Consider the following 133623-nt stretch of genomic DNA (forward strand, 5'->3'; position numbering starts at 1 on the left):
ACACTTATCTACCAAATGGGCATACTAACTACAATAGTGTCTCCCTCATGCAGCTGTTATGGTATGTTTTTGTTCAGTCGCTAAGTTGTGTCTGACTCTTTGCAACCCCATGGACTGCAGCACACCAGGCTTCCCTGTCCTTTACCATCTCCCTCAGGTTGCTCAAACTCATCTCCATTGTGTTAGTGATGCCATCGAACCATCTCATCCTCTGTCGTCCCCTTTTCCTCCTGCCTTCAGTCTTTCCCAGCATCAGGGTCTTTTCCAATGAATCGACTCTTTGCGTCAGGTGGCCAAAGTATTGGAGCTTTAACATCTGTCCTTCCAATGAATATTCAGGATTGATTTTCTTTAGGATTGACTGGTTTGATCTCCTTGCTGTCCATGAGACTCTCAAGAGTCTTCTCCAACATCACACTTTGAAAACATCCATTCTTTGGCACTCAGCCTTTTTTATAGTCCAAACTCTCACGTGACTACTGGAAAAACCATAGCTTTGACTATATAGACCTTTGTCGGCAAAGTGATGTCTCTACTTTTGCAAACACGGTCAGGTTGGTCATAGCATTTCTTCCAAGGAGCAAGCATCTTTTAATTTCATGGTGCAGTCACCATTATGATACAGTGAATTAAATACCTGCGGCAGCAGAGAGTGATGAGCCAACCCCATAACCCTCCTGTCTACTTGAGTTCACTTGTAGCTGCAGAGGAGGGTTCCCAAGAGACTGCCAGCTTCCTGCTCTGAGCCCCTGCATCTCTGCTCTTCTGCTTGAGGGCTTTCTAGGAATTCTGAGAGGTGGGTTAATGCCCTCAGGAGCAAACTGCAGCCTGTGGGGGACAGCAGTCACTGGCTAAGTGCCCCAGTTGCCTATTGTCTGGTGGGACTGAGCCCCAGGTACTCACAGTGGCTCCTGCACCATAAGCATCTGTTTTGCCTCTGCCCTGTTCATTCTGTGTCTCCTCATTCCCTGCCTCCCGCCTCCTGGGATCACATCGCAAATAAACCACCTCACTCAAGCCCTTATCTCAGAATGTACTGATGTTAAAGCACCCCCAATGGTCCTGTCTGTGTCTGCTGCTGTTTTCTCTCTTCTCAGGGACAGGGTCACTGCTTCTCAACCTGTCAAAGAATCTCCTGATCTAAGAAAATTGCTATAAAGGACTTAGGGGGTTAGAATAATTTGGAATATGCATTGGGGATTAATAATAAAATGGAACTGAGTGTTGAAATTTCCTGAATCCAGCAACTGTACTCTAATTGTGTATGACAGTGTCTATGACATTAAAAACTATACACTGAAGTATTTAGGAGTAAAGAGCATCATATCTACAACTTACTTTCAAATGGTTCCAAAATATGTGCATAGATATATTACTGAGAGTGTGAATGGTGAAGCCCATGGGGTTAAATGTTAACAATTGATGAAGAAGGTGGATAAAGGGTATGTGAGAGTTTCTTGTTACTAGTCTTAAAGCTTTTCAGGAATTTGAAACAAAACAAAAAGTTACCAAAAAGACAATGTCATATATATAATGACAGTATCAGTGTCTTACTGGTCATTTGTCTTTGGACACCAGATATCTTCACACACAGGGTACATTTTTACAAGAGATTTGAGAGAAGCAAAGCCTGTATTTTCTGAGACTTGGATAGATCTCTCATGCATAACTTTCTCACAGATTTAGCAATCAATTTAAATTCCTGACCTTCAAAATAGTACCATCTGCTCTCCCTCACAGGTTCTGATCTCCACCCTGTCGGTAATGACAGGTCACCAGAATATGTTCTTGTCTTGGGTCACAAGCTCCACTCTCCCAAAAGGGCGACCAGGTGCATGAGGTGGTCCAGGGGGCCCTGGGGAATTCTGGGAAACTCATCATACTGGACGAGGAGCCACAGGTCACCTGCAAGATCCCACCGATCCCGTTCGTCTCTCTCTCCTTAGAATGTCAGCTCCACAGGGACCAGGATTTTAGCCTGTGTTGTTCACGGTCATAATCCTGCTCTTTGACCTGGTTCATAGCAGACACTCAGTGAGTAGTAAATGACTGAGTGAATGACATGGATTTGTTCCATTACTCAATCAGTTGGGACAATACTGCCAAGACTCTGCACATCCATCCAGTTTGCTGGTGACCCCAGGGACACCATGCCTCCTCCTCAGCTGCGGACAGGACCTGGTCTGGCAGTTGAAAGAGAACAGACCCAGGTTTGCACAGACTTCTCCCTGAATGTGGAATTACTCTGAGGATCTGCTGCTTCCTGCCCTCCACCCCCCAGGGTCCATTCCCCCTTCTGGTAACAGCTCCCTGATTTTTTTTTTTTTTTTTTTTTTGAGAACTACTCCCCCCTACCCATTTTAGTACAACCAAGGCTGACTGCAGCCCCCAGTGAAGCATGTGGCACTAACCAGAGGAGCTGGCTTCAGGACTTAGACAGTAAAGAATCTGCCAGCAATGCAGGAGTCCTGGGTTTGATCCCTGGGTTGGGAAGATCCCCTGGAGAAGGGAATGGCTACCCATTCCGGTATTCTTGCCTGGAGAATTCCATGGACAGAGGAGCCTGGTGGGCCACAGTCCATGGGGTCACAAAGAGTCGGACACAACTAAGAGACTTTCACTTCACTGCAACTCTTCTATTGGGCTTCCCAGGTGGTGCTAGTGGTAAAGAACCCGCCTACCAATGCAGGAGACATAAGAGACTTGGGTTTGATCCCTGGGTTGGGAAGATTCCCTGGAGGGCAGGACGGCAACACATTCCAGTATTCTTGCCTGGAGAATCCTATGGACTGAAGCGACTAAGCACACACACACCTCTCTATTGACTGCTAAATTGGTGGGATGTAGGCTTGGCGGTTTCGAGGGGCACTCCCCACAATTTGGATAAGACTGAAGCCAGAACAGGAAAGAACTGAGCCCCTGGATCCAGCTGTGCTTGCAGTCCTGAACTTTTAAGTTACCTACAAAAATTAATTATTAATTCCTAATTTTTTTTAAAGAAATTACTGTTGTTTTTGTTTGCTTTAAATATTTATTTATTTGGCTGCGCCGGGTCGTAGTTGTGGCATGCAGAATCTTTAGTTGCATCATGCGGGCACTTTTTTTTATTTTTTTAGTTGTGGCGCTCGGACTCTTAGTTTCAGTACATGGTAGCTTCAGTCTGCATTGCAGCATGTGGGATCTTTAGTTGCAACATTCAAACTCTTAGTTTCGGCCTGTGGGATCTAGTTCCCTAACCAGGAGAGGAACCTGGGCCTCCTGCATAGGGTGCTCACTATCTTAGCCTTAAATCTATGGAGACTGGGTTTCACTCACTTGCTCCATGTGTGGCCTCAGGCTAGTGGCTTCCCCTCTAGAGCCTCAGTTTCCCATTTCTGTTAAGCAGGGACACATCATTGGGTGGTTGTGAGAATTAAAGGAGGTGTCTGTTTTAAGTGAGCATCCAGGAGACTAGCATGGGGCTCCTGCCTCTTGTTCTTGAGTCTGGTTCTGCTCCACCTCTTGTCCTGATACTTTAAGCTCTGGGAGAGGATAAGCTTAGACGCCTGAGGCTGGGGACTGGACTCCAGGACTGAGCCCTGGCAGTTCAGCTTGGTGACCTGGGAGAAGGCTTTCACAGTCCAGTCAGTGATGGCCAGCCTGGGAGCCCACCATGTAGAGTGTTTGAACAGAGCACCTGGATGAATGCAGGTCAGGGGCTAAAGCAAGTGCTGTCAGCAACCCACCAACATCCCTCTACCCCTCCTCTACACCTGCATCCCTCTAGTAGCCTGTGGAAAGCACCTGTGCCTCTTTGCCTGAGGGTCTTTACAGGCAGAAGAGGCTGGAAGTACTGGGGAGTTAACATCTCCAGGATTAATCCTGAGTCAATGAGAGATGAGAGCTGGTACGTTGCCACAAATCCTTCACCTCTTGTGTGTCCCACAATCTCCCAGAGGTCCCTAGGGGGATGGCATGCCAATGCCCAGAAAAGCAACCAGCTCATTGACTCCCTTCCCTGGCTCACTTCCCACTCCCCTATCAATTTGCCTAGGATCACCCCATCAAAAAAACTACCTGTGCTTGAGGGACTTCCCTTGTGGTCAAGTAGCTAAGACTCTGCTCTCCCAATGCAGGGGGCCCAGGTTTGATCCCTGGTCAGGGAACTGGATCCCACACGCCACAACTAAGAGTTCAAATGACACAACTAAAGATCCCTCATGCTGCAACTAAGACCCAGCACAGACAAATAAATAATAATTAAATAAAAATACATTATATATATACATATACACACACACACCATGTTTTAAAAAACAAAAAACTATCTGTGCTTGAATCTTTGTCTGATGGTCTGGGGGAACCCAGCCCAAGATGGGCTGATTCAATTCTATATTCTGTGCTCAAGGCAAAGGGCTCTGTGGAGGGGGTTGTCTAGAGGTACCAGGGTCATACAAAGATTGTCAATTTCAAGCATCCAGTATCCTCACACATCCTGCTATAGAATGAAGGTTTGTGTCCCCTCAACACTCATAACCCTCAATGTGAGGAGGTGTGGGGCCTTTAGGAGCTGATCAGGTCATGATGGTGGAGGTCTCATGAAAGGGATTAGTGCCCTTCTAAGAGACCCCAAAGAGGGACTTCCCTAGTGGTCCAATGATTGACTCCATGCTTCCAATGCAGGGGGTGTGAGTTCGATCCCTGGTCAGGGAACTAAGATCCCACATGCCATGTGGCCAAAAACAAAAAAAGAGAGAGAGAGACCTCAGAGAGTTCCCTGGCCCTTCTTTGATGTGAGGACACAGGAAGAAGATGGCTATCGATGAACCAGGAACTGGATCCTCATTAGACAATCTATCAGCACCTTGATCTTGGACTTTTCAGCACCCAGAACTGTGAGAAACCAACTTTTGTTTCTAAGCCACTCGGTCTATGTTATTTGGTTATAGCAACCCAAACAGACTAAGACATGTCCTTTAACAGTGACTATTTATTACACATATCTGGACTGCATTCTCACATTGGAGGGGGACCATTGACATAGCTGAGTTCCAGGCAAGGTGTCCTGATCAGTTGGGCAGGAGAGCAGCAGGAACCCCCTGACATGGGCAGGAACAATGTGATACCCACCAGGAAAAGGAAGAGGAGGAGGAGATGGAAGAAGGTCAGAGGTCTCCTGGATGCAGGAGTGGGCACTCTGTGAAGGGAAATACAGTGTTAAATGTTACCAGTGGGTGCCACCATGAGCCCTGTTCCCCAACCCCCAGATTCCTCTCCCAGACGTCTTACCCAGGGTCTGCCTCCAGCATCACATCTTGGAGACTGGAAGATGCTTGCCTCGTCCTGTCCTAAACGTAGAGAGTCACCAGTAGCAGAATGGGTGGAAGTGACATTTAACGTGCTCTTTACCTTACTACCATGGACAGGAAGAGCTGGGCTTATTTCTCCTCCTTTCCTAGCACCCCTTCCATCCTCAAGCCCCCATGGGACTTGGAATAGCTCCGAATGTAGGGGAGGTCTGTCTGTGCCTGCCCTCCATGCAGTCCCCCTTTTCCTGGTAACGGTGGTTCAACTTGGAGAGGAAGGTATCATAACTCCCCACTTTTCTGAATTCACAATTCTACTGCCCTGACTAGGCATGTGACCAGATCTGGCCAATCAGAGCCCTCCGTCAGCTTGGCTCCTGTGATTGGTGGCGAAGCGGGAGTCTGACCTAGAACTTTTGCTGCCATTAAGTCCGGAGCATTCTCTCCTGGGGTGAGTGAGCCAGTGGGAAGTGAACGTGTAGCTGCTGGGGCAGCCGTGTTGCTGAGAAGAAATCCACCGTGAAGTAGAGCCCAAGACAGGGAGGCACTGCGCCCTGGCAGTATTTGAGGTCTGAAATTCAACAGCGCCTGGACTCGTCAGTTAAGAGGGGGAAGAAAACAACAACCCAGCATCCCCGTTTTTTGTGTAATTCAGTCAGGGTTGGGTTGCTGTCACTTGCTATCGAAATTCCTGAGTGATACACCTGGCTGAGGACCAACTCACTCCAGACTTCCGGAGCAGGGGTTGTCTTTGGTGACTTGCTATGTGTTTCCGGTGGCTGAGGCCCGACATGAGCGTGTCCTGTGGGGAGAGAGAAGTGTGGGGTCCTGGGAGAATCAGTGACAGACACAAAGTTGAAGAAGGGCTACAATGGCAGCATGGTGTCATATAGATGAGATTCTGGGGGAAGAGCGAGATCTCAGGGAGAGATGAAGAGAGGGCCAGAGCCCCAAAACAACAACAACAAAAAAACCTGAGAAGAGAGACATTATTTATTCATTCACTCAACAAATATTTAATGAGAGTCTGTTACACTCCAGGTACTGTTCTAGGAGTTGAGGACACAGTGGGCATAGAAGCAGGCAAAATGCTGGCATACATGGAGTTTATATTCTAGCAGGAGAGAGACAGATTGTAATTTAGTAAATATATAATGTCAAGATGTGGTAAGTACTGTTAGGTACTAACTTTTCGCTCAGTCGTGTCCGACTCTTTGTGACCCCATGGACTACACAGTCTATGGAATTCTCCAGGCCAGAATACTAGAATACTGGAGTGGGTAGCTACTCCCTTCTCCAGGGAATCTTCCCAACCCAGGGATCAAACCCAGGTCTCCCACAATGTAGGCAGATTTCTTTACCAGCTGAGCCATCAGGGAAGCCCAAGAATACTGGAGTGGGTAAGCCTATCCCTTCTCCAGTGGATCTTCCTGACCCAGGAATCAAACCAGGGTCTCCTGCATTGCAGGCGAATTATTTGCCAGCTGAACCACCAGGGAAGCACAAGTAAGAGGATAAGGAGTGATAATGTTCTGAGGCAGGTCCCTCTGAAGGGGTGATATTTGAGGAGAGACTGGAGTGAAGGAGGAGGTGAGCTGGGGGTTTGGAGATGGGAGTGTATTTGAAATGTCTGAAGAGCCAGGAGGGTAGTGTGGTTGTGGTGGGGTGAGTGAGGGGGAGAATGAGAGGAAATGAGGGAATGTAGATACAACAGAGAGACCCGGAAGGAGAACACCAAGACACCAAAAGAGAAAGAGACACTGAGAAAGACAGAGCCAGAGGTTCGAAGGCCTTCTTGAAAGGCAAGGACCCTGCGAGGAGACACACAGAGGGTCTCATGGTTGCTTTGGGGGAGGAGGTCACCCCACCTGCTCTCACCTCCAGGCTTTGTCCTCTCCTCTGGGGGCCCCTGTGGCCACACAGCTCACACGGAGCCCCTGGCATCCGGGCTGTCCTTCGCCCCAAAGGCTCAAGGTCCCCAACGTCCCCCGCCGGGTCCCATTCCAACTCTGCTGGTGTGGGGAGGCTACTGGGTGCCCAGGGCCCCCAGACCCCACCAGGGCCCAGCCTATCTGAGTCCCCCTCGAACTCCAAGTCCTGTTCCAGTGTGCTGGCCTCCTCCAACACCTGCTCAGAGGACAGAGGTCATGAGGGTTGAGACTGGCACCCACGCCAGGGACTGCCAGGGTGGACCATACCAGGCTGGTGCTGACCAGCTGGGCCTGCAGCCGCCGCAGCTGCCGGAAGATGCTGTTTTGGTGGGCTCTGAAGGCCCTCAGGACCTGCTCCAGGGTTGCCCGGTCCTGAGGCTCACTGCGCTGCGCCAGCCCCTCACCGAACACCAGCAGTGCATCTAAACGCTCAGCTGCCCCACGTAGGTCTGCCTGTAGAGCCTGGGTACACATGGTTGAACATCATCAATACAGCCCACCCCGCTGCCTACACACACACACACACACACACACACCAGAAAACCAGAGACCTAGGACTAGAGTTACTACCCCCACCCTCTTCCCATCCAGACATGGGGAACATGGAAGAGATCCATTTCCAGGGGAAGCTGGCCCCCATCCTGAGGCCCTTACCCACCTGCAGCTGGACCATCCTGCTCTGGGCTGACACACAGGGCCCCAGGCCTCGCTCCAAGTCCTGCAGCCAGAGGCTCAGCCCCAGAAGACAAAGATGCAGACTGTCCTGCTCAGCCTCCAATACCTCCCGGCCAGAGATGGGGTGCTGGGGAACACAGGGCTGAGTCAGGGCCGGTGAGCCAACCGGGACCTTGCTCCCACTCCCATTGCACCCAGGCTTCTGCCTTCTGGATGCTTCTCTGCAGCAGAGTTCATCTGTGGGTGTGCCCCAAGGCCACTCCCACCTAGAGAAACTTCCCAGTGGAGTCAGGCCAGAGAACCTCTAGTTCAAATTCTCCAGGTTTTCAAGGCTTCTAGAAACTTGTCCATATAGGGCCTGGGGGTCTTGAAGAGGCAGGGGTAATGGAACCGAATTACTCCCACAGGGAATGGGGCTACACCAGGGCCAGTGATGAGATAATTCTTGGAGTTCCCTGGTGGTCAAATGGTTAGGAACCCACCTGCCAATGCAGGGGACATGAGTTCGATCCCTGGTCCAAAGACATGCTGTGTGGCAACTAAGCCCATGCCACACCTCAACTACTGAGCCCATGCACCACATCTAGAAAGCATCCCCACTACAGAGTCAGACACATTGGAGCAACTGAACAATAATAACAACTCTCCACAACTAAAGATAGCCCACATGCAACAGTGAAGACAGCAGCACAGCCATAAATAAGTAAATAAAATATTAACATGTAATTCTCTCTCAGTTTATAAAATATGAAGTAGTAAACAGGTCAAGAATCATTGTCTAGAGCATCCCACCCCCACACAGTTGGCCAACACTTTTCCGGAATCATCGCCTCATCCCTGGTGTGGAGGCCAGACTCTGGGAGACAGACAGGAGGTGGGGGCTGGCCCAGGGGCCCAGGTCACCTCAGCTCACCTCTAGGTGTTTGGCTCCAGCTGACTCCTCAAGAGAAGAGGGCGCTGGCAACCTGGGGAGGTCAGCAACAGGCTCTAGGCCCCTCGGCCCACCCCAGAACTGCTCTGGAGGGTCCAAGGAGTCCTGCCCCAGCTTCTGGGCCTGTTCTGACCTGGGAGGTAGAGGACAGTGACAGGCCCCTGGGTGAGTCTAAGTGAAAGTGAGAGTGAAGTCGTTCAGTCGTGTCTGACTCTGCAACCCCATGGACCGTAGCCTACCAGGCTCCTCTGTCCAAGGGATTTTCCAGGTAAGGGTACTGGAGTGGGTTGCCATTTCCTTCTCCAGGGGACCTTCCCAACCCAGGGATCGAAACTGGGTCTCCCGTATTGCAGGCAGACGATTTACCATCTGAGCCAGCAGGTGAGTCTAGGTGCGCATTATTCACTCTACCCCACCCCTGTCCCGGGTTACCTCTCCCATGTCCCCAGGGGATCTTGGCCACAATACCTCCTACCCTTCAAGGGCCCCTGCTAATGCCCCCACCACTTTGGACCCCAGTTTCTAAAGCCCCAGCCCCTACCTGATGCTCTCCTCTCCAGATGCAATGCAAATTGCGTCTCCAGTAGCGTCCAGTTCCCTAGGGGCTCCGGGGGGGTGACTGAAGGGCTCTGAGGGGGATCTAGGGCCCAGAGGTGGGGGCCGGGCCATATTTGGGAGCCTGGGGACAGAGAGTCGGTAAGGACCCCCAGCAGGAGCCCTTTTCCTAGCCCCAGTCTCCTAGAAGACTTCCTCAGTAGGACTCACCCAGGCCTGAGGCAGCCAGAAGCCCAGGGGCAGGTTCAGCTTCACCTCCTTCCAGGTGGAACCTGGACCCAGGTAATTTGATGCCCAGCTCAGGTGACCCTAGCTCCACTTAACTCCTTCCTCCCTGGTATACCAGTAGCTGACTCTCAAGCTCACTCCACCCAACTAAGGGGTTTCCAGATATGACCCTGCCCGCTCAAGAGCTCCAAGTTTTGAGCCACTCTGAGACCCAGATCTCTCAAACTGGGAACCCACGTCTGCATGTGCATGCATATTCAGTCGTGTGGGAGTCTTTGCCAGCCCCATGAGCTGTGGCCTGCCAGGATCCTCTGTCCATGGGATTTCCCAGGCAAGAATACTGGAGTGGGTCGCCATTTCCTACTTTAGGGGATCTTCCCCACTCAGGGATTGAACCTGTCTCCTGCATTAGCAGGCGGACTCTTTATCACAGAGCCACCTGGGAAGCCCCCCTGGGAGCCCACACCATCCATCCAAGGTCGCAGACACAGCGTCCCTCAGGAACCCAAACATCTGCCCCCCGCCCCACCTCCAAATGTCCAAAACCAGAGTAAGACTTTGTTGTTGGTTTATTTGGAATGGGGCCTTTTCCTGCGGTTTCCACGCAGGTACTGGAAAATAACCCGAGAGGAGCCGCCTCTGCCCCAGAGATCCAAGGTCACAGGGCGGTAGCAGTCCAGAGAGGGAGCGAGTTCAGGAATCCGAGCGGGTCCTGGGGTCACTTGCTGAGCAGGAGGCCAGCGCGCAGCACGCGGGGGACGCGGCGGATGGTCAACGAGACGCGGGTGCCGCGCACCAGGCGGGCTCCCGGCTGCGCCGAGGGGCAGGCGGCGGCGTTGGGCGGCAGGGAGTCTGCGTCGAGCGCGTCTACGCGGGCTGCCGCGATGCCGTGGAGGAGGCGCGTGTAGGCGGTGCCACGGAGCACCAGCAGGCTGCGCGGTTCAAGCAGCAGCGAGGTGGCCGGCCGCGGTGGGGGCCGGGGCTGCGGGGAGGGTTGAAGGTTAGCGGGTCCCCAGAAGGCGGCGGCGGGGGCAGACGAGAGATCAGCAGGTTTGGGGGTTCAGGGGGTTCAGGGGCGAGGGTCAGCGAGTCCCAGGGGCAAAGGTTGAGGCGCAAGTGTGCTCCTAAGGATCGAGGCTTCGGAATGAAAATCCCAAGGACGACAGGACCAGGGCCTGGAGGGGAGGGGCGCCGGGGAGGGAAGGGGGAGTGGTCGGCAGTCTTTTGGGAAGGAGTAGGAACTAGGCTGCAGATGGGGGCGTCTATGTATCTAAGGAATCTGCAAGGAGCTGGGACTGAGGGATCAGTGATCCCAGTAAGCTAGGTGAAACTGGGTGAAGACTTGGCTGAAGCCAGGAAGTGAGGGAGAAAGGAGCAGGTGTGGTCTAGGCAGATGTGGGGGGTCTCAGGGTGCTTTGAGGACCCCAGCAGAGTGGGAGGGGCAGGCTTCATGTAGGATTGACAAAGGGAGCCTCTGGACTTCCCTGGAGGTCCAGTGGTTAACACTGTGGTCCCACTGCAGGAGATGAAGGTTCCATCCCTGGCCAGGGAACTAAGGTCCTACATTGCAGGTGGTGTGGCCAAATAAATAGAAGTTGGTGGGGTTTTTTTTAAGGGAGAACCCTAAGGAGCAGCTGTGGTCAGGGTGTCCAGAGGAGTTTCTGTGAACACTGGGGCGTCAGACACGCATCAGAGAAAGAGGTCAGGGAAATTGTTGTCATGAGCAACCCTCACAGAAGGAAAGGGGCTTGAGCAGCGAGTCCTGGGTTGAGGTGCCAAGGTGCCAAGGAGGTGTCCTGCGTGACACATCACATTATTGGAGTGGGAGGGAGGAGGTCAGTATTGGGGTGCCTATGCAGTGGCCACTGAGAGTCAGGGTGTCTGGGAGGATGTCAGAGACACCCCTGAGGGGACGGTGTGGGGCTATCGGGGTATCAGTGTCTGTTGGAGAACTGGGGAGCCCTGCCTGCAGTACTGGAGCTCTCACTCTAAATATGCTGAGCCAGGACATCTGTAGGGTGTCAGGACAGTCACTCAACAGGTGGGGGTATTGGGGTATCTGTGAAGATCATGGTTTCTAGGGCACCCTGCAGGTAGATGGGTCAGGTCTCTGGGAGGCTGTGGGTGCCCTCCATGAAGGGGCAGAGGTAGATGGGTATCAGGGCTACCTCATAGGCAGGTGGAACTGGGGTCTCTTGGAGGATATGGGAGGTCGGAGTGCCCACAAGTGGCTGGGGCAGCATCTCAGGGCCCACCTGCTCTGTCGGGTCATCGTCTTCTGGCTGCCGAGGCTCGTAGAGGTCCAGCACGGTGTGAGAGCCCAAACTGATAGTGCTGACGGTCGGGTAGTAGAGTGGCCCGTCCTCGTGGGGCTGAGGAGTGGGTACCAGGGCTGGATGGGGCAGGAGTCCACACCTCCCCCTCCCACCCTCCGGGGTGAAAGGGGGTCTCCCCAGCTGGGGACAGGGAGGCAAATGCTTGGTCGGCCTATGTGAACTGCTTAATGAGAGTGGACGTGGGTCAACATGATGGCCTGCCCCGTGGTGGGTCTGAGGTCTGGGGGGCGGGGTGAGAGTGTGGTTACCATGATGCCCTCCCCAGGCAGATACTGGTTTACAAGGACGTGGTTGGCTGGGAGACCCCCAAAAAGGCTGAGGTCAGACACTTTGTCCACGTAGCGTTGGATCCATGGTGGCAGTCGCTCAGGAACCATCCCTCGGGGATGGGGGAGCCCACCTGGGGGAGGGTAGTGGGGCGCTGAGGGCACCCAACCAAGGAGCTCTGGCACCAAGGAGCCCCTGTTAGGAATATCCCAGGGGTTGGTAGCACTCTGACCTCCTCAGGGACCCCTAACTCTTTGGAGATCCCCACTCCACTCTTCAAAGCTTTCCTGCTTTTCCAAAACCTAGAGATACTCCCCAACCCATTAGGAAATCCTAATCCCTCAAGACCTCTACTGACCCCTCAGAATCCTCCTGGCCCTTGGGATCCTTTGAACCCTCAGGGACCCCCCCACCTTGGCCTCAGTGTCCTGAGACTATCCAACCTAACATGCCTACCCCAGCCCACAACCCTAAATCACCTATGCTCACAGTCAGGGACACTTACCCCAGTTCTGTAACTTCCTCCCAGAGAGCTGGGTCCACTTTGGCTTTGGGGCATTGAAGACCTGGGAGATGGAAGGGGGTCAGTCCTTTTTCAAGGACCACCCTCTCTGAGTCTCCCACCCAGGCCAACAAAGGGGTTTTTAACTGGGGTGGAAATGGGTCATCCCAGTGTCAGTGGGATCATTCTCTGGGACAGTGTTCCCAGGATTTTGTTGTTTGCCTTTTCCCCCTGTGGAGACCACAGGCCTCAAAGCTGACCTGTGTCTACCAGGATTGAGGAAGGGCTACACAATCAGGGTCTGAATCTACCCAGAGCTCTGGGCTGGATGGGGCTCTTTCAGCCCAGCAAACAGTCTGCACTCTACTTTTCTGATCCCTGGGCTATCTCAGGACAGTCTGAGTTCTGGAACCTTGTTCCTGTTGCCTGGGGGAGAAAAGGTGCTAAACTGGGTTATTCAGTACGGTCAAGAGAATACTTTGAAAATTCTCCACGGCCAAGACCCCAGGGGTCTAGAAAGGGTTGTTTCAAAGAAGTCTAAGAAGGGACTTCCTGGATGGTTCAGTGGCTGACTCCACACTCCCAATTCAGGCAGCCTGGGTTTGATCCCTGGTCAGAGAACTATTAATATATCCCACATGCTGCAACTAAGAACCCGCATGCCGCAACTAAGAACCCGCATGCCACAACAAAGTTTGAAGATCCTTAATGCCACAACGAAGACCCGGCACAGCCAAACAAATACTAAAAAATAAAAAGTTGGACTTCCTAGGTGGTCCAGTGGCTAAGAATACACCTGCCACTGCAGGGGACATGGGTTCGACCCCTGGTTTGGGAAGATCCCACATGCGGCAGGGCACCTAAACCTGTGTACACAACTACTGAGCCCACACACCCTACAGCCTGTGCTCTAAAGCAAGAGAAGCCACTTCAATAAGAAACCCGTGCACCACGACAGAGAGTAGCCCCTACTCGCCGCAACTAGAGAAAGCTTGTGCACAGCAAGGAAGACCCAGAGCAGCCAAAAATTAATTAATTAATTAAAAAGCATCTTTAAAAAAATAAACCTAAGAAATCTCCTTATTTCCTTCATGGTAATGGGGCTGGGATGGGTTGTCTCAGTAGAAGGGTCTGAGCCCTCAAGCTAACTCATTCCTAGGAGTTAGTTGACACTGCACAGGGCAAGTTCAGGCTCTATAACCAGGGCTCTGGGGCTGCAAAGGGCTATCCCACTGCATGGATTCTGAACTTTGTAAAACTCTTCTTTCTGCAAACCTTAAGAATAGAATACAGACTGTACTATCTAACACATGTGGTCTGGGCTTGGTAACCTTGTTCCCAAGGCTCTGGGTCTATACTGAGCTATCAGTGGAGGGAAGCATTTACTGTTAACATTCTGAGGCCTGAACTATCTCAGCACAGAAATCTGAACACTAAATTCTTCATTCCCCAAATCTCAAGGGCCTGAACTGGGCTCTTTCAATCTGTGTTGTAACCTCCTTTTCCCTATAACAGTAGTAGGATTGGGTTGCTTAGCACAGGCAGCCTAAACTCCATAATAACCACCACCTTTCTAGGAATCAGTTTGGGAAGTTCCCTGGTGGTCTAGTGGTTAGGATTCAGCGCTTTTATTGCTGTGGCCTGGGTTCAGTCCCTGGTTAGGGAATGAGATCCTGCAAGATGTATAACTTGGCAAAAAAAAAAAAATCAGTTTTGTTCCCCTAAGCTTCCTGGCAAAAGCTCTTTCGCCAGGCCCCAGCAGGTGATGAGAAAGAAATAGGGAAGATGAGGGATGGGTGCTGGGTGGCACTCTCCTTTCTGCCAGGATCTTCACTGTGGCCTTGTGGGCTGTCACATGAGAGCTGGGTGTTGGAGAGGGATCTGGGAAGAGGAGAAAAACAGACCAGAAGGGTGTTGAGGTCACCTGTCGAAGTAAATACTCCTCCTCTTCCTTGGAGATGAAGTCAGGGATGTAGTAGATTACAGGTGGTGCCTAGGACAGAGAGATCCCACTGAAGGTGTGGTCCTTCCAGCCGCAGTCTAGTGCTAGCACCCATGCACAGCCCCTTCTCTGGAGCGTAGCTCAGGATGTCCCCAAACAGGCCAGGGCCTTAAGTCAAGGGACCAATGACTATTTGGGGGATGAGGAGGTGGGGGTGAGGCTAGGGCTGGACCCTGAGGGAAAGAATGGAGAGGGAGGGGGCAGTCCCAGCCCACAAGCCCAGGAGTTAGCCTCCCTATCCACCTCCACTCTATCTCCCGCCCTCTAGTCCCCACCTTCACCCTCTGCACCCCCAGTCCTGACAACCTGCTCCACCCTGAATGGCTCCAGGGCTGGGACCCTGGCATCCTGATCCTCCATCGACAGCAACTCCAGGTACCCGGTCAGACCTGTGGGGAGGGGAGAACATGCTGAAGTAACCAAGCCTGCCGCCCTCAGACTATGATCCAGTTTTCTGCTCTTACCATGGGCCACAGCCTCAGCTCAGACGTCTAGGGAAACTCTCTTGGTTTCTAAAACCTGTCTTCAGTATCTCAAAAGCCACTCAGTGCACATCCCCCACACTTGCCCGGACACAGTGAGCACCCAGAATACTCCCCCAAACTCCATCCATCAAAGGTCCATCAAACTACACATTTGCTTTCTCAAGCTCCCACAGAGAACAGCCTCTGACTCCATCCGCCACCTTTCCCAAGAGCTCCACCACATATCCCCCCAAAGCTACACACCAGAGTCCCTTTAAACACCTTGATTTGAGACCTTATCCTAAAAACTGCCATGCCCTGACTAAGCAGAGCACAGCACAGCATGCATGCCTAAAAATTGCAATCCTGGCTCTCTGACAGTGTTCAAGGTCTTCATAGATCCTCCTCCTTCCTCAAGCCCTTTCAGACGCTCCATTCTGAGCACCCTTGTGCCCCCAATCTAAGCCTCCTCAGACATACCCATTTTCAGTCTCCTCGGATCCCCCTATTCTAGACTCCCTTCAAATTTCTCTTCCGGAGCGCCCCTTCACTCCAGCACTCTTGGACCTGTGATCCTGAGTCTGACTCCTTTCACCCCCGAACCCTCTGGATCCCCCGACCCCTCTGGATCCCCCGACTCTGTCTTCTAGAACCCCACATTCTGAGCTTCCTCAGACTCCCATATGCGCTTCCCTGGGTCCCCACTCTTAGCTCTCGTGGACCGCCATCTCCACCCTCGGCCATCCCGCAAACTGACCGTCCACCAGTGACCCCTCCAACATCCAAATTCAACATCCCAATTCCCTTCCCAGCTACTTCCGCCCCCATGCCTGACGCAGGCATCCTCAGACCAATGGGAATTCTCAATGGCTCTAAAGCTCCGCCTTCCACCCAATAGGCGCTCTCACAGAGTGTCGCCCCGCCCCCTCACTCTCGTTCGGTGATAGGCTATGCCTCCTGGCCTTTGAGCCACTGGACCCTTCAGAGACCGAGCTTCGTCTGGACCGACCAATCAGAGCTTCAGAACGGAACCCGTCCACACTGCTGAGCGAGCCCACAGTGGAGGGGTAGCCTTGGCGGCCCACAGGGAAAACGCGAGTGCTGGAAGCACACCCCCGCAGGTTAGGCCATCCTATATTCGAGCCGTAGGGAGACGAGATTGAGGGAAGGGCTTCTCTGCCATGTTTCCCCAGTAAGGGTATAGAGGCACGGCCGTTAACTCCCTAAACACCGACCGCACACAGAAAGCCATAGAAACGTCTTTATTGAAGGGGACAGGGGTCATGCTGAGTTTGGGGACATGCAGTGAAGGGGCAGTCGTGAGCTGTTCTTGGTTTTCAGGGCCCCAGGTCTGCCCTGGACACCCTGGGCCTTCAGGGTCTCCGTCGGCTTTTGCTGGTCTGTCCAGGGTGCTCTGAGGTCCTCCAGGGCCAGTAACTTATATTTGGTGTTTTGGACCTGTGACCAGAAGGTAGATTGAAATGGGGGCTCCAGGATTTGGAATCCCCTCAAGGCCTCGATGCTCCTCGTCTATTAGAGAGGGAAGCTTGAGGATTTGGGGTTCCCTTGGGACTGGGGCTCTTGGAATTTGGGTTTCTTGAGATCCATGGACTCGGGGCATTGAAGTCCTCTGGTTTCCAGGGATGAGAATTTCTGTTTGGGGTCTCCTGGTGCCTAGGATGCATATCCTGACTACAGTCTCCTCCATCTCAGGCATAGGGACTTCCATGGTTGAAGGTTTCCTGGGGGCTTGGAATCGGATTTTTTAAATTTGGGATTCCCTGGGGATTTGGGGTTCCATGATTTGGGGGTCCTGGGAGTTAGGGTTTGGGGCTCTCTTAGGGGCTTTCGGAATTAGGGGCAGAGGGAAGTTTGGGACATGTACTCTGGGGGTTGGGATCCTGAGTCCCAAAATGGGGCCTCCAAATTTTGGGGTCCCCCAAAGGGGGAAATCATTACTTAAAAAATAGAGAATTTTCTGGGAGCCTGGCCAGCACAGGTGCTGTGGGCCACATGGGGTGGGCTTCATACAAGGCACTGGGGGTTTCTTGAGGGTGCAGAGGATAGGAAGACTTGGGGGTCCTGTAATTAGCACTTCCAGGACTGTTTTGGCATCTGTAAATTGGGGGTGACAGTGGGCTGGTTAATGTGGGTCTCTTCTTGAGGGGTAAGAGTAGAGGCTTTTGTTAATGGAGGGAGTCTCTGATTGCAGTCTAAGGGTTTTGGGGTGACCATAGGAGTCACAACATCTTGACAGGATTGATATTAAATGTGGGTCTGTTATTCTTCTCTGGAGATGTTTCTTTCAAGGGGGTTTGATGCTGGGAGGGTCTTTGTTAATAGGGAATGGTTTTGCTCCAGTGACTAGTGACTCAGGAATGTTCTACTGTGGAGCATTATGTAGAGAAAGTCACCATCATTTGGGGTGAGATGGAAATCTGTTAATTGGGGGGTCTGATCTGAGGGGTGGGACTAGCCTGAAGAAGGTACTACACTCAGGGAATCTCTTTCTGGGTAACATAGGGTCTGTATTTGGGGGGTCATCATGGGGGAATCTGTTAATAGGGCCTCAGTGATCGAGGGCTGGCTAATGGGGGTCTCTATTCTGGATGTGTTACTGGGAATCTCTATCTCAGGGTGATTCGGGGGCTCCTTGTTTCAGGAGACGCTAAAGGGGGCTCTGTGTCTCTGTTGGATGTCCAGAGCCTCTAAGACTGCATCTCCGCCCTCAGCATCCAAGGAAACCAGCAGCAGAAGAGCAACCTGGGGAAAAGAACCGTGTCACACCCCAGTGCAGGGTGCGGGAGCATCTGGACCCATCCCCACCCAGCTCCTCCCCAAGGGTCTGGGATTTGGCCTTTCTGGGTTCTGCCTCCACCTCTCTGGCTCTCTCAGGCTCCTCTGGAGCAGAGGGTGTTCTGTCTCCCTTGTTTTTGTTCAGTCGCTAGTTGTGTCTGACTCTTTGCAACCCCATGGACTGTAGCCCACTCCTCTGTCCATGGGATTTCCCAGGCAAGAATATTGGAGTGCATTGCTATTTCTTTCTCCAGCGGATCTTTCTGACCCAGGGATTGAACCCCTGTCTCTTGCTTGGCAGGCAGATTCTTTACCACTGAGCCACCAGGGAAGGTCTTACCTGCCTCTTAAAAATTGAATTCACCAGAATTCATGGTGGGGCCTCACTCTCTAAAGACTGTTTCCGGGTAAGCTAACTTAAGTCCTAAGTTTTCCTAACCTCTATTTCCAGCCCCAACCAGAACTCCAGACCCCTCTGTCCAGTGGCCTGGTGGATGCCTTTCCCCGAATTATCCCACAGGAGAGGGGACCAAGGGTTGCTACACACCTGGAGATGGAGTTCTCTGATGCGATGTCCTTTGGGGTCCGGACTGTTGTGAAAGTGCGTTTGGGCTGCGTCACTGAAGAGAAGGGCAAGGTCTCAGGTGATGGGATGACAGACCCACCTCTGTCCTCGATATCCACCCAGTCTCTTTATCATTAATATTTATTTACATCCCCAATATCCTACACTCCCAACAGCCATCTGGACTCTCTTGTCAATAATATTCCCTGTGTCCTCTGAGACCTACCCATGTTCCCAGTGCCTGCTCAGAGCCTTGTTAACATCCTCTTCTCCATAACACCCACCCTTTTGGGGGTCTGAATCATCATTTTCCTGGATCCCCAATTAAATACTGGAGATTCTGTCACCAGCATATACCTAAGGACCCATGACCTTACTGCCTACCCCCAAACCACATTCCTCCTCACACCCAGCCCGCAACTCACTTGTCACTTGATGCACTTTTTTGGCTCCGACATTGTCCCCAGGAGGGTCAGTGGATCCACCAATCCTAGGGAGACATGAGAAGTGGGAGGAGTCAGAGCCACCAGAGGCCAGAGTCTGGTAGGAGCTGAGCCACAGGAGGCCTACGAGGAAAGCGCTAGGGTATGGGGGTGGGTGTCCATTCTATCCTCCTGGTCCAAGAGGAGGAGACATCTAAGGCGGGTATCAGGGCTCTGGGTCGTACCCTGGGTGATGATCAGAGTCTGGGGCTCACCTCTGAATTCGAGATGCTGGTGCAAAGACGCCATGCTTCGGTGGGCAGGTGAAGTACCGGACACCAAAGACAGAGCCGTCATGCTTGCCAGTGGGCTGGTCTAGCTCGATGCCATACCAGTACCCTGCAACAGGAGGGTGTCAGGATGCCTTGAGGCCCTGTCTGCCCCCCAGCCCAGATAGTGATCCTCACCTGGGGCGAAGTCTGTCTTCCCATAGAAGCGCACAATCCCTTGCTTCTGGCCAGCGACGAGGACTTGGTCTCCAACCTCCGCCTTGGCTCCTTCACGTTGCTGCAGGCTGCCCAGAGACGGGGATGATGAGGGCTTCTTCTTACCTGGAGGTGGAGGGGAACAAGGGGTGAGGGTGAGACCTCCAGACACTAGCCCAGGGGATGCCGTGCCACCCGGAAAGCCACAAGGTAGGAACTCTGTCCGGGCTCAAATGAGATGAACTGCAGAGCCTTTCTCTGAAATAGGAGTTGGGGGTTGGGGGGCTTGAAAGAAGACAACCCCAGCTGTCAGAGAACTGGGGTTGGGAGCTTTAGGCGTGAGAGAGAAAAGAGAGTCAAGAACCTAGAGAACCCCAAAACTCTTTCTCAAAGTTAAGGATACTGGGGCCAAAGGAAAATCTGAGTGTCAAAGTCAGAAATTATCCATTTAAAATGAAGGAGGGGAGGAACTTCCCTGGTGGTACAGTGGCTAAGACTCCACACTCCCAATGCAGAGGGCCCACATTTAATCCCTGGTCAGGGAACTAGATTCTGCATGCCATAACTAAAGATCCCGCATGCTACAAGAAAGATGGACGATCCCAGGTGCTACAACTAACACCCAGCACAGCAAATAAATAAGCAAATAAATATATTTTTAAAATAAAAATATGAAGAGGGGAAAATAAATAAAATGAAGAAGGGAGTTGGGTCTGGGGATAAATCAAGTCACTAAAGCCAGGAACCCCATAGATTCTTCCCTAAAACTGGGAGAAAGCCTTTGGGTCTAAGGGGAAGCTAAGTCACAGGGGGCAGGGAACACATACAGGTCTTTCCAAGAACTGGGTGGGACCAGTACTGAATCAAAGGAGAAACTCAGGTACAAAAGTCAGGGACTCAGAGTTTGTCCTCTAAAATGGGAGTTTGGGCCTGAGGAAAAACTGAGTCACAGAAGCTGGGCTACCCACAGAATATCCTCAAGACTGGCTCCTGTCACCCCACGGGCTCCACCTGACCTTTGTGTTCCCTGCGGCCCTTGCCAGTGACACGGGAGAAGTCCATTCGGGGAGTCCGAGGTGTGGAGGTGACGGATGAAGGAGGTGCGTCCACTGCCTTGGAGATCTTGGACACAGAGGCAAAAAGACCTGGGGGGACAGAGTCTGGGCTGGGAGTTGTCCAAGCCTCTGCCCCCTGCCCCATCATCACCCCTGACCCCACCAGTCAGCAGCATCACTACTGAATGGACCCCAGTGAGACTGACCCTGCTTGGGAGGGCAGATGAAGTACCGGACGCCCCCAACACTGCCATCATTCTTGCCCTCGGGTTCATCCAGCTCCACGCCCACCCACTGGCCACTGGCGAATTCCGTGGTCCCGCAGAACCGCAGCGTGCCCGTCTGGAGAAAACAAGGGAGGATATGTCTTGGGTGGGCCTTGGGAGGCCATGATAAGATCACTGGCACGGGGAATTCCCTGGTGGTCCAGTGGTTAAGAGCCAGCACTTTCACTGCTGAGGGCTCAGTGAACTCCAGGGCTCCAGTCCCTGGAGATTTTGCAAGCAGCACAGAGTGGCCAAAAAAAAAAAAAAAAAAATCACTGGCATACAAGTAGCATGGTGGAGTGTATGAGGGAGCCCCAGGCTCAAATCTCAGCATCTCAGCTTGGACATCACCATTCGCTGGCTATGTGGCCTAACTATACTGTGCCTCAGTGTCCTCATCTGCGAAATGGGAGCAGAAATTGCACCCACCTTACAGGATTGTTACAGAGCTGCCCTGTCCAATGTACTAAATAGTCACTAGCCACATAATGACAATTTAACTGAAATCAGGACCTCCCCCATGGTCCAGTGGTTAAGATTCCATGCTTCCACTGTAAGAGCTATGGGTTTGATCCCTGGTCAGGAAAGTTCCACATTCTGAGTAAAGTGACCAAAAAAAAAAAATAATAATAATAATAACTAAAATTAAAATACTTCCCCAATTGCAGTAGCCACATTCCAAGTTCTTAAAACCACATGTGGTTTGTGGCTACTTCACTGGACTATAAATACACAGAACACTTTCAATCTCACAAAGTCTATTGGACATGAGTGCTACAGAGACAGAAAAGCCCCCAGTACAGGGCTTGGTGCTGAGTAAGGGATCAGTAAGTGTTGACTATTAGTATACTGTCACTTTCATAAAGGGACTGCATGGGCCTCAGTGTCACCTGTAAAATGAGGATAACAGTCCACCTCAGAGGCTAGTTATCTGGTGGAAACATTTTTAATATATGTGACATTGCTGAGCTGCAGTGAATGTGGTTATTATATCATTTGTGTGAGGTTCCTTCACTGCTCTAAGCCTTAGTTCTTTGTCTATAAAATGGGCTAAATAATAGTGCCTCCTTTGGAGAGCTGGTGTGGGGTTCAGAACAGTGGCTGGCACACAAAGAGCACTTGGTGTACACCAAGCCCGGTTCTAAGGGCTTTACTCATTTTCACAAATTTAAACCTGGAAAAAAATCTAAAAGAGAATGGATATGTGTGTATGTGTAACTGATTCACTTTGCTGTACAATGAAGCAAACTAACACAACATTGTAAAATACAAATTCATTTTTAAAATAAACCTCATACAACCCCCTGAAATGGGTATTATTAGTTTCATTTTACAGATGAAGAAACTGATGCCCAGAGAGGTGAAATCACTGGCCCCACAGCTGGCAAGGGGCAAAGCTGAGATGTGCTTGAGCAAATCCTAAGCCTGATTTTGTAACCACTGTGCTCTGCTGCTTCTCTCCAGGCAGAGACTGTTATTACATGTCTCCAGACAAAGGTTTCACCACCCTGGATTTCTTACAGTCTTCTATGTTGTAAAATGGAGAGGCAACCCCTCCTGCTTTCAAAACTGGCACATTGATTTGATTAGATCATGTATAAGAACTTTCCAAAGGGGGCTGATGCATGCAAAACTCTTGATTAGGAAACAAAGTGTGACTTTATGGCTTCTCACTGTACAAAAAAAACAAAATTCAAAGTCACTGCAGTGGCCTGCAGCTCTAGTGTGATCCAGCCCCTGCTAACCTTGCCACTTCACTCTGCCTAGGTAACTCCCCTCCATGCACACTCCTCTGAGCCTTTCTACCTGTGGTTTCCTTTGTCTTGTATTTTTGCAAGGTGAGCTCCTTCCCATCTCAGCCTATATATAACCTCCTCAGAGACACCTTCTCAGAAGACCCTAGCTAAAACCACCTCTGCCCTCGGCCAGGGTTAATTTATTAAATGTTTTCAAAGCCCTTGCTACTGGAAATTATCTTAACTGTGAGTTGACTTTATTGACTGGCTCTTATTCAATAGAAGTGGAGTTCTATGAGAGCAAGGCTGGGGCTGACACAGGTCTTTATCCCCAAGGACAGGCTGGATCCAGCATGGAGTCTGAGGAACATCAGGTAAATGAATTCAATTTGGAATGCCTGGATGAGTGAAGATGTACTCTGTCCTCTGGGACTTTATCCCTGCTCCCTCTCCCTAAGACCCCCCCCCTTTCTCCTTTTCTTCTCCTGGCTCACTCCTCCACATCTTCAAGTGGGTGCAGTCCCCTTCACACCCTGATCGCTCTGACCAGTACTTTTTTCCCAAGCAAAGGAGTGATCACTCTGGGAACACAGGTGGCCCCTGAATGGGGACCACAAGGCCCAGGGGGACCCAAATGGGGCTGACCTATGCTGATCACTCTGCCTGTGCTTCCTCATGAGAGCCACAACTGCTCTGGGCTGTCACTGTCAGGAGATGGAACTGTTGTCCCCCTTGGACTAAGAGCTCAGCCCAGGGTGGGGCATAATGGAGGCACTAGCAGAACAACTGTTGGATGAAATAAACACTGTGTGCATGCCTGGGAGGGTGGACAGACAAGAGGGGGCGAGTCTGGACTCTGCCCAAGGCCCCAGCTGTGAGCACTGAGTCCTGCCCTCCCATCCCTGCTCCAGTTCCTGACCTTCTGGCCATCCAGGAGCACACGGTCTCCCAGGCGCAGGCCCAGTGCGCTGAGCATGAGATTGCCTGGGACGTTGTCATAGTTGGGTAGTGTGACCTTGGGGAGGGCGCAGGAGAGCGGCACTGCCTCCTCCAGTAGCGTCCTCAGCTCCTTGGCCACCAGTGCCGCCTCTGCCTTGTCCAGGGACATGTCCATGGGGTCTGGGACCACCTCTGCTGGCACTTGTCCCTTTCGGTTCTGTGGACCAACAGGAAAAGAGGGGGAGAAAACTCAGTGGCGGTAGGCTGCCCTCCCACTGAGGCCACACCTCCAGAGACCCTGGGTCAAGGTGAAGCAGAGATGGGAGTAAGGTCATGCCCTGGGCCAACATGGCAACAGGAAGGGATGGGGCATTAAGGTTCAGGCCACAGTCCCCAGGGAAGTCCACCCCTGAGACCTCAGCCTGGGGATGTCAAGTATGGAGCCAGCGGGGAATGAAGGTCCCACTTCAGTGCTGTAGGTCATGCCTTCAGGGCCAAGACCCCAAGCCCAGAAATGGGGTCATGGAAGGACAAACACAGAAAATGGGCTCCTGTGATACCAGGTCAAGGGTCCAACTGGGCCAATGGGGAATGAGAGCTTCAAGAAAGGCAAGTGGTCCTGCCCACCTCCCATCCTCTGTAGAGGCCTGCTGGCTGGAAAGGGATTGGGAAGGAAGGAAAAGAAAGGTAACAGGACTGGGCCGGGGTGGCAGTACCCGAAGCGCCGGGTTGGCACCGTGTTCCAGCAAACACTTGGCCGCACCCAGGCACAGGTTGGAGGCAGCGATGTGCAGGGCTGAGCCGTGGTTGAAGTCACTGCACGTGGAGTTCACCACTGGGAAGTGGGTGAGAGGAGGGTTCCGAGTGAGGGCCCTCGGCACCGCCAGTCTCCGGAAGTCCATCTCTCCATCTCTCTCTGAACCCGCAGGCTGCAGGGCCTCCCGCAGCCTCGGACAGAGCGCCGCCCCTCCTCGGCCACACCCTTCCCGACTAGCTCCTGCCAGGTTAAGGACCACTGAGCCCCATATCCCGCACCTCCCGCCTCGCATCCTGCCCTCCCAAGCCAGGCCCATTAGTCGTCTTCCCACCCTTCACTGCCTACACCTGAGCACCCTCCTCCTGCTTCCAGACCTCCTTCCTCGCCTGGGTCCTACCCGCTCCCAGCCCGGCCCCTCCTCCTCACCTCGGGGCCGCGCACCCTTCAGCAGCACGCGCACGAGATCGGGCACGTCGAAATAGGCGGCGTAGTGAAGCGCGTTCATGTTAGTCCAGCGGCTACGCAGGGTCACGTCTGCGCCCAGAGCCAGCAACTGCTGCGAGAGGCGCACCGCCGCCGCGGGGTCCCCTGCGCAACAGCCCAGGTCAGCTCGGGTCCCCTCCTCCAGAGAGTGGGGCTAGGGCCATGCGGCAGGCCCTGGGCCTCAGAGACTGCACTTTGGGATACTAGGCTGTGGGCTCAGGATGGAGGTCGAAGGGCTGGAGTTCTAGAGTGTCGGGCGTGGGAGCCTAGGTCTGGGGGTTCATGGTTTGGGGGCTAGGACCCTCACCGACTCCGTGGGCCCCAGCCTTGCACGCATAATGGAGCAGTGTCATGTCGGTCAGCCCATCGCGATCATTCACATGGCAGCCTCGCCGCAGAATCTGAGAGTACCGGGGACCAGGGAGAGTTACCCAAACATGTGAGGGACCCCTTCCTCTCCTCCCTCACTTCACCAGTGTCCTTACCTCATTGCCAATGACGTCGATCTTGTGTTGGACTTGGGGCACCCATTGACGCACGATGGCGAACAGTTCGGGGATGGTGGTCTGGGGGTCAAACAGAATCTCCTGGCAGGCAGGGTCGTTGGGGTCGAAGAAGGTGAAGGCTGGGGTGGTGAGAGGTCCAAGGTCACCCACAGGCAACCTGACCCCTCCTCCTTCCACCCTGAGATAGAGGAGCTCTAGGTCTTTGTCTTTAAGACCTTCTAAGGCAGGGTCTCACACTGGTGGCCTGTGGGCCCTGGGTGTTTTCTGTGTGGCCAGCATGAGGTTTCAAAATGAAAAGGTTTCACATAAAAATTAGGATGTCCTTTGTGTTTTGAAAAATTAAAGATCAGGCAATTCCTGTATAACAGCCAACTCTACCTCATGAAATAAGAGTGTGACAAGGAGTCTGCATGCCCAAGGGGATTGCTACTGTTCTGGCCCATGGTTCCCTGTAAGTCTGGGCACGATTAGGCCGAATCTCCAGAGTAAAGAAAAAAATTTTTAACATTGATTTATTTATTTGGCTGCACCGGTCTTAGATGCGGCATATGGGATCTTTGTTGTAGCAGGCAGTGTCTAGATCTAGTTCCTTGACCAAGGATTGAACCTAGGCACCCAGCATTGGGAGCATAAAGCTTTAGTCACTGGATTACTAGGGAAGTCCCAGAGTAAAGAACACTTAAAAGCCAGAAATCAGTTTTTAAGAAAAATCTCCCCAATTTTTCAGCTACTGTGCAGTCCACATAAAATGTATCCACGGGCAGGATCCAACCTGTAGCCAGCCAGGGAGAAACCCAGAGGAACTTCCAGCTCCCTGCTTTAGACTCTGAGGATTGCCCGCTAGTAATGTTCAGCACCCAGCACTGGGCTGGCGTGCGGTGGGAACTCAGTGCCTATTGAATGGATGAGCAGATGAATGACCAGCTGATACAGAGCCCAGGGGAGTACCGTACAGTCTCCAGCAGGCAGCCCGTGTGCTCCTTTAAAACCCTAACCCTTCTTGGCTGAGATCCCTGCCCTGGCTCCCGTCACACTCGAGTACAGATCCAAATCTCACTCTGGCCCACAGGCCCTGCACCACCTGGCCTTGTCTGTTCTTTGCTCTCTCCCTCTCACTCGTTCCCCTCCAGTCACACTGGCCTCCTTCCGCCCTTTCAATTTGCCAGGCAAATTGCTGTCTCAGGACTTTGTGCTTGCTGTTTTTCTGGCCAGGGCCAATCTTCCCTCAGATCTTAAGGCTCCAGAGAGGCCTCCCCAGACCGTCCTGGCTAAGTGAGCACCTCTGCCCTTCTCCATCTCTTGCCCCGCCCCCCCCCCTTTTTTTTTAATTTGGCTACAACGCAGGGCATGTGGGATCTTAGTTCCCCAACCAGGGGTCGAAGCCACACCCCCTTCATTGGAAGCATGGAGTCTTAACCATTGAGCTGCCAGGTAAGTCCCTCTTACCTTTTTAAAAATTTCTTTAAGAATACCACTACTTGGGTACTTCCCCAGCCATCTGCTGGTTAAGACTGCAGAGACCCAGGTTCAATCTCTGGTCAAGGAACTAAGATCCTGCATGCCTCATGATGTGGGAAAACCCCCCCAAAACCACCCACTACTTGTTTATTCCTTCCTCCCTCCTCTTTTCCTCTCTTTCTCTTCTTCCCTCTTTTTCTTCCCTCTCTCTTTCTCACTTGTCCCCCTCACTAGGACATTTCTATTCTTCCTTATCCCCAAGGCCCTGGCATCCAGGAGATGCTCAGTCTCTGCTGAATTAATGTACACATTTAATAAACACATACATGAGTTTCTCTTGGAGTCCACCTTAGCCCTCTCTCTGGCCTCAACCACATTTTCAGATTCCTTCACCTTCTGTGACCAAACCCTCCTTGTTTTATAAGCAACAGGGTTCCTGGGGGTGGGGAACAGACACCCTAGGCTCTTTGACATCCCAGCAGGCCACAGGCCACAGCCACATTTCCAAAGGAAATTTTCCAGTTTTTCGGGATGGATACCCCACCCTGGACACCCAGATAATGTTATTTTTCTATCAGACTGAGGGCAACCTGTAGCCTCTCTGATCCCCCTCTAGTGAGTGACACAGAGGCCATCCCACTTGCCCTATCCTGCTGGTGCCTACTCTCTCAACTTGGAACCTAGCTGAACGTACAGCTACTGAGGATTCCCAGCCAACATCCAAAAGCCTCCTCCTATACCCAGTTCTGGCTGAGCTCCACTCTGTCTATGCAGTAACCAGAGGGAGCTTTTAAAAATATAAATCAGACCTGCCACTCCCCTGCTTTTAAATACCCATGCCCCCGCCCCCAACTGCTTTCCCCGCCATCACATTTAGAATATACCCGAAGTCCTCACAGTAGCCTTGAAGGCCCTTCCCAGATCTAGCCCTTGCCAACCTCTCACTTCAACTCTGATCTAACTGCAGCACCATGATTTTCTTTTTGTTCCAAGCTCAGTCCTGCCTCAGGACTTTTGCAACTTGCTGGTTACAGCCTGAAACTCTTTTTCCAGCTCTCGTATGGTTGATTCCTCCTCTTGCTCAGTTGTTGTTTAGTCACTAAGTCATGTCCCAACTCTTTGTGACCCTGTGGACTGTAGCCCGCCAGGGTCCTCTGTCCATGGGGTTTCCCAGGCAAGAATCCTGGGGTGAGTGAGTGAGTGAGAGTCGCTCAGTCGTGTCTGAGTCTTTTCGACCCCAGGGACTGGAGCCTATCAGGCTCCTCTGTCCATGGAATTCTCCAGGTAAGAATACTGGAGTGGGCTGCCATTTCCTTCTCCAGGAGATCTCCCTGACCCAGGGATTGAACCCACATCTCCTAATTGGCAGGTGGATTCTTTACCACTGAGCCACCAGGGTAGCCCCCCTCATGCTCAGAGTTTCCACCTAAATGCTTCCTTGTCAGAAAGACCCATCCTGACTGCTCTTTCTCAAGGTGCTGCCCCTTAGCCATTCTCTATTATTACATCTCCATCTTTTATATCTTTCACAGCATTCACTCCAATCTGAACTTATCTGATTTTTTTTTTCCTGACCATGCCTCATGGCATGTGAGAGTTACCAGACCGGGGATCGAACTCATGTCCTCTGAAGTAGAAGTGCCAAGTCCTAACCACTGGACCCCCAGAGAAGCCCCTGAACTTATCTGATTTGTATATCTGTTACTTGTTTAGTCTTGCCTTCTCTCCTGAGAGCGGAGATCATGCCTGGACTGCTCACCGTTAAATCTTCATCTCCCAGCACAAGGCTTGTCACCGAGTATAGTACTGCTGGTGAATGAGTAGACACTTTCTATTTATCTAAGAGGCCACCTCCCTCTCAGCTCCACAGCTTCCTACCTCAGAACCTTCACTCCGGTGGTCACCTCTCCTGGGAGCCCCTTCCCCTTGTTAACCCTCAATCCATCCTTGGGTCTCCCTTGAATGTTATTTCTTCAGGAAAACTGTTATCTTAAAAGGCTCTTGCAGATTCCTCTTCTTGGCAAACACAATTCTCATCATGTCTTTAATTATGTACTTGTATTTTTGTACTTATCTGTGTGACCATTATTGAGGCCTGTGAATTTTCTTAGGCAAAGACTAGATCTGTCTGCCCCCACCTCCTAGGTCCATAGCAGGCTTTCCAAACATGCTTGTTGAATGACTAAAGGAATGAATGATGTGTCATGAATCAAATATTAGGATTATCCCAATTTCATTCTTCAGTGGGTGAATGAATGAATGAATGAAGGGGGGCGGGGATGCAAGGGCCATGACTTCTCCAGACCACCTTCAAATCCTCGGGAGTCCTCCCACCATCTCCATCAGCGGAGTTTTCAGCCAGACCTCCCTGGCCACCCAAGGCTCCAGGCCATATTGCAGGATGGGGAGGGGGATTACCGTAGTCCTTGGGGAGGGGAGCTGGTGCCGAGGGGTGCACAACAGGCTTCTGCCGGCGCTCCTGGGTGGGGCTGGGGGGCTCTGGGACAGGCTCATCCTCCTCCTCCTCCTCTTCTTCCTCCGCCCTGAGCGGCGGGGCCATGGGGGCAGGATCGGTCTTAGTCATGGTCCTCGGTGGCCCTCGGGGGGCAGGTACAGAGTTGGGGGTGGGCTTCAGGCAAATCCTGGGGGCAGAGGTAAACTAGAGAGGGTGCTCCACAGTCTCCAGAATCTGAGCCCCCCAAACGCTCCCAGGGCTCCGGATGGCTCTCACGCCCCCAGCACTGGATTTTGGGCAACTATAGAGATGTCAGTCACCCATCAGAGGACCCTGGTTTGTGGGCCTACGGTCTACCATTTCCCCCAGGCCAGTCCCCCATTCTTCTCCTCCCGCGTCAGGCCCCTCAGTCTAGGCCGCCCCCTCCCCGGGTTTGTTTATCTCATGATGCGGGATGCTTTGCCCCTCCCCTTCTCCGCGGGCCTCCCCTCTACCCGTCTTACCTCGAGTGGATGGGGCTGAAGACCAAAGCTGAAACCGGGGAAACTGGAGTAATGGGGTGTCAGTGTCTGGAGAAGTGATGGGGGAGAAGGAGACAGAGAGAAGGGGATGAGGCCCAGACGCCGACGGGGGGGGGGGATGGGGGTGGAGAGGGAGGGGCGCTGACGGCGCATGCGCCGTGTCACCCCCAACCAGGCGCGGGGGCGGAGACAGCGCGAGGCTGTTTGCATTGATGAAAAGGCTGCAGGCAGCGATGGGAAGGGAAGAGACGCCGAGGATGGGAAGAAGAAATGGCCACCAAGAAAATGTGAGGCCTGGAGACAGAAGGAGAGCGATGAAGCAATTGTTCAGTCGCTGAGTCCTGGGAAAACGGGCACAGTCCTTCCCGCTGTGATAGCGCCTTCCCCGCAGGCCTGCAAGCCAGGTCAATTAGGGCGGGGGTCTCTGTGGTGGTGACAGGTGTTTTCTCTCTCTGACGTGTCAGACTTGACCTCTTCTCCATGTTCGCCCTAGACAAGTGATGTCTCAGAGGGATGGTTTTGTAGAGACTCCTATAGTCATTGTCATGGTACTTGTCAGAGTGCTCGCCCAGCACTTACCAGACCCAGAGAAGTTAAGCCACTTGTCCAAGGGCATAGAGCAAGCGGGTAAAATGGAGCTAAGACTTGAATCCAAGTAGCCCGGCTTAATCACCATGCTACCTGACTTTGGCACTGTAGGGTACACATCTGCCAATAGACCCCTCCCCAGAAAGGCCTCCAGGAGCCAGCCCAGGATGGCTCCATCACAGTGGCTTGCCTGTCACACCTGACTAGGGCCTGCCCTGTCCACTCTGAGCTCAACAGAACTGGCTGACTTTGCCTTCCACCCCTCATCCTTCTAATGGGCCAGCCCAGTAGCTCCATTCAAGGTATTTCCAAGGTATTTCATCCCTCACCCTCATCCCAGGCCCTGGCCCTGGCCCATCCTTCCTCCTCTCCCACCTGGACTATGGCAGCAGCCTCTTCCCTGTTCTCCCTACTCCCCCTAACACCCCAAGATGCTACCACAGGGACCTAATACCTATCACATCAGGATCTTCCTGAAGGCATCTGCTTACTGCACCTCACCCCAGATAAAAGTCAATGTCTCAACCATAGCCCACAAGTCCCATCATCTCGCCAATCTCACCTCCTCTCACTCTCCCATCACTCACTCCATTCTAACCACACTGGCCTCCTTGTCCCTCTTCACCCCTGGACCTTCACACTAGCTGTTCCTTCTGCCTGGAATGCCTCTCCCCCAAATACCTGATCTCCTTTCTCCTCTCTTTTAGGCTTTCACTTATTGGTTCTTTTTCAATGAGACCTTTTCGGCTCTATCTAATGTTGCCTCCCAACCCTGCCCTCCTTACACACAAACTCACTCCCATCCCTGCTTCACCATAGCAACACTGCCCTCCTCCAGCTTACACCTTAGATGATGCTGTTAGAACAGGGCCTGTTCTCCCTAGAACATCCAGTCTGCATGCCTTCCAGCCCAGCTTCTTTTCATCATCCAGGTCTCTGCTCAAACACTGTCTCCTTAGAGAATCTTCCCTCCCTCCCTCTGCCCACAACCACCCCCCCACCCGCCACCCACCACCTGCCTCACTGCAGCCATTACATTTTCATTCAGTCTTTATAGCACTTATCACAGTCTGAAATTATATTGTTTATTAGTTCACTATTTCATTTTCTATTCAAGCAGAATTGGAGCACCATGAGGACAGGACTTTTGTCAGCTGTGTTCACTGCTGTATCCCCAGCTTGGTGCCAGGCTTGGCAAAGGGTATGAGGGGCTCTTCAGTACCAGTTACAACTCTCCCCAAGCAAACAATATTCTCCCTGCTCTGAGAATATTTTACTGACCACAAAGATTGAAGGTGGGTTTGGGACCTGGTACCCAGGGTCATCACTACTGACAGAGGTCTTGGGCCCAGGTTGGCCCTAAAGTTCAAGGGGTTCCTAGGAGGAGGTGGTGGGAGTCAGGCCTTTGAGGAAGGCAGTGCTATGCCTCAGGCATGCGGGCCAAGTCCATGTGTGATGCGTCTCTCTTCCTCTGGCTTCTGTCATCCTTCCTACGACATTATCTGTCCTGGTCCTTATGCACTGGGAGTCTGAGTGTCCAGGAGCTCAGGCTTGGCGTCCAGCGTGGGAGGTGCAGGACCGTGGGCAAGGACCACAGCAATGTCAGGCCCTCCACAGATGATGGTGAAGGCTTGGGATTCCTCAGGTCGAGGGAGCTGGGCCATCCCAGGGAAAGAAGTAGTAGAGATGGGGGACACAGGGAAGTAAGAGGAGAGGAGGAGGGAAGGAAGAAGTGGGGGCAGGGGAAGAAACCATGAGGAACAGGGAGGTGAGGGGGGAGGGGAGTGTCAGAAGACAGACAGAGACGTGGGCAGAGAGAGAGGTGAGAACCAGAGAGACATTCAGGAGGGAATGAAGCGGTATGGGAAAACAGGGACAGAGATGAGGGGGGACAGAGACATGGAGAGACAGGTATGGGGGTGTGGGCGAAATGCAGGGATAGAGAGACAGGGACATGGGTATGGGGGATAGACAAAGAGGCAGATGAAGAGAGACACAGGGAAATGGGGAGATAAATGGGATGACAGAGAAATTGGGGAGGGGGTGCAGAAAGACAAAGATGAATGTGGGAGAGAGAAGAAGAGATTGAAAAACAGGAATGGAAGAGGGGCAGGGGAGGCAGAGAGAGAGACACACTGTCAGCCCAGGGGCCCTGGCAGGCTCCATGAAGAGCCTCAGGCCTGAGTCTGCGTTCTGTGCTCTCCACTCCCCCACCAGCATGTCCGTCTGGTGCATGGCTGGTTCAGGCCACAGCCTCAAACACAGAGCCTCCAGGGACAGCCATTGCAGCTCCAGCTGACTGCTACCGTCTGGGGATGTTAACCCAGTGCTGCTACATCTGCTGAGCCTTCGGGAAAGGCCAGAAAATATGTTAAAGCATTACTGAGGCCAAACGAATGGTATCTGTGGGCCAGGTCCACCCCACTGGCTGTCAGGTGAGGACATCTCAGCTACAGAGGCACCTCAGGGGCTTTCGGAAACTCCTCCCCACCTCCCTTTTCCAAGCAGGAACAACAGCCCCAGGACCTCAAGTTTGCCCCTGGGGTTTTAAGCAGGAAAAAGGCTTGGCCAATTTTTTATTTTTAAAGACATGATCCTCTCCACTTCCCACCTCAGAAAATACTCAGCAGTAAAATACAGGGGCAAAGGGCCTTAGATAGGGTCAGGGAAACTCTAGTATAGAGCTGCAAACCCAAGTTCTATAGGGGCCATGCCCAGAGGTCTCCAACAGAAGCGCACAGGCCTCCTCTGGGGCAGGACAGCTGAGTTTGGATCCTGGCTCTGCAACTTACTGGCTGCCTGGCTTTGGGCAAGTTACACTGTACTTCAGTTTTTCATATGGGAAATAGGGACTGTCAACATCAAGGTCAAGTGAGTTTTCATTAAGTTATTAACTGTGTCTAAAAGAGAGTATGTGTGTATGCTAAGTCGCTTCAGTCCTGTCCAACTCCGTTCAACCCTATGGACTGCAGCCTGCCAGGCTGCTCTGGCCATGGGATTCTCCAGGCAAGAATAGTGGCATGTGTTGCTGTCCCCTCCTCCAGGGGATCTTCCCGACCCAGGGATCCAACCCACATCTCTTACTTCTCCTTCATTGGCAGGCAGGTTCTTTACCTCTAGTGCCACTTGGGAAACCCCCTAGAAGAGAATAGGGGGGCTTAAGTATTATTTAAAAAGGGAACAGCCACTACTCAGTTTCTGCCCATAGTTGCTTGGCATTGCCAGATTGATTTTTTTCACGGCAGCAATTTGGAAACCTGGGTGACTTTTCAACTCTGGACTCTAGACGGAAACACTGGGGCTGTGTGGGCCAGGCAGGGCACTCACCGCACACAGCCGGCCCCAGTGCACCCGCGCCTGTAGCTGCCGCGCCAGCTGCTCCAGGGCCCGCAGCCGCGCCTGGTGCTGCTCGTGGCGCCGCTGCAGCCTCCGCACCCGCCGCTGCAGCGCGCCCAGCGCCGCGCCCAGCCCGGCCCGGGGGTGCTGGGCTGATGCTCCAGGGCGCAGCCCCGCGGGAGCCGGCGGAAGCGACAGGGGCGTCAGGAACACGGTGGCTGGAGCCTCGGGGGCCCCAGAGGCTGGCCCCAGCATCAAGAGCTGTACGGGCCCAGGGGCCGGGACGGCGGGGCCTGGGGCCAAGGATGGGGTCGCCTGCAGAGGCGGAGGCACGATGGGTTTCTCCGTGCTTCGGGAACTCTGCTGCCTCTGGAAGACAAGGCGCGGGGTGGCGGACATCAGGGCCAGGCTCCAAGGGGAAATTCCTCAGGCGGGGAGGGCTGGGGATCCGACTCCAGCGACGGGGCTTCCCCGAGCTCACCTGGGCGGGCGGCGCTCGGGAGAAGATGGAGGGCACGGCGTCGGGTCGCAGGTAGCGCACGCCCCAGCGCCACTGGAAGCAAGAGGGGGCGAAATGCTCGCTGCACAAGTGCTGGTGGCAGCTGGGCACCCAGTGCTCACGGCCCATGTGCCTCAGCCAGGCCTGCAGCCGGGGGCCATCCTTCAGCGGGAACCTGCGGGGGGGCGAGGTCAGCGATGTCAGGTCCAACCCCCGCCCCCACCCCGCAACGGCCAGCACGCGCACACCGAGAGCCTTGAGTGCCAAACTTCTGCCTCCTCCAGGGCAGAGTCTGGCCATGCCTCCCAACCAGGTTGTGTGTGTGTGGGGGGGGGTGTTATTCACTCTGTCCTGTCCGACTCTTTGCAACTCCACAGACTGTAGCCTACCAGGCTCCTCTGTCCATGGGATTCTCCAGGCAAGAATACTGGAGTGGAAAAAAAAAAAGAATACTGGAGTGGGTAGCCATGCCCTCTTCTAGGGATCTTCCCCACCCAGAGACAGAACCTGGGTTTCCAGATTCTTTACTATCTGAATCACTAGGGAAGCCTATCTCTGCCTCTACCCATATCTAATTTTTTTGCTCCCATCTTGTGGTTCAGCTGGTAAAGAATCTGCCTGCAATGTGGCAGACCTGGGTTCAGTCCCTGGGTTGGGAAGATCCCCTGGAGAAGGGAAAGGCTACCCACTGCAGTATTCTGGCCTGAAGAATTCCATGGACTATATAGTTCATGGGGTCTCAAAGAGTCTAAGAGACACAACTAAGCGACTTTCACCTTCATCTTTTAAACACCCAGCATCAGCCCACCTCTCCCACATCTGTTGTTGTCTGTCCCCCAAAGCCTCCAAACTCCTTCCTGGTCTCTCTTCCATGGCCACTCTCCCCTCCCCACTATAATCTGTTCCTCCACAGGACCCTAAGGGAGCAGTTAACAAAATCGGACAAATCTAGAATGTGGGAGATCCTATATTCATGGGACTAGGGGTGGGGTTATAGATTAAAGGGGATTTAAGAAACATCAACACAAAAGCAGATCTGGGCTTCCTCTGCAACCAACCAATCTGTAAAAAGACATTTTAATCCAGTTGGGGGAAACTGAACATGAATTGGTTATTAGATAATTGTAAGAAGTTAATTTTGCTAGGTGTGATCATCACACTGATTTAAGCTTCTAAAATAGTCATCTGTTGGAAAAATATTCTGAAATATTTATGAACAAAAGACTGGAATTTACTTTAAAATACTGCATTAAAGATGTACGTGGGAGGAAGGTGGAAGAAAAAGATTAGTGAAATGTTGACTACTGGTGTAACTGAGTGATAGATACATGAGGAGTCATTTAAACAACACTATTTTTTGTGTATGCTTGAAAACATGTCAAAAAGTTTTTAAACAACAAAAAATTACCTGATTAAAAAATGGGCAAGGGGCTTGAATAGACTCTAAAGAAGATACAAATGGCAACCAGCATATGAAAAGATGTTCAACATCATTTATCATTAGGAAAATGCCAATCAAAACCACAAGATATTGCCTCATAACCATTAGAATGACTACTATATTTAAAAAAAAAAAGAAAATAACAAGTATTGACAAGAATATGCAGAATCTGGAACCCTGTGTGCTGTTGGTAGGAATGTAAAATGGAGAAGCTTCTAAGAAAAGTAGTATGGTAGTTCCTCAAAAAACTGAAAACAGTATTACCATATGATCCAAATCCCACTTCTGGATATAGACCCCCCAATAAAACTTCAAAGCAGGGTCTCAAAGAGATATTTGCACACTCATGTTCATAACAGCATTATTTACAATAGCCAGGAGGTGGAAGAAACCCAAGGGTCCATCAACAAATGAATGTTTTAACAAAAGGTGGAATATATATATATACACACACACACACATATACATACACTATATATATATATATATATATATATATATATATATATACACACAATACACACACACACAATGAAATATTACTCAGCCTTAAAAAGGAAAGAAATTCTGGGACTTTCCTGGCAGTCTAGTGGTTAAGACTCTTGCTTCCATTGTAGGGGGCATGGGTTCTATCTCTAGTCAGGAAACTAAGATCCCACATGCTGGGCAGTGCAGCCAAAAAAAAAAAAAAAAAAGAAGGAAAGAAATTCTGACACATGTTATATAACATGGATGAACCTTGAGTATATTATGGTAAGTGAAATAAACCAGTCACACACACAAAAAAGTCCTAATACTGTATGATTCCACAATACTTTCTAGAACCAACATCAAAAAAGATGTCCTTTTCATTATAGGGGAATGGAATGCAAAAGTAGGAAGTCAAGAGATACCTGGAGTAACAGGCAAGTTTGACTTTGGAGTACAAAATGAATCAGGGCAAAGGCTAACAGAGTTTTGCCAAGAGAACACACTGGTCATAGCAAACACCCTCTTCCAACAACACAAGAGATTACTCTAGACATGGACATCACCAGATGGTCAATACTGAAATCAGACTGATTATATTCTTTGCAGCTGAAGATGGAAAAGCTCTATACAGCTCTATATATACTGATTATATTCTTTGCAGCTGAAGATGGAAAAGCAAACACAAGACCAGGAGCTGACTGTGGCTCAGATCATGAGCCCCTGATTGCAAAATTAAGACTTAAATGGTGGGGAGGGAGGTGGGAGGGGGGATCGGGATGGGGAATACGTGTAACTATATGGCTGATTCATGTCAATGTATGACAAGACCCACTGAAATGTTGTAAAGTGATTGGCCTCCAACTAATAAAATAATATTAAAAAAAAAAAAAAAAGACTTAAATGAAGAAAGTAGGGAAAACCACTAGGCCATTCCAGTATGACCTAAATCAAATCCCTAATGATTATTCTGGCTTCCCTGATAGCTCAGTTGGTAAAGAATCCCCCTGCAATGCAGGAGACCCCAGTTGGATTCCTGGAAGATCTGCTGGAGAAGGGATAGACTACCCACTCCAGTATTCTTGGGCTTCCCTTATGGCTCAGCTGGTAAAGAATCTGCCAGCAATGTGGGAGACCTGGGTTCGATCCCTGGGTTGGGAAGACCCCCTGGAGAAGGGAAAGGCTACCCACTCCAGTATTCTGGCATAGAGAATTCCATGGACTATACAGTCCATGGGGTCACAAAGAGTTGGACGCGACTGAGCAACTTTCACTTTCACTATGATTATTCAGTGGAAGTGATAAATAGAGTCAAGGGATTAGATCTGATAGAGTGCCTGAAGAACTACAGATTGAGGTTTGTAACAGTGACCAAAACCATCCCCAAGAAAAAGAGATGCCAAGTAGACAAAATGGTTGTCTGAGGAGGGCTTACAAATAGCTGAGAAGAGAAGAGAAGAGACGTGAAAGGCAAAGGAGAAAGGAAAAGATATACCTATTTGAATGCAGAGTTCCAAAGAATAGCAAGGAGAGATAAAAAAGTCTTCTTAAGTGAACAATGCAAAGAAATAGAGGAAAACAATACAATGGGAAATTAAATATATCTAGGGAATATTTCATGCAAAGATGGGCACAATAGAAGACAGAAACAGCAAGGACTTAACAGAATGAAATGATATTAAGAAGAGGTGGCAAGAATACACAGAAGAACTGTACAAAAAAGGTCTTAATGAAAAAGAAAAAAAAAAAAAAAAAGGTCTTAATGACCCAGATAACCACGATGGTGTGGTGACTCACCTAAAGCCAGACATCCTGGAATGTGAAGTCAAGCGGGCCTTAGGAAGCATTACTATGAACAAAGCTAGAGGAGGTGATGGAATTCCAGATGAGCTATTTCAAATCATAAAAGATGATGCTGTTAAAGTGCTGCACTCCATAGTCTAGCAAACTTGGAAAACCCAGCCATGACCACAGCACTGGAAAAGGTCAGTTTTCATTCCAATCCCAAAGACGGGCAATACCAAAGAATGTTTAAACAATGGCACAATTGTGCTCATTTCGCATGCTAGCAAAGTAATGCTCAAAATCCTTCAAGTTAGGCTTCAATGTACAAGAACTTCCAGATGTACAAGTTGGATCTAGAAAAGGGACAGGAACCAGAGATCAAATTGCCAACATCTGCTGGATCACAGAAAAAGCAAGAGAATTCCAGGAAAACATCTGCTTCACTGACTACACTAAAGCCTTTGACTGTGTGGATCACAATAAACTGTGGAAAATTCTTCAAGAGATGGAATACCATAGTGAAGGACAGTCCTGGTGTGCTGTAATCCATTGTGTCGCAAAGAGTTGGATACAACTAAGAGTTGGATACAACTAAGCGACTGAACAACAACAACTTATCTGTCTTCTGAGAAACCTGTATGCAGGTCAAGAAGCAACAGTTAGAACCAGACCTGGAACAATGGACTACTTCAAAATTGAGATAGGAGTACAACAAGGTTGTATACTGTCATCTTGCTTATTTAACTTATATGCAGAGTGCATCATGCGAAATGCTGGATGAAATGAATCATAAGCTGGAATCAAGATTGCTGAGAGAAATATCAATAACCTCAGATATGCAGATGATATCACTCTAATAGCAGAAAGTGATAAGGGTTAAAGAGAAAGTGATAAGGGTTTAAGCCAGTGAAAAAGCTGGCTTAAAACTCAACATTCAAAAAATTAAGATCATGGCATCTGGTCCAATCACTTCATGGCAAATAGAAGGGGGAAAAGTGAAAGTAGTGGCAGATTTTATTTTCTTGGGCTCCAACATCACTGCAGACAGTGACTGCAGCCATGAAATTAAAATGTGCTTGCTCTTTGGAAGGAAGGCTATGGCAAACCACACATAGCATATTAAAAAGCAAAGACATCACTTTGCTGACAAACGTCCACATAGTCAAAGCTATGGTTTTTCCAGTAGTCATGTCTGGATGTGAGAGTTGGACCATAAAGAATGCTGAGCGCTGAAGAATTGATACTTTTTCGAATTGTGGTGCTGGAGAAGACTCTTGAGAATCCCTTGGACAGCAAGGAGATCAAACCAGTCATTCCTAAAGGAAATCAACCCTGAATATTCAATGGAAGGACTGCAGCTCCAGTATTATGGTCACTGACGTGAAGAGCCAACTCACTGGAAAAGACTCTGATGCTGGGAAAGGTTGAAGGCAAAAGGAGGAGGGTGCAGCAGAGGATGAGATGGTTAGATAGCTTCACCGATGCAATAAACATAAATCTAAGCAAACTCTGGGAGATAGTGAAGGAGAAAGAAACCTGTTGTGCCACCATCCATTGGGTCACCAAGAGTCTGACAAGACTTAAGAGAATGAACAACAACAAATATGATTCCACTTATATGGGGTATCCAAAGTAATCAAACTCATAGCAACAGAAAGTAGAATGGTGTTGCCAGGGGCTGGGGGAGGGGTAGGAAAATTGGGAGTTTTTTTTCAATGGTTTCAGGTTTGCAAGATCAAAGAGTCTGGAGATTGGCTGCTCAACAATGTGAATATGTTTCATATTAATACTGCTGAACTTAAAAATGGGTTAAGATGGTAGATTTTATGTGTATTTTACCACAATTAAAACTTTAAACAATTTTAATTTTAAAAAATGAACTAAATTAAAAATGAATTAAATAAAATTCCCAGTGGGAGTGGGTGGGGATTATCTGATAAGGCACCCTCTACAGGCCCTACTACTTCTGTGTCTATAGAAGTAGTGCCACCTGTCAACTGGTGCCATTGTCCCCAGTGTTTCTTTCTGTCCTCTTTTATAGTGATACACTCTGTTTAGACCTGGGTTCAAGACTGTCCACAATAAAGACCTCATTTCCCAGCTTCATTTGCAGCTAGGGTGGCCCCATCATTAAGCTCTGGCCAGCTGATCCCATGGCAGCTGCCAGAAATTATGAGGTTTAAAATAAAAGGTTTATTTTAAGCTGCTCAATGTTATGAAGCATTAGATAACTAAGTCATCCACATCCCCCTTCACAAAGTCTTCCACAAGGTGACATTATTTACTTAATATTTTTTCTTAAAACTGAGCAATTTTATAAGTTAGAGGAGAAATGTCATATGACATCCCTTATATGTGGAATCTAAAAAGAAATGATACAAAGTGAACTTACTCACAAAACAGAAAGAGAATGAACTTATGGTTGCCTGTACACACTGCTATATTTAAAATGGATAACCAACAAGAATCTACTGCATAGCACAGGGAATTCTGCTCAATGTTCTGTGGCAGCCTGGATGGGAGGAGAGTTTGGGGGAGGAAGGATACATGGATAGGTGTGGCCGATTCCCTTAGCTGCTCACCTGAAACAATCACAACCTTTTAATTGGTGATACCCCAATACAAAATAACAAGTTTTTTAAAAATTGACCAACTTTAAGTAGTAAACAAAGATACCTAAAAGAGAAACTCTTATGTATCTTTAAATCACAATTGAAAATGGAACATCAGTATCAATTCCATGAATAGGAGTTAACCATAAAAACACCTGGATATCTTTACAGGCTGAGGGCTGTAAGGTCTGTACCCTCTTTCTTAAAAAGGAAGAGTAAGGAGCGTTAGAAAGTAGGGGACAGTACCATCCGTAGAAGACAAGAAAAATAAATTCAAACATATGCACACAAAAGAACACTATGAGCTCTAAAGTAAGTTGGAGGCACTGTATGAACTGGCATGCTATTTTTAGGCATATATTATGTGAAAAAAAGGTACCAAATGGAGTACACCAGCTTTCAGTAACTGTGGTAGGCTGAGTAATAGTCCCACAAAAGACATCCTTGTCCCAATCTTGGATGCTGTGAATACTGCATTTCATGACAAAAGATGTGATAAAGGATCCTGAGATGGGGAAATTATTGGAGATCATCCATGTTGGTCCTCCATGCAATTACAAGTTGGTTTTTCTTTTAAATTTTTTGGCATACCACATGGCATCTGTAATCTTAGTTCCCTGACTAGGGATCGAACCCCTGTCCCCTGTAGTGGAAGCACAGAGTCTTAACCACTGGACTGCCAGGGAAGTCCTACAAGTATTCTTCTAAGAGGGAAATGGAAGAATATATCATTACCACAGACAAAAGAGGAGAAGGTAATGTCACCACAGAGGCAGAGATTGAGATGATGTGGACACAAGCCAAGAAATGCCTGCGGACGCCAGAAACTGGAAGATTGAGGAACAGATTTTCTCCTAGAGCCTCCTGGGGAATGCAACCCTGCTGACACCTTGATTTTGGCCCAGTAAAACCAACCTGGATTGTGAGAGCATATTTCTTATTGTTTAAAGCCACCAGCAGTTTGAAACAGCAGCCGTAGGAAACTAAGCAACATTTACTGTATTTGTATAAAGAAACACTGGGAAAGCCACATAAGATGCTAAAGAGGCCACCTTTGGGGAGGTGGTGGACGGGATGCACAGAGGTTGGTCGTGGGGTGCAGAGCAAGACTCCTCAGGCAAAAGGCAGACCGTGGTGGGTAGCTGGTCAAAGAGGACTGAGGGCGGACTCAGAGGGGAGCCATGGCAGCCAAAGAGAAGAACCCCAGGGCACAAAGCCAGGAACTCTGGCTGCTGCACTTCCCTCAGCCTCCATCTGAGATCCAGCTGCTCTCACCAGCCTCATTCTGCCTGGACATGAAATCCCCCTGTAATTGCATGACCCACCTGCTCCTGGGCAAAGACTGCCAAAGGATTATTCCATATCCACTCTCTGCTTCTTCCTTACTAACAAACTCCAACTTTTTTGAGGCCATAATGTGCTCTGTTAAATGACTGTTTCCTGGGCTCCTTTGCCATAGTGGGGACATGCAATTAAGTCCTGGCCAATGAATATTTCCATGTTGGGTGAGACATCTGAGATGGTACCTTAAATGTGGAAGCAACCTCAGATGGAATCAGAAGCAGCTCAAGGGGTAAAGGAGGAAAGGAATATCATTAAAAAACCTCTTCCTAATTTGGTCTTATTTTTATTCTCTTTTGTCCCTCTGGATAGCAACATCTATAATAGGAAATGTCCCTCTCTAAAAATCTACCTTAAGTGGACAGCCAATCTTTTTTTGTATAGAGCAATATTTTAGTCTTAGTTAGCCATTCTAACTTAGTCTTTCTTATTTAGTCTTTAGTTAGCCATTCTATCTAGAGCAGCGCTAGTTCTGTTTTTCCTTACTAACATAATTCAAAATGTCATCAGGGTGGTTAAAGGCCTATCAAAAAGACTACATTTCCCAGCATCCTTTACAGTTGCAATGCCCAATGATGAAGAATCATTGGGTGGGATTTCTGGGAAGGCTTTGTGAAGTGGACTAGCTTGGTTTAGAGTTGAGTCCCTTTTACTCTTCCTCCTTTCCCTTTTCTCCCTACCAGAAATGGTAGGGCATGATGGTTGGGGCAGTTGGCAGCTGGAGGATGGATGTGAAAGACAGGACCTTCATTCCTGATGACTGTGGAGCTGCCACATCAGTGCTGGTCTGCCGACCTACATACTTGCTTTATATGAGAGAAAACCAAACCTTGCGTAGACTGAATTATTGTTCAAAACATTTGCTACCACTGCCAACACAGAAACACATTTCCACTCCACTGACCTGATGCTGCTATAGACTTGCCAAAGCAGTTAAAGTGACATGGGCCACTTCACAGTACACAGGTTACCAGGAGCCACTGGGTGACTTCTCCCCACTGTCTCTTTTTCCCCCTCCCACAAGATCAGCAACATTCCACCTAGTGGCAGTTCCTCCATCCCAGGCCCCAAGTTAAGATACAGTAGAGAAGTGCCATCAATGGCCTGCCAAGGACATTAATCTGAGTGAGAAATAAACCTTTGTTGCAGTAAGCTATTGAGTTTCGGTGAGTTTGTTACTGTAGCATAACTCAGCCAGGTTGACTCCTACAGACCCCATAATTTGATTAAGCCACTATTATTTCAGGACTTTTTAAACTGCCAGACAGATGCAATTCATTCCTGATAGACACCCCATAGACACCCACCCCCATGAGATGACTGTCATTTGTTCCTGGGTGCTAAAAGGGTCTAAAACACAACTAATGGATGTTTCCTTTGGCATCCTGGCAGGAATTTCAAGTTATTTCCCAGTACTTTGCTCATTGTTTCACCTTGTTCCTTCTAGCATCCATGCCCTCTAGAATCTGCTTTGGAGCCTACTTCTCATCAAACTCTTAGCTAAATGGCTTCCGCAAGAGTGACTCAGGGTTGGGCCTCGAGGTGGGAATGGGTCAGCCTGTGTGAGGAACAGCCTGGCAGCCATTGGTGGAGATTTCAACAACACAGATGTGAACTGATTTTTATTTTTCCCCACACCAAGTAGCTTGTGGGATCTTAATTCCCCAAGCAGGGGTTGAACCCAGGCCCTTGGCAGTGAAAGCGTGGAGTCCTCACCAGTAGACCACCAGGGAATTGCCTGAAGTGATTTTTATATGTTCCTCTGGCTGCCGTGTACAGTCATTATTGTTCTCATTATTACGTGTGAAGAACTTGGAACAGTACCTGGCCTACAGTAAGTGCTACATTTTTACTCTTGTTGCTGTAAGGGAAGCAAGAGCGGAAGTAGGGAGACCAGCAAGCAACTATAACAGCATCTCATTAAGAGACAATGACAGGGACTTCCCTGGTGGTCCAATGGTTAAGGCTTCGCCTTCCAATCCAAGGGGCTTGGGTGTGATCCGTGGTCGGGGAGCTGAGCTAAGATCCCACATGCCTCATGGTCAAAAGACAAAACAGAAGCAATATTGTAACAAGTTCAATACAGACTTTACAATGGTCCACATTAAAAAAAAATCTTAAAAGAGACTGACAGCCTGGACTACACTGTGATAGCAGAGGTGATAAGAAGTAGTCAGACTGGGAACGTGGTGGGCTTTTTCCTTTCCTTATTTCCTAATAGTTTAGTGAGGATTCTGTCACTGGCATTTGCAACTGTATTTCCAAAGAGTTAGGGGTTTTGTTGTGATTGTTGCAGGATGGGGAGTGTCAGAGGGTAGAGTTAAAGCATGGATTAACGGTATAGACTGGGGGCAGTGGTGCTGAAGAAAAGAGGATCAGTTTGTGTCCTCAGTTCGTCAATGACTGACCCTGCAGCTTTCCATGAGCTCTGTCAGGGCAGGAACAAGATGTGTCAGTGTCCCGTGTGTCCAGCAGGGGCCTGCTTACTACAGGAGACACTCAAAGTTGCTGAATTAATAAATGGTGTCAAGTGGCACCAGTGGTAAAGAGCCCACCTGCCAATGCAGGAGACATAAGAGATGTGGATGGGGCCCTGGGTCAGGAAGATGCCCTGGAGGAGGGCATACAACCCACTCCAGTATTCTTGCCTGGAGAATCCCATGGACAGAGGAGCCTGGCAGGCTACAGTCCCTAGGGTCACAAGAGTCTGACACAACTGAAGCAACTTAGTACGCACATGCACGTCAGAGTGATACATTTTAAAAAGCAAGTCTGGACATACTGATTCAGTTCCAAAGACCACTCTACTCTCCTCCTACCCTGAAACAGGGTCCCTCAAAGGATAGCTGGGATGTGGAGTTCTGGGTTTCCTGGGAAGCTCATATGAGACACATTCACCTAATTAACCCAACAAATATTTACTAAGCACTATGTGCCAGGCACTGTTCTGGGTGATAGAGACACAACAGGGAATAAGACAGACAAAAATCCCTGCCTTCAGGAAGCTGACATTCTAATGGAAGGGACAATAAATGGATATATTTGGTTGACCAAAAAGTTCGTTTGGCTTTTTCTATACAATCTTGTGGAAAAACCCAAATGAACTTTTTGGCCAACCCAACATTAAACATGTGGTATGCCAGATAGTGTTAAGGTTAAAGGGGAAAATAAAGCAAGAAGCGAGTAAAGAAAATATGTACGTACTGGGAGAGGGTTATCATTTTACAGAGTAGTGGTCATAAAGGGAAGAACTTTCCATGCAAAGGCCCTGGGGCAAGAATGTGTCTGGCATGCTAGAGGAACATCAAACAGGCAGTGACACTGGCATGGAATGAGTAAGGGGCAGGAGAGAGGAGATAAGGCCAGACAGTGGGGATTCAGTGCCTGTAGGGCTTCGTAGGCCTGCTTACTGCCTGCTCCAGCCTCACCTTCTTGTCTTTTATACAGTCAGGTGGGAGCCAGGGGAGGCATCTGAGCCCTGATCTGAGTCAGGGGGTTACCAGTCCCCTGTGACTGCATGTGGAAAACTGACTGTGGGAGCAGCTTGTCAAACGGAGAGCTGACTAAAATAGTGCAGTCAGAAGGTGGCCAACGCCAGGGTGGGGGCAGAGATGGGGGACAGAAGTGGTCAATTCTGGATAGACTTTAAAGGAAGAGCCTGGACTTCCCTGGTGGTCCAGTGGTTAAGAATCCACTTGCCAACGCAGAGGACATGGGTTCAACACCTGGTCCAGGAAGGTTCCACATGCTTCAGAGCAACTAAGCCTGTGGACCACAACTACTAAGCCCACTCACACAACTACTAAAACCCCCACACCCTGGTGCCTGTGCTCTGCAACAAGAGAAGCCACCACATTGAGAAGCCTGGGTACCATAACTAGAGAGTAGCCCCCACTCACCTCAACTAGAGAAAGCCTGCGTGCAGCATTGAAGGCCCAGTGCAGCCAAAACTAATAATTAAAAAAAAATTTTTTTAAGGGAATGCCAACAGGATTTGCTGATGGACCAGATGAGGAATGTGTCCTGGCCCATTTAGACTAAGGCCACCAGGGACAAACCTGGAGTCTAATAAAGTCAGATTTATTTACCTTGGCAGTAAGTGAACTGCACACCAGAGGTACTGTGGGGAATTTCATCAAACAGGAAAATAATTATTATCGGGATTTGCATGCTAAATCGCTTCAGTCATGTCTGACTCTGCAACGCTATGGACTGTAGCCTGCCAGCCTCCTCTGTCCATGGGATTCTCCAGGCAAGGATACGGGAGTGACTGCTTGTGCTCTCCTCCAGGGAATCTTCCTGACCGGGATCAAACCCAGGTCTCTTACATACCCTGCATTGACAGTTGGGTTCTCTACCACTAGCGCGACCTGGGAAGCCTCATTATTGGGGTTTGGGGGATGGGTAAAGTTTAGATGAAATATAAGTGAAACAGTGTTTGGATAAGATCAAAGCAGAGCAGAACTGTGCGTAAATGGATCAATATCAGACCTGGATTGCAAAGTGGGCCCACTTTGCAGGGTCTGTCTCCTTGGAAGCAATAAAGTTTGGGTAGATGTGAACTACTGTGTCCAGAAACCCCTTACCTGAAGTTCTGAACCTGGACTATAAATCAAGGCTGCTTCTCTGTGTCAAGCGATCTAACTTCTCCAGGCCTTAAGTAAGATGTTTCATTCCTACTGATGTAATTTCAAACAGCAAAGTTTGTGATAGCCTATGATTTTAGAGAACAAAGCTTCTTAGTAAAAAAAGCAGTAGTCGCTTAAAGAAGGGAAGTTTTGCTACTTCATATCTGCAGCACATCCCTGAGAAAATTTTTTTCCGATTAACTCTTCAGCCAGCTTTTTCCATCTCTGTCATACCACCTAAATAAATTAGAAGGCAGGGATTTGGGGTTTGTTTTGTTTTAAAAATTTAAGCTAAGTTTTACTTTCTCAGGTCTGAGAAAAAAGTAAAGTTGGTTCTAAGCATTTCTAGCCTGAAAGACAGTAAAGGATGAAAAGCTATTAGATAGGAAAGCTTATGGAAGGCTCTGGGAGAGACAGTCAGGAGGTCGGTTTCGGAAGTTTTGAGTTTGAGATGCCTCAAATTCGTGGGGATGGCGAGTAGCCAACTGTAAGCTCTTTCTGAGCCTGGACCAACTTCATTCCTCTACACAGCCCTCCCTTTCCTCCGTTCGCCCCGCTCACTACCTGCAGTTAATCGTCTATCCCTGCTGTATCATACCTTTGCACGTTTACATGTACCGTGTTTACTGCAAATAACCCTGCTTCCAAATACCTGCAACCTAGACCAGGAGCGCCGCGCCGCAGCATTTATCCTCGGGCCCCGCCCCACATTGCCCCGCCCTTGGGCCCCGCCTCCCTGTAAGCCCCGCCCCTCGCTTGCGCTCACTTGTAGAAGCTCACCGGGCGGTTGTCCGCGCCCAGCTGGCCCGCAGTGTTGGAGCAGTTCGGAGCCCGGCAGTACTTGGGCATGGCTGTCCAACCCAACTGGGTTTTGCCCGGTCTGCAGCCGCACTTTGATCCTCGCCAGGCGCCGCCGAACCCCGCCCCACCCGCGCGCTTGTCGCCTGCCTCACGTGACGGCCCTTGGGTCCTCGTCACATGCGGGGGGTAAGGAAAGCTGCGCCTGCGTATTACGCGCCAGACTGCGTTGCCACATCACGTGGCAAGTGAAAAAAGCAAAACCGGCTCTGAGCCGCCGGGACTTCGTCACGTGTTGGGGGAAGAGGTGGCGTCAAGACCTTTCTGAGTCTGCGCCAACTCTTCAGTCTTTCTCGGCTCCACCCTAGCTTACATCCGGGCGACTGCCACTGTGAGGATAGTCGGCCTGGGGTGGCGGTAGGGGGCTTTGGCATTAGCCTCGTAAAAGTTCAAAACTGACATTCAATGAATGATGAAAACACAGACGGGATTAAAAAAAACTCCACAACGCTCGATCAAACATCTAGCTAAGAAGCCGTGGCTCCACCCAGCCAGAACCCCCGCTCCACCTCTTAGCCCTCATTGGTCAAAGGCGCCGCGGGGTAACCCTGAGATTGGCCAGACCAGCAGCCCCCCGCGTCCAATGGGCGGCGGCGCCGGCTTTCCCGCGGCCGTTCGCTATTCAAGTGGACCGTGGCGGCGGCGGCGGTTGAGGAGTGTAACGGTCGCCGGGCTCCGACGCGACGATGGCGGCCTTGGGGCCCGGAGGCTACGCGCGGAATGATACAGTTGAGAAGCTGCCATCAGTCATGGCGGGAGTTCCGGCGCGGAGGGCCCAGTCTTCCCCGCCCCCGGCTCCACCGCTCTGCCTCCGGCGGCGGACGCGACTCCCGGCGGCTCCGGAGGACACGGTGCAGAATCGGGTGAGGAATTGCTTGCCTTGTCCATCTCAGTTCCAGGTTCCCTGCTCTTCCTTGGTCCCACCCTTAGATCCTTGGCCCCGCCTATCAGTCCCCGGCTGGTACCCTTCTGGTTGCTCTCTGGCCTGTTGTATCCCCTAAGTCCCGCCCCTAAATGAGGCTCCTCCCACTTCCGCGTCTCCTCCTCTTTCGGGTACTGCCCATCACCCCTAGTCCCACCTCTCAACCCCTGGCCCCACCCTCAGCCTTTTAAAAAAATTTTTTATTGAATGATCATTGCTTTACAGAATTTTGTTTTCTATCAAACTTCAATATGAATCAACCGTAGGTATACATATATCCCCTCCCTTTTGAACCTTCCTCCCGTCTCCTGCCCCATCCCAGCCCACTAGGTTGATACAGAGCCCCTGTTTGAGTTTCCTGAGCCTTACAGCAAATTCCCTTTGGTTATCTATTTTACATATGGTAATGTAAGTTTCCATGTTACTCTTTCCATACATCTCACCCTCTCCTCCCCTCTCCCCATGTCCGTAAGTCTATTCTCTATGTCTGTTTCTCCATTGCTGCCCTGTGAATATCAGTATCATTTTTCTAGATTCCATATATATGTGGTAAAATATGATATTTATCGTTCTCTGTCTGACTCACTTCACTCTGTATAATAGGTTCTAGGTTCATCCACCTCTTCAGAACTGACTCTTTAAATGTGTTCCTTTTTATGGTTGAGTAATAGTCTATTGTGTATATGTACCACTATTTCTTTATCCATTCATCTATCAATAGACATCTAGGTTGCTTCCATGTTCTAGCTATTGTAAATAGTGCTGCAGTGAACAATGGGATACATGTGTCTTTTTCAATTTTGGTTTCCTGAGGGTATATTCCTAGGAGTGGGATTTCTGGGTCATATGGTGGTTTTATTCCTAGTATTTTAAGGAATTTCCATACCATCTTCCCATCAACAATACAAGAGCATTTCCTTTTCTCCACACCGTCTCCAGCATTTATTGTTCATAGAGTTTTTGATGATGGCCATTCTGACCCATGAAAGGTAATATCTCATTGTAGTTTTGATTTGCCTTTCTCTAATAATGAGCGATGTTGAGCATCTTTTCATGTGTTTGTTAGCCATCTGTATGTCTTTGGAGAAATGTTTAAATCTTTTTCCCACTGTTTGATTGGGTTGTTTGTTTTTCTGGCATTGAGTTGTATGAGCGGCTTGTATATTTTGGAAATTAATCCTTTGTCAGTTGTTTCATTTGCTTTTATTTTCTCCCTTTGTGAGGGTTGTTCTTTTCACCTTGCTTATAGTTTCCTTTGCTGTGCAAAAGCTTTTAAGTTTAATCAGGTCCCACTTGTTTACTTTTGCTTTTATTTCCGTTACTCTAGGAGGTGGGTCATAGAGGATCTTGCTTTGATTTATGTCATCGAGTGTTCTGCCTATGTTTTCCTCTAAGAGCTTTGTAGTTTCTGGTCTTACATTTAGGTCTTTAATCCATTTTGAGTTTATCTTTGTACGTGGTGTTACACATACCATACACAAGTGTTGGTATGTGTTCTAATTTCATTCTTTTACATGTAGTTGTCCAGTTTTCCCAGCACCATTTATTGAAGAGGCTGTCTTTGCCCCATTACATATTCTTGCCTCCTTTGTCAAAAACAAGGTACCTGTAGGTGCATGCGTTTATTTCTGGGCTTTCTATCTTGCTCCATTGGTCTATATTTCTGTTTTTGTGCCAGTACCATACTGTCTTGATGACTGTAACTTTGTAGTATAATCTGAAGCAGGAAGGTTGATTCCTCCAGCTCCATTCTTCCTTCTCAAGCCTGCTCTGGCTATTCGGAATCTTTTGTGTTTCCATATAAATTGTGAAATTTTTTGTTCTAGTTCTGTGAAAAATGCCATTGGTAATTTGATAGGGATCACACTGAATCTGTAGTTTGCATTTGGTAGTATAGTCATTTTCACAATATTGGTGTTTCCTACCCAAGAACATGGAATATCTTTCCATCTGTTTATGTCATCTTTGATTTCTTTCATTAGTGTCATAATTTTCTGTGTACAGTTCTTTTGTCTCCTTAGCTAAGTTGATTTCTAGATATTTAATTCTTTTTGTTGCAGTGATGAATGGGATTGATTCCTTAATTTCTCTTTCTGGTTTTTCATTGTTAGTATATAGAAATGCAAGTGATTTCTGTGTATTGATTTTGTATGCTGCAACTTTGTTAAATTCACTGATTAGCTTTAGTAATTTTCTGATAGTATCTTTAGGGTTTTCATGTACAGTATCATATCATCTGCAAACAATGAGAGCTTTACTTCTTTTCTGTTCTGGATTCCTTTCGTTTCTTTTTCTTCTCTGATTGCTGTAGCTAGGACTTCCAGATCTATGTTGAATAATAGTGGTGAAAGTGGACACCCTTGTCTTGTTCCTGCTCTTAGGTGGAATGCTTTTTGTTTTTCACCATTGAGAGTAATGTTTACTGTAGGCTTATCATATATGACCTTTACTGTGTTGAGGTAGGTTCCTTCTATGCCCATTTTTTGAAGAGTTTTAATCATAAATGGGTGCTGAATTTTGTCAGAGGTTTTTTCTGCATCTATTGAGATTATCATATGGTTTTTATCTTTCAATTTGTTAATATAGTGTATCACATTGATTTACATATATTGAAGAATCCTTGCCTTCCTGTAATCAAATCAACAACTTGACCATGGTGTTTGAGCTTTTAGATATGTTGCTGAATTCTGTTTGCTAAAATTTTGTTGAGGATTTTTGCATCTATGTTCATCAGTAATATTAGCCTGTAGTTTTCTTTTTTGTTGTGGTCTTTGTCTGGTTTTGGTATCAGGGTGATGGTGGCCTTGTCAAATGAGTTTGGAAGTGTTTCTTCCTCTGTAATTTTTTGAAAGAGTTTTAGAAGGATAGGTGATTAGCTCTTCTGTAAATGTTTGATAGAATTCTCCTGTGAAGCCATCTGGTCCTGGGCTTTTGTTTTTTGGTAGATTTTTGATCACAGGTTCAGTTTCAGTGCCTATAATTGGGTTGTTCACAATTTCTGTTTCGTCCTGGTTCAGTCTTGGAAGACTGAACTTTTCTGAGAATCTGTCCATTTCTTCCAGGTTATCCGTTTTATTGTCATATACTAATAGTCTTTATAATCCTTTGTATTTCTGCATTGTCTTTTGTAACCTCTCCATTTTCATTTCTAATTTTGTTGATTTGATTCTTCTCTTTTTTTCTTGATGAGTCTGGCTGAGGCTTATTAATTTTGTTTATTTTCTCAAAGAAACAGCTTTTAGTTTTATTAATCTTTACTATTGTTTCTTTCATTTCTTTTTCATTTATTTCTGCTTGGATCTTTATGATTTCTTTCTTTCTACTAATTTTGGGGGTTTTTTGTTGTTATTGTTCTTTTTCCAGTTGGTTTAGGTGTAAAGTTAGGTTGTCTGTTTGATATTTTTCTTTTTTCTTGAGGTAGGATTGTATTGCTATAAACTTCCCTCTTAGAACTGCTTTCACTGCATCCCATAGGTTTTGAGTTGTCGTGTTTTCATTTTTATTTGTTTCTAGAAATTTTTTTATTTCCCTTTTGATTTCTTCAGTAACCTGTTGGTTATTTAGAAACGTGTTGTTCCCTATGTGTTTGTGTTTCTTGCAGTTTTTTTCTTGTAATTGATATCTAGTCTTGGTGCTGTGGTCAGAGAAGGTGCTTAATATTATTTTAATTATCTTAAATTTACTAAGGTTTGATTTGTGACCCAAGATGTGGGTAGACCTATCCTGGAGAATGTTCTGTGTGCACTTGAGAAGGTGTATTCTTCTGCATTTGGACAGAATGTCTTGAAGATATCAGTGAGATCCATCTCATCTAATGTATCATTTAAGACTTGTGTTTCCTTATTAATTTTCTGTTTTGATAATCTGTCCATTGGTGTGAATGGGGTATTAAAGTCTCCTACTATTATTTTGTTACTGTCAATTTCTCCTTTTATGTCTGTTAGTGTTTGTCTTAAGTATTGAGGTGCTCCTATGTTGGGTGCATAGATATTTATAATTGTTATGTCTTTCTCTTGGATTTATCCTTTGATCATTATGTAGCATCCTTCCTTATCTCTTGTAATCTTTATTTTAAGATCTATTTTGTCTGATATGAGGATTGCTACTCCAGCTTTCTTTTGCTTCCTTGCAAAATGTATTTGCATGGAATATATTTTTGCATTCTCTCATTTTCAATCTGTATGTGTCTTTAGGTCTGAAGTGGGTTTCTTTTGGACAGCATATCTATGGGTCTTGTTTTTTTATCCATTCAGCCAGTCTATGTCTTTTGGTTAGGGCATTTATGCCTTTTACATTTAAAGTAATTATTGATATATATGTTTCTATTGCCATTTTCTTAATTGTTTGAGGTTGATTTTGTAGATCTTTTTTCTTATATTTCATGACTACGTAAGTCCGGTTAACATTGTTGTAAAGCTGGTTTGGTGGTACTGAATTCTCTTAACTTTTGCTTGTTCAAAAAGCTTTTTATTTCTCCATCAATTTTGAATGAGATCCTTGCTGGGTACTGTAATCTTGATTGTAGATTTTTCCCTTTCAATACTTTAAATATATCCTGCCATTCCTTTCTGGCCTGTAGAGTTTCTGCTGAAAGTTTAGCTGTTAATTGTATGGGGTTGCCTTGTATGTTACTTGTTGCTTCTCCCTTGCTGGGTTTAATATTCTTTCTTTGTGTTTAGTCTTTGTTAGTTTGATTAGTATGTATCTCAGCATGTTTCTCCTTGGTTCTCCTGTATGGGACTCTTTGTGCCTCTTGGACTTGATTGACTATTTCCTTTTCCATTTTGGGGAAATTTTGAACTATGATCTCTTCAAAAATTTTCTTATGCCCTTTCTTTTTCTCTACTTCTGAGACCCCTGTAATTCAAAAGTTGGTGCATTTGATATTGTCCCAGAAGTCTCTGAAACTATCCTCAGTTCTTTTCATTCTTTTTACTTTATTCTGCTCTTCAGAAGTTATTTTCACCATTTTATCTTCCAGCTCACTGATTCATTCTTCTGCTTCAGATGTTCTGCTGTTGATTTCTTCTAGAGTATTTTTAATTTCAGTAATTGTGTTGTTTATCTCTTTCTGTTTATTCTTTATTTCTTCTCGGTCTTTGTTAATTGATTCTTACATTTTCACCATTTTGTTTTCAAGGTTTTTGATCATCTTTACTATCATTATCCTGAATTCTTTTTCAGGTAGTTTGCCTATTTCCTCTTCATTTATTTGGACTTCTGTGTTTCTAGTTTGTTCCTTCGTTTGTGTAGTATTTCTTTGCCTTTTCATTATTTTATTTTAACTTACTGTGCTTGAGGTCTCCTTTTCCCAGGCTTCAAGGTTGAATTCTTTCTTCCTTTTGGTTTCTGCCCTCCTAAGGTTGGTCCAGTCATTTGTGTAAGCTTTGTATAGGGTGAGATTTGTACTGAGTTTTTGTTTATTTGTTTGTTTTTCCTCTCATGGGCAAGGCCAGTGAGGTGGTAATCCTGTCTGCTGATGATTGGGTTTGTATTTTTTCGTATTGTTTTGTTTGTTGTTTAGATGAGGCATCCTGCACAGGATGCTACTGGTGGTTGGGTGATGCCAGGTCTTGGATTCAAGTGATTTCCTTTGTGTGAGTTCTCACTATTTGATACTCCCTAGGGTTAGTTCTGGAGAAGGCAATGGCAACCCACTCCAGTACTCTTGCCTGGAAAATCCCATGGATGGAGGAGCCTGAAGTCCATGGATGGGGTCGCTAAGAGTCGGGCATGACTGAGCGACTTCACTTTCACTTTTCACTTTCATGCATTGAAGAAGGAAATGGCAACCCAGTCCAGTATTTTTGCCTGGAGAATCCCAAGGACGGCGGAGCCTAGTGGGCTGCCATCTATGGGGTCGCACAGAGTTGGACATGACTGAAGCGACTTAGCAGCAGCAGCAGCAGCAGCAGGGTTAGTTCTCTGGTTGTCTAGGGTCTTAGAGTCAGTGCTCCCACTCCAAAGGCTCAGGGCTTGATCTCTAGTCAGGAACAAACTTTCCACAAGTGGTTTGTTATGGCATTAAGTGAGATTAAAACAAATATCCAAAAATGAGAAACCAAAGATGAACCCCAGACAAATGGCAGTTACAAAATCAGGCAAAGAATATACACATACACCCACAAGCAAAGTGAAAACAGTCCAACAAAAGTAAAGTACAGTAGATTGACCTGGCAAACAAGGTAAATTAAAAATTTTATTTACCAGTTAAGAACAAAACTAACTAAAGCACAAACTGGAAAACAAAACTAAAGCAAGGTGTCAAGTGGGGAATAAAGCAATGAAAAAAAAACTAACAAATATGTTGAGAGGAAAGGAAAGAAAGAAAAGAAAGAATAGATATGCAAAGTTAAATAGAGGTAGATGAAGACAATGTATATACATTAAAGATTAACAGCAAGGGGAAAAGAACAGTAGGAAAGGCAAACAAAGGCACCCTCAGCCTTTGGATCATTCCAGGGTTCCTTCCTGACTTTATCCTTTGAAACGCATTATAGTTGTGCTAGTCACCTCCTAGTCCTGCTTTCCTGCTTGTCCCCTCAGTCACCTTTAGAAGTCTTTCTGAGCCCTTACACTTTTGTTGACCTCATCCCTACTGGGTCTTTAGGGTCCCTACCAGGGTTCAGTCCCCATTGCTACTTGTTCCAACTCTCCCTGGGCTCTAGCCTGCCTTCCCTCATCCCCGCTTCTCTCTCCTCTCCCTTACCATGGTGGGATATTTATTCCATACCGCCTTCAATTATGGAGAGGATGTGAGTAATATTTAGAATCTCAGCAGCACTGCGAGGGAAGGGGGGAGGGACATGGGTATAGACCAGTTCTCTAAATCCTGAGATGCAAAACTTTTCGAGTGGGTAGAAGAAATTCCAATTGTACAGCAGCAACTTTTAAAATATATTTATTTGTTTTTATTTATTTTGACTGTGCCCGTTCTTCGTTGCTGTGTTGCAGACTTTCTGTACTTGTGGCAAGGGGTGGGGGCTACTTGTGGTGCACAGGCTTCTCACTGCGGTGGCTTCTCTTGTAGAGCACAGGCTCTACAGGGCAGGCTCAATAGCTTTGGAGCAGGGGCTTAACTGCCCCCAAAAATACAGAATTTTCCCAAACCAGGGATTGAACCTGTGTCTGCTACATTGGCAGGGAGATTCTTTTTTTTTTTTTTTTTTTAAATTTTTTATTTTTTAATTTTTCAGTGGGTTTTGTCATACATTGATATGAATCAGCCATAGAGTCACATGTATTCCCCATCCCGATCCCCGCTCCCACCTCCCTCTCCACCCGATTCCTCTGGGTCTTCCCAGCCCACCAGGCCCGAGCACTTGACTCATGCATCCCACCTGGGCTGGTGATCTGTTTCACCATAGATAATATACATGCTGTTCTTTCGAAACATCCCACCCTCACCTTCTCCCACAGAGTTCAAAAGTCTGTTCTGTACTTCTGTGTCTCTTTTTCTGTTTTGCATATAGGGTTATCGTTACCATCTTTCTAAATTCTATATATATGTGTTAGTATACTGTAATGTTCTTTATCTTTCTGGCTTACTTCACTCTGTATAATGGGCTCCAGTTTCATCCATCTCGTTAGAACTGATTCAAATGAATTCTTTTTAACGACTGAGTAATATTCCATGGAAAAATATGGAACGCTTCACGAATTTGCGTGTCATCCTTGCGCAGGGGCCATGCTAATCTTCTCTGTATCGTTCCAATTTTAGTATATGTGCTGCCGAAGCGAGCACAGCAGGGAGAGTCTTAACCACTGGATCACCAGGATAGTCCACGCAGCAGCAATTTAAAAAATCATTCTCCCAACTTGCAGAGCTGCAAAGTCTGTTTTTATAAAATGCTGGTAACAATAGCCATGGTGTTGCAGGGAGATGAAAGGAAATTGTGAATATGCCAGATAAAGGGTCAATACGCAATACCTGCAGGTGAATCTTGATCCATGGTTTCCAGGCTGCAAGTCGCTGGGCATGTGCCTGCTCCTCACCTCTCTGGCCACACTTCCCTTGTCCTTCCTCTCACAAAGGTCCTGTCACACTGGCCTGCTTTCTGTTTTCTTGAGACTCCAAGTTCTTTTCTGCCTCTTAGCCTTTGTGTTTGGTGAGTCCTCTGGGCTTTTTGCTGCAGTCTACCTGACTGGCACCTATCCTTCGAGTCTCAGCCTGAATATCTCTACCCTGAAAGGCCTTCTACTAAAAAAAAAAAAAAGAAAGAAAGAAAGGCCTTTCTCTTTTTTGTTCCTCTGAGAGGGCTTCTTGAACCCCAGCCTAAAGCAATCACCCCCCTCAGCCTCTCACCCAGCGCCTTATGCTTCATAGCTTTTATCTCTTATGTTTCTGAAAGTGCCGTGCGAGCTCTAAAGTGCATGAAGGAGAGGAATAACAATCAGTTTCAGAGAGGTGGTATGTGCGTGCTAAGTCGCCTCGGTCGTGTCCAACTCTTTGCGACCCTGTGGACTGGCTCCTCTGTCAATGGGATTTTCCAGGCAAGAATCTTGGAGTGGGCTGCCATTTGCTTCTCCAGGGGATCTTCCCAAGCCAGGGATCGAACCCACATCTGTTAGTCTTTCACTGGCAGGCAGGTTCTTTACCATTAGCGCCAGAGAGGCGGTATTGCAAGGTGGTTAGGAGCACCACCTCTGGACCCAGACTGCCTGGGCTTTAACCTCAACTCCTTAACCTGGATTCTTCTTTTTTTCTTGAACTTTTCTGTGCCTCAATTTCCTCATCTGTAAAATGAGAATAATATAAATGTTACCTTATAGTTTATTTGTGAGGATTAAATAAGCTCACGTATCTTAAGTACTTAGAAAAACATCTGGCACATTGTAAGTACTCTATTGCTGTTAGTTACTACTGCCGTGATTGTGTATTTTGGGTGACTAATGTCATGTATTTTTCCTGTTTGGTGGTACAGAGTCCATGCAGCTGGCCAAAGACCTGGTCTAAAAATGACCAGCTATGCTAATGCCCAGTAATGCTGATTAACAGATTAAAAAAACAACATGAGTTCCATTGCCTGGGTTAGTCCTGCTAACTTCCAGATGGGTTACCCTTCTAGGCCTCTCTTTCCTCATCTGTAAGGAGATGATGATGATAGTGACTATATCACAGGGTTATTGTGAGCATTAAATAAGTTAATACAGTTGTATAAACAGCGCCTATCTCCTGATCAGATGCTCAATAAATATTGACCATTACTGTCCTCTCTCTGCCTCTCATTTCTGAGGCCCAACACCTTTTTTGAGAGTGTTTTACTTTATGATAATTAGAAACTAATCTCTTAAGAATATGAAAATATCGCACTTGGTTAGTCCATACTCTGTAAATGTTTAATCAACCATGATGGAGACTGGCTCATTTGACTTATTTTGCTTAGAAAATTTTTAAATTTTAAGTGTGATTGTTCCAGTTCACTAGTTTCTTTACTCATTGAACCTCTAGACTGTCAATTTACTGAGCAAACGGACAGTGTCCTCTTGTGTTCACTGCTGTGAGCACAGTGCTGACTTTGAAACCAGAGGCTGCCTGAGTGTGTATCCCAGCCTTGCTGCTCCAGATGTGGGACCTTGGTCCTCTGTGTTGTCATCTGTAAAACAGGGCTGATAACAGCGCCTTCTTCCCTGGGTTGTTGTGGGCTCTCGAGTCTTTCATATAAGACACTTAGAGACTTACTCTTTTCATTGAGGCCTTCTCCCCTTCCTCTGTCCTCTCAGCTTCCTTCCCTGCTTACTTTTTCTCTAATGCTCCCATCATCACCTGATATCCATTTTACATATCTGTTCTGTTCGTTTCCTGTGTCTGCCGTCCCATCACCACTAGAGTGTGAGCTGCAGGAGGACAGGGATTTGTCTGCATTCCTCACTGTTCTATGCCCTAGCACAGTGTTTGCCCAAGCATTACTGAAGAGGATAAGCATTAGCTGCTGGTAGATGACCCTGGAAGCTCAATGGACATGTTGAAAGTGACGGACTGAATGGGTGACTGAGGGATGTGGGACCTACTGGGGCAGGCGCTTCTGATTTGGGCCTTTTCCCTGCAGGTATCACTCGAGAAGGTGCTTGGCATCACAGCCCAGAACAGCAGTGGCCTAACCTGTGACCCTAGCACAGGCCACGTGGCCTACCTGGCAGGGTGAGTGCGTCGGTGGCCTCGGCCTCTAATCCCTGATCCTGAATTCAGAGCCTCAAGTCTTCGATGAACCTCTTGGGGCCTCGGCTGTTCCCTCTGTAGACTGCAGATAATGCTGCCTGCCCCTGAAGGCTGTGGGAAGGATTCCACGGGCCCCTCTATGTCTAGAACGGTACCACCACGTGTGCGTGCTAAGAAAGCCTTATTGTGACTGCAGGCGAGAGGTGGCAGGGATTCTGGGAAAGACAGGAGGTTAAGATCAAAGCCACGGTTGGTGTCAGGCAGTCTGCGTTAATGTCCTAGCTCCACCACACGTGCCCCTGCCCTAGCCTCTGCTCTGGTAAAACAGAACTAGTGATACCCTCCTCCTGGTAGTTAGAGAGGACTGAAGGTCATCTGCAACCATTTATCCCACAAATACTGGTCTAACCTGCACTGTTCTAGGCACTGAAGGGACCCCTCACCCCCGCAGGGCAGGGCAAGGCCATAGTAATTCCTGATGAACAGCATCTATTACTGAGTCTTTGGGAAGAAGCCAGAATACAGGACAAGGGGGGCTGTTGAATCTGACGGGTGTGGATTCACATCGCTACTCATTCCCTGATCTGCTGGGGAGCACTGGGCAAAGAACTGCTCTCTCGGACTTCAGTTTCATCATCTATGAAAAGCAGCTAAGACTGCTGACCTCACCTGGCGGTTGTGAGGATTTAAAGATGTTGTACACAGTAAGTCTTTCGTAGCTTCCCTGGTGGCTCACTGGTAAAGAGCCTGCTTGCCAATGCAGGGGACGCAGATTCAATACCTGGATGGGAAAGATCCCTTGGAGAAGGAAATGGTAACCCACCCCAATATTCTTGCCTGGAAAATCCCACGGCAAAGGAGCCTGGTGGGCTACAGTCCATGGGGTCGCAAAGAGTCGGACTCGACTTAGTAACTGAACAATAGTAAATCTTTCTTAGACCAGAGTCTGACAGTATAGTTACTACAGAGGGAGTGTTGGCTTCTTTTTAAGAACTTGTTAATATTAGTAATAATGTTAAGTGCCGGAGAATTCTCAGCATAGATAATGGGGGAGGAGGGGACTAAAGAGAGAAGCATCTGAATAGAAAGAGCCTTGTCTATCAGTTCAGTTCAGTTGCTCAGTCGTGTCCGATTCTTTGTGACCCCATGGACTGCAGCACGCCAGGCCTTCCTGTCCATCACCAACTCCTGGAGATTACTCAAACTCATGTCCATTGAGTTGGTGATGCCATCCAACCATCTCATCCTCTGTCGTCCCCTTCTCCTCTAGCCTTCAATCTTTCCCAGCATCAGGGTCTTTTTCAAATGAGTCAGCTCTTCGCATGAGGTGGCCAAAGTATTGCAGTGTCAGCTTCAGCATCAGTCCTTCCAGTGAACATTCAGAACTGATTTCCTTTAGAATGGAGTGGTTGGATCTCCTTGCAGTCCAAGGGACTCTCAAGAGTCTTCTCCAACACAACAGATCAAAAGCATCAATTCTTCAGCATTCATCTTTCTTTATAGTCCAACTCTCACATAGCCTTGTCTGTATGTGGGCTTTAATGTTGGAAGTGCAGTCATCCCTGGACCCCAGTACTCCCCTCAGTTTGGGCACATTTTCCTCTTTCTCCCCAGCTGTGTGGTGGTGATTTTGAACCCCAAGGAGAACAAGCAGCAGCACATTCTTAATACGGCCAGGTAAGCTGGGGCCTGGGCAAGGGGTAAGGGTGGGATCAAGGTCCTGACACACCCCTCCTTCCCCACACTGCCTGGAGGTGCTTGTAGGTGACTCATTTGTTCACTCACTCAGTTCATTGACACTTAATTCAGGTTCAGGTCTGCTCTGTGCTAGGCACTGTTCCAGGTATTGGGAACACAGCCATGAACAAAGGAGATAAGAAGCTGCTCTCCATAGAGCTGACAGCTTGTGGGGGAGACAGACTAAAAGAGCTGTTTAGTCTTGACTTGGCTATGGAGGAAATAATAAGGATGTGTTTGGGCAGGTTGGAAGGCAGAGGACCCTTATCTGAGTCTTATCAGAGCCCTCCTAGGGCTGAGACCAGGAGAAAGAGGGGATGACTCATATGAAGGTGTAGGGAGAGCATTGTAGGCAGAAGGGATGGCAAGAGCAAAGTCATTTTTGAATCTCAGGTTGAATAGTTAAGAATCTCAAGTTGTTTGAGGAGCAGTCAGGGTTTCATGGGTGAGGCTGGAGCCCCAGAAGTCAGATCACCTTGGGGAGGGGTTGACTATCATGCTGATTGCAAAGAGAAGCCACCAGAGGGCGTTTGTAGGCTGAGGGCTTAGCCACCCCAGCCATGTAGCATGCTATCTATTTCCCTTCCCCACTTTTCCTTTTTCCCACAGAAGGTACTTCTTTTTCATATACTTTGTAATTTCCTCAGTGATGATATTTACTGTCTCTGTCTACAAGATGAGCTGTCTTGGGGCAGGGACTTTCTCTTAGTTAATTTCTGTGTCCCTATACCCTAGGTCAGTATCTAGGACATTGACAGCACTTCTTGTTTCCTGAATGAATGAATGTAATTTGGGTTTTAGGAAGATCCCTTCAGCTGCCACTTTACTGGGGAAGACTCTTGGCCCTGAGCAGGCCCGAATTGGTACCTGGGGTCCCATTGATCACTGTGTCATCCTTGGGCTTTGGTCCCCACTGAGTTGTAACCTTAGGGAGGCACTCCACTGCAACTTTTTTTTTTTTTTGGCTTGTGGGATCTTAGTTCCCTGACCAGGAATCGAACCTGAGACCTTGGCAGTGAGAGCTCAGAGTCCTAACCACTGGACCATCAGTCCTTCCCCTCATTGCAACTTTTTATTCTACGAATACTGCACAGATAGCTCAAGCTTAGCTCCTTTGGCCCAGCTCTCCAGGTGGACAGAGAAGATATGGGTTTTCTTCTTCCTGTATAATCTCTAAGGTAGGGTCTCTGAGATATGGTTTGGCAGATACAGCTTCTCTCTTAGAAGAGGCTTCTTGGACCCTTAGCTCTGACTGTGGGTTCTGTCACTGGTGATGAGTGCAGAGGTGGGTCCCCATCTAAGCGTGTTTATTCACTATGTGATCTCAAATGAAGTACTTCTTGTATGTATGTCTTAAATATCAGACTTACTCGACAACCTTCAAAGTTTTCTACACAAAAATCCAGATGCCCTCTCATTTTGCAAAAGTGAGAGGTTCACATCTCTGGGGTCCACATTCTCCATGGCAGGAATGGGCTGGAGCTTGGTGGCATTTGTCAAAGTCTCCGTTGGCCAATTCTTCTCATCCTCCCAGTTGCCTCTCCAATGCCCACAGGTCACCTTGATCTGAAGCAGATAGCTGAAAAGAGTTCACTCTAAGTCACTAGTGGGTCTGTCTTAGGAGGCAGTGTGGGCAGAGTGGAGGTTTTCATCCTGGCTGCATTTCAGAGTCACCTGATCCCAGGCCTCACCCTCAGTGAAGGCTGAATCAGTTAGTCTGGAGTAAGGCGTAAGCACTGGCAACTTTTAGACTTTTTACATTGAAATAATTTCAGACTACAAGAATAGTACAAAGAGCATCTGTATACCTTTCACCCATATTTCCCAGATGCTAACATTTTACCAACGTTTGCTTTATCATTCTCTGTCTCTGGGAATTTTTTGCTGGTCGAGTGGTTAGGACTCCACGCTTTCACTGCCAAGGACTCAGGTTCAATCCCTGGTTGGGGAACTACAATCCCATGAGCTGTGCAGTATCCACTCCATCAGGGCTTGAGGTCTGGGGGAGGAAGGGGCCTTTGCTTTTACAAAACCTCATTTCTCTGTGCACTGCCCCTGCTTCTCCTGGCTGCAGGATGGGCTAGGAACACACTGGGTGCTGTGCTGGGCCAGCTCACAGCACTGGCTCCAGGGAACTGTGTTCGCTCACCTCTCCTGGCCTCTTGGGAGTGAGGGGTGCGCTGAGTACTGTGAGCACAGCCAGGCTGGGGTCTGCCTGCCTACCCTCAGTACCAGTGATCAACCCCTTTCCTTGTCCCCAGGAAGTCTCTGAGCGCTCTGGCCTTCTCCCCTGATGGAAAGTACATAGTGACGGGAGAGGTGAGTGGTGATCATGGTGAAGTGGGTGGGGGGGGTCTCGGGGCCATTCCTCTGGCCCCAGCAGACCTGAGGAATCCCTGGAATAGCTCCTTTCTGGACCAGGAAAGCCCCATGGCAGATGCGGCAAGGGGCAGGGTGGGGATGGCTTTCAGGCACACCCTGGGGCAGTACCAGCTTCGGCCCTGACAGCCCCTCCAGCTTCACCTGGTGCAGAACCCAGCAGCAGTAAATGGCACCATCTTCCCCAGAATGGGCACAGACCTGCTGTACGGATCTGGGACGTGGAAGAAAAGAGTCAGGTGGCGGAAATGCTGGGTCACAAGTATGGCGTGGCCTGCGTGGCCTTCTCCCCCAACATGAAGCACATTGTGTCCATGGGCTACCAGCACGACATGGTGCTCAACGTCTGGGACTGGAAGGTAAGAGCTGGTGGGTGGGTGGCAGACAGCCAGCCGCCAGAACACCCTGAGTCTCAGGCATGGGGAGAACTAAATGAGATAACTTGGTAAAGCATTTATCCAACACACTTTTTGTTTGTTTAATAATTTTTACTTTTGACTGGGTCTTTGTTGTGCAGGCATTTCCCTAGTTGCAGCACTTGCGCTTCTCATTGTGGGGATTTCTCTTGTTAGAGCACGGGGTTCTAGGGTGTGCGGGCTTCAGAAGTTATGGCTCATGACTAGAGCACAGGCTCAATAGTTTTGGTGCATGGGCTTAGTTGCTCTGTGGCATGTGGGATCTTCCCGGGCCAGGGATTGAAACCGTGTCTCCTGCATTGGCAGACAGATTCTTTGCCACTGAGCCACCAGAGAAGCCCTATCCAGCAAATATTTCTTGAGCACCTACTGCATGCCAGTCCCTATTTTAGGCACTTGTTGTAGGGCATGTGACAAGCTCTTAACTAGTGGAACGTATCATTTGTTTTATACTGACCAGCTGTGACCTTGAGCAAGTGACCTAACCTTTCTGTGAGTCTGTTTCCTCATCTGTAACATGGATGTTATAGTATCTACTTTGTTGAGTTGGGAGAACGCAGGGTTATGCGTTGGAAGGCTGGGCTTGGGAACAGCTGGGGGAGGACTTAAAGTTGGCAGAAGTGGGTGTCAGTCCTGGCTCTGTTCATCACCTGCTACGTGACCTTGAGCATGTGACAGTCCTGCCTGAGCATGACGGGGTGGGGGGGAAGCACCTCCCTCATAGGATTTTTGAGGGGCTTCCTGAGCTGTCCTGTGAAGGGCTCAGTGGGGCCCGGAGTGAGAGCCCAATCTCCAGCAACGTGGGTTGCATTGTCCTTCGCTTCTAGCTGTGGCCATCTTCAACACCATATGTGGGCTGCAGGACTTAGACTCCTGAGGAGAGTTCTGGAACTTCTTCTCATGTGGAACCCCTTCCAGGCCTCAGTCTCCTCTGTGTTGGGAATGATAAGACGGCCACATGTAGGTTTCCCCAAAAAGAAGGGCCTGAGGAAGACAACCGTGGAGGAGGCGAGGTCAGGGAGACGCAGGGCTGAGAGAAGAGGCACAAAGAGTCTGGGTGCTGGGGTGACCTTCTCTTCACTGATTCTTCCAGAAAGACATCCTGGTGGCCTCCAACAAGGTATCATGCCGGGTCATTGCCCTCTCCTTCTCAGAGGACAGCAGCTATTTTGTCACTGTCGGGAACCGGCATGTGAGGTTCTGGTTCTTGGAAGTGTCCACCGAAGCAAAGGTGAGTTTTCATCCCCACCCCTTCAGCCAGGCCTAGGGGAGAACCGTCAGGGGTAGTAGGAACTCCTGGTTCTACCATGATTCGGGGGCAGTGACTGTCTAGCCTCTCAGTGGGGTGGCCTTCTGTCTCTGGGGCTGCTCTCCAGATGCTGACTGACTGACAGAGCTGCCGGGAAACCTCTTCTCCCCTGCTGGGCCCTGGGGCCACCCCTCATTCTGGGCCTGTGGCCTCCGGCCACTCTGCCTGGAAGCGTGCATGTTCTGTTCTGCCTTCTCCACTTGGAGGTGTTTCTGAGAGTTCTCCCATTTAGCTGTGTCCTGTCCACTGGTCAGGAGAGCCTGTCGTGACCTGGCCGGGGTCTAGGCCGTCTGTTCAGGGTCTCGCTGTGCCCCACTCTCCCTCCAGGTCACAGGCACGGTGCCCCTGGTGGGGCGCTCAGGCATCCTGGGTGAGCTGCATGACAACGTCTTCTGTGGTGTGGCTTGTGGCCGGGGCCAGATGGCAGGCAGTACCTTCTGTGTGTCCTACTCGGGCCTCCTCTGCCAGTTCAACGAGAAGAGGGTGCTGGAGAAGTGGATCAACCTGAAGGTACCCCAGCCCCTCTCTCCGCTCAGTGCGGGAAACACTCTTCCCATGACACGTGTCTCCAGAGACACACAGCACTGCCCTTGCGTCATAGCTGGTTACGCCAGCTCAGGGTCTGATTTCTGGTTCTGCTTATTTGATTCTGGGAGAGGCTCTCTGAGCCTCGGTTTTCTCATCTGTAAAATGGGACTACTACTGTCTGCCTCACCAAGTTGATAGGGGTGTTCTGTGGGATGGTATATGTAAGGCACTTAGCACATTGCCTGGCCTCTGTAACGGGTCAGGGTTATAATTGCTTCCCCATCACTGTGTGATCCAGTTCACATTTGTTTTCTTTACTGGGCATTCTTGGCTGGTGGGAGGACTGCTTTTTTTTCCTTGTTTAATTTAAGGTATCATGGGCTTAATAATTTTTATATTATTTTTACAATCAAAGACTATATAAAATACATAAAAATTTAGGATGCATGTATATGTATGGCTGAGCCCTCCACTGTTCACTTGAAACTATCACAACATTGTTAATCGGTTATACCCTAATAAAAAATAAAAAGTTTAAAAAAAATACATAAAATTTTAAACTAAAAAATGATGTATCAGTGAATTGCAGAACCACTTTTCTTCAGGATCTGAGGGTTTGAGTCCAAATTGTCTTTCCATCCTGGGATTGGGTGCCTGTTTGGCTGTTAGCAGACACATCAAAGTTTTCCTGCTTATCCTATTCCTGCTGTTGCAATTCTCCTCCAGACCTCAGCTTCAGGGTTAACGGCCTGGCAAGAGGCATGTAGAGAATTCTGAGCCTTTCCTGTCTTTACTAGTTGGTTAAATATCATTTTTAAAAAAATTTTTTTGTTTTGATTTTTAATTTTTACAATGTTGTGTTGTTTCTGCCATACAGCATCACAAATCAGCCATAATTATACATATATCCGTTCCCTCTTGAGCCTCCCTCCCATCCCCCATCCCACCCCTCTAGGTCATCACAGAGCACCAGACTGGGCTCCCTGTGGTATATAGTAGCTCTTTTCCAGCTATCCACTTTACACCAGATAGTGCATATATGTTTTTTTTTTTTTTTTTAGTGCATATATGTTGATGCTACTTTCTCCATTCGTCCCTCCCTCCCCCAGTTTTTTGTCCACAAGTCCATTCTCTATATCTCCAATCCTGCCCTCCAAATAGTTTCATCAATACCATTTTTCTAGATTCCATATATATGCGTTAATATACGGTATTTATTTTTCTCTTTCTGGCTTACTTCACTTTGTATAACAGGTTCTAGGTTCATCCACCTCACTAGAACTGACTCAAATGTGTTCTTTTTTATGGCTGAGTAATAGTCCATTGTATATATGTACCACATCTTTATCCATTCATCTGTCGATGAACATCTAGGTTACTTCCATGTCCTGGTTATTGTCAACAGTGTTGCACTGAACATTATTTTTCTCATTTGAATCCTCCTGCTAGAACTACTGAAGCTTTTAAGCAAGTCAGACGTTTTGATAGATAGATGCTTAGTCCCTGAGTAGTGGTCTTAGAGGCTTCTTAGAGACTCAGAAACTGAGTCTGTAGATTTGGCATAACTACTGTAAGCTGTATCTAGAAGTTTGGCATGTCCTACCCCTTTAGGTGCATGCCCTGGTTGAATGGGTAGTCCTTCCTAAAAGATAGTAACTTTTTTCTGTGCTGCTTTGAAGTATATACTCTCTATGAAATTATTTTTAAGCAATGTGAAATCAAATTTAAGCTTAAAATTCAACACGTCTAGTGCAGGCGACCTCGGAGGTCACAATCAGCTAAGGAGATATTTTCCATATACAGCTGAGTTCCTCTATAGCAATGACAACTCTGCCCCAGTTTATGCCTTTGTGTGCCTTTCTGCCACCTTTTTTTCTACAGTGATTGTACCTTATATCTTGATTTCAAAAATCTTAAAATCTGCAAAAAATGGGTTTCTTTTTTCAAAAAAAATTTTTTATTTTGTGTTGGGGTATAGCTGATTAACAATGTCATGATAGTTTCAGGTGGACAGCAAAGGAATTCAGCCATGCATATTCATGCATCCATTCTCCCCCAAACTTCCCACCCATTCAGGCTGCCGCATAACATCGAGCAGAGTTCCCTGTGCTTCACAGTAGGTCCTTGATGGTTATGCATTTTAAATATATTGGTGTGGACCTGTCCATCCCAAATTCCCTATCTCTTCCTGTAACCTGCCTCCCGGCAACCATAAGTTCGTTTTCTAAGTCTGTGAGTCTCTTTCTGTTGTGTAAGTAAGTTCAAAAAATGGGCTTCTTAAATCCGAAAACTTTAAAGCTTTACTGGAGGCCCATGGCTGACCCGATCTGGGCCACGTGAAGCAGCAGGTCCACTTGGGTCCCCTTTGCCCCCACAGGTCTCCCTGTCTTCCTGCCTCTGTGTCAGTCAGGAGCTCATCTTCTGTGGCTGCACTGATGGGATAGTCCGCATCTTTCAAGCCCACAGCCTGCAGTACCTCACCAACCTGCCCAAGCCGCACTACCTGGGGGTGGATGTGGCCCAGGGCCTGGAGCCCAGGTACTGCCCGGCACAGGGAGGGAGAGGGGTCCACCTAGAGTCCGTCTGCCGGTATCCACCCATGCTTCCTGATCCGTCTGCCTACTGGCAGCCCTGGGCTGGAAGCAGGATACAGACCCTAAGGAGGCAGCAGAATCTCGTGGTGTCTGTAGTCTAATGCGTACATGTGTCCAGCTGTTTGTGACCCTATGGACTGTAGCCCCCCAGGCTCCTCTGTCCATGGCATTCTCCAAGCAAGAATACTAGAGTAGGTTGCCATGCCCTCCTCCAAGGGATCTTCCCCACCCAGGGATTGAACCCGAGTCTCTTATGTCTCCTGCATTGGCAAGTGAGTTCTTTACCACTAGCACCACCTGGGAAGCCCCAAGGTGCTGAATGATGGATGAGTACATAAACATTTGAAAAATAAAAAAGATCATTTCAGATAGTCCTAAATGCTTTGCTGAAGTAAAGCAGGGACTCCAGGAGAGGGTCTTGGGATGGGGCTGTGTTGATTGGGTGGCTGGGGGAGACCTCTGCAGTGAGATGAAGCCAGCTGTGTGGAGAACTGGGTCCTGACAGTGAATGCGGAGGCCTTAAGGGGGCAGCACACTTGGCCCAGTGTGTTATGGGGACAGCAGGAGGCCATGTCGCTGGAGCCCGGTGTGCCGGGTGGGGGAAGAATAACAAGTGAGAGCATTGATGGGAGCTGCTGAGAGGGGCTTGGAGCCGATCCTCACTGGTACAGGGATTTTTGATCATGTGTTGAGGCCAAGAGAGAAGGCCATGATCCTGTGCTCAAGAGAGGATGGATTTTGTGCCGAGTAAAATGAGGGGAGAGAAATGTTGACAGAAGTTGAAAACTCAAACACTCCCAGGGGCCAGGCGGAAGCTTCCAGTTTACAGCCTGTGTATTAGAAGCATAGCAAAGGAGGAAGATGGAGGAGCGAGCAGTAGAGTCGGAGTGGGAAAGCCGGGTTACCACAGAGATCTTCAGGGGTGGCACTGCCAGGCGGGGGGCTGCTCGGGTGTCACCAGAGGCAGCTGTCACTGCTCACAGTGGCATTGGTGGCAACTGATGACTCACGTGGCCTTGTCAGCTTCCTCTTCCACAGGAAGGCAGAGGCCACCTACCCGGATACAGTGGCGCTGACCTTTGACCCCACGCACCAGTGGCTGTCCTGCGTGTACAAGGACCACAGCATCTACATCTGGGATGTCAGAGACATCAACCGAGTAGGCAAGGTGTGGTCGGAGCTCTTCCACAGCTCCTACGTCTGGAACGTGGAGGTGAGCCCCTCTCTCCCTCCCCCCACCCCTGCTCAGCCCCAGCCTGGGGGCTCAGCTGAGAAAGCTTCTGCAGAGTTTGGGAAGCCCGTTCAGCCATACCTGCCAGAGATACTCCTGGACCCCAGTATGTGCCAGGTGCTGTTCTGGGTGCTGGGGACACGTCTGAACAGGAAGCTGACATGAGTCCTCATCTGGAGCTCACATCCGGGTGGTAGAGTACACCTATAAACAAATCAGTCAAGAACATGCCGAGTACAATACCTCTCTGAAGAAAAACAAAGCCACCCAGCAGGGAAGGGGATCAAAGGTGCTGTTTTAGAAAGGAGAGTGGTCAGGGAAAGCCTCTCGGAGGGTGTGACATTCTTCTAGTGGGGGACCTGCAGGAAGAGAGGGGTGAGGCTAGCCACCACTGGGGGTATGGCCGGCGCAAAGGCCCCACAGCAGGAGCGTGTGTACCTCAGGGAGCTTTCTGTCAAGGGCATTTGTGCACTTTATTGCTTTTTTTTGTTTTTATTATTTTATTTTTGGCTATGCTGGATCTTTGTTGCTGCGTGGACTTTTCCCTAGTTACAGAGAACAGGGACTACTCTCTAGTTGCAGTCCGCAGGCTTCTCTTGTTGAGGAGCGTGAGCTCTAGGGCTTCAGTAGTTGCAGTTTGCAGACTGTAGAGCCCAGGCTCAATAGTTGTGGCGTATGGGCTTAATTGCTCCATGGTATGTGGGATCTTCCCCCACCAGGGATTGAACCTGAGTCTCCTGCATGGTCAGGCAGGTTCTTTACCACTGAGCCACCAGGGAAGCTTGCTTTTTTTGTTTTTTAAGTATTAAAGAAGTCTTTATTTTCTGAGAATGAATCTGTGGGACTTTTTCTCTGAAGGTATTCTAGGTACTTCTTGCAGATGAAGCAACTCTTAGAGAAAGAATTGTGTCCAATTTTTTTTTTCTTTCTGAAAATGTTTGTGCTAGATAAATGATGTTTTCAGTGGCCCAGTTCAAGACTGTGAGAAATAACTTCATCCTTTTGAATAGACATTATCTAGCTCTTTGCTTGAATGTATCTGCCTTCATGAATCTGACATTTCTGTTGCTTGTACTTTTCTCACTCAAGAATATTTTTAAAAAATAATTTTCAAAATTTATGTATAAAAACATTCTTCTTGGGAAAAAACATGAAATATTACAGATAAAACTAAAGTCTGTTTTGATCTTTTAATAACTTTTTACTGAAAGTCTATTTTATCTAACATTCCTATAGACATGCAAAGCTCCCTTTTAGTTACTATTTGTATGGAGTATCTTTTTCTCTACCTTCACTTTCAACTTGTATTTATCTTTGAATATATCATGTCATGAACATGTATGTATCTTTCTTATGTCTTTGATGTTTCTTAATTCTTTTATCACTACCTTCTTTTGTGTTTAATTGATTTTTTTGTATTCCATTTTGATTTGCTTCTCATTTCTTCTTTTGTATATTTTAAAGTTACCTTCTTACTAGAAGATTATAAGTAACATCTTACATTTTTAACAAACTAGCTTGAAATAATAGCAATTTAGGTTCAGTAGTATACAAACACTCTGCTCTTTATGTAGTTCTGTCCCTCCCCCTCTATGCTGTTATTGTCACAAATTATTCAATATCTTCATCATTGTATTTTCATCAACACTGATTTTATTTTGTTATGTATTTGTTTATTTTTGGTTGCACTGGATCTTCATTGCTCCCTGCAGGCTTTCTCTAGTTGTGGCGCGAGGACTTCACTTGTTGCAGAGCACGAGCTCTAGGCCCTCAGGCTCTAGAGCACAGGCTCAGTAGCTGTGGCACATGGGCTTAGTTGCCACGAGGCATGTGGAACCTTCCCAGAGCAGGGATCAAACCTATCCCCTGCATTGCCTGGCAGCTTCTTAACACTGGACCACCAGGGTAGCCCTGCAATTTATTTTTTTCACAACAATCCAATAGTAGGTCATAGTGTTGTTATCAAAGTGGTTGTACTGAATTGCCCTTTGCCTTGTTCTCTGGGGACTGTAGGTGTATCCTGAGTTTGAAGATCAGAGAGCTTGTCTACCATCAGGATCTTTTCTGACTTGTTCCTCAGACAATACCATCCGATTCTGGAACATGGACAGCAACCCTGACTCTCACTGGCAGAAGAACATCTTCAGTAATGTGAGTGGCTTCATTGTGATCTGTCTGTTAGGAGGAACAAAGGCCTACTTGAAGCTAAATATGGGGGCAGGAAAGAGTTTTATGGAACCTGGGTGTTTGACTTCCCTAGGGGCAGGAACCAGGAACCAAAGCATGTCACTTTCTGTCTCCTCTCTCAGTCTTCTTTCTCTCCCTCTCTAAGTGGCATGGTCTTCCCTCTTTGCTTTCCTTTGAGTCAGCTCCTACTCTCTTAAGTGTATGTAAACACAGCTACTCCAGGTAATCCAATATACTCAACAAAGAAGAAATTGTTCCCCAAGTCTTGGGTTAGAACCCCCCTGGGGAGCACGTGATGGGCTGAGCCAGGCAGAAGCGTCCCCTGTCTAGCAATGACTGGGGCCGGAGATGGGGTGCTGGCATGATGAGAGGCTGGGGAGAAAACACTTTGCTGGAGAAATGTTGGGTGTTGCTAGGTCAGTGAGAGAGCTTCTCCGGGGAGCTAAGGCCTAAATCATGCATTCATTGATTCTGCAGATACTACCAAGGTCAGTGCTAGGTGCTGTGTTGCGTGCTGGGGACACATCAATGACTAAGACACATTCTTCTCCTCTCAAAGCACCTCCCGTCTAGTGGAGGAGGCAGACAATGAGCCAGTAACTACACACACTATGATATAATTCCAAACATAATAAGTACCATGAAAGAAAGTTGTGAGGTACGAGTAGGATACGTGAATAGTCATCTGATTCTATCTGTGGCACTAGGGGCAGCCTCTAGAGGACGAGATAACTGAGATGGGAGGATTGGGCAGCATAAAGAGGGGAAGGGAGAGTGTTCTACACCAAGGGACAAAGGCCTTGAGATAGGAAAGAGCTTGGTGAGTTGGAAAATCCAAAAGAGGTCAGTGTTACCAGAACAAAAAAGGCCCTTAATGCAGAATATGTGTAGCAAGTGCTCCTTTACTACTACCCTCACTAGCACCTCTTCTCCCCCAACCATCTTCTCTTCTGCACCTGTGATATATGTGTTGTATTTGATTATACACAATAGAAAAACCCAAACATGATGGAAAAGATTTGATTTTCTGGCTCATAAAAATAGCCTAGCAATAACAAGTCCAGGCTGTTTTGGCAGCTTTAGGAAGCACTTAGAGACTTAAAAACCACCCATTTTGAAGGAGTGGCCCTTGTCCTCATGACCCAAGACGGCTACTGGAGCACCAGTCATCACATCCAAGTTCCAGGCAGCTGGACAGTGGGAAGGAAGAAGAGTTTTCACTTGCTTTACATCTCATTGACCAGAATTTATTCACACAACTTCATCTAGATGCAAAGGAGTGTGGGAGACATAGTAATTATTCTAAGTAATGAAGTTTCCAAGTCAGAATCAGAGTTCTGTTGCTCATCAAGATTGGGAGACTGGCTGTAAGGAGACACAAGTGCTTCAGAGGTTCTCATAGCACTGACCTCAGTCCTTTCTTCTCTGCAGACCCTGCTGAAGGTCGTGTACGTGGAGAACGACATCCAGCACCTTCAGGATATGTCACACTTCCCAGACCGGGGGAGCGAGAATGCGATGCCCGTGGACGTGAAAGCTGGGGTTCGAGTCATGCAGGTCAGTCCTGATGGCCAACACTTGGCTTCAGGCGACCGAAGTGGAAATCTGAGGCAAGTGGGCCCTGGTGGTGTCTAGTGCACACCTCCCAGCTTGGGCTCGGGTGCTCAGGGCAGTGGGGAGGAGCCCTGGCCTTGGCACTGAGGGAGTGTGGGTAGCAGTCTGGTAGGCAGCCCGCCCTGGGAACATAAGTTGAGAAGGGGCTTCCAGAAGGGCTGGCTCCCAGTATATCAGAGTAGCCACCTAGGGACCAGGCCATGTGAACTTTGCCTGCCAAGCGGACAGGCACACTTGCATGACTCCAGGGCAGGGTGACACCTTCTTGGCCCCATGGTACCACTGCTGAACCCTCAGAGAAGATGCCAGCTGGACCTGGGAGTGCTAGGAGAGGGGTCGGAGGGTGGGACATCTGAGGGCTCAGGCTGTTTACCACCCTGCAGAGGTTTTTCAAGATGTGACAGGCCCAATAGGTGCTGACAGACTATGAGCCCTGTCTTAGGAATCAGGTGTAATGTGAAAGGGTGCACAGTGACCACCTAGTGCTGGGTCTCTGGTGGGATGGGAGGGACCAGGGGCGCTGGAGACCATGTGCCGCGTGAAGGGGCAGCTGCCACACAGCTACTGGCTGCCAGTAGCACAGCCTCCACGTTGTCACATATTCCTGTCATCCAAGAAGAACAGAAAAGAACTTTCTGTGCAGATTTTTTTCTGTGAAATTCTATGGTCTTTAAATGTTAGCAGCTGTTTTGATGTCAGTCACTGATGAGGCAAACCAAGCAGGTCAGGGGGCTGCTCCAGTTGACAGCATCCTAGTGTGAATGGCGGAAAACAGTAAGGAGAGCTAACAGGGGCATCATGGTCTTCTCCCAGGCCGGCCACTGGCCTGAGCGCCATGGGTATCGACTGATTTAATCCTCTCAGCGACCCGCTGGTGTCAGTGCTGTTATTCTCACCACTTTCAGATGGATTCGCTGAGGAAAGGGGAGCTGAGTGGTCAGGTTAAGATCACACAGGTGGAGAATGGAGGAGCTGGGATGACCATTTCTTATTTCAGTCCTGGATGACCTGTTTTCTGATTTCATTTGGCAAGAATATGAGGAAAGTCTGGATTTGAGACCCTTTAAGAATGAGAGGGAGTTCCCTGGCAGTCCAGTGGTTAGGACCAGGCTTTCACTGCCAAGGGCCTGGGTTCAATCCCTGGTCAGGGAACTAAGATCCTGCAAGCCCTGGGGTGTGACCAAAAAAATTAGAATCAAATGGTCCCACCTGGGGGACTTCTCTGGTGGGCCAGTGGCTAAGACTCTGCTCTTCCAATGCAAGGGGGCTTGGGTTTAGTCCCTAGTCAGAGAACTAGATCCCACATCTACAGCTAAGAGTTTGTGTGCCACAAGTAAGACCACGCACTCCCAAATAAATAAATATATATTTTTTAAATGTTCCCACCTGGGACTTCCATGGCAGTCCAGTGGTTTGGACTCCATGCTCTCACTGCCAAAGGCCCAGGTTTGATCCCTGGTCAGGTAACTAAGATCCCACACCAAAAGCAAAACAAACAACAAAAATGTTCCCACCCATGGGACCTATCTTTGATTATGACCTCTGACCCCTGCCCTACCCCCAGTGATCACCTCTGATAACAGCCCTCCCCAACCCTTGTTCCCCCAGGGACCATCATAGATGTTAACCCATGGGCCCACAAGGGGCGGGTGCCTGCTGAGTTGCTCCCAGGCTTGGGAGCTTTCTGGGTGCCGAGAACGGTCAGGCACCTCTAGACTAGTTGGCCAGGGTAGGGTATTCTCTGTGTCCCCCACCCGGCTGCTCTGGCCTTTTCTAGTAGGAGCAGAGCACCTGGGGCTGAGGGCTGGGGGCGGTGGATAGGGTACAGCAGGCAGTGTGTGTCTCCCAGGATCCACGAACTGCACTTCATGGACGAGCTGGTCAAGGTGGAGGCCCACGATGCCGAGGTGCTGTGCCTGGAGTACTCCAAGCCGGAGACAGGTGAGCCTGTGCTGTGGGCACGGCCTTCCTGGCAGAGCCACTGGGGTGAGCAGTTGGTGTCTGGTGGGACTGTGAATGACAGCTAGGGCTCCTACATTTAATAAGAATTCCTGTTGCCAGGCCCTGGGACCAGGGTGGCTGGGACTCCTGAAAGCAAGACCCAGCAGGCAGGACTTGAGCTGCTTACCCTGGTCCCCAGCACCCCAAGCTGCTCAGGCTAAAGAGGTGAAGGTTAATGAGTAAATGTATGGATGAGCTCCTTCTCTGCTGGAAAAGGTAGATCGGTAGTGAAGCATATTCTTTTTCTTTTTTTGAAACATATTCTTTTGAAAAATTTCGATGCTTACAGTAAATTTATGAGAATATTATCATGAACACCTGCAGATTCTTCACAGCTCCCCAAGTTTTTTCTTTAAATCCTATCTGACCCTTTGACTATATATAGGATGTTATCTGCTTCCCCTCTCTCCTTTTCTCTGGATTTGTGCATGTGTGTGTATATACACATTCATAATAAAATAATACCATGTATGTAATTTTTTTCTTCTTTTTAAAAATAATTGTATTTGTTCATTTTTGGTTATGCTGGGTCTTCATTGCTGCGTGAGCTTTTCTCTGGTTTTTGAAGAAGACTACTCTCTAGTTTCAGCACATGGGCTTCTCGTTGCAGTGGCTTCTCTTGTTTCAGAGCACGGGCTCTAGTGTGTGTGGACTTCAGTAGTTGTGGCACATGGGCTCAGAAGTTGCAGCTCTCAAGCTCTAGAGCAAGGGTTCAGTAGTTGTGGTGCATGGGCTTAGTTGCTCCATAACATGTAGGATCTTCTCAGACCAGGGATCGAACCCATGTCTCTTGCATTGGCAGGCAGGTTCTTTACCACTGAGCCACCAGGGAAGCCCTGTTGTTGTTTTTTTTTTCCTTTTGCTAAACCACTTGAGAGAAAATTAAAACTACTTGAGAGGAAGACTTGCTGTCCTTTCACTCTTAAATGCTTCTGTAAGCATTTCCTAGCAACGGGAACATCTGTTTACCTGACCACAGTGCATCTTATTCAATGTGCATCTTATCAAATCTGTCATCTCTCTTGGGCTTTTTTTTTTTTTCATTTTGGCCATGCTGGGTCTTTGCTGCAGAGCACTGGTTTCTCTAATTGCTTCTCTAATTGCGGCCGCTCAAGACATGTGGGATCTTAGCTCCTCGACCAGAAATTGAACCCTTGTTCCCTGCATTGGAAGGCAGATTCTTAACCACTGACTCACCAGAGAAGTCCCTATCTTGAGTTCTTATTCCCATTTTGCCAGTTTTCCCAATGTTGTCTTTTGCAGCACCTTTGTCTTTCCAGTCCAGGTTCACGCTTTAGTTGGCGTAGCTCTTTTGTCACCTTTGTTCTGGTGCTGACTTGAGGCTTATTTCCACAGCCTTATTTAGTTTGTCTTTATGACTTTGTCTTTCTGCAGAATACAGACCAGTCGTCTTATAGAATTTCCTTCCATTTGGATTTGTTTGTTTTCCTCATGTTTTGATTCTGATGATACCTTTTTGGCAGGAATATAATCTTGGTGAAGTTATGTACTAATGAGGTTAATATTCTTTCCCATGCTCTTCTTTTCTCCTTCCTTTTTCCATACTCTGTTCTGCCAAATTTCCTCTGCATTTCTTTTCATCCAGTACACCTCTCCTGAGCTCCCCTCCACCTCAGATCACTGTTAGGCCTTAGACCTAGCAGGTGCCCAGGGTAGGCACCATTTGAGGGGGCCAGCACGAAGGTCCAGTGTCTGAAGAAAGGGTGGCAGCAGATGGTCAGTAGGACCTACGTGAGGCTCATGCAGCCAGAGTGTAGAGAGTGAGGGGGTGGGTGGAGTTTTGGAGAGGTTGAGAAGTTGGCAGAGCCTCTCATGGCTGCCAGTAGCTGGACTGGGTAGGAAGGCGTGCTGGGCTTTGCCGAAGTGTCTGGTGTGGGCACGGGTGGAGGAGTGTCCATGTGTACATCAAGATTCATCCTGCACGACCCGGTGGCAAGGGATACAAAGTCCCAGGGTCTGGGGTAAGTTGGCTCCAGTTAGGAAACCAGAGATGCCCTTCCTCAAGGCCAGGAAAGCTCGGTCACACTGCTGTCTGAGAGGCCAGGCCATCAAGTGGACCCCCGGGAACCCAGGACCTCCCTTTCACCTACAGGGCTGACTTTGCTTGCCTCGGCCAGTCGGGACCGACTGATCCACGTGCTGAATGTGGAGAAGAATTACAACCTGGAGCAGACCCTGGACGACCACTCCTCATCCATCACGGCCATCAAGTTCACTGGTAAGCCCCTGCCTTCTACATCCTGCGCCTCATTCAGTGGGCTCCTTTGGCTGCACATAACAGCAGAGCCCCCTTCAGCTTAGAGAAAAAAGGGAGCAGCATCATCGGATTCAAAGCCCAGCTGGATCCAAAGGTTGAATGTTTTTTTTAATTTATTTATTTAGTAGGCTGTGCTGGGTCTTTGTGGAACTCAGATCTTCCATCTTCATTGCTGCATGCAGGATCTTTAGTTGTGGCATGAGAACTCTTAGTGTGAAATCTAGTTCCTAGACCAGGGATTTAACCTGGGCCCCTTGTATTGGGAGCACAGAGTCTTAACCACTGGACCACCAAGGAAGTCCCCCAAAGGTTGAATTCTTTTAAGTTATCCAGACTGTCTCCCTCTGTCGGCTGTGCCTCTCTTGGGTGGACAGGGTCTCAGTGACTCCTGTGCTGCTGGAAAGACACTTCCCCTCTTCCTATCACTGGCAGAAATTGAGAGCTGACTTTCCTGGTGCTGACTTGAGGTGCCACCCCTTTCCAGAACAGTTATCGGTGCCAGAGCTTTAGCGTGTCCTCTTAGGCTGTGTCTGACTCCTGTTTCTCCAGTTCCCACCCGCCTCCACCTCTGATCTAGGAGAACTGACATTAGGCGAGTGCTCCAACAGGAAGTCAGAATGCCAATCCAGGATGGGTTGGGTGCTGGGGACCTTGGCAGAAAAATGGGTGACAGCGACAGTTACTGGAGGCTCGTTCTGTGCTGGGTGGTGACCCTTGTGCTGTCTCAGCAGTCACCCCACTTGACAGCCAGAGTCACACAGCCAGTATTTTGCATAAGGCTGTCTTCCTTCAAAGCCCTCACTCAAACAGGCAATTGAAGGGATCCCTCCAAGACTGGAAAGATTCAGTTTGGAGATCCCTGGCCCTAAGGGATTCCAAGAGAAGGGGAAGCAGGCCCTTGTAGGAGTTTAACTGATCAGAACCCAAGAACATATTCAAAACTATATTCAAGAAGAATCCATTTATGGAGAGAATACATCCCTATGCTCTATGTTCTTGACTAGGAAGAGTTTTGTACATATAATCTTGTGGCTGAGAATGTATTAATGTCCCTTGGACTTCCCCACTTTCTGCCCTGTTTCTGTCTCAGGTGGTTGGGAGCTGAGCAAAAACAAGATGAACAGTGTTTGCTATGTTGTGATGTGGGTGTGTGTGTGTATGCACACGCACAGTTGCTCAGCCGTGTTCAACTCTTTGCAACCCCATGGACTATAGCCTGCCAGGCTCCTCTGTCCCTGGAATTTTCCAGGCAAGAATACTGGAGTGGGTTGCCATTTCCTACTCCAGGGGATCTTCCTGACCCAGGGATCAAACCCACATCTCTTTATAAGGACCTAACAAATGCTGATCAGCTCAACTTTCTCAGACAGCCTTAAAAAACTGTTCAGACCATCCCATTCCACAGGGGAGAGGTAGGTAGAATAGATCAGTAAATCTTGTGCTGACCTTAGCTTTAATGAATGGTCTAGATCCAGGAGAGCTGATGACTGGCCAAGGGGGTGACCCACGAGTCGGTCCTTCTGACAGTGTGGACCTCTGTTAAAGCCCCAGGCGGTGTGAGAGGATGGGCATCCTCAACCCAGCTCCTGTGAGCCCTGCTCTGACTGGGCTGGCTCACCTGGGCATTGTGCTCGAAACATTGATGATTTGTGTAAACTGGGCACCAGCCAACTGGAAACTGTCTGAAGCTACCCAGCTAAAGAATGTCAGTCTTTGAACTCTTTTCTTTGAATCATATATTCCAAAAAATGAGCAGAAAATCTGCGAATAGTTTACAGCATAATACAATGAAATATCCACATCAAAGTTCACAGTCGGTAAGCCTGAACTAGACACACCCCTTGTTTTTAGCTAGAGACTATTCTGATTGATCCTGGTCCTAATCTTGCTAAACACATGGAGTCTCCACCCCAGGTTAGGAAGCAAAACATTACCAGTAACTTACAGGCCCTCTCTGGGTCCTTCCCATACACAGGGCTCTCTTCCTTCTAGGACTAGTGACTCCCACTTGAGTAACATCTGAGCTTGTAATGTCAGGCCTGGGAGCTTGCAAATGTCCTGTCACGGAGGAGCAGCATCCATTGTACCAAGGCTCTACATGTTTTATATTCATTCTGTCTTGTCATCATCACCACAACTCTGTGAGGTACTTGTGCTCTGATTATTCCTCTTCTATAAAGAGAGAAGCTTAAAAGCAAGAACATCGATAGTACCTACAGGTGGCAGCCACTGTCCCAGGGGCTTCCATGCCACTCCACGGGGCAGTGGCTGATACAGGCTCATTGAACAGACAGGAGGCTGAGGCTCAGAGAGAAAGCTTGCCTTCCGAGCACAGTGTTTAATAACCAGAGGATGCCTGGATCAGCCCTGGCCCGGTCCTGACTCTCTGCACTCTGGGACAAGGACTGCGTGACTCTGAGCCCCTGGGTTCACATTTGCAAAAATGTGGCTGGTGACAAGTCAGGAGGGGGAGGCTCAAAGTGGCAGAGAGCCTAGCCTGGGATCTATGTGGATTTTTTTTCTTTTTTGACTGTGCCACGCGGCTTGTGGGATCTTAGTTCCCTGACCAGGGCCTGAACCCAAGCCCCCTGCAGTGGAAACGTGGAGTCCTAACCACTGGACTGCCAAGAAGTCCCTGTCCGGATATTCTGATCATTCTTTTTTATATTGTTATTTGTGGCTGAGCGGGTCTGCACTGCTATGCGGGCTTTCTCTAGTTGCAGCAGTTGGTGGCTACTCTTCCTTGTGGCACACAGCCTTACCGTGGTGGCTTCTCTTGGTGCGGAGCATGGGCTCTAGAGTGCATGGGCATCATTGGTTGTGACGCATGGTTATCATTAGTTATGACACACGGGCATCACTAGTTGTGGCGGGCGGGCTTAGTTGCCTGTGAAATCTCCTGGACCAGGGATCAAACACGTGTCTCCTGCCTTGGCAGGCAGATTCTTATCCGCTGGGCCACCGGGGAAGCCCCTCTGATCGTCCTTGATGGCATGAGCCTCCCAGCAGTCTGCCTGTCTCCTCTTGCTGCCTGCTTCAGTCACATCTCCGCTCTGTGGCCTGAGTCACTTTTCCGAATCCCAGATTAAGCCTGGTGCCCCTGCTATACCCTGGCCTGTTTCCCTGTATGCTTTCGCTCCGCAGAGGCCTGCCTTGCCCACTGCACCGTTCATACCCCTTCATGCAAATGGCTCATAGCTTACAGAGTCCTCCCACCTGCCAGCACTCCCATCATCTCTTCCAGGAAGCCCTCTGTGATGCCCAGCAGAGTTCCCTTATGATAGGGTTCCCTAGCTAGGATCCCTAGCCCTAGTCGGGCTCATAGGGGCCCAGCCCTCCCTCATGATGGCCTCCTCCTCCAGGCAACAGAGACATCCAGATGATCAGCTGTGGCGCCGACAAGAGCATCTACTTCCGCAGTGCCCAGCGGGTAGAGTGGGGTGGCCTCCTTGGGGGCTGGATGTGGGGGCTCCTTGGGGGTGTCCTCTGAAAACCCCATCTGCCCTGCCAGGCCTCGGATGGACTGCACTTTGTCCGTACCCACCACGTGGCTGAGAAGACTACCTTGTATGACATGGACATCGACATTACCCAGAAGTACGTGGCCGTGGCCTGCCAGGACCGCAATGTGAGGTGAGGAGCTGCCCTGGGCGGCTTGGTCGGCCTGGCCTCAGCGGGTCTCTGAGCAGGGCCTGTGTGGGTCTGTCTTCTCATGAGCTTTCCTCCCCTGCCCATCAGTCCCTGAGAAGCTGAGTGGAGTGGAGGGACCCAGTAGGTGTTTGTTAGGAGCTGGGCTCACCCAGGCCTTGTCTCCAGGTCAACAGCGGGTTCCCTGGCTCTCAGGAGCCTGCGTGGGGTAACCAAGAGGTGCTGACATGGCTTATAAATCATTCAGCCTCGTTTCTTGAGTACCTGTCTGCGGGGAAGAGAGAGGGAGTCCCTAACCCTGCCTCCATGGAGTGCAGGGGAGGACAGACAGATAATAACAGCATGGAGCGGTCAGGGCTGGGATGAGAACAGCCCAGAGGCTTTGGGGGCACCTGGGAGGACATCCACCCCACCTGGGGCTCAAGCAGGGCTCACCGGAAGGGATATCTGAGCTTAGACTGGGAAGGATGTAGAAGAATGAGCGTGTCCAAAGAGATTCTCCATCTTCTATATTTGCTTATTCAAATTGGCTGCCAGACATAACCTCTGTGACCTCAGCCTGAGACAGGGTCCCATTTCCTGATACAAGGTTTCAATCCAGGCAGCAGAGGAAAAGAGGTACTGGGGGCTTCCCAGGGAGAGGAGGGCAGCAGGTAAGGTTGGAGCAAGAAGGGTTGTGGGTGGGGCCACGTTAGCCACTCCTGCCCTCACCTTCCAGAGTCTACAACACCCTGAACGGGAAGCAGAAGAAGTGCTACAAGGGCTCCCAGGGTGACGATGGGTCCCTGCTGAAGGTGAGGAACTGGGGCCCTGGCTGAAACCACACCCAGACACACACACCCAAGGCCCCTCTGTCTGCTGCCCGCCCTGTTGGGCCATCTGAAATACGAGTCCTCCTTGGCATGGAATCAAAGGATCACATACTGGCCAGCATCCACTCAGGCCTGGCTGACTAAGGATGCTTGGGAGCCAAGAGTGGCCCCTAGAGCTCTTCATTTATTTATTGAACCCTTCCCCAAATGGGGGGCGTCCCTGGTAGCTCAGCTGGTAAATAATCTGCCTGCATACTGGAGACCCTGCTTTGATTCCTGGCTTGGGAAGATCCATTGGAGAAGGGATTGGCTACCCACTCCAGTATTCTTGGTCTTCCCTGGTGGTTCAGCTGGTAAAGAATCCTCCTGCAATGCGGGAGACCTGGGTTCAACCCCTGGGTTGGGAAGATCCCCTGGAGAAGGGAATGGTTACCTACTTCAGTATTCTGGCCTGGAGAATACCATGGATTCTATAGTCCATGGGGTCATAAAGAGTTAGACACAACTGAGCCACTTTCTTTGACTTTCCCCAAGCGGGGACATTTAAGTGGTTTCCATTTGAGTGGCAATAGAGTGTGATGGGAAGAATCAGAGAGGTCTGGGGTCCCTCTTCAAATTTCACCCCCTGCCTGTGTCATCTAGGATGAGGTGGGAACCTTCTCAAGTGTCTCTGAACTAGGGGAGTTGTTACAACGCTCCAGAGTCAGATCCTCTTAAAGTTCTGCCTCAGGCTGTCTGTGACCTTGGGCAAATGTCATCTCCTCTCAATCCTGTTTCATCATCTCTAAAATGCAAATAAAAATAGGCTCTACAGGAACCTCTCCAAAGGTCCAACAGCTAAGACTGCGCCTTCCAGTGCAGGTTCAATCCCTGGTTTGAGAGCGAAGATCCTACATGTCTCTTGGTCAAAAAACCAAAACATGAAACAGAAGCAATATTGTAACAAATTTAATTAGGATTTAAAAAAAAATTTTTTTAAGCCTCTATCACAGGGGTCTGTGGGGGAAATAAATCCACATAGGTACAGTACTTAGCACAGGGCCTGGCCGCCATTAGTACCGTTGTGGTGGTGGTTAATTTCTTTACCTGTGAAATAGGGACAGGAGCTTCTACCTACCATGGGGTATGTCGTGAGGCTAACCTGGGATGAGTCCACATACCTAGCGCCCAGCACAAGGGGGACCTTGGTCAGCGGGGCTGTGATATTGACCCCCGCCTCTGGGAAGAAGGAGGCCACCCCAGTGTCATGTGGGCGCTCTTCTCGGCAGGTCCACGTGGACCCCTCCGGCACCTTCCTGGCCACAAGCTGCTCTGACAAAAGCATCTCAGTGATTGACTTCTACTCAGGCGAGTGTGTTGCCAAGATGTTTGGCCATTCAGGTGGGTGTGCCTCTCTGCTTGGGACCCCTTCCCACCTGCCCTCATCCAGCCTTCTAGCTCAGAAGGCCAGTGCAGACCTTCCTTGGTGGTCCAGTAAAGACTCCCTACTCCCAATGCTGAGGGCCTGGGTTCAATCCCTGGTCAGGGAGCTAGATCCCACAATGAAGATTAAAGATCCCACATACTGCAGTTAAGACCCAGTGCAGTCAAATAAATAAATGAAAAAGACCAATGCAGCTTTTCCACTCTACTTGCAGAAATTGTCACCGGCATGAAGTTCACCTATGATTGCCGTCACTTGATCACCGTGTCCGGAGACAGGTGGGAAAGGCCTGGAGGCTGCCCAGCAGGGCCCCCCTCTGGGAGTGGGTGAGACCTATCGTATGGGGAGAGCCAGGGCTCAGACACTAGAGCCTGGTGCCCACAGCTGGAACTCTGAGCATGCCAGCTCACTCTCACCGGACAGTGTGCCAAGCCCTAAGTTCACATCTAGATCTGCCGCTTACTTGTGACCCTGAGCTGGTCATTTCCCCTTTCTGAACCTCTGTAACAGAGAGACGAGCCCGAGACTTCCCTGGTGGTCCAGTGGTTAAGACTTCAAGCTTCCATGGCAGGGCGCAGGGGGTTCGACCCCTATTCAGAGAACTAATATCCCGAATGCTACATGGTGGGGCCAAAAAAAGAGAGAGAGATGACCCCATCTACCTTGAGAATCATATGGTGAGAGTCAAATGAGATGACATATGTCAGTTCCTCAGCACCTGGTTGGTATCCTAGGACATCCCTTTTGCACTCTGTCCGATTTACTACCCTCCCTCGTGGCTATCTTCCGTGGGTCTTGAGGTCTTTAGAGCAGTCTTGGTTTACTAGGGAGCCCTGGACCCCACCAGGGTGTAGACCTGCCCTGAGCTGATGGGCGTTATTTTCCGGGCCAGGGAGTAGGGTCTTGGCTGTGGTGACCCAGGTGGTTCCAGGGTCGGACGACTTCTGTATTCACCATTCTTCCTCCTCCCACATCTCTCCTTGGCCTCTGCAGCTGTGTCTTCATCTGGCACCTGGGCCCTGAGATCACCAACTGCATGAAGCAGCACTTGCTGGAGATCAACCACCGGGAGCAGCAGCAGAACACGAAGGATGGGAAGTGGAGCAGCCACCCCAGGTCCTGGCAGCTTCCTGTCCATCCCCGCCTGTCCATTCACCAGAGGGGTGTCTTCTTGCCCCGGCCCCCATAGGGAGTAAGGCTGCAGACACAGGCGGGGCCCGGACTGCCCCGGGTCCCAGACCCTGCCCCTCGTGCCCTCAGGGCCTAGAAGAGGAGATGAACTTTGTGGGGTTTTGGTTTTTGTTTTCATTTATTGGGGTATAGCTGTTTTACCATGTTGCATTAGTTTCTGCTATACAGTGGGATTGAATCAGCTGTATTTTTGCGTGTATTCTCTGGGAACTGGACTTTGAATACGAAGTTACAGTAACACACAAGAAAGGCTTTGAAGTGTAAAAGCGAAAGTGCTAGGAGAGCCTGTGAGCACTCTGGTGAGGAGCCGTCAGGGGGCTGTGGGGACTAGAGGAGGCCCCCGAGCCAACCCTTGGTGGGGAGGGAGGAGGTCAGAGAAGGGTCCAGGGGAGCAGAGATGTCTTCTTAATCTTTAAACGGAAATTGTTCTTTCACTTATATCCCTGAGTTTCCTAAACCTATTTCTTAAGTCTTTAAGTTCCAAGACCAGTTTTATTTGGAGTGAAATCCTGTTCTGGTCTTTGATTTGGGATTTTGGTTTGGAAGTTTCAGTTGGAGTGGGAGGTTTTAAATTTTCTTTTCTCCTGTCCCTGGAGCTGTCCCTGTCTCTCTTTGTCTTTTTTTTTTTTCTTTCATTTATTTATTTTTGGCTGCTTTGGGTCTTCATTGTATGGGCTTTCTCTGGTTGTGGTGAATGGAGGCTGCGCTTCCTTGAGGCACACACGGCTCTTTGTTGCAGTGGCGTCTCCTGTTGCAGAGCACAGGTTCTTGGTGCATGGGCTTCAGTAGTTGTGGTGCACAGGCTTAGTTGCCCCACAGCATAGGGGATCTTCCCAGACTCGAACCCCTGTCCCTGCATTGGCAGGTGGATTCTTAACCACTGGGCCACCAGGGAAGTCCTCTCTCTCTGTCTTGGAGCTTTGCCATTGCCTCCCCCTGGGAACCAGGCCTGACATGGCCTCATTTTCTGCAGTCATCTTGAGGTGATGCAGATCTAGGCACCAACGGAGCGGACAACTCTTTGGCCCTGGAAACTAAAATCTCATTGCTAACCCTGCTTCCTGGAACAGAAGCCAGCAGCTCAGGACTCATGCCCTACCATCTGCTTTGCTTTCTATTCCATTGCAGTGGGCCTTGAAGAGTTTCTTATTTTTTGAGCCCAGCTTCTGTTGTTGTTTAGTTGCTAAGTCATGTCCAACTCTTTTGCGACCCCATGGACTGTAACCCACCAGCCTCCTCTGTCCATGGAATTTTCCTGGCAAGAATACTGGAGTGGGTTGCCATTTCCTTCTCCAGGCCAGCCTTTGTTACATGTCATTTATTGTGACAGTGTGTTTCTAGCAGAGGGGTTGTAGCAGGTGAGATCTCCCACCCCCATGTTGACCAGAAGCCAAGAGTGTGTTCTTATGGACCCAGCCCTAGGCAGGTCCCCTCTCCCATCCCATTTACCTGTTTCTCTCCTGCCATCCTTTTTCCTGTCTTCAGACAGGAGATATATGCATCCGTGCCTAGTGAGATTTGCTCCCTGAGCCCTGGAGAGCAGACAGAGGATGAGCTGGAGGAAGAATGTGAATCTGAAGAGTTGCTGAAGACCCCATCCAAGGAGAGCTTGGATCCAGGTTGGGAAAGGGGCCCTATTTTGAACTCTCAGCAGAGGAATCACTTCTGGGTTTTGGTCACTGCTTTGTTTTCACAGCCTGACACATACTGAAACTCAATAATCACATCAGTCAGGACTCTTTCAGGGTCATAGCAGCTAGACTGTCACTGGCTTAATTTGGAAAGAGGATTTATTGGTTCCTGTAATGGAAACTTTGAGAGTATATGGGTTCAGGCATAGCTGGATCCTGGTAGTCAGGTGACATTAAAGCAATAGATATTTCTCCACCTCTTGGCTCTGCGCTTCTCCGTGTTGACTTTGCTCTCAGGCAGACTCTCCCTGTTAAAGGGGCAGAGTATCCCTGGCAGCTCAAGGTTATAACACTGTAGAGAAGAGGGCACCTCTTCTCCAGTCCTCTGCTCGTGACCTATGTTCCTGTTTTAAGTCACCTGCCCATTTCTGATCTAGCCACTGTGATTGGCCAGCCCTGAGTCATGTGGTCGTCCCTGAGGGCAGAGGCTTTAGTCAGCTCCACTTGAACCACATGATCAAGAGCCAGAGGTGAGTGTAAGGGGCGGTCCCGGGGGAAAACAGGATGATGTTAACCAGAAGACAAACCAGATTCTCTTGTTCAGGCAGAAGGGAGAGAAGTGGCTCAGCGACTTTATGAGAGGCCAGGCCCTCCATCAATTCCTGCCTCCTTGCATATTGCCTTGGCTTCAGCACTCATGTTGCAAGATGGCTGCTGAAGTTCCAGCCATCAGAGACATGATCGAAGAGGACATTCCCTCCTGGAATCGCCTTTATGGGGCTGCTTCTTTTCCAGAAGCCCCTGCAGGCTTCTTGCCGGTCATGTTGGCCATGATTGCTCAGCTGTGAGAGAGGTTGGGAATGGTGGCTAGCCTGTGTGGCTAGCCAGCTCCTAGTGAAGCTGGTGGGCTCTGCCAACAGGGAGGAAACAGCCAGAGGCCCCCTGGATGGCTGATTGGTAGGCAGCAGCCATGTGAGAATTCAACCTGGGAAAAAACTAGAGAGTAAGCTCATTTTCTTTGTCACCACCCTCACATCCAGTCCAACGTCGCTTCCAAGGTGGCCACTCTTAGGATTTCGGTGTGGATCCTTTCAGGCCTTTTTCTGAACATTAATATACATAAAATATACACAGGGAGCATCTATGTCTACAAATTATATCAGACTGCAGATATTCTTCTGTGTCTTTTCTTCTCTCAAAACTATCTCAGTGACTACAAAGCAGAGGCCTCCCTCTTTTAACCGGTAGCATCACCACTGATTGTGCTCCAGGGGGACACCTAGATATTTTCTTTTTTCTTTTTAGCTTTATTTATTTACTTTTGTTTTTTAATTGGAGTATAATTACTTTATGACATTGTGTTACTTTCTGCTGTGCAACACAGTGAGTAAGCTACATGTATGCATATACCCCTTCTTGAACCGCTTCCCCCATTTGAGTGTTTTCTGACATTACACTGTTGTGAACAAGGCTGTGCTGACCACTCCCCCCCCCACTGCCCCCACCCAAGGACAGGCGCTGCTGGATCCCAGGATTAATACACTTCTTATTTTATTTTATTTGTTTATTTTTTTACACTTCTTATTTTAAAAGATAACCCCAAGGGCCCTCCAAATCCAGTGACCTACCCAGCCAGCAGTCAGTATTATGCCTGCTGTTTCCCCATACTTTTGCCAAAACTTGATAGTTTGAAGCCTTTTAATTTTGGTCAATCTTAAGCTAGTGGTAAAGAACCTCCCTGCCAGTGCAAGAGACATAAGAGATGCGGGTTCGATCCCTGGGTCAGGAAGATCCCCTGGAGGAGGAAATGGCAACCCACTCCAGTATTCATGCCTGAAGAATCCCATGGACAGAGGAGCTACGGTCCATAGGGTCACAAAAAGTTGGACACGACTGAAGCGATTTAGTGTGCATGGGGAAAACATATCCCATTGTTTAAATTTGCATTTCCCATGAGACTTCCTCAGCAGTTCAGTGGTGAAGACTTTGCCTTCCAAGGCAGGTAATGTGGATTCAATCCCTGGTTGGGGACTTAAGGTCCCACGTGCCTCACATCCCAAAAGAAACTGAACGTAGACAGCAGAAGCAATATTGTTAACAAAGTCAGTAAAGACTTTAAAAATAGTCCTCATCAAAAAATAAATCTTTAAAACAAATTTGCATTTCCCTGATAGCTAGTGAGGCCAATCATCTTTGGATGTGTCATTTCCTGTGTGGTCTCTGGAGAGCTACCTCTTTATGTTGAAGGTGATCTCTTGAGTTGTTTATTCTCTTTTCATGGATGTTCTGTGTCTCTTCAGATCCTCAGTGCCTGCTGACCAACGGCAAGCTGCCGCTCTGGGCGAAGCGGCTGGTGAGTCTGCCGGGGGAGCGGGGCACCTAGAGTCTAACAAAGTACGGTGCCCTTTCCCCCTTCATATCTTTACTTTGCATGGAGAATCCTTATGATGGTTTCAGTCTCTGTTTGGACAGCCCTTCATTCATGCCACAGGTATTTACTGCATGCCTACCCTGGTGGCTCAGTGGTAAAGAATCCACCTGCCAAGCAGGAGACACAGGTTTGATCCCTGGAGAGGGAAATCCCCTGGAGAGGGAAATGGCAACCTACTCCAGTATTCTTGCCTGGGAAATCCCATGGACAGAAGAACCTGGTGGATTAGAGTCCACGGGGTCACAAAGAGTTAGACACCACTTAGCGACTAAAACAACAATAACAGTTATTCACAGCACACTTGCTCTGTACAGGTTCTGTTGAGTCTTTTATATGTATTATTTAATCATCATTGATGTCTGGGATTTTCATATCCCCTGTTATTTCACAGATAGAAAACTGAGGCCCAAAGCGGTTAAGTAACTTCCCCAGGGTTACACAGCTAGGAATTAGAGAAGGTGGGATTGACCCTAGAAGGCTGGCTCCAGAGCCCAGGTTCTCAAGCACCCACCCTTCCACTATCTGCCAAGCACGTCTTGGTAGGAGGCAGTGGTAAGCAGGATCAGAGAAGCGGCAGAGAAGAGAAGTGTACATACTCGGGTGTGTTTGAGTGGCAGAGTTGCAGAAATGTGAAGTGTGAGGGATGGAATAAGAGGAATGAAGGAGGACCTGAAGGTTTGGGACCTAAGTAGCTGGGAAGAATCACTGAGACGGAAGACTTTAGGTTGAGTTGGTTTAGGGGGAAGGGTCAGTTGTTGTCTTCAACATATTTGCTTTGAAAGATTGCTAAACATCTATGTGGAGATGTGGAGCAGTTGCATGAGGACTTCTGAAGTTTAGAGCTAGGTTCAGGACTTCCTGAGCGGTCCAGTGGTTAAGACTCCTGTGCCAGCACTGCAGGGGGTGCAGGTTTAATCCCTGGTCGGGGAACTAAAATCCCACAAGCCACATGACGTGGCAAAAAAAATAATAATAGCAAGGTTCTGCTGGAGACAGATATCTGCAAGTTGCTTCTGAGTGAGGTTTAAAGCCACAAGGCTGGAGGAGGGTCTGTGCAGTGTTCCTCGCCCTCACTGGAGTTGGCGAGCACTTGGCCAGCTGCCTGAGTGTCCCCTTGTCCCCTCAGCTAGGAGATGATGATGCAGCAGACAGCACAGCCTTCAATGCCAAGCGCAGCTACCAGCCGCATGGCCGCTGGGCAGAGCGGGCTGACCAGGAGCCTCTTAAGAGCATCCTGGATGCCAGGGACCTGGACTGCTACTTCACCCCCATGAAGCCCGAGAGCCTGGAGGATTCTGTCCTGGATGCCATGGAGTCGCAGAGACTGGCAGGCCTGCTGAGCGAGGTATGGACTGCTGGCCCCAGCCCCACCCACAGCACATGCACCACAACTGCCGGTCGAGGACCTGGGGCCTCAACGCGCACGCATTTTGAAAATAGGGTTGACCATCCCACTCCAGGAGGAGGGCATGTCAAACCACTCCAGTATTCTTGCCTGGAGAATCCCTTGGACAGAGGAGCCTGGTGGGCTACAGTCCACAGGATTGCGAAGAGTAAGGCACAACTGAAGCAACTTAGCAGGCAGGTGCCACCCCAGGGATGTGAGAGGGTAACGAGATGGCAGTGAGCAGGAGGATGAGCCCTGTGCCTGGCGCACAGGGGAACTTCCCAGAGCAGACCCGGAGTCAGGGAGGCGCTCACTTGGGGGTGAGAGCTTGGGCCCCAGGGCAGGCCTGTACCTGAGTGAAGGGCATTGGAGCAGGTGGTGCCCTGGGCCTGCCCACTCCTGGCTGTGTAACTTGCAGCAAGGCTTGATTCTCTGGTCTTTGGTTTTCAAAGATACAGTCATTTCCAAAAAAAACCCAAAAAAACAGATGACCAAGAAAAACGATATCAAAAAGTCATTTTTTAAAATGGTCATGGGGACTTCCCTGGTGGTCCAGTGGCTAAGACGTCTTTCAAGCTCACAATGCAAGGGATAAGGGTTCAATCCCTGGTCAGGGAACTAAATGCCACATGTTGCAACTAAGTATCTCTCACGCTGCAGCAAAGACCCGGCACAGCCAAATAAATAAAATTAAAAACAAATCAATATCTTAAAAAAGACTCCACACTTCCAAAGCAGGGGACACAGGTTTGACCCCTGATCGGGAAACTAAGATCTCACATGCTGTGGGACAAGATCAAGAGATAAAAAAAATTTTTTTTAAGTTAAAAATGGTTATTAAAAAAAGAAGCCCTCAGAGGGCGTTTGCAGTTACCCAGGGCCATAAACAGTCTGGGCCCAAAAACGTGCTGACACAACTTTAGATCTTATTCTATTATTTTCCAAACAAAATTTTCTTTACTCTATGATATAAGTTTTCTTATGTCTGATCCTGAAGCTAAAGCTTCAATGCTTTGGCCACCTGATGCGAAGAACCAACTCGTTGGAAAAGACCCTGATGCTGGGAAAGATTGAAGGCAGGAGGAAAATGGGGGCAACAGAGGAAGAGATGGTTAGATAGCATCACTGACTCAACGTACTTGAGTTTGAGCAAGCTCCAGGAGATAGTGAAGGACAGAGGAGCCTGGTGGGCTGTGGTCCATGGGGTCACAGAGAGTCGGACCTGACTTAGCAGCTTAACAACAACAATGTAAGTTTTCTTATGTGGCTTAATGTAAGTACAGTTAGGTGCACAGATCATAAAACCACAGTTTGCTGAATACCTGTGTACACACTTAGGTATCCACCCCCTAAGTCAAAGTATGTAGAGCATTTTCTACCTCTTGATCTTGGAGGATCCCTCTGCCCCTTCCAGTCAGTACCCTCAATGAAGTAACCAGCATGCTGACCTCTGTCACCATGGATTGGTTTGCCTGTTCTTGAACTTCATATGAATAGACCCTTACAGGGTGGGAGCCATACCTATTCCTTACTGTAAAGGGGCCGATGAAATGGAGGGGCAGCACAGAGCGTGAGCTCATGACGGCCCCGCCTAGGCCTTGCCTCACAGGGAGCATCTAACAGTGAGGCCTGCCATCTTTCCTGTCACCATCGGTGTGGGTGGAACACCTAGCAGCTCACATGGGCCCTGGGGGTCACGGCTGCCTCTGAGGGCTCTGCTGTCTTCACCCACAGTCCGAGAGTCCCCAGGAGGACGGCTGCGGGCACCCTTCCTTGTCACCCCCACAGCAGGAGTCTTCTGAGGCCAGCGAGCTCATCACCTGCCACCCGGAGACAGAGGTGACAGTCACAGGGATGGACAGGTGAGTTCCTTAGTTGGAGAGAGGAAGCCTCGACTGGTAGGCACACCCTGGAAGAACTGCGCTCCGCTCTCCCAGTGGGCCTGAGGGAGGGAGGCAGGGGGGTGAGGCTGCCACCTTTTTCCCTGGTTCCAGGAGGAGGTGCATGGAGGGCGCCTTTGGTGAAGGCAGGAGAGGCAAGGCTGTGCTCCCGGCAGGAGCAGGTGCAGATGCCCAGGGCTTCTGGGTAGGGGCCAGGTGCTTAGTAACCAGTGTGCCATTTTTCACCCTCCCTACCCATCCCTCACCCCCGGCATGCAGCGAGTACTGTGCGGAGGCGGTGGTGGAGGCAGGCGGAGACCAGCAAGGGGACCCCTTCCTCCGGGTCCCCTCAATCGGCTCAAAGGACAGGAGTCCACCTGAGGGTGAGTGAGCACCCGGCAGGACACCTTGCAGTCATCTCTTCGTCTGGCCGGACCCCTTTCTGGGCACTGATAGTGACTGTGACCCCGTCTTCCTGAAGCTCAGAGCCTGTCACAGAGACAGACATCATCCCTGCTGTCTTCACCCTAGACTTCTGGAGCCCAGCTGCCCACCAGTGGGAGCCCAGCGCTGCCTCTCCCCTGAAGTGTAGCCTTGCTGGTCCATAAAGTAGGGTGTGGGTCCTATGGTCCCCTTTCTTCAGATGAGGGAACTGAAGCCCTGAAACCTGGAGCCTCCTTACCTGACGCACCCAGTCAGGGCCCAGCTTTGGGCCCTGACCCCACCCACTCTCTTCCAGACTCGGGGGAGTCAGAGGCTGACCTGGAGTGCAGTGTCACCACCATCCGTTCCTGCCCTCCACAGCCAGACCCAGAGCCTCAGTTTGACACGATTCCCCCCACACCAGGTAAGCGGCGGCCACATGCGGCAAAGGGTGGTGCGTGGGCCTGGCCAGGTGCTGGCTGTGATATGTAACCACTGGCCGTACATCAGTCCTGCACCCCCAGTTCCCTCCCCGAGAAGACAGAGCCATTAGCCCCGCCTTCCCCGCCTGGTGGCCACAGGGTGTGTGATGGGCGAGTTCAGCTTCCTCCATTGTTAAGCAGCTGGCGGCTCTCTCAGGGCCTCTTGCGTGACTCATGTGTTGACAGTTCTCTCCTGCCCACGCCCTCTGCTCAGGATGCCCAGGGAATGCAGGAGAGTTGCCCCGGCCCGAGGTGCCAGGCGTGTCCAACAGCTCCCTGCCCCAGACCCCTGAGCAAGAGAAGTTCCTCCGCCACCACTTCGAGACGCTTACTGATGCCCACCCTGAGGGTAAGCCCTGCCCATCTCTGACACCTCCCTGGGCGCAGCCAGGGCTGGGCTCAGTGTGCACGTCCCCAGGGTGGGGCTTTCCCTGGCAGGGCTGGCGAGGGTGGTGGGAGGGCGTGCATTTTACTTAGGGGCTGAGCAGCACAGTATCCACTGCCTGCTCGATTTGCTCCCGAGGTGTGTGTTGTCTGCTTTTTATTTTTGACTGTATCGGATCTCAGTTGTGTCATGCGGGATCTTTTCCTGGACCAGCAGGGAAGCCCAGTGTTATCTGTCATTGAGGGTCTCTGAGGATCTGTCTGCTGGTCTGTGGGGTCTGCTTGGGCCCAGGGCTGGCTGGCTGGAGGGTTTCTGAGGGCTCCCTTGGCGTCTTGCCCTAGAGCTCTTCCTCGGATCCCTGAGAAACCTGAAAGCCCCTGAGACCGAGGACGACTTCTTCAACCCCCGACTGAGCATCTCAGCCCAGTTCCTCTCCCGCCTTCAGAAGACATCCAGGTAGGAGCGGGTGAACTAGTGAACTCCCACCACTCTCCGTCTCCCTGCAGGGCGGGGCTGTGTGCCCCTGAGCACCCTCAGGGCCCCCACTGCCACCTGTTTTCCTAACAGGTTCCCCCACACCTTCCCTTCCCGGCTGCCCCGGCACCTCGTGAAGTCCTCGGAGGTCAGGCTCACGGACCTCGGGGGCGAGCCCCCAAGAACGGGTGCTGGCTCCACCTCCCCAGTCAGGACCAACGTGAGTACTGGGGCCACCTCCCTGGAGACACGGGACTTGGGAGCAGGGAGGCCTTGTCTTTACTGCGAGGCTGTGTTTGCAGGTCATCTCTGGAGGAAAGGCTGAGGAGACACTGGAGGTGTGGTCCCCACTGTGTGAGTGTCCCCATCCCCCAGTGGAAAGCCCTGGGTGGCTCAGTGAGCCATGGTGGGGATGGCCAGGGGCCACTCAGACCATGAACCACGCCGGGTGGGGGACCCTGTCTGTCAGCCCTGAGCTGGGCTGTAAGAGCAAGCCCCCTGCTTCCTTTCCAGCCCCCTGCTTCACGGGCCTGGCGCCCTGCATGCCCGCCTCCTCTGTGCTGCCCACCGACAAGAAGCCACCAGCACCCACAGCCCTGCCCGCTGCAGGCCTGGCTCAGAGTGTCCACACCCCCACCACCCACTCCCACATGGAGGCCACTGCCAGTTCCCATGCCAAGACGTCCCGCAGCATTTCCCTGGAGGAGCTGGCCTCCCTGAGCCAGGAGCTCCAGGATGTCACCACCACAGTGACACCCACTTCTGATGGTGAGGGCCGAGAACCTGCCCTGCCCTCCCGGGGCAACCATGAGGCCCGCGCCAGCCTGAAACTCAGCCTGTCGAGCATCTGTGACAGGCTCTTGTTGCCACCACCCCAATTGGAGCCTCCCACCACGTGTGTCTGGTCCCAGGAGCCTGTGGACACTGAATGCGATGTCACTGTTACGACAGATGGTTTTCCAGCCCACAGCCCTGCGGATGGGATCGCCTCAAGGCTTCACAAGTCCGCCTTTCTCCCAAGGTTCCTGGCCCCTGTGCACCTCAATACCCCTGTCCCCAACAGTCTCCCGCTTCCAGAAGCCAGGCCTAGGGTCCTTGGCAGCATCGCCTCTCTCCGGGAGCCCACCCCTGGTGAGTACCATCCTTAGGATGAGGGATTGTCCCCTAAGCTCATCCCATATAACAGCTGACTCAGCTCCAAAGGCCACAGGCGCTGTGCCATTCATTCATTCATTTCCTTACATAGTTAGTGAGTACTTGTATATACTGGGCTTTGTTCTGGGCCCTGGAGACATGGATGTGCTTCAGTCGTGTCCAACTCTTTGCAACTCCATGGACTGATGCCTGCCAGGCTCCTCTGTCCATGTAATTCTCCAGGCAAGAATACTGGAGTGGGTTGCCGTGCCCTCCTCCAGAAGATCTTCCCAATCCATGGGAGCTGGTGGTAAATGAGACTACAGAAATTAACACCTTAACTGGGGGAAATCCCCAGTCTATATATATATTTTTTTTAATGGAGGAGAGGGAAAGAGTGGCTTTATTACTTTGCCAGGCAAACAAAAGGGAAACACAGTAGGCTAGCGCCTCAAGACTGTGCCCCCTCCCTGACCAGACTAAATCTCTAAGGAAAGGGTTAAGTGTATCATGAAGCAAGGTGTGCTGTGGAGAGAAGGAAGAGAAAGAAAGGGTTTAGGGAGTGACAGGTGGATGCAGTGGCTGATGGATGATGAACGATGAGAAAAGGTTTCAGGGGGAAGGTGGCATTTGAGCAGAGACCTGCAGGAGGGTTGGGAAAGGAGCCTTGGGGACTGAGGGAAATGTCCCAGGAAAGGGGACAACAGTTGGGATCGCCCAGCCACCCTGGCCTCTTCAGATCAGCTGGAGAGTAGAAGTGTCTTTCTCATTTCCTCCCTTCCACCCCCAAAAGCACCCAGTCCCGTCCAGGACTGCCCTGGACACTGGGGGGACCCCAGGGCGCCAGCCAGCTTCCTGCCCCCAGACCCCCTGGAGCTGAGCAATGTGGGGACTGTCGTGCACAGACTGCAGGGTGCCTTCCAGGAAGCCCTGGACCTTTACCACCTGGTAAGCCAAGCCCCAGGGTCAGGGGAAAGGGCTGAGGGGTTCCCTGGCACTGCCCGGCCCAGATGGCCCCTAACAAGGTGGGCGCCCCTTGCAGATGGTCTCCAGTGATGAGGTGAGCACCGAACAGCGGCAAGCACGGACTGAGCTGGCCTCCACTTTCCTCTGGATCCACAGCCAGTTAGAGGCCAGCGACTGGCTGGTGGGGACGGATGTGGCCACAGCCCAGGCCCCGCCCAGCCCAGGTGCCCCCTCCCCGCCTACCCTCTGCCCCCTGGCCAGCCCAGATTTGCGTGCCCTGCTGGAACACTACTCAGAGCTGCTGGTGCAGGCCGTGAGGAGGAAGGCACGGGGGGACTGAGGGCCAGCAGCCTCTCCACCCAGCCCTGTGCTTCTGAGGAAATAGGTATTTTAAGCAAATAAACAGACCGCTTGCAGAAGTGGCGCCTGGTGCCTGTCCTGGAGCATCCACAAAGCCCCGTTCGGATGGATGTGGGGAGAGAGGGGAGGAGGACAGCCCAGGGAACTCACCGGCCGTGGGGCACACAGGACTGTTTGGGCACTGCAGGAATGATGACCCCAGCGCCTGGCTCCCATGTCGCCTGTCCCCAGCCCACTGAGCTGCCAGCCCTTCTTCCCTGCCCCCTCCCATTGCCCACGAACCCACTGGAGCCGCTATGACTACCGTGTGCCAGACGCTGGCCACCAATTCACATATCCCCACAACACTGTCTCACGGCCCCTGGGCCAGGCCCACGATGGACCCTGTGAGCTCCAGGCTTTTGTTCCCACTTGCAGCAGGGGAAAGTGAGGAAGGACAAACGTGCTCAGCTACTGGACAATCCAGCCCAGGCCACCCAGCAGCTGGAGCCAGTAATTCCTCCACCAGCAAGACTGTGTCCAGCTCCAACGTCCCATGGGCTTCCAGCTCTGGGACCAGCCTCCCCAGGCAGCAGGCATCTAGCCACTTGGTGTATCTGCTGAGAAGACACTACTGGGACCACAAAAGCCCTCACTGTCCTGAGTCTTTTAAAAGGAAGCACAGCAGGAGCAGGGCCTCCCCTGAAGCCCAGTCCTATCACGTGTTCTGTGGGGCCCAAACCCCCACTTGCCTGTGAGTTCCTCTGGGCTCTAATGTGATCATGGCTCACCAGAAACAGGCTGAGAGAGATATCCAGGGTCATGCCTAGGGCCCCACAGAGCTGAGACTCAAACCCAGGCTTGCCTGGTGGTAGAGCCAGGCCCTTCGGCCTGAGGACCTGGCCCTCTGTTGCTCCTGTAAACACTGAACTAATCACGCAGTTGTTGAAAAGTCTTTCCAGCCCCCAGGAATTCCTGGTCCCATCTCTCATCACTGTTCTACATGTTAGGAGTAGAGCAGGGAACAAGACAAGCAGAGCATCATGCATTCACCTTCTAGAGAGCAAAAGATAGGAATTAATACAATAACTGTGTATCTGCAGGTAAACGGAGGGATCTCACAGTCACTGTGCTGGTTAAAGGCCTTTCTTAGGTGACATTGGAACAGAGGGTTGATAGAGGGCACAGGCCGTGTAGAAGTATCTAGGCAGAGAGAATTGCCAGTGCAGAGGCCCCATGGCAGGCTCAGAGGTGAGGATGAAAGGAGTAGCAATGAAGCCAGGAGGCTGGAATGGAGTGGGCTCAAGGAGATGGTAGGAGAGGAGGTGGGAGGAAAAGTGGGTCCCACCAGGCAGGGCCTTGATGTTTTAAGTCATTTTACTTCCCTGATAATCCAGTGGTTAAGAATCTGCCTGCCAATGCAGGGGGAAAGGGTTCCATCCCTAGTCTGGGAAGATCCCACATGCCACAGAGCCTGTGCTCTGAAGAGCCCTTGAGCTGTGACTGCTGAAATCCATTTGCTCAGAACCTGTGCTCCACGACAAAAAGAAGCCACCGCAATGAGAAGCCCATGCACCACAATGAAGAGTAGCCCCTGCTCGCCACCATTAGAGAAAGCTCTTGCACAGTAGCAAAGACCCAGTGCAACCAAAATTAAATTAAAAAAAAAAAAAAAAAAATTCAAGACACGTTCACAATACAGGTTTTTCTCTAAATAAAATCCCTGATCTTGGTGTTTGTGAGATGCCCAGTGTTGCTTATTTCACAAGATTCCCCTCCTCCTTCCTGCCTCAGGAAGCCCAGGACACGTAGGTGGGCCGCATTTCTGTGAGGAGGCTCCATACCTGGGTTCACAGGCCACCCCTGAAGACTGGAGACCACTCTCCCCGCCCTGGCCTGGCTCAGCCAAAGCTGTAAAATCTGTGAGGTGACTGGACACCGAGGGGACCACCTTGAACCTCTGTCACTCGTGGATTTTACCCCTCCTTCCACCTTGTATCATAGTTAAGGTCTTCAACTCCAGGAAGCAAACACCTGGCTTAAGGGGCCCCAAGCTATAGGACATTTGTTACTCTAGATTCTGTTACTGCTCTATTCCACCCTCTGTGAGTCTGTTTCACTCCCTGGCTTAGGCCCTCATGGTGGCAACACAGCTGCCATGGTTCCCAGCATATGCCCTCACCTAACTAGGAGCAAAGGCACGAAGCTGGGCACCCGCCAAGGTCATGGGGGAAAAGTGCCAAACCTTCTTAGACGCCCTTCCCTTTCAGGGCAGTTGCAGGCAACAGGAATGGAAATGGCTTTAATTCGCTTGATTCAGCCATTCTCCTGTCCTGGGCGTGTTACTGTTTGAACAAAATTGGGTTCTCTCAGCACAAGAGGAGGGTGGGCTGGCAGTGTGTCTGCCAGTCTCCACCTTTGCCGAGCTCTTCAGTCCTGGAAGGACAAGACTTTCCTTAGACAAACCAACTGGTTAAGAAACCACTGCTGGAGCTTCCCTGGTGGTCTAGTGGGTAAGACTTTGCACTGCTAATGTGGGGGACCCAAGGTTCGATCCCACATGCCACGACTCAAGAATTTGCATGCCACAACTGGAAGATTCAGAGCACCACAACTAAGACCCAGCACAGCCAAGTAAATAATATTTTTTAAAAAGAAACCAATGCTGGTGAATGTGTGTGCATGCAGCAGTGTCCCAGCAAGAAGCATGCTCATGTGGGATATTTCAAAGAGAGTTCAGCAGAGGGAGCATTTGTAAAGAAGTGGACAGGGGAACCTCAGGGCCAGTACAGTACCCTAGGCTGGTACTGGAGGAGAGCTATTCACTGCTCAGGCCAGAAGGCATAGGGAGCAAAGTGGAACCCAGAGGAGAGGGTGCTGCCCTGAGGTGAGCTGTGACCCTGGCAAGAGGGGCTCCATCTTCTGTGGGGCCCCCCATTACCAAACCCTACCAGAAGCCAGCAGGCACAGGGGTCCAGGTGATGCTTTCCACCCCGGTCAGCCTCCAGGACACAGGACAGAAAGGGGACTGGGGGCAAGTAAAGAGCCCCAGGCCCAGAGTTCTTCCCTAATGTGTTTTCAGCAACAACTCAGGAACCAGGTATCACAAGAGACCTGGTGTTGGGCATGGAAAACTAGACACCAGAGAACAACAAATTGGCTCCCATAACCCATTCACTGGCTCATTCTTCAGTGCCTCTGGGTCCTCCACAACCGACAGGTCCTAGATACTGGGCCCCCAGACCTGGGCCAGGCACACTGCGTAAAGTCCAGCGATTGAGAGATGAGACACCCAAAATCACATTTCACGGGCTGATTGAAACTCAGGTGCCTGCCTAGCCACCCCAACCTTCAAGACTTTGAAACAGGGCTTCCCTTGTGGTCCAGTGGTTACGACTCCCGAGTTCCCACTGCAGGGGAGGCAAGTTCAATCCCTGGTTGGGGAACTAAGATCCTGCATCATGATTGCTATGTGGCCAAAAAAAGACTTTCAAACAACCCCCATTTATCACTGTCACATGCCAGATTCTAGGCAAAGCATTCCCACCTGGTGATCTACATGGATTTTCAACACAAAGCAGTGGTAGGAAGACTCATCAGTCCCATTTCCAGATGGAGAAACTGAGGCTCAGTGAGACATGGCTTGGCCCAGGTTCCGTGGAGATAAAATGGCAAAGCTCTGGGCCCGCAGACTTCTAGCACTAAACTCCCTTGTTTCTGCAAATGCATTAGCAGGACTCACTCTCCAGGAATGTGAAGAAATGAATAAATATTGTTTCTTTCACCACCAAGCCTTTTACAGATTGTTCCTCTGCCTGGAGAGCCCTCCCTGTTTATCGGAGACCTTTTCTTCCATCAAGTTTCACACCTGGAAAGTCGTCCCTGAACCCTTAGACTGAATCAGGAGCCTCTCCTGGGTTCCCTGAGCCCCCTGGCTTTTCCCCACTGAAGCTGGGTCCCTCTACCTGTGCTCCATAGCCTTGGTCATTCTGGGTGTCTCCCCCATGAGGTTATGTCTTCTTTTTCAGTGCTAAGGTAGGCCTGGTCTGTTGTTGGAGCTCAGGAAAATGTAGGTGAATAAGTGAAAAAAAGTTAACTGCAGGGGAATATTCAAAATCCTTAACCCTTGGCTAAGAAGCCAATGACCAGTCTAGAACAGAGCCTGGCCAGAGTGCTGGGGTTAGGGTCCTGGGAGCCTCTGGCTGTGTCACGTGGCCCATCCTTTAGTTCCTGAACAATAGGAGGGTGGTGTCCCAGACAATTACTAGGAGCTGGACTGGTGTGTTTGCATGTGTGTGCGCATGTGCAGGTGCACATTCAGTCACTCAGTCATGTCCAACTTTGTGACCCCATGGACTGTAGCCCACCAGGCTCCTCTGTCCATGGGATTCTCCAGCCAAGAATACTGGAGTGGGTTGCCATTTCCTTCTCCAGGGGACCTTCCCAACTCAGGAATTGAACCCAAGTCTCCTGTGTCTCCTGAATTGGCAGGCAGGTTCTTTACAACTAGCACAACCTGGGAAGCCCCTGGACTAAGAATCAACCAAGTATCGTAATGTCCCCTACACTAGAACAGTGCTTCTGGCTGACCATCAGCTTTTATCCTCTGAGGATCAGAAAGGTAGAGCTTCTTCTTGATGATGATCGGCATGGACTCTCACTTTGATCTTACTAAGTAGACCCTGCTGTCCCTCCACCCTCTGGAGCAATCACAGTCACCCCCTCCCCTGATTCCTCATACAGCTGCTGTGATTTGAATAACCAAGCAGGCTGGTGGATGTCCGGTGGTGACTAATTTGCTTGGCAAACAGGCCCTCTGGTCCTGGGCCCTGCTGGTACTATGGAAAGACACTCAGCCTCACTGGGGTCTCTGTTTCCTCTCTCCACCCACCCACCCCCAAGAGCCACCTAGGTTCCATCTTGCCCTGCTGGACCTCCTCGGAGGACTTAGGGCTTGTTTTCCCCTGGAGGCTGGAGAGGGCCCTGGGAAACCTGGCAGAGGAGAAGCAGGAGGAATGGCAGGCCCCGAGGCAGAGGTAACCAGAGCTGGCTAAGTCTGTCCCCAGCGCCTGTCAGGAAATTTGCATGGCGGGAACAAGGCTTCTCTGGGGCTTCCCCCTCCCTTCCCATCTGGGAGAGTCATCCTGAACCTGAGGTCTGACCGCAGGTAGAGGAAGCAGCCGCTTGTGTGGAGCTGTCGCCCCATTCCCAGAGGTGATGCCCCGTGCCTTTCTGGTCAGGAGTCGGCGTCCACAGCCACCCAACTGGGACCACCTGCCTGACCAGCTCCGGGGAGACACCTATGTCCCAGGTGGGCCCCTCCCTGGGCCTGGAGGTGAGGAGCAGAGGAGACATAAAGCATGACCACCTGGTTTCTCTCCTCAGACTGCAGCAACCTGGGCGGGCCGCCAGCACACCAGACTTCCGGCCTTGGGGACTCTTGGGCAGCGGTGAGTCTGCGGCAGGCGCCCAAGACCCTGCTGTTTCACCCCTGCCCGCTCTCAGCCTTGAGAGACCCTGACTGCCCCTTACTCCCACAGACCCCCCCCAGCCTCAGGAGCTGCCCACTCACTGCCCTCTCTGCCAGGAATGCCTTTCCTTTCTGAGTAGCGGGCTCACTGTTAGGCCTCCTCCTAAGCACTGTTTCCCCAGGGCTTCTGTGCCCAGTGGGGCAGAACAGATTCAAGCCCATAAAATGGATGGTGATCTATGTCAGAGAGTTGGACAAGGTGACAGGAGCAGGATGGGGGGTGGGGGAGGAGCTTGGGGCCTCTCAGAAGAGATACTCAGCCGTGAGTACACTGGAAAAAGGAAAGCCCTAGGCGGGATGTGAATGTGCTGGAGTTTTATTTCAATTTTTACTGGAAGCCAGGACTGTTCTAGGCTATGGGTGTTTAAGAGTAAGACAAAAACTCATTCCTTTCTGAAGCTTATCATCTGGTGGGGGTTGCAGGTATAGATAATAAAATTAGAGGAAAAAATATGTTGGAAGATGGTATATACTATGGAAAAATATAAAACAAAGGAAGGGAGATGGGGGCCTGGTGACCAGGAAAGGCTTTGTGGGATGGGATTTGCTCACACAAACTGCAGTCTCCGGCCTTACCAGACCTCCATGGTTCCCAGTTCTAGGCACTTCATTGCATCCAGGGGAGGGGAGTTGGGGTCCTAACCCTCCTGTCCCTCCCACAGCCCTCCCAGGGCACTCTGACCGCCACCCCTAGTAGCCCCGGGACCCTTGGCTGCCCACTGTGCCCCAAGGCCTTCCCGTTGCAGCGCATGCTAACCCGGCACCTCAAGTGCCACAGCCCTGCTCGCCGCCACATATGCCACTGCTGTGGCAAGGGCTTCCATGACGCCTTCGACCTCAAGCGCCACATGAGGACACACACAGGTGAGCCGTGGCAGGGACTGGCAGGAGCTGCTGGCGGGAGATGGGAGGAAATGGTGGGAGGTGCAGGGGACTCGAGAGACTCCAAGCACCTGAGTTCAGTGCACAAGTGGTGCTTGTGTTTGTGGGGCAGGACTCAGGCCTCAGCGGGCTAGGAACACCATGCACCTCAGCTCCCCGCCAGGAGTTGTCAGGCAGTGCCAAGGTGGGGGCCTGCTGAGGGATATGGGGAGAAAACAGATACTGGTTACAGGATTCAGGTCCCAGACTGCAGGGTGCAAAAGGGAACATCATAGTGAGGAGGGTAGGAACACAGGTGTCTGATCCATGTTTGCACTGGGTGGAGAGGGAGCAGATGATGAGATGCAGGCCAAGGTCTGGTGAGTTTGGGGCAAGAATGTGTGTGTGTGTGGAGGGGATGCTCACGGAGGTTGAGTGAGGGTAGGGAGGCTCTGGTATGAGGACCATTGCCCTCCCTCTGGCTCACCTGCACAGGGATCCGGCCGTTCCGCTGTGGAGCTTGTGGAAAAGCATTTACGCAGCGCTGCTCACTTGAAGCACACCTCGCCAAGGTGCACGGGCAGCCGGCCAGCTATGCTTACCGCGAGCGCCGTGAAAAGCTGCACGTGTGCGAGGACTGCGGCTTCACCAGCTCGCAGCCCGACGCCTTCGCGCGGCACCGCGCTCTCCACCGCACTGCCTAGACTGTATACCCGGCGTCCAACCCATGAGACGGAAATAAACAAAAGGCACTCACAGAACACAGCATTTATTACACAAGGAAGAGAGAGGGTCACTCGGTCCAACGATGGCCGCAATGTGGGGCCGTGCACACGTAGTAAAGGCGCATGGCATCCTGGCAGAAAAGATACATGGTTAGGAAGGCTCTCGACCCACAGCGGGGTACAACACGCAACCTCCATTCAGAGAAGCCTCACCCCAAAAGAACAAACTATAGAGGGCTTTCCCCACTGCTAAAGGTTCATCTCAGGAAACCCGGAAGGGCAGGGTCTTCCCAAATATAGGTATTCCCACCCCCCGGGAAGGACCAGACCAAGATCACCCAGAAAGTTTTGCTCGCGCCACTCACCTCGGCCCGAGCACTGTGTGACTGGAAGAACACCGCCTCCTTGTGGCCGCACCTGAGGGGACAGTCACTCAGAGCCTGCCATACCCTACCCTCACCGCTTCTCGGTCTGGTGAGGATAAGCCAGCCACCTCCCCTCCCCAATACCAGCTGCGCACTCACTTTTGGCACGGGTGGTCTTCGGTTCGCGGCAACGTGGGGTCCTGGGACACGTCAGCGATGATCTGGGTCAGCTCGCTAAGGGAATCGAGGGTGAATAATTATGCTTGGTCGGACCTTCCAAGCCAACAAACCCGTCCCCGAGCTCCGGTCCTGCCACTCACTCCACTTCGTGCGTGATTTTGTTGACGTAGATGCAGCTGTTGTCGGCTTCCTGCTGGTAATCACAGTTTCGGCACTGCGAGAGGGAGTGTGCGGCGGGAAGGGGGTCAAGGGGTGATACCCGAAGGGAGTGGAAGGAAGGGCAGGGTCTTCCCCGGAGGGCATGACTAGGAGACGGAGTCTCGGGACTGGGGTCATGGGGTGTAATCGAGGATCACCTCGAGGATGGGCAAAACAAAGTCTAGTTCATTTGGGGGATACTCTGGAGTTTAGACCAGGAGGGGTGGGGGCGGCACCGGGAGTAGGGCGGGGCCACGTTGGGTACCAGGGGGCCGGTCCCGGCATACGCTGAGGGCTCGTGCTCACCGCGTAGAGCAGAATGCGGTTCTCCTTGTCCTCCTTGGGGTAAAGCATGTTATTACTGTGAAGAGGGGAAGAGGGAAATCAGAGGTCAGTACTGGGGCCATTACTTGCTGCCCTTCCACACTGGTAGCCGGGCCTCACCATTCCTGGCAGAATCGAATACCCACGAAGCCAGGCTCGTAGGTCCCGTCGGGTTCCATAGCGACTCACTGCCGGTCCAGCTTCCGCGCTTGCTCCGCCGTGCGACAGGTCGCAGGAAGGGTCAGAACTCCTAGCTTCGCCAAACTAAGGGCGGAGCCGGGCACGTGTACTGGTGCCCGGTGGCTTTGTGCTCGCCTGTCTGCCCTGAGGTTTGATTAATTACTTGCTTCAGTCTCTTGATACCTCAGAATAATTGCTTCCAATTTCTGGGCCGTGCTTCCCTAGTTCACACAATAGTGTAGTACGAGAGCCAGCAAAACGATGCGTCACGTAACGCGCGAAGAGCTTAGCATTAATGAAGACGCCCCAGCTCTTTGCAGGCTGAAGGCCAGTGCACATGCGCGAGTTTACCCTTCGCGGACTGGGCTAGCTTTTGCCAGTCCTTCCTCTCGGCTTCAGCCTTCGCCCGCCAGGCCGTTTCCCGTGCCGCTATTGGAGGAACTGTGCACCATGAAAGGCCGTGCAAGGCCTCTCAGGACTGGCTGGGCCTACTCAAGCCTACCCGAGAGCCCTCTTCCTGCCGACGGCGAAGAGACGCGGCGATTGGTGGACTCTCCTGACGGGAGGGCGTGGATTGGCCAGGTCCGGGAGCAGGGGCGGGGCTGATATCCCAGAAGCGGTGGCGCCTGAGGAACCGGTGTGAGGCGGCTGACCGGGCTGCGGGCCGCCACAGGGCGCGGCGAGATGGAGGTGACGGGCTTGTCGGCGCCCACAGTGAACGTGTTCATCAGCAGCTCTCTCAACAGCTTTCGCTCCCAAAAGCGGTACAGTCGCAGCCTCACCGTAGCAGAGTTCAAGGTGTGGCCATGGGGGCGGGGTCCGGAGAGGCGGGGCGTAGGGTTGAGGGGGCGGGACCAAGAAGAAATGGAGGGTCTTCCACAACGCAGGAAAGGGAGCAGAAATGAACCCAGGTTGCAGAGGTTGGGGACGAGACCTCAGCGGGGCGGGGCCAGATAGACCCTTAGGTTCCAGAGAATGGGTGCGGGGCCAGGGAAAATCGGAGGTTGCAGGGAGTTGGGGGCAAGACCCGAACGGGGTGGGGCCAGGAATACCTCGTGGGTCCCAAATGGTAGGTCTCTTGGAGGAACTGGGAAGGGATCGTGGTTATTGTTACAAAGGACGGAGCCTCAGGGCAGAGGGTGGGGCCACTGACAGTCTTCCACCTCTTCCCCGCCTCCCCTCTCTTGTATCCTCACAGTGTAAACTACAGCTTGTTGTGGGCAGCCCTGCTTCTTGCATGGAATTGGATCTGTATGGACCTGACGACAAGTTCTACTGCAAGCTGGATCAGGATGATGCGCTGCTGGGCTCCTACCCCGTAGACGACGGCTGTCGCATCCATGTGAGGCCTCCCTAGCTAGGATCCCTCCCTTCCATTCATTTATTTATTCAACACATGTTTGCGGTTCTTTGCGCTGTGTGATAGCCAAGATAGCCCCTAACCTCATGAAGTTCCCAGTCCAGCAGGGAGAGAGACGGACCCATCCCCAGACATTGGCACTCAGCGATCTGGACTGGGCTGAGAAAAGCCTAGGGGACTGGAGGCATTCAGCAGAGGTGCCTGACCCCACCCAGGGGTATATGAAGGGGATTCTTTTTTTTTTTTTTGAAGGGGATTCTTGAAGGGTGGGTTGCCTGAGTTGAAATCTGAAGGATGAGGAAAGGGCCTCCTAAGGGAAGAGGAGGGAGGGACACGCCAGGCAGAGGGAACAGAGGGTCAGATAGGTCAGGGTGAGCAAAGAGGCACATGTGTCAGGAGATGCCAGAACACAGAGGACCTCTGCATGCATCAGCTCACATCATCCTCTCTGTTCTCGGTATCTCCCACAAAAGACTCAGACGAGCCAGCATCCTGGGTGAGCTTTGCAGATGCTAGTCCCTGTGCCTGAATGGTTCTTTTTTCTATGCCCCCATGGCTTGCTTCTTCCTTCCAGTCTTTACATAAATGTCACTGGGTGTGAGGACTTCATGGCCTTCAGTATAAAATTTAAACCTCCTCCATTTCCCACTTTATTTGATTTTCCTTCTTCTTACTAATCACCCTGTGACATACTGTGGAGTTTTCTTCAGTACCTGGAACAGAGCCTGGCACACAGAGGATGCTCAGTGATTCATTGTTGAATGATGAATTGAATCCAGAAAATAAGACTTGGAAAATGGTATAATTAACACTATTTTGCAAAAGAGAAAACTTAGCTTCAGGATGGAATTGACTTTCCTAAGGAGGAACATGGGTAGATTATCTCTTTCATTTATTCATAACTATTCATTGAGCTTACATGATGTGCCAGGGGTATAGCTGTGAATCAAGTTTGAGGTCTCTGTTTTAGCTTTGTCCAGTATGTGAGGTAGTTGTTACCTAAACATTCACAGAAACAAATGTGAAGGGTTAGTGAGATGAGGGCCATACAGGAGGACATCACAGAGCTGGAAGATCATATACTGTGGAGCCTGACTCATCAGTAAGATCCAGGAGGACTTCCTGGAGGAGGTGCTGCCTGAGCAGAGACCTGAAGAATAGGAAGAATTAACTAAAGAAGGGAAAAGCATGCTCCAGGAGGAGGGCACAGGATGTGCACTCTGAGGTGGGAGGGAACAGAGTGGGTATGGGGCTGAAGAGTGACCTCTTCTGTTGTGGAGGGAAGTGGCAGCCAGGGGAGTACTTGAGCTGGGAGGGTCCTGGTGTGAGTCAGGTGTTAACAGGTGCACTCTGACTGCCTGTGGGGAAGTGACTGAAGGACAAAAAAGTAGGGAGACCGAGGAGGAGGCTGCTTCCATAGTTGGGTCCAGGACCCAGTTGAAGTGATGGGTCCTGGACCATAGTGGGAGTCGGTCAGGACTGTGTTGGGCTCCAAGAACTGTGAACTAGAACTCACAGGCCCTTGAACTGACTGGGCTGACCTAGGCAGTCTCACCCTAGGGATGCTGGATGGATCACGCAGGGCAGTGGCATCTCCAACAGGAGGGTTTTACACATGGATTCAGGTACAGGCTGGCTGCTGACTCACGTGACCACACAAGGAGAGTTTCCTAGAGGTGGAGCCTTTGGAGAATTTGTATTTTTTTTAATTGGTTAATTTATTTTAATTGGAGAATAATTACTTTACAATATTGTGATGGTTTTTGCCATACATTAGCATGAATAGGCCACAGGTATACATGTGCCCCCCTTATCCTGAATCCCCCTCCCACGTTCCTCCCCTGTATTTTTTCTAAAATTCTTTTTCTGTTTCTAAATATCACCCCTATTTCTTATAGCAGTGAACAACAGCAATCTCAAACTTACAAAAATTCCTAATGTAGAAAGTAGACATTCTTAGTGATCCTTGGCCAGAGATAAGAGCCGTTTCTATTTTGCCCAGTGACTCCAGCCAAACATTTTAGGGTGTTCCTGACCTCTGTCTTTCCCCCACATCCACATCTAATCTCTCTGCAGCCCCTGTTGGCTCCACCCACAAAATCTGTCCAGAGTCTAGACTCTGCTCCCCCATGCCCCCACACTGGCCCCACCTCCATCCTTCCCTTCCACACAACCCCCCACCCCACCCCACCCCATGCAGGGCCATCACATCCTCTCCCTGCCCGCATCCCAGTGCCTCTCCATCTGCTTCCCACACGCAACTGAGGGAGCCTGTGACCCCCTGAGTCAGATCAGAGCCCTCCTAGTGGAGCCCTTCCCTAGCTGCATCTCATTGTGGGTAAAAGCCAAAATCCTCAATGGTCTTTTGTGTCTCCCACTTTCCCTCTGGCTCATTTCACTCCTACCTCGCTGGCCCTGCTATTCCTCAAAGGAGCTAAAGACATTTATACAGCTGGGGCTTTGTGCCCGTTGTTCCTCCTGGCCTTGTCTCAGACATGCCTTCCTATCAAGTTGTATTTGATACAAGCCTCTTCAAGTTGTGTTTGTCTGCATAGAACCTTGTCGTTGTCTGGTGTTTAATATACATCTCTGTGCGATTGTTTCCAGTTTACCTCCCAACAGAATGGTCACTTCTTTTTTTTTTTTTTGACCCCTCCCACCCGCCAGAATGGTCACTTCTTGAGGAGAGGGATTGATCTGATTTTGCACTGTGGCCCTGGTACCCAGCACAGGCTTCTCAGGTGGTGCTAGTGGTAAAGATCCCACCTGCCAGTGAGGAGACAAAAGAGACATGGGTTCAATCCCTGGGTCAGGAAGATCCTCTGGAGAAGGTCAATGACTCCAGTATTCTTGCCTGGAGAGGCCCATGGACAGAGGAGCCTGGCAGGCTACAGTCCATGGGGTTGCAAAGAGTTAGACACAGCTGAAGCGACTCAGCACTAGTACCCAGCACAGGGCCTAGCAGGGCACCCTGGAGGAGCAAGTGAATGGATGTCAGGGGCAGTACAGGAAGAGATGTTCCAAGACATGGAAGCTGGGGTCAGCGTAGGAGGGTCCCAGGGTCCGGAGAGGACAGTCACGCTACCCAGAGGGTGAGCTCCCTGAACCCTCACACTACCCTGAGCCCTGCCCTTGGGTTCCAGTGGCCTGGGGCCATCAATCATGTGGATGCTGGCGTATGGGGTAGATGGGAGGCAGATGCAGCCTCCAGGGCCTCAGATGGAGCACAGAGGGGGAGACACCTATTGTAGACACCAGCTGTCACCCCTTCGTCTGGACCCTGGGGAGGACAGAAAGCAGGGATAAAGGTGAAGGTTGGAGAATGTCATTTTTTGGAGGCAGGAGAGACTTAAATCTGAAGAATGTGCAGCCACACTCACCCCGCTGCATCCTAGGTCTCTGTGCCCACTGACCTCGCTTGCCTCATTCCAGGTCATTGACCACAGCGGTGCCCGCCTTGGGGAGTATGAGGACTTGTCCAAGGTGGAGAAATACGAGATCTCACAAGAAGCCTATGAACAGAGGCAAAGTACGGGATGCCCAGCGATGGATGGGGGCCTATGGGGGTTAGAGGAAGTATGGGTGCAAGCAGAGGTGTGTGCAGGGGTACACAGGATAGACAGGGACACTGAGGGGAAGTTGGCGGTGTGTGGGGTGGGGTAAGGCTGGCATGGGGACAGATGGGTCGTAGAAGAGCAGTCAGGGTGGACAGGCATGAGGTATGAATGGAAGCTGGGAGGTGTGGGGAGTGTGGGCAAACAAACAGGGCCATGGGAAAGGTTCAGGGTGTGAGGGCCTGGTCAGGGGCACAGTGTGGAGGGCCGAGTTTGGTAGAATATGTGGGCCAGACAGAACAGTGTGGAGACCAGTGTGGTGACAGATTAGAATTTGGGGGGAGGGATGAGGAAGGTTTCTGGGGTCGGATGGAGGTAAGTGAAGTTGAAGGGCCAGGGAAGATGGGGTAATGTGAAGGACTGCAGGCAGGCACCTTCTATTTATTTTCAAGATTATGGGGAAGCACAGGGGATCTGTGGAGAGGTCAGGGCTCTGGTGGGAGACCTGGGGGAGCTTGATGACAGCCCTTCAACACCCAGAACGGGAGAGTTTGTCTTTGGATATTGGCCCTGTGGGGATGGCAGGTTATCTCCTCAGGCCAGAGGTCTCCCAGGTCTCACGTCTGACCCCCCGCCACCCGCTCCACCCACAGACTCAATTCGCTCCTTCCTGAAACGCAACAAGCTAGGTCGATTCAATGAAGAAGAGCGGGCCCAGCAAGAGGCCGAGAACTCCCAGCGCCTTATTGAGGAGGAGGCCCAGGCCAGCACCATCCCTGTGGGCAGCCGCTGTGAGGTGCGGGCGCCTGGGCAGCCCCCTCGCAGGGGCACCGTCATGTATGTAGGTACGTGGCCCACAGAGGCCTCATGCCCTGCCCTGGGGTGGGCAGTGCTGGGGACTTAGCCTTCAAGGGGATCTCAGTCCAGGAGGGGAGATGTCTCCAGGGGTGGCTGACAGCCTAGTATGTTCACAGCAGGGAAGTGGGAAGCAGAGGCCATATGACCTGGGATGTGACAGAGAAAGCAGAGGCCAGAGGGATCAATTCTAAGGTGAAAGCCTGGGGTACAGTGATCAGAGCTGAGATGGGGAAACAAGCAGAATTATTAGGGCTGTGATGGGGGAAGCTCAGGCTGAAGTAATCAGAGCAGAGATGAGGGAAACTGAGGGGGCTGTGTGAGCTGCGAGGAAGTACCAGACTCTTGAGAGTAACCCAGGAAGGCTTCCTGAGGGAAGGAGTATCTGAAGGAAAGGGATGAGTGAAGGTGGAAAGGGGGAAGAGGGAGCCAGGGGAGTAGCGAGCGCAAAGGCCGTGAGAGGGCTTGGTCTGTGAGCAGGAACAAGCTTGACTTGTTTGAGGCAGGGAAAGGAAGTCAGCATGGCCAGTGGGGAGTGACAGAGGGGAAAGATGAGAGTTGAGACCCAGGGCATGGGCAAGGCTGGACGGTGCTAGGCCTCAGGGACAGGAGAGAGCAGTGTGGGTTATGTTTGTTTTTATAACAGCTTTATTGAGCTATAATTTATATACCATATAAAATTCACTTAGAGTACCATTCAGGAATTCCTTGGCAGTCCAGCGTTTAGGACTTCTATAGGGGGCACAGGTTCACTCCCTGGTCAGAGAACTAAGATCACACAAACCAAGCAGCATGGCTAAGAGAAAATAAGAATGAAAAGAGAGTACCATTCATTATTTTTTAGTGTGGTCACGGAATTGTGCAACCATGCCACAATCAGTTTTACATTTTCATCACCCCCAAAAGAAATGCTATAACCATTAGCAGCTATTCCCCATTTATGAAACCCCAGCTCCCCTAGTCCACATCGGTGGCCACTAATCCATGTTCTGTCTCTATAGATTTGCCTATTCTGGAAGTTTCATATAAATGGAATCATATGATATATGGTCTTTGCGACTGGCCTCTTTTACTAGAAGCATAATTTCAAGGATCATCCATGTTGTAGCATGTAGCAGTGTTGTATTTTTTTAATATTCGTCTGTAGCGGAGCTTAGTGGGAAGACCCCCCATGAAGATCCCATGATGTGGGATCTAGTTCCCTGACCAGGAATCGAACCTGGGCCCACTGCATTGGGTGTGCGGAGACTTAGCCTCTGGACCACCAGAGAAGTTCCAGCATTATGGTTTTGATTTGCATTTCTGCATGGCTAATGCTATTGAGCCTATTGAGCCTCTTCAGGTACTTAATGCTTTGTGTATGTCTTCTTTAGAGAGACTGATTATTCGGCTCTTTTGCCCATTTTTTAGTTGGGTTGTCTGTCGTTTTGGTTTTTGAGTGGTATGTTAGGGCTACCATATCAAAGTACCACACACCCTGGGTGGCTTAAACAACAGAAATTTGTTTCTCACAGTTCTGGAAGCGGGAGCCTTAGATTAACGCCTTGGCAGATTTGATTTCTTCTTAGGCCTCTCTCTGACTTACAGACGGACCCCTCCTCTCTTTGTCCTCACATGCTCTTTCCTCTGTGTGTAGGCACATCCCTGGAGTCTTTATCCAGGTAATCTTTATGAGGATGTCAGTCAGCCTGGATTAGATCCCACCCTAATGGCCTCCTTTTAACTTAATTATCTCTTTAAAGGCCCTGTCTCCAACACAGTCACATTCTGAACTACAAGGGATTAGGGCTTCAACATTTAAACTTGGTGGAACACAATAAAGCCCATAACAAGTTGTTCGTTGTATATGTTAGGTACAGTTCCCTTATCAGATATATGATTTACAAATATATATCTCCCATTCTGTAGGTTGGTTGTTTTTTTTAGAATTTGTTTATTTGGCTGCATGAGGTCTTAGTTGTGGCATGCAGGGTCTTTCACTGTGCACGAACTCTCTGGTTGTGGTGCACAGGCTTCTGCAGTTGCAGCGTGCAGGCTCGGTTGCTCTGCAGCATGTGGATCTAAGTCCCCTGACCAGGGATTAAAGCCATGTCTCTGCATTGCAAGGTGGATTCTTAACCACTGTGGCTTTTGAAGCACAAACATTTTTAATTTTATAAACTCCAATTTTTTTTTAATTTTTATTTTTGGCTTGTGTATAGGGTATTATATCTAACAAACCAATGCCTTAGACAAGGCCACAAAGAGTTACTCCTGTATTTTCCTTTAAGGGTTTCTAGTGTTATAACTTACATTAGGTCTTTGACCCATTTTGAATTAATTTTTGTTTATGGTGTGAGGTGGGAGTCTAATTTCATTCTCTTACATGTGGATATATAGTTGTCCCAATATGATTTGATGAAAAGTCTATTCCTTCCTCATGAAACTGTCTTGGCTCCCTTGTCAGAAATCATTTGGCCATAAACATTGTGGATTTTATGCTGAGTGGGATAGGCAGTCTTTGAGGAATTTGGGGCAAGGTCAGGATAATCCCATGGACAGAGGAGCCTGGCGGGCTACAGTTCATAGGGTTGCAAAGAGTCGGACACAACTGAGGGACTGAGAACCCCAGTGGTGCTGCTTCCCTTTGATTTTTACAAAGCCCCTTATGACTGGGGCTGTTGAGTGAACAAGGGGTCAGAGGTAGGAACAGGGAGACCAGTGAAGGGGCTCCCATATCAGAGTGGGCTGGAGATGGCGGTTGTCCTGGGTGGTAGCAAGGAGTAGTTTTTGCCTGGACAGGCTTTACAGTCAGTGGGCAGGCACAAATCTGGGGTGAACTGCGAAGGGAGGCTTCACAGGGATTTCTCCCCTGGGCAGGACTGACAGATTTCAAACCTGGCCACTGGATCGGCGTCCGCTATGATGAACCACTAGGGAAAAACGATGGCAGGTAAAGATCCTCACTCTAGTGTCTGTGTGTGTGCTCAGGTACACACACGTGTGTGTTTATGTGTAAGTGCATGCGGGTACTACTGGGGGAGCCCACCCACACTAGCATCTGGAGTAGGAGCCCTCTGACACTGCCTCCCCCATCATGTCCTGCAGCGTGAATGGGAAGCGCTACTTTGAATGCCAGGCCAAGTACGGCGCCTTCGTCAAGCCATCAGTCGTGACAGTGGGGGACTTCCCTGAAGAGGACTACGGTTTGGATGAGATGTGATGGCCAAGGAAGGGCAGCCCTCTGCTCCAGCTAGCTCGCCTACTCATTGCCCTTCCCTGTGTGTGCCCATGGCCCTCTCCCTATGAACCTGTTTTTATTTTATTGACTACCCTCGCCATTGACTTTTGAGACACATGTATTAAATTTGCTGGAAACCTGGGAAATGTTTGGAGGACTCAGTGATTATAGGAGGAGGTGTAGACAGCTGGATGGGTGAGGGTGAAATAGGACTCTGGGCAAAATCCAAGTTGGGCATGGTGAGGCTTTAGGTATGTGACGAGTGCATGCAGCCCACGCATTCTGGGAAGCCTGACCCACCCTGTTTCTGCTACATGTGCAGTAATCCCTCATTAGCTCCTTGAAGGGATTCCTGATGATAATATTTGACTATAATATATATATAATGTTATATATATATAATATTTGACTATAATAATTGTTGCGGTTAATTATAACTTCTGGAGAAGAAGTTGGCTGTGGTAGGAGCAACCACAGTAAGCAGAATGAGGTTGAAATGCTTAGGGGCTGAAGGGATCCTGGGGGAAGGTGCTCACCTGTACCTCCAACCTGATAGATACATTCTCCAATGCCTACTGTAATGTACACAGGCTCACTCAGAACACTCACACATCTGGACTGACTTCGGGAGGCACACACAGAACACAGACACTACAGATCACAGGTAGAGAAATAGAGTCAGTGCACAAAGATTCTCTCCTCCACATAGGAGAGTGACACACACAGGATACACTCAGAGATTGACATCAAACACCTGTGTGGGGTAGATGTACACCTACACACACGCGCGCACACATGCAAATCAATGAAGTCGTCAATCTGTGAAACAAAACTGGCTATTTTTTATTTTTATTTGTTTTTTGGCTGCACTGGGTCTTAGTTGCAGCTCCCAGGATCTTCACTGCAGTATGCAGACTCTTAGCTGCAGCGTGCAGGTCTAGTTCCCTGACCGTGGGCCCCTGCACTCAAATCGAGGAGACTTACCCACTGAACCACTAGGGAAGTCCCCAAACCGGTTACTTTAGAAAAGGACCCCACGGCTTAGGTCCCTCCTACATGAGGGAGTTGTCAGAACAAGGAGCATTGGGGGGTGTCCCCAAATTCTCAAACAAAAACTACCAAAGTTCAGCCAGAGTTCAGCAGAATTAGCTAGTGGGTTGGCATTTGAAGACCCAAGGCTCACTTTAAAATCAGGCCCACTATGCACCTCCATGTGATGAGGCTAAAGAACAGGGACAGGAAGATCACGTGCTTTTGCTTTCCTGGACACACTGATTGCCCAAAATCACGTTTGAGCTCCAAGCACAGGTCACAGCATCGGCGAATGTGAGGATCTGTCCAGCTGCAGTGGAAGATCTCAGCACAAACTTCCAGGGTGTGCTTTATTGGCTTCCAGCTGTCAGCATGGAAGAAGCTGTCCCCATCAGAGGACAATGGAAGGGATCATGCTGGGGATTTCTAAATAGGAAACACTTGCTATGGGCTTCCCTGGTGACTCAGACGGTAAAGAAGCTGCCTGCAATGCAGGAGACCTGGGCTTAATCCCTGGGTTGGGAAGGTCCCCTGGAGAAGGGAAAGGCAACCCACTCCAGCATTCTTGCCTGGAGAATTCCATGGAGAGAGGAGCCTAGTGGGCTACAGTCCACGGGGTCGCAAAGAGTCGGACATGCCTGTGTGAAAGTCAACCACAGTTAAGGATTGGGGAAACACATGTTACAGAATAAATGCTTAAGTTTTAAGGGGGGCCAGAAAGGAAGGGGGACAGTGGTCAATGTGTTAAGGCAATACCAGCTGCTGTAACCAATATCCCCCTACACACAGTCCAGTGCAGAGGTTCTGGTTTATTGGCAGCAGTCTCCATGATTCACACACCCAGACTCCAAATTGGGGCTCCATCATTTTCTTGTGTTTGGAATTACCAGCTTCCAGGTGGCAAATAGGGGACGTTTCATCATTTTCTTTAAAAATCTACGTGTTCCGTTTCTGCTTATATCAGAACTTGTCAGTCATGCAGCCACTCTGATGCAGAGTGGGCTTTGGAACATACTCCTGGGCTGAGCAGGTCCCTCCCAGCTGCTAACTATGAAAACTGACTGTGAATGTTGGTGGCTCGAGCAATGACCACCTTTTACAGGGTTACTAGATCCACAGTCTCAGGGGAAGCAGCAGGAAAGGGCTGTGGGATCCCCCAGACCCATCAAATCCGCAACTGCTCATGCCCGACCTGTACCATCCACCACCCTCCCCTTAATCCTCAGGTAAACGCAGGTGGAAGACAGTGGATGTCCAGCACTCTGCACATTTTTGGAGCCCTCCCCACCCCCACGGTGTCAGGCTTGATGCTGGTTACAGGCTCATGAACACCATACAGGCCTGGGAGTTGAAGGTAGACAAACATATAATTACCAAGTATTTTCTCTTTATTTTTTTTTGACTGATATTTTGTATGAAAAATTTTACTGACCATAGGGGAAGGGAGAATAAAATCACTAAATCTGCCAGGTGGTGCTGGTATGAGGGAAGGGATTAGATGGAGGATATTTGAATAGCAGCCACATGAACAAAAGAGGACTAGTTTTGTGGGCCTGAAGTAATCCTTTCGGTGATTCATGCTGACCAGAAACTTGTCCCAGTACTAAACACAAAGTTAGGGTGAATGTAACCTTTTTCCTGGTTCCTAGAACTGTGATAAATCACTAACTCAACATGCTAATGGCTCACTTGAATTCATTCGTGTACCAGTTACAAACTTGGGATAATTCAATAGGTTAAGAGGTAGTGTAACTTAATGAGAAAGAGCCAAACAGCCTAGGTTCAAACCCCAGCTCTGTCCCTCACCAGCTGGGTACTGAACAAGTCCTTCTCCCTGGGTTTCAGCCTCATTTCTATTAATTGGGGCCAATAATAGTACCCACCCCAAACGATTTTATGAGCATTAAATGATCTAATACATCTAAAGCACTTAAATTCAGAGCCAGGCACGCAGGTAAGTGCTGTTTATAAGCCATAGGGATAAAAATGCCTGTATACGGTCAACAGTTCCAATGCTGGCTTCATTTAATCCTCATAGCGGGTCCTGGCTCCAGTTTCTTCGTTTTCCTCTTCCCATGCCATCTTTTCTGGGCCAAGTCTGGGGCCACTCTCTCCTATAGGGTTTTCCAGGCTGGCACCGGCCTGCCAAAAGTCCCTGAAGCCTCAGCACCCCTAGCCTCTGCACGGTCCCAGATGCGGGCAATGACCTCTCAGTGGCCGCGTGGGGGCAGCAACGCACGGCCGCACCGTGCGCGCGGAGCACTGTGGCTTGCGTAGGCTCGCTTTCGCGGGGCGGTGTCTCGCAGTCGGCCACACGAACTGAGTTTCCCAGAAAACCAAGCGACACCCTCGGTCTAACCTTGTGCAAGTCTGGAAGCGAAGGTCTTGCTCCCTTCCTGCGGCGCGGGGAATCCTGGGGTGAAAGGATTTGGCTCCCTAGTGGAGGACTGGGCAGCGCAGACGCCGGAGGCCTATCGAACCCGCCGCGGTTTAATCAGAGACTAAGAGCCAGTGTCCTGGCGGGGGCGCCAGAGCTGACTTTCTGGCTGCACTAAAAGAAAGAGGTGACCTCTTCGTGGCCGGCGTGTTCTTGCCTCCAGCTCGCTTTCTTGCATCTCAGCCGGTCACTCTCCAGGCTCTTGATTAGCTCTCAAGCTGGGTCAAGGCTCACCCATCTTAAAAGAAAAAACTATGTTTTCCCCCCTTTACTTGTCATCCAGCTTCAATGAAAAAACTGAAAGTGAAAAGTGAAAGTCGCACAGTTATGTCTGACTCTGCGATCCTATGGACTGTAACTTACCCGGCTCCTCTGTCCATAGGATTCTCCAGGCTAGAATACTGGAATGGGTTGCCATTTCCTTCTCCAGGGGATCCTCCCGACCCAGGGATCGAACCCAGGTCTCCTTCATAGCTAGCAGATTCTTTGTCAACTGAGCCAATAATTGTCCACATATGGCCAATAATGTTCAGTTTTTCTGGCTTCCTCCTATTTCTCCCATCATTATTTTAAAGCACATCTCAGGCAACATATCCTCTCATCCAGATGTGTATCTGTATTCTAAATGTATCTCTAAAAGTTATGAGGTCTTCACACCAAACAAAATTGCAGTAATTCTTTAGTATGACTTGATATACAGTCAGCGTTATTATATATGAAACAAATCCCCCATTTGTTTCATAAATGACTTTTTACTGTTGGCTTGTTCAAATCAGAATCCAAATGGGTTTAGGCATTGCATTTGGCTGTTAATGCTCTAAATCTTCTACTCTACAACAGTTTCCCTGTGTGATTTGCCCCAGTCTGATTTGGCTGGTTGTACCCGCTACTGTCCTCTATCCCTGAGTGTTCTACAAACTGGTAGATTCAAAAACTAGGTCAGCTTCAGCTTCAATTTTGCAGTAAATATACTTTCTAGGTGTTGGTGTTTTTGCCTCAGGAGGCACATGTTACCAGGTTGTCTTTGTGATATTAAGATCCAAGGTTGGATTCTTGTATTGTCAGCCTGATCTATCCATTATAAAACCACAACCAAACTTCAGGAAAGAGATATCTAGGTGGTCCTTCCTGCAACCCTCTCCCAACTCCACAAAAACTAAGCTTTTTATTGCTGAAGCCCTTCCTTGTTGATAAACTCAGGAGGCAACTCTTCTCAACTCACTGATACAGCAATGACAGCTGACATTTAGACCAGTGGTTCTCAAACTTGTGTCTCAGGACTTTACATTCTTAAAAATTGTTGAGAACCTCAGACAGCTTTTGTTTAGGTGGCTTATATCTAGATATTTACCACTTTTGGAGATTAAAATTTTTAAGCTTTCATTTAAAAAATAATAATCCAGGGGCTTCCCTGGTGGTCCAGTGGCTAAGACTCCATGCTCTCAATGCAGAGGGCCCAGGTTCGATCCCTGGTCAGAGAACTAGTTCCCCACATGCTTCGACAAAGAGAGAAGGTCCCACTTGTGGCAACTAAGATGTGGCACAGTCAAATAAGTAAATAATTAAAACAAACAAACAAACATGTTACTATTATTAACATTTTTATTAAAAAAAATAACTTGAAAAAAAACTAGCAAGAAGAGTGACATGTTCTTACATTTTGAACATCTTTTTAGGGAATTCCCTGGTTGTCCGGTGGTTAGGCCTCCGAACTTTCACAGCAAAGGGCCCAGGTTAGGGAGCTAAGATTCAGCAAGGCGATCATGTTAGGCTTAAGAGAAGATAGCTGGGTTCTCACATCTGCTTCTGCATGTGAACTACTGAATATTGTCATATCACCTCTGAAATCCCCCTCTGTTCACTTATGATAGAATGAGTGGAAAAGGAAAAACTCTTAGTAGTATTATGAAAATAGTTTTAACTTCAAAGACTCCCTGAAAAGATCTCAAGGATGTTCATGTCAATGTATGACAAAACCCACTGAAATGTTGTAAAGTGATTGGCCTCCAACTAATAAAATAATATTAAAAAAAAAAAAAAAAAAAGATCTCAAGGATGCCCGGGTGTCCCCAGCATTTGAAATATCCAAACATTCCCTGTGACAATCCTGGTCTCTGGCTTCTGCCACACTGGGATATCTAACAATACAGAGTCCATGTCTCTACTAGGCCCAGTGGGTTGGATCTGCGGTACCTGCCAGGACCTAACTGGGATGCAAAAACCACTCCTGTATGAAAACTGAGGGACATGAACACATGGAGGTGGTTACACAGTGGATGGAGGAGCTGAGGGGCCAAACAGGAGCCAGGAAACCAAATGGAAATTAGTGCAGCTGCTAAAGTTCCTCGCTCTCTCTGGTCTCTTGCCCACATTTCCTGTTGGCAAAGCCCAGGAGCATCTCTGAAGGGGAGACTGGGGAACTACTGTGGCCTAGAGCAGCAAGGGGAGGGCAAGGCCCAGACGGGGCAATACCGCCCAGGGCAGCACAGCCTGGGTTCCCCTCTGCACCAGGATTCCCACCGTGACCTGTTGTTCTACACCAGGCTCTGCTCACTGATTCACCTGATGTGTCTGACTACTTTAAAATTAGAATTAGAGGTTAAATTTGTAATCCCTGTTGTGATTTTAAAATATGTCTACAACACACTTGAAACTAACATAATATTGTATATCAACTGTATTTCAGTTAAAAAAAGAGAAAAAGTGAAGTGTTAGTGGCTCAGTTGTGTCCGACTCTTTGAGACCCCATGGATGTAGTCCACCAGCCTCCTCTGTCCATGGAATTCTCCAGGCAAGAATACTGGAAAGGGTTGCCACCCCCCACTCCAGGGGATCTTCCTGACCCAGGGATCAAACCCCAGGTCTCTGGGGTTTGGATGTATTTTTTATTTTAAAAAAAGAAAACATAAATAACAGATAAATAAATATATAATAAATAAAATATGTCCACAAAATTTTTTGACACATTTCTCAAGAGCTTTCCCATTGGGACTTCCCTGGTGGTCCAGTGGTTAAGAATCCACCTCGCACAGTGCATGTCTTTGTGTATTGATCTAAACCCACAGAATGCATAACACTAAATGTGAACCCTAATGTAAACTATGGACTTTGACTGATAATGATGTGTCATTATAGATTCATCAATAAATGCACCTCTCTTGTGAGGGATGTTAATAAAGGGGAAACTATGCTGGCAGGCAGTGTGTGAGAATCTCTGTGCCTTCCACTCAATTTTGCCATGAATCTAATAAAACTCTAAAATATAAAAAAAAAGAATCCGCCTTGTCGTGCAGGTGAGCGGAGTTCAGTCCCTGACTGGGGAAGTAGGATTCCGCACGACGCAGAACAAGTAGGTGCTGAAACTTCTGAACCAGGCGCCACACCCTGTGTCTGCACACTGCAACACAAAATGCTCCATAAAGCAACTAGGATCCAAGGCAGCCAAATAAATAAATAATTTTTTTTAATTCAGTAGTTTGTTAAAAAAAAAAAAAAAAAAAAGACCCTCCCGTTGAGTGAGGGCTGGATGTAGTACATCCCTTCCAAGGAACAGAAGAACATAACAGAAGAAATTGTGTGGAACTTCTGAGATCAATTCACAAAAGGCTTTGTATTTTCATCCTGCTCTATCTCTGGGTTCACTGGCTCCAAGAGAACCCAGCTTTCCATATGTGGGAAACTGTGGTTGAGAAACAGTCCTGCAAGGACTCAGCAAGCAAGAACTGACGGGCCTTCTGCTAACAGCCTTGTGCATAGGCCCGGAGTAGGCCAGTATGAGTAAGAACTCCTGAGTTCCTGACCCATAGACAATGTGAGATAATTAATATTGTTTTAGGCTATTAAATCTTGGTTTTTAAATTGTTAACAGCAGTAGTTAATGTAACTGTATTCCAGTTATTTATAACTGCATTAAATTTTATCTAAACCTCAGCAAGTTAAAACAGCCACTTTATTTTGCCCATTCTGTTTTTGTAGATCAGGGATTTGGGATGAGCTTGACTTGAGATCTCTCCTGTGTTTGAATCAGAAGTTGGCTGGGGCTACAGTCATCTCAAGGTTTGAGCAGGCTGGATGTCCAGAGTGACTCAGCAGCTTGGCAATGACACTAGCTGTTGGCTGGGAGCTGAGTGGGGACTATAACTAAAGCACCTCAGATGTTCTTTCCACAACGGCTGTCCCAGTGTAGTTGGGTGTTTTACATGAGAGCTGGCTTTCTCCAAAGCAAGTGTTGTAGGAGAACCAAGGAAAAACTGCACGGCCTTTTCTGACTCAGCCTCAGAAGTCACTTCTGCCACTGTCTATTGATGAAAGTGATTACAAATCCACCCACGTTCAAGAGAAGGTCACATAGATCTGAATTCTTCTTTTTTTAAAATTATTTATTTGGTTGTGCCGGATCTTAGTTGCAGCACCCAGGATCTTTGATCTTCGTTATGGCATGAGGCATCTTTAGTTGCAGTATACAGAGGGGTCTAGTTCCCTGACCAGGGATGGAAATGAGGCCCCCTCCACCGGGAGCACGGAGTCGCAGCCTCTGGCGCACCAGGGAAGCCCCTGTAATAAGTCTTCTTCTCTTTCTCCATATATCCTATTGGTTCAGTTTCTTTGAAAACCCTGACTAATACATTGGCAAGGTGAAGGGACAGTAAACTGTGTTAGTCATCATGGAACAATTTGGCATCAGCTGCATTTGGGTTCATACCTGACTCTGCCATCCCCTCAGGCAAATGACTCCACCTCTCTGAACCTCCACTTCTTTTCATGCTAGTTCCGTTCTAAGAGGGTTGTGAGAGACCTGGCAAGACTTGTCTATAAAAATGCTGTTACTTCAGCCTGGTCCCATCAAACCCTCAGGAGGCATGAGCTGGGGTAGTTATGACTATTTTGAGTTTATTAATTGGTGGTGGCATTGTAACATTAACATCACTGAGGTAGCAAATTGTGAGGATTAAGAGCACAAGCCACAGGTCTTCCCTAGCTGTCCAGTGGTTAAGACTCCATGCTCCCACTTCAGGGGATGCAGGTTCAATTCCTGATCAGGGAACTAAGATCCCACATGCCAGGCAGCATGACAAAAAAAAAAAAAAAGCATAAGCTACAAAGTCAGTCTTCCTGGGTTTGAATCTTGACTCTGGTGCTTCCTAGCTGTATGATGTTGGACAAGTAATCCCATCTCTCTGGTTAACTCATGGCATCATAATTACTTCTACGTGCATCAGTCAGAATAGGCTAGGTTATGTGGCGGTGACAATGAGTTCTGGCCCTCAGTGGACTAACACTTCAAAATTGATTTCTTGTTCACAGAAATTGGCAGATGTGCTCCTTGCCATGGCTTAGGGATCCAGCTAGCCTCCTTTCTGTGGCACCTCAGTGCTTGCATAGCTTTCAGAGTTGCCTAGGCAACCTGAGAGCATCAGAAGATTAGAGCTTTGAGCATCCCACACTGGCTTTTAAATGCTACTACTGGGAAGTCAACTAGATGCCCAATTCCACAACTAAAAGATGCCTGGAGCCTTAATTAAGACCCAGCACAACCAAATAAACAAAAATATTTTTTTTAAAGGACCAACCTAGGGTATTTGGTCTCAGTCACTGGAATGATAGAGATGCCATTAAACTAGTTGGGGAAGGTAAGGAGGAAGGTAAAGATGTCCCAAGCTCAGCACATCTCTAAGACCCCTGTGAAGACAGTGAGTAGGATACAGAATGGAGGAGCCTAAAGATAGAAATATCTGGGCTGAAGATAGAAACCTGGGCATAAGCTGATAGCCTAGAGATGGAATTTATTTATTTATTTTGCTATGCTGTGTGACTTGCAAGATCCTAGTTCCATAACCAGGGGTTGAAATCTAGCCCTTGGCAGTGAAACACAGAGTTCTAACCAATGGACCACCAAGAAATTTCCTGGGGGTGGAATTTAAGCTAAAGAAAATCAACTCAATATTTATTGAAAAGACTGATGCTGAACTCCAATACTGTGGCCACCGGATGGGAAGAGCTGACTCACTGGAAAATACCCTGATGCTGGGAAAGATTGAAGACAAAAGAAGAGGGCGGCAGAGGATGAGATGGTTAGATAACTTCACCAACTCAATGGACATGAATCTGAGCAAACTCCGGGAGATGGTGAAGGACAGGGAAGCCTAGCGTGCTGCAGTCCGTGGGGTCACAAAGAGTCAAACACAACTTAGCAACTGAAAAACAACAACAACAACAACAAAAGAGGGAGATCCACGATGGCATGAGTGGGCTAGAGAGGCAGACTAAAATTTGGAGCTGGTCAGAATTGAAAGATGAGGGAGTCAGACCTAGATGATTGTAATTGGCAGTGAGTGCTATGAGAATGTATGCTACAAGCATGGAACTGCAAACTTCAGTTTCAGTCCTCAGCCTCAGACAGAGAGGGCTTTCTAGAAGAGGTGACTCCTAAACAGACACTCAAAGCTTGAGTGGTTACAACACCAGGCAAACAAGACAGAAGTGTATTCCAGACACAGCCCATGCAAAGGCCTGGTAGCAAGTGAGTGAGCCCAGGAAAGGGCAGAGGAGGAAGCTACTCAGACTGACAGGGAGGGGTGTGGTCAGAAGGGAATCCAGATCAGTCATCAAGCAAACTTTTGGCATCAGCCAAGCCCAGGTTCAGATCTGGTCCTGCCACTCTCTGTGAACTCAGGCAAGTTGACCCAGCCTCCATTTTCTCTCCTGTTAGATCCTGCATCATAGGTAAGGCCTTCGTAGCAGCCCCAACAAGCCCTCAGGTAGCATAGCTGTGATTGGGGTTTCGTCTGTTGTGACTTTGTTATTTGGGCTATTATTCATTATATTATTGAAGAGTCAATACACAAGGGTAGTGACACCAAAAATTTGGCCTTTGTGCACCAGTGCTGAATTGAATCTTGGAGACAGAGTTTTAGGTGAAGCAGAAAAGAATAGCTTTATTGCTTTGCCAGGCAAAGGGAGACACAGAGGGCTCATGCCCTCAAAGCTTGTGTATCAATTCAGGAGGATGTGGTGAGGAGTTTAAGAGCAATGGTTCAAGGGCAGGGTTGCTGATAAGGATCAGGGAGTATTCAGGGCCTGCACTCCTTTAATCTGACCTCCTGTTGGTCTTCTGATTCTCTGGAATGAAGAATGCTTCATCAAGCATCTACCATCTTCCACTGGGTAGAAGTTTTAATTCTGCAGAGCTCAAAGGTATTATGTGTATCCCTTAAGGCAGAATGAGGATCCTGTCCCAAAGCTGCACTATTGTTTCTTTTTTTTGGCTGCATCAGGTCTTTGTGTGATCTTCGTTGCATCATGCAGGGTCTTTCATTGCAGTGCATGGACTCTAGTTTTAGCTTGTGAGCTTAGCTACTCTGTGGCATGTGGGATCTTAGTTCCCCGACCAGGGATTGAACCTGTGACCCCCACATTGCATAGTCAATAAGGCAAAAGTAGATGTTTTTCTGGAACTCTCTTGCTTTTTTGATGATCCAACAGATGTTGGCAATTTGATATCTCTCTGGTTCCTCTGCCTTTTCTAAATCCAGCTGGAACATCTGAAAGTCCATGGTTGACATACTGTTGAAGCCTGGCTTGGAGAATTTTGAGCATTACTGTGCTAGTGTGTGAGATGAGTGCAACTGTGTGGTAGTTTGAACATTCTTTGGCATTACCTTTCTTTAGGACTGAAATGAAAACTGACCTTTTCCAGTCCTGTGGCCACTGCTGAGTTTTCCAAATTAGCTGGCATATTGAGTGTAGCACTTTAACAGAATCATCTTTTAGGATTTGATGTAGTTCAACTGGAATTCCATCACCTCCACTAACTTTGTTCGTGGTGACGCTTTCTAAGGCCCACTTGACTTCGCATTCCAGGATGTCTGGCTCTAGGTGAGTGATCACACCATTGTGGTTATCTGGGTCATGAAGATCTTTTTGTACAGTTCTTCTGTGTATTCTTGCCACCTCTTCTTAATATCTTCTGCTTCTGTTAGGTCCATACCATTTCTGTCCTGTATTGTGCCCATCTTTGCATGAACTGTTCCTTGGTATCTCTAATTTTTTTTAGGAGATCTTGTTTTTTCCCACTCTATTGTTTTCCTCTATTTCTTTGCATTGATCATTGAGGAAGGCTTTCTTATCTCTCCTTGCTATTCTTTGGAACTCTGCATTCAAATGGGTATATCTTTCCTTTTCTCCCTTGTCTTTAGCTTCTCTTCTTTTCTCAGCTATTTGTAAGGCCTCCTCAGACAACCATTTTGCCTTTTTGCATTTCTTTTTCTTGGGGATGGTTTTGATCAGTCTCCTGTACAATGTCATGAGCCTCTGTCAATAGTTCTTCAGGTACTCTATCAGATCTAATCCCTTGAATCTATTTGTCACTTCTACTATATAGTCATAAAGGATTTGATTTAGGTCGTACCTGAATAGTCTAGTGGTTTTCCCTACTTTCTCCAATTTCAGTCTGAATTTGGCAAGAAGGAATTCATGATCTGAGCCACAGTCAACTCCCAGTCTTGTTTTTGCTGACTGTATAGAGCTTCTCCATCTTTGGCTGCAAAGAATATAATCAATCTGATTTCTGTATTGACTATCTGGTGATGTCCATGTGTAGACATGGACACATGATCTCTTGTGTTGCTGGAAGAGGGTGTTTGCTATGACCAGTGCATTCTTTTGGCAAAATTCTGTTAGCCTTTGCCCTGTTTCATTTTGTACTCTAAGGCCAAATTTGCCTGTTACTCTAGGTGTTTCTTGACTTCCTACTTTTGCATTCCAGTCCTCTATAATGAAAAGGACATTTGGGGGGGGGTGTTAGTTCTAGAAGGTCTTGTAGGTCTTCATAGAACTATTCAGCTTTAGCTCCTTCAGCATTACTGGTTGGTTGGGGCATAGACTTGGATTACTGTGATGTTGCATTTCAAACTCTTTTGTTGACTATGAGGGATACTCCATTTCTTCTAAGGGATTCTTGACCACAGTAGTAGATATTGTAATGTGTAGTTCGGGCCGAGGCAGAAAAGGAAAGACGACCTCAACAGAAGTGAGTGAAGTCTCTCAGTCGTGTCCAACTCTTTGTGACCCCATGGACTGTAGCCTACCAGGTTCCTCTGTCCATGGGATTTTCCAGGCAAGAGTACTGGAGTGGGTTGCCATTTCCTTCTCCAGTCAACAGAAGTAGGTTACCTTTTTTCATGCAAGGAGGGGTAACAGTCGGACCAGGCTGAGCACCCAGAGGGATCAGGGAGGCTCCATATTTATAGAGAGGTTTGTGGAAGTGATAAGGGAAACATTAATTAGGCAGGATGTTTTGGGTATTCTTTAGTTGAGATGGCATTTGTAGCTGGGCAGGGGGTGATAAGTCTTCTGGGCAGGTGTAGGGGGTGGAAGGTTTCCAGGCAGAGGGTGATAAGTCCCAGATAGATGCAACTGGTCTAGAGCATCAGGGCAGAACCTAAAGTTCTGTTTTGTTTTCCCCAAAGTTAGATGATTCAGCAAGGGCCTTTGACACTTGTTTTCTTTTCTAGGCCCAAAAGACTCCTTCATCTAGACCCTGAGGTCATTAAAAAAAAAAGAAAATGGGGAAGAGGGTGCTGTACTTCTCTGGCTACTTCCTGCTGGATAGGGGCAGTGGTTTTGGGTCTGGAATGGAAGATTGTCCTAGGGCCCAGGGTCTCCTTTTTCTGAGCTTGGGGTGAGGCTCTCAAGAAGAAGAATGATCTTGACCTGATCTCGAGAGATGGCCGGAATCCGTTCTTGGAGAAATCTTTGAAAGAGATTGAAGAGACAGGGTCCAAATAAGAGGAATAGAATGATAAGTACCAATGGCCCCAGGAAAGGGAGTAACCAAAGGAGGATGAATTGGAACAGGTTTTGGGGAGTGTAAAGGTTTTGTAACTCTTTTCTGCAGCGTTCCATTCTGTCTCTAAGTTCTTTGACTCTGCCCTGGGCTATGCCTGTTTCATTAACAAAATAGCAGCAGTCCTCTCCTAGGAAAAGGCAGGTCCCTCCCTTTTCTGCGGTGAGAAGTTCCAGGGCTCGCCTATTTTGTAGGGCCACAGAAGCTAATGAGTTAATTTGTCTTTGGATTGAAACGAAGGACTCCACTACCTGCTCCATGTCTTCATTAAGTTCTTGGGACAGTTTGTAGTAGAAATGGGCAGAGGTCGAGATGCCTCCAATCCTGGTGCCTAGGGCTGCTGCTATGCCAGTCCCAATCAGGAGGGGGGCTATGACAGCTTGTCCTTTCCTGTGGGAAAGTTTCTCTTGGGGGTAGACTATTTGTTCTACCTCTTCTTCTTTGAGGAATGTTAGGCCTGGGGTCAGGAAGACCAAGATGTGAAAGAATCTGAAAAACACCATGAAATTCCCTGGCCTGTGTAAATTCTCCACTTGCGCAGAATTTTCCGTTTGCAAAATAAGGATAGAGAAATGTAAATGGAACGTCTATAGGTTTCCCAATAACTGCACAAACAAGCCTGCTGTTTTCCGGAACCAACTGACGTCAAGCACCTGTACTCACAGATAAGATGACCCCATATGATACACATTATGTTACTTTTATGTTATTCATTCACTGTACTGGATGTGCTGACAATGTGACTTCTTCCTATAAAAGTCAGCTTACACTGCTATACGGTGCGACTCTGCCTCCGAGGAGACTAGAGTCGCCCAGCTTGCGCAAACCGACAATAAAGCCTCTTGCATATTGCATCTGCTGGACTGTTTATTGAGTCGCGGGAGCTCCTCTCCGGAACAGAGACCTGACGTTTGGGTCTTACAGATGCAGGGTCCAGGGGGGTCTAAGGGGAGGCATGAATATGCATAGGTCCCACAGAGAATGAAGATTCCCGGATTGGTGCAATTATTTGTGCTGTTCCAGAGAACCCAAGTGGAACAGAGGAGGGAGCGGAGTTTGTAAGACCAGTGTAGTTAGGACTAGAGTCGTTAATACAGGTTAGGGTTGAAGAGGCTGAGAGTAGGACATTGTCAGAGACTGGCCCAATGAGTTGTGTAGTTTTTTGTTGGGAAGGGGAGGTATAGTTGCCCTGTGACAGCCAGGTTGAGGGTAAGGGAATCGCTATGTGCGGTGAGGGAGACAGTGACATGCATATCCAACACTGGGATGTATGTTGTGTGTACTGGAAGAATTGGAAGGAAGAGTTGAGTAGGCAGTAAGGTGTTGGTTGCCAGAGGGAGGTTTTAGGAGAGGCCGTAATTGGGAAAGGAGGTCTAGGCGTTTATAAGGCTCAGGGGTCTCCTGTAACCAGGAAATTATGTTCTTTATGACTTGTTCTTGTTTCTTTTCCCAATTTTGATCTAGTACCCCGCCCCCGTCTGAGTACCTGCAGTGGGTAATGGGATAGAAACATGTTTCTTCCATTTGGCTTATGGCAGGTACTCACGAAACTCCCTCTCTTTTGTTCTTTAACAGTGAGTAGGGATTTGGACTTCCCGCCCCCGAGGTTCATGGTGCATGGTTTTGGAGCTGTATTATAACATGAGAATGTACATAGGAATAAATGTCTGAGCAGGGGCAGGGAGTGGACAGAAGGCTGGGGAGTGCAGCAAGGATAAGGAGCAGAGAAGCCAGGAGACTGTTAGGCAGTGCAGAGGAAATAGCACCCTAGGAGTAGAACACAGCTAGCAACATAGGCGATACCCACGGAAAGACGAAGGATAGGTGGCCAGTCCTGAGGGGAGACAGTTACTAGGCCTACAGCAAGGATTAAGATTAGGAGTGCAGTTATACTTAGAGAGACAGGGAGAGGCCAGTCAGGGTGAGGGGCAGAAGGCCCCAAGTTGGTGGTTGTTTGAATCTGAGGAGGAACAGTGCTCATTAGGATGTAGAATGATGTAGAGAATGAGAGTAAAGAAATCGATTTCATCTGGAGTCAGGTTGTAGAAGGTTCCATGGAGCCACAGTTGAGACCCCAGTGTAGTCAGGTCTTTGAAGGAGGTTCCTGTCGGGGCGCTGGTCCAGAGGTCTTGCAGTAGTTGGGTCAGGAACAGTTGTAGGTTGAAGAGAGTCCAGGTCATTCAGTGTCCTCTCTGATGGTTGACAGGGGTTGTCGCCGGGTGAGTTTTAAGGAGGTGGGTCCTGTGAGGGAGACCTGATAGGTGTCATTTAAGGAGGGCAGCGCTGGATTGGAGGTGACCCGTTTTAGACGAGAGAGGTGTACCCAGGAGGTTTCCTTCTCAAGTTTAGCTGCACTTGGGGTAAGGAGGATGACTTTGAATGGTCCCTGCCACTTTGGGGTTAGGTCACCCTGGGGATTATCAGATAGATAGACCATGTCCCCAATTTGTAAAGGGGACAGGGAGGCTTGGGGGGCAGGGGCAGGGAAGTTGTGATTGATGTATTTCCAGAAGGCATTGCGGAGTTGCGCCAGCAGAGGGGAGTGTAGGAAGCTTGGTATGGGAGGAGGAGGTTCAAGGGGGAGTCCAGGAGGGAGCATGGGCCTTCCATACATCACCTCAAAGGGGCTCAGCCCCAGGGGCTTTTTGAGCAAAGCCCGCATTCTGAGGAGAACAATTGGCAAAAGTTTAGTCCAATCCAGATGTACCTCAAGGTTAGTTTGGTAAGCGTTTTTTTGATTATTCTATTCATTCTTTCTACCTTTCCTGAGGACTGGGGACGGTATGGAATGTGAAATTTCCAGGGTATCTGTAAGAATTGGACAAGTTGTTGGGTGACCTTGGATGTAAATTCCGGGCCATTATCAGACTGTAAGGATGAAGGCAGGACAAACCTGGGGATAATTTCTGTGAGGAGGATTTGGGCCACGGTGTGGGCTCTTGTGTTTGTAGTGGGAAATGCTTCTACCCAACCTGAAAAGGTGTCCACAAAGACCAGGACATATCTGACTCTCCGGACTGGGGTCATATGAGTAAAGTCTATCTGCCAATCCTGTGCTGGGAGGCTGCCTCGCATTTGATGGGTTGGAAAGGATGTCGGTTTAAGGTTGGAATTGGGGTTAGTACGTTGACATGTTTGACAGGAGCGGGTAAGGTTATCTAAATATTGTTGGTCAGCATTGGATATGGGGAAGTGGTTACGGAGGAACTGTTGGAGTGTCTTGGATGAGGGATGAAGAAGTGAGTGTAGATAAGAGAGGATTTCTCTGGTGGTGGGAGGGTCGGGTGGAGTCAGAGCGAAGATGACGGGACTGGAGGGAAGGATGGGACAGTGCTGTCTCCTTTGCCTTCTGGTCGGCAGCATTGTTGAAGGCTGATATGAGACTTCCCTTTTGATGTCCCCTACAGTGGAGGATGGCGGCTTTGTTTGGTAAGAGTGCTGCCTCTAGACGTTTGTGGATCAGGTCTGAATTAATAATGGGGGATGCCTTTTGGGTTAGGAAACCTCTTTCTCTCCATATTAGGATGTTTGAGTGAAGTATGTTATAGGCATATTTGGAGGCTGTGTGGATGTTAACCCTTAGATTTTTAACCAGAGTTAAAGTTCTGGTGGGAGCTATCAGTTCTGCCTGTTGGGAGGTGGTGTGAGGTGGCAGAAGTGAAGCTTCAGTTGTCTGGGTTCCATAATTGTGATGAAGGTCCCCCTGGATGATGGCATATCCTGCTGCAAAGGGTGGAGATTTTTGAGAGCTGCCATCAATGAACCAGTGTGGGGTGTCTGGGTCTAGGGGGCTAATCTGTTCAATGTTGGAAGGGGTTTTGGGTAAGATCTACTGTTAGGCTGCAGCTATGTAGGAGGGAGTCTGTTGTAGAGGACATGGGTAATAAGCTGGCGGGGTTAAGGGGAGAACAGGGGGAGAATGAGAGCTGAGGGTCAAGGAGAAAGGCATGTAGGACCTGTACCCTGGAAGGGGGAAGGGAGGGAAAAGCCCAATGTGATAGTAAGTCTTGGAAGGTGTGTGGAGAACAGACTGTTAAAGGGGCATGTCTAGAAAGTTTATTTGCTTCAGGTACGAGGGCTGCGATAGTAGCCATGGCCTGTATGCAGGGAGGTCACCCCTTGGTCACCACGTCAAGCTGTTTTGATAGATAGGCTATGAGAGCCCAGGTGTCTCCCGCCCACTGATATAGAAGCCTCAGGGCCTGTCCTTGGTTGGAATGGGCAGAGAAAGAACGGTCTGGTGTGATCTGGCAGGTGGAGAGTTGGCACTCGGAGGAGGCACTGGGTGAGCTGGCAAAGAGGATTAGCCAGTGAGGAGGGATTAAAGAGGGGCTCATCCAGACATCCTTTAGTTGCCTCATAGAGCGGCTATGCAATGAGGGAGAAGTTAGGGATCCAGATACAGAAAAAATTTAGGAGGCCGAGGATAGACAGGAGTTCCCTCTTCATTTTTGGAAATGGACAGTTAATTAAGGCCTGGATTCTATCTGGGGGAATAGTTCTTTGTTGATGGGATATGCAGAGCCCCAGGTAGGTGATGTTTGTCTGGGCTATTTGGGCCTTGGATTGGGATACCCGATAACCCCAGGATCCCAGGGCCCCAAGAAGTTTGGCAGTATGTTGGAGGCAGAGTTTTCGGGTTGGGCTACAAAGGAGGAGGTCATCTACATATTGAAGGAGATGACTCAGGACTAGGTCGAGTGTCTGTAGGTCTTTTTGTAAAGTCTGTCCAAAAAAATGGGGACTGTCTCTGAACCCCAGGGGGAAAACTGTTCATGTTAGTTGTTGGGAAACGTGAGTCTTGGGGTCTTGCCAGGTGAAGGCGAAAAGGGGTTGGGAGAAGGGGTGGAGGGGGATGGTGAAAAAAGCGTCTTTGAGATCTAATACCGTGAAGTGGGTTGCAGTCGGGGGTATGGTAGACAGAAGGGTGTAAGGGTCAGAGACTCCTGGGAATGTCGGCGTGACGGCCTCATTGACTTTTTGCAGATCCTGGACAAGTCTCCAAGAGTTTGGTCCTTCCTTACTGCCAGAATAGGGGTGTTGTGTGGTGAATGGGTAGGAATTAGGATAGAGGCTTGAAGAAGATGGTCTATGATAGGCTTAAGTCCCTTGTGGGCCTCCGAGGTGAGGGAGTACTGTTGTTGCATGACTATAGTCAAGGGGCCTTTTAGGGTAATGTGGACTGGGGGATGGTGTTTGGCTATGGCTGGGTGATCAGTGTCCCAGACTTGGGGGTCTAAGGCGGGTAGATCCAAGGGAAGGTCACGGATGAGGGATAGGGAACACCCAGGTGCCATCTGCATGCAGAATATAGAGACTGTATCAAGGGGGGGGGTTTGGTAATAAAGACCCTCAATTTGGGTAACAAATCTCTCCCTCAGAGTGCCACTGGGCATTGAGGCATTACAAGGAATAAGTGTATAAGGGTCAATTTTTCAAATTGACAGAGTAATGGAGGGTTGATTTTTGGCCTTAGGGGAATTCCAGAGATCCCCTTGATTGTGAGTTCTGAGTCTTGAGTTGGGCCAGAGTAGGAAGTTAAGAGAAAGAAAGTGGCTCCAGTGTCTACTATAAAACAGGTCTCTTTACCAGCCACTACCCCGTCTACCCTAAATTCCGAGCTTGTGTTCGGGACACGGGCCAGGGGGCTGGAACCCGGGCTCCATCATTGGAACAACTCTCGTAGGGTTGGGCTGGGGTTTCGGGGAGAAGTGGGGATCTCCCCAGAGGCACCAGGGCATCCCTGTGGACATTCCATTCTCCAGGTCTGGGAGGTGGGGACCTCCCCAGGGGTGCCAGGGCGTCCTTGGGGACAGTCCATCTTCCAGTGTCCCCACTGGCCACAGGTTGGGCATGCTTTTGTGGGGGCTGCGGGCTTGGGCATGCCTTTGCCCAGTGTCCCGACTGGTTGCATCGGAAGCAGGGTCTGGCGGGGGGGGGAGGGGGGCTTAACCCCTATTCTGGGATGACTTGGGCCAGGCTGATCTCTTCCCTTAATTGCTGCTGCCAAAAAGGCATATTTAGCTTTTCTCTCATGTTCTTTTTCTCTCTTAGCCTCCTCCTCTCTATTATTGAACACCTTGAAGGCAACTTCTAGAAGATCTCTTTGGGGGGGGGGGGTCTCAGGGCCCTTTTCTAGTTGTCAAAGCTTGTGTCTGATGTCAGGGGTGGACTGGCTGATGAATTGAACGTGAAGGTAGAGTAACCCAGCAGGGGTAGTGATATCTAGGTTAGTATACTTCTGGACTGCCTCTGTGAGGCGTGCCAAGAATAAGGCTGGATTTTCATCTGCCTCTTGGGTGACTTCTCTGACTTTATCATAATTGATGCGGATATGAGTATTTTTCTGCATTCCTTCCAGAATGCAGGTGATCATATGATTGAGTCTCCTGATACCTGGGTCACCGGGCTGGTAAGTCCAGTGGGGATCTAACTGAGGCACCGCCTCATCAGCAGCTGGGCTGTCCCGGTCTTGGTTATGCAAATGATCAGCATGGGTTTTGCCGCTTGCCAGATGCGGTCTTTTCCATCTGGGGTGAGAGTGGCATTTAGGATATAATATACGCCACACCATGTGAGGTTATAGGCCTGGGAGAGTCTCAGGAATTCTTTTCTGTATCTAGTAGGATTTTCAGAAAATAATCCTAACTTTTCTTCTATCTGGCTCATATCTGACAGTGAAAATGGCACATGGACTCGGGTGGGGCCCTCTGGTCCTGCCACCTCTCTCAGGGGAAATATGTGTTGGATACATGACCATGTGGCAGTGGGGGGGAAGGAAGTGGGGAGGGAGAGTTGGGGAGATGGGATAGTGGGGTCGAGGGGGAGTCAGGAGAGGTTTCGGTGCCAGTAGGTGAGTTGGATGAAGGGGAAGGAGAGGGTTGGCGGAGTGGCGGGTAGGGAAGGGGCTCGTCCACGGAGTCGAACTCCAGGGGTGCAGAAAGTGGTTATAAATCAAATTAAACGTATTTATTTATTTATTTTTTTTAATATTTTATTTATTTTTATTTTTGGCCACACTGGATCATCTTTGCTGCACACAGGCTTTCTCAACTTGTAAGAAAACATTTTTAATCTTACAGTACAGTACCTTAAAAAGTACAGTAATACCAGGTACATCACCACTGCTTTTATGCTTGCTTCCGGACATCCTGGGCTGGAAATAAACATACTATACTACTGTACTCGATACAGTGAGTGAGTGAAAGTCGCTCAGTTGTGTCCGACTCTTCGTGACCCCATGGACTATTCCAGTCCATGCAATTCTCCAGGCCAGAATAGTGGAGTGGGTAGCCTTTCCCTTCTCCAGGGGATCTTCCCAACCCAGGGATCGAACCCAGGTCTCCTGCATTGCAGGCGGATTCTTTACCAGCTGAGCCACAAGGGAAGCCCACTCTATACAGTTCTGTAAAGTACACAAAAGCACAGCCTCTTATAGAGGATACATGCACCTGACAACGTACACTAGACACGTGAACTAACTTACATGATTGGACATGCAAACACATGCTTGCATCTTTGAAAGTTTGCAATTTGAAGGTCTGTATGTAGGGGACTTACTGTATTAACTAAGGAAGAGCAAGAGTCTACCTCAGGAACCCAAGAGGGCTCAAGAGGAAGGAACAGACACAGAGGATAATAGCTACTATTTAACTAACCGTTTACTGCTTCATTCTGTTAGGATCCTAGAGAGTGGGGGCATGGAGACCTTTATTTACATTATACAGATTAGACAATCATGGCTCAGGTCACTGTTTTGGAATTCCAAGTTATTAAGGGGCAAAATCAGGATTCAACCCCAACCTGAATCAGCTTCCACAG

At 49.3% G+C, this 133623-nt stretch overlaps 8 protein-coding genes and 1 non-coding gene across 18 annotated transcripts; 3 read left to right on the forward strand and 6 right to left on the reverse strand.

The window, feature by feature from the left end:
- Nucleotides 1–4988: 4988 nt before the first annotated feature.
- Nucleotides 4989–9560, reverse strand: SYNE4 (spectrin repeat containing nuclear envelope family member 4). 5 transcript variants are annotated; one of them, XM_065925926.1, is made up of 9 exons: nucleotides 9364–9560; nucleotides 8805–8955; nucleotides 7875–8018; nucleotides 7484–7678; nucleotides 7164–7412; nucleotides 6010–6087; nucleotides 5693–5856; nucleotides 5269–5327; nucleotides 5040–5176 (listed from the first exon to the last, which is right to left on the reverse strand). In XM_065925926.1, the coding sequence occupies exons 1-8, from the start codon at nucleotides 9489–9491 to the stop codon at nucleotides 5288–5290; spliced, it is 1149 nt and encodes a 382-aa protein (XP_065781998.1). In that variant the 5' UTR covers nucleotides 9492–9560; the 3' UTR covers nucleotides 5040–5176; nucleotides 5269–5287. The 5 variants fall into 5 exon arrangements, 4 of the variants coding, with proteins under 4 accessions (XP_065781997.1, XP_065781998.1, XP_065781996.1 ...); XM_065925925.1 differs by lacking the exon at nucleotides 5693–5856 and having other exon boundaries at nucleotides 4989–5176; XR_010661697.1 differs by having other exon boundaries at nucleotides 5093–5176; nucleotides 5269–5856.
- Nucleotides 9561–10167: 607 nt separating this feature from the next.
- ALKBH6 (alkB homolog 6) lies at nucleotides 10168–15988 on the reverse strand. Of its 4 annotated transcripts, none has more exons than XM_065925959.1 (7): nucleotides 15934–15988; nucleotides 15019–15101; nucleotides 14635–14703; nucleotides 12714–12774; nucleotides 12190–12341; nucleotides 11861–11977; nucleotides 10168–10587 (listed from the first exon to the last, which is right to left on the reverse strand). In XM_065925959.1, exons 1-7 carry the CDS (start codon nucleotides 15956–15958, stop codon nucleotides 10324–10326), a joined length of 771 nt encoding a protein of 256 aa, XP_065782031.1. In that variant the 5' UTR covers nucleotides 15959–15988; the 3' UTR covers nucleotides 10168–10323. The 4 variants fall into 4 exon arrangements, with proteins under 4 accessions (XP_065782031.1, XP_065782033.1, XP_065782032.1 ...); XM_065925961.1 differs by having other exon boundaries at nucleotides 15882–15974; XM_065925960.1 differs by lacking the exon at nucleotides 15934–15988 and adding an exon at nucleotides 15657–15807.
- A 435-nt stretch (nucleotides 15989–16423) lies between these two features.
- Nucleotides 16424–29734, reverse strand: CLIP3 (CAP-Gly domain containing linker protein 3). Its single transcript, XM_065925872.1, has 14 exons — nucleotides 29603–29734; nucleotides 29063–29286; nucleotides 25166–25305; nucleotides 24988–25081; nucleotides 24624–24785; nucleotides 24157–24275; nucleotides 23421–23657; nucleotides 20706–20841; nucleotides 20461–20589; nucleotides 19427–19570; nucleotides 19235–19358; nucleotides 18963–19027; nucleotides 18520–18592; nucleotides 16424–17939 (listed from the first exon to the last, which is right to left on the reverse strand). The coding sequence occupies exons 2-14, from the start codon at nucleotides 29226–29228 to the stop codon at nucleotides 17885–17887; spliced, it is 1644 nt and encodes a 547-aa protein (XP_065781944.1). The 5' UTR covers nucleotides 29229–29286; nucleotides 29603–29734; the 3' UTR covers nucleotides 16424–17884.
- A 1534-nt stretch (nucleotides 29735–31268) lies between these two features.
- On the reverse strand, nucleotides 31269–47290 carry THAP8 (THAP domain containing 8). Of its 2 annotated transcripts, none has more exons than XM_065925957.1 (4): nucleotides 47085–47290; nucleotides 34026–34218; nucleotides 33536–33913; nucleotides 31269–31863 (listed from the first exon to the last, which is right to left on the reverse strand). In XM_065925957.1, exons 1-4 carry the CDS (start codon nucleotides 47165–47167, stop codon nucleotides 31723–31725), a joined length of 795 nt encoding a protein of 264 aa, XP_065782029.1. In that variant the 5' UTR covers nucleotides 47168–47290; the 3' UTR covers nucleotides 31269–31722. The 2 variants fall into 2 exon arrangements, with proteins under 2 accessions (XP_065782029.1, XP_065782030.1); XM_065925958.1 differs by having other exon boundaries at nucleotides 47099–47223.
- Nucleotides 47291–47417: 127 nt separating this feature from the next.
- WDR62 (WD repeat domain 62) lies at nucleotides 47418–95171 on the forward strand. 2 transcript variants are annotated; one of them, XM_065925788.1, is made up of 32 exons: nucleotides 47418–48039; nucleotides 58148–58239; nucleotides 59872–59934; nucleotides 62256–62313; nucleotides 62562–62732; nucleotides 63883–64020; nucleotides 64426–64608; nucleotides 67004–67164; nucleotides 68259–68433; nucleotides 70465–70602; nucleotides 72070–72248; nucleotides 74102–74193; nucleotides 76367–76492; nucleotides 79894–79961; nucleotides 80043–80164; nucleotides 80898–80973; nucleotides 82260–82371; nucleotides 82629–82692; nucleotides 83408–83530; nucleotides 85091–85224; nucleotides 87537–87589; nucleotides 88794–89012; nucleotides 90789–90916; nucleotides 91214–91317; nucleotides 91674–91781; nucleotides 92054–92188; nucleotides 92566–92680; nucleotides 92792–92918; nucleotides 93001–93052; nucleotides 93212–93829; nucleotides 94626–94780; nucleotides 94875–95171. In XM_065925788.1, exons 1-32 carry the CDS (start codon nucleotides 47863–47865, stop codon nucleotides 95136–95138), a joined length of 4530 nt encoding a protein of 1509 aa, XP_065781860.1. In that variant the 5' UTR covers nucleotides 47418–47862; the 3' UTR covers nucleotides 95139–95171. The 2 variants fall into 2 exon arrangements, with proteins under 2 accessions (XP_065781860.1, XP_065781859.1); XM_065925787.1 differs by having other exon boundaries at nucleotides 47419–48039; nucleotides 68244–68433.
- LOC136161981 (U6 spliceosomal RNA) lies at nucleotides 55736–55842 on the reverse strand. Its single transcript, XR_010661834.1, has one exon. It is a non-coding gene; the product is annotated as a U6 spliceosomal RNA (small nuclear RNA).
- Nucleotides 95172–100354: 5183 nt separating the features above from the next.
- On the forward strand, nucleotides 100355–102232 carry OVOL3 (ovo like zinc finger 3). The gene is made up of 4 exons (XM_065925976.1): nucleotides 100355–100448; nucleotides 100523–100587; nucleotides 101330–101531; nucleotides 102024–102232. The coding sequence occupies exons 1-4, from the start codon at nucleotides 100355–100357 to the stop codon at nucleotides 102230–102232; spliced, it is 570 nt and encodes a 189-aa protein (XP_065782048.1).
- A 49-nt stretch (nucleotides 102233–102281) lies between these two features.
- Nucleotides 102282–103901, reverse strand: POLR2I (RNA polymerase II subunit I). Its single transcript, XM_065925983.1, has 6 exons — nucleotides 103441–103901; nucleotides 103303–103357; nucleotides 102939–103012; nucleotides 102778–102852; nucleotides 102619–102670; nucleotides 102282–102384 (listed from the first exon to the last, which is right to left on the reverse strand). Exons 1-6 carry the CDS (start codon nucleotides 103497–103499, stop codon nucleotides 102322–102324), a joined length of 378 nt encoding a protein of 125 aa, XP_065782055.1. The 5' UTR covers nucleotides 103500–103901; the 3' UTR covers nucleotides 102282–102321.
- A 189-nt stretch (nucleotides 103902–104090) lies between these two features.
- Nucleotides 104091–112635, forward strand: TBCB (tubulin folding cofactor B). The gene is made up of 6 exons (XM_065925970.1): nucleotides 104091–104298; nucleotides 104699–104842; nucleotides 108293–108389; nucleotides 109068–109259; nucleotides 112129–112201; nucleotides 112357–112635. The coding sequence occupies exons 1-6, from the start codon at nucleotides 104185–104187 to the stop codon at nucleotides 112469–112471; spliced, it is 735 nt and encodes a 244-aa protein (XP_065782042.1). The 5' UTR covers nucleotides 104091–104184; the 3' UTR covers nucleotides 112472–112635.
- The last annotated feature ends 20988 nt before the right edge of the window (nucleotides 112636–133623 follow it).

Source organism: Muntiacus reevesi, chromosome 2 (genome assembly GCF_963930625.1).
Source record: "Muntiacus reevesi chromosome 2, mMunRee1.1, whole genome shotgun sequence".
Taxonomy (NCBI): domain Eukaryota; kingdom Metazoa; phylum Chordata; class Mammalia; order Artiodactyla; family Cervidae; genus Muntiacus; species Muntiacus reevesi.

Coding starts and splice junctions, on each gene's coding strand:
- SYNE4 (XM_065925923.1), bottom strand. CDS start 9,491: ATGGCCCGGCCCCCACCTCTGGGCCCTAGATCCCCCTCAGAGCCCTTC. Junction 8,956..9,363: donor TCTGGAGAGGAGAGCATCAG/GTAGGGGCTGGG, acceptor TCTACCTCCCAG/GTCAGAACAGGCCCAGAAGC. Junction 7,679..7,874: donor GCAGGATGGTCCAGCTGCAG/GTGGGTAAGGGC, acceptor ATGTGTACCCAG/GCTCTACAGGCAGACCTACG.
- ALKBH6 (XM_065925959.1), bottom strand. CDS start 15,958: ATGTTGGAGGGGTCACTGGTGGACG. Junction 14,704..15,018: donor AGCCATTCAGGGTGGAGCAG/GTTGTCAGGACT, acceptor TCTCTGTCCTAG/GCACCACCTGTAATCTACTA. Junction 10,588..11,860: donor ACGATGACCCGACAGAGCAG/GTGGGCCCTGAG, acceptor CCCTCCCCGCAG/CCCCGGCCCCCACCGCGGCC.
- CLIP3 (XM_065925872.1), bottom strand. CDS start 29,228: ATGACTAAGACCGATCCTGCCCCCATGGCCCCGCCGCTCAGGGCGGAG. Junction 24,276..24,623: donor GAAGGGTGCGCGGCCCCGAG/GTGAGGAGGAGG, acceptor CCCACTTCCCAG/TGGTGAACTCCACGTGCAGT. Junction 19,359..19,426: donor GAAGACAGACTTCGCCCCAG/GTGAGGATCACT, acceptor CTCCTGTTGCAG/GGTACTGGTATGGCATCGAG.
- THAP8 (XM_065925957.1), bottom strand. CDS start 47,167: ATGCCCAAGTACTGCCGGGCTCCGAACTGCTCCAACACTGCGGGCCAG. Junction 33,914..34,025: donor CCCGAGCGCCGCCCGCCCAG/GTGAGCTCGGGG, acceptor CTTGTCTTCCAG/AGGCAGCAGAGTTCCCGAAG. Junction 31,864..33,535: donor ACTGGGGCCGGCTGTGTGCG/GTGAGTGCCCTG, acceptor GGGATGGCCCAG/CTCCCTCGACCTGAGGAATC.
- WDR62 (XM_065925787.1), top strand. CDS start 47,863: ATGGCGGCCTTGGGGCCCGGAGGCTACGCGCGGAATGATACAGTTGAG. Junction 87,590..88,793: donor CGCTCTGGGCGAAGCGGCTG/GTGAGTCTGCCG, acceptor TTGTCCCCTCAG/CTAGGAGATGATGATGCAGC. Junction 94,781..94,874: donor CCCTGGACCTTTACCACCTG/GTAAGCCAAGCC, acceptor CGCCCCTTGCAG/ATGGTCTCCAGTGATGAGGT.
- OVOL3 (XM_065925976.1), top strand. CDS start 100,355: ATGCCCCGTGCCTTTCTGGTCAGGAGTCGGCGTCCACAGCCACCCAAC. Junction 100,588..101,329: donor TTGGGGACTCTTGGGCAGCG/GTGAGTCTGCGG, acceptor TCCCTCCCACAG/CCCTCCCAGGGCACTCTGAC. Junction 101,532..102,023: donor CCACATGAGGACACACACAG/GTGAGCCGTGGC, acceptor TCACCTGCACAG/GGATCCGGCCGTTCCGCTGT.
- POLR2I (XM_065925983.1), bottom strand. CDS start 103,499: ATGGAACCCGACGGGACCTACGAGCCTGGCTTCGTGGGTATTCGATTC. Junction 103,013..103,302: donor ACCGCATTCTGCTCTACGCG/GTGAGCACGAGC, acceptor TCCCTCTCGCAG/TGCCGAAACTGTGATTACCA. Junction 102,385..102,618: donor CACACAGTGCTCGGGCCGAG/GTGAGTGGCGCG, acceptor CTTTTCTGCCAG/GATGCCATGCGCCTTTACTA.
- TBCB (XM_065925970.1), top strand. CDS start 104,185: ATGGAGGTGACGGGCTTGTCGGCGCCCACAGTGAACGTGTTCATCAGC. Junction 104,299..104,698: donor TCACCGTAGCAGAGTTCAAG/GTGTGGCCATGG, acceptor GTATCCTCACAG/TGTAAACTACAGCTTGTTGT. Junction 104,843..108,292: donor ACGACGGCTGTCGCATCCAT/GTGAGGCCTCCC, acceptor GCCTCATTCCAG/GTCATTGACCACAGCGGTGC.